The sequence below is a fragment of the Onychomys torridus genome, chromosome 18 (assembly GCF_903995425.1).
Source record: "Onychomys torridus chromosome 18, mOncTor1.1, whole genome shotgun sequence".
Lineage (NCBI taxonomy): Eukaryota > Metazoa > Chordata > Mammalia > Rodentia > Cricetidae > Onychomys > Onychomys torridus.
Genome location: NC_050460.1, coordinates 11,691,271 through 11,800,865, shown reverse-complemented (window position 1 = coordinate 11,800,865; position 109,595 = coordinate 11,691,271). Strand labels below are relative to the sequence as shown.

Genomic DNA, 109,595 nt, shown 5'->3' with positions numbered 1-109,595 from the left:
AATTTTACACCGACAGGAATTCACGACATGATGAATTGCTAATGTGCAAAGTCTCAGCAGAGGTGTGTTACTGCTTTATGGTGATGGAAACACACTACTGTGAATAGACTTTCATGAGACAGCCCTGTCACTTTATCTGCTGAGATGAAGTAATTTCCCTGTTACTGAACCTTTAGTTTTGGGAGAAAATGAGAAAAGGCTTACATCTCTTTTTAAGGAAAATGTGGCATTATATTTCCCCTTCGACTTAATCTTCAAATTACATGAAATCCAATTTTACTTCCATTCTACAATTATACAAAAGACAGTAGCAATTTTACTTGCTATGGATAATTTCAATTTTAATTTAATAAATATTTTCATCTAAGATTCTTCAAAGGCCATAAAAATTATCTCTGGAAAGTTGAATATTTCTGGTCATCTTTTCAGATCCTCCACATTTCCCATTTACCATCCACTCTCAGAATCATGTCTATTTGCTTTAGCACTAAGGGCTGTGTCTCAGCATCATTGACTCTACTTTCTCCATTATCAGATACATCTACCCTGACCTCTAGTCTTCTCACATTATTTTAGTGTGTCACACACTGTCTTGTTCCCTTTGTATTACTATAACAGAATATTACAGACCAGGTGGTTGGTTAGTTGGTAGGTCAGTTAGTTAGTTGGTTTTATCTTGAGACAGGTTTTTGTACAGCCCAGAGTGGTCGCAAATTCACTATGTTACCAAAGATTTCCTTGGACCTCTGACCCTGTTACCTCCATCTCACTGTGATAGAATAAGGGCATGCATTATCATGCCTCATTTATGTGGTATTGGGGATCAAGCTGAGTACTTCATGAGTACTAAGCAAGAACACTACCAACTGAGCTACATTCTCAGCCATGACTGGTTAATTTATGAAGAGCAGGAACTTGCCTTGTCATAATCTGGAAGCTGAGAACCCAGCACATTCAGCTTTCTGGTAAGGGCTGTTCTCAACTGGATGGTAGTGACATATACCTTTAATGCCAGCACTTGGGAGGCAGAGGCAGGTTTATCTCTGTGAGTTCACTGCTAGCCTGGTCTACAAATCTGAGTTCCAGGACAGCCAGGACTGTTACACAGAGAAATCCTGTCTTGAAAAAGCAAACAAACAAATAAATAAATAAGGGCTGCTCTCTACTTGCAAGGTAGTACCCTCAAGTTATGTCCTCCAGATAAAAAGAAGAGCGTGTCTTCACATGATGACAGACAGAAAGACAAGTCAATACTTACCCAGATGTTGGGAGAAGGCTTTTCAACAAAGGACCTAATCTCTTTTATGGGAAGAGCCCTTATGGCCCCATCATCTTTAAAGTTCTTGCCTGTTAATACCATCACACTGCCAAGCTTCAATACCACCTGACTTTTAGAAGAACACATTTAAACCTTGGCACACATTTGCCTTTCTCCACCATTTTTTTTAAATATTTGTATTTTACAATTAAATTTTACAAATCAGCCACCGATTTCCCTGTCATCCCACCCCCCAGCCCTCCCCCCAATTCACCCCCCATAACCACCTCCTCCAAGGCAAGGTCTCCCCTGGGGAGTCAGCCCAGCCTGGTAGACTCAGCCGAGGCAGGTCCAGTCCCTTCCTCCCTATACAAAGGCTGAGCAAATCCATGGGGGCTCCTCAGCCATTGGTTCACAGTTCATGTGTTTCCACAAGTTTGGCTATTTGTCCCTGTGCTTTTTCCAATCATGGTCTCAATATCTCTTGCTCATACAATCCCTCCTCTCTCTCGCCAATTGGACTCCCAGAGCTCCACCTGGGGCTCGGCCGTGGATCTCTGCATTCTCCACCATTTCTAACAATACAATTCTCCTGGCACTGCTCCATTTGATGGCATTTCTAAGAGGGACATCTGGCATCCCTGTATACAGTGGTTTCTTATTACTAGTATGTTCATGTATAGTTGTGGACAGTACAGTGCCAAAGAGGATTCCCACAGAACAAAGCCAGAGGCCATGGGAAGCAAATAATAAGGATTCTTTCCATCAGAAGACTCAGATGGAGCTCAGCAACACGGGGAAGCTTCAAAACATCTTCCAAGATGATCCGTGCTGTGGTGTCCATGTTTCCATCATCCACTAGTTTGTGAATGATACTGTGCATCATAGTCACCTAGTTTCTAACCCTACCACCATCTCATGTGTAAGATGGAAGTGAATAGTAGTACCAGGCACAGGATTTCTTTCCCAAATCTGACAGAGGTAGTTAGGTCATCCATATCTTCTAATGTATTAACCTTTCCTAAACTATTAACCAGTTGAGACTTTAGGCTAACCTTCCTTTGTAAAAGTGGAGGGGTAGGTGGTGGTGTGTCTGTGTGATGGTGCAAGCTTAATACTAGTTGTCAGACAGATGTGACAGAAACTGCAATTTGTCCCCCATTTTCTCTTCCTTTATTGATTTAACTCTATATATTAGCTACTAAAAAGAAGCATGCCCTCTAAATAGGAAAAACATTTTTCTTAGTCATCAATGTAATTGGATGTAATTATGTGACTAAGTTCTGGCAAGACGATTGTGGGGGATGCTATATGGGACTTTCAAGGTGTGTCCTGAGGAAGAATGTACTTGGTGTCGTATTCTTTTAACCCTCTAACCTCCTGGAATGTGATAGAAGTTCTGGAGTGAGAAGTTGTTAACATAGCCATTTAGAACATTAAGACTGTTTTTATTTTAACCATTGAGAATAACTGAGCCAGAGGTGAAAGGAGCCAGGGTGTCTGCTGAAAGAGAATACATTATCCAGATTGCATTGGACCACTTACAGAAAAATTAATTTCTGGTTTATTTGGACTATTTTATTTTTATTCTCCAATTTAAATGCTGGCATGAACATTGTGAAAAAAACATTTGATGGCTATATTCATAAACCTGTGATGTTGGTTTATAATTCAAAATTAAGAATAGGAACATAAGCTGCAGAACGATTATATACTTAAAATGTCATCTAAACTAAATTCATGAAGTTTGTATTTAAATTCCTTCTGACAATGTTACAGTGAATACAAATATTAGTCATTATTTGGAGCTTGCTCAAAGAAGCTGAGAGGGTGGTAGCAAGCCAGTATCAAAATAAAAGCAGGCCTGAAATAAGAACTCTTGAATTTTATGTCTCTGACCACATTTTCAGCTTTTTAATATCAACTTTATTCTGACATGGCCAAGATGATATTATCTATCACTGTCTTGATCATAATTCTCAAATTACAACCACCAGCAAATCCCCAAAGTCGGTAATTAAGGTATTAATTTAACTATCAGCTTAAAGGTCCTATTGAGCTTCTAGAGAAGAACTGTCGTCACAGCTGTGGTCCTGTGTATAAATCATAACAAGACAGTGATGGTTTCATGTTACAAAATGTGTGGAGAGGGATATAAATGGTTGGTGGATTTTTCATTCTGGATTCTTTCATCTTTAAAGCTAAATCATGTGAATATATTACCTATCCCCCCCCAAAAAAAAATCACTTTTAAATGACAAGGATATTGTACTAGATTTAGCAGAGCTGTTACCACATTTGGTTTGAAATGCCAAGAGAGTAGGAGGGAGGTATTTTACCACTCCCTGTTCATCATGAGATCATGCACAGATGGGCGAAACACCTGCTCTGAGTCAAGACAAAGCATCAACCCAAGCAGATAGATATAAGGAAGACATTGTTGGAGAAACAATATGTTGAGCTAAGAGCACAGGCTTCAGCAGCAGGTGACTGACTCTTACCAAGAAGTTCTTGACTGAATTTCACTTTTATCTTCTATGGCTGAGGGATAATAAGGAAATCTACCTCATACATAGAAGGCCATTGAGGAAAGAAACTGAATGAGCATTGTAGATTCTGTGTGTATAGTAAGAACTTAATGAAAGGCTAGCAAAATGGGTTCAGCAGGCCGAGATACTTTCATGAAGGACAGACAACCTGAATTGGGCCACAGAATCCCACAGTGAGGCAGAGAACCAAGTCCTGAGAATCGTCCTTTGACCACCATATGTATGCTTTATACTTTTAAAATGTAACTTCATAGGAGCTAGAGAGACAGCTCACTGCTCTTGCAGGGGCCATAGGTTTGGTTCTCAGAAGCCAGATGTCTGTCTGCTCACAATTTCCTGTAACTCTAGCTCCATGTAATTCAATACTCTCTGTCCTCTGTGGACTACTGTACTCAGGCAAACACACATACAGAAAAAATGACAATAAATAAATAATATCTGAAGAAGAAGGAGAACTACAACTATCAATATTAATAATAATAAATAAATACATGTTGGGTGCTGGAGAGATGGCTCAGCAGTTAAGAGCTTATATTGCTCTTGCAGAGGACCAGAGTTCAGCTTCCAGCACCTATCATAAGAGGCTCACAAATGGTTGTCTCCAACTCCTGATTTGATGCCCACTTCAGGCCTCTTTGGGCACATTCTCTCATACACAGACCCAAATGCATACTTGTAATTTAACAAATGAAAAGAAATACATCTTCTAAAAATCAATTAATAAAAAAAGGCCATGAATTTGAAAAAAAAAAAAAAAGCAAGAAGGGGTCATGGGAGGATTCAGAGGGAGGAAAGGAGAGGAGGAAATGATATAATCTCAAAAGTGAAAGAAAGAATATTTTTAAAATCAAATAATGACCAGTAATTCTTTCCCCTTTTACATATTAATAAGGACTTTAAAATCTTTAGAGTTGATGCCATCACTGTTTTAAAAAAATCAAAAAACAAACCACAAAGTCTTGTGTTCAACAAAACCTTTGCATTTTCCTTAAATTTTCAGTAAGACTCACTTTTCTGTACCTTGTCACGGTTGGATTGAGGCACAGGACAGAGCTAGCCAATGGACAGTGGTGGGATTACAACATAAAACGTAGCATCACACCGTTTGAGGTTCTGCTCACACTCTTTGCAGCAGAGAGGAGAGACTGAAGACAGGTGTCTCACAGAGTGAAAGGTGTCTGATCCTAGGAGATGGCATGAGGCAAAGTCCCTCTGGGGGACACATGAGATCATGACACAAGCAAGAAATAAGCTTTTATAGGACAAACCGCAGAGGCTGGAGCGGGGGAGAAGTTATGTTTGTTTAATGTTACCATGGCGTAGCATGGCCTTTGAGGAAAGATTATGACTTTTAAAGGGTCCAAAATTGTAGCTGTCACTGCCTGCGTCTGGATTGACTTCTGTGTCTATGCTGATCTCCATTTCCTCCTTCTCCTGCTCTTCCTGCTTATCCAGCCTCAAGCACAAGCACTCACAAACATACTCTCTCCAGGCTGCTTCTTTTTGTAATTCTCAAAATGGCCTGAAAGTGTTCCCTTTTATTGAAAATATATTCCTTTCTTATATACTGTATCCTAATTACGGTTTCCCCTCCCTCCACACCTCCCAGTTCCTCTCCACCTCCCCTCCCATTTGGATCCACCCCCTTTTTGTCTCTCATTAGGAAAGAACAGGCTTTTCAGGGATAATAATAAAATACAACAAACTGAAATACAAGATAAAACAAAAACTATCACATCAGAGTCATACAAGACAAACAGAAGGAAAAGAAACCAAGAGAAGGCACAAGAAACAGAAACCCACTCATTCACATATTCAGGAATCCTGTGAAAACAACAAACTGGAATTTATAACACATGCGCAGGGGACTTGGTACAGTCCCGTATAGGCCCTGTGCATGCTGCCTCAGTCTCTGTGGGTTCATATGTGTATTAATCCTGTTGATTTAGAGGGCCTTCTTTCCTTGGTGTCCTCCATCCCCTCTGGCTCTTACACCCTGCCTCTTCTTCCTCAGTATTCCCTGAGCCATGAGGAGAGGGATCCCATGGAGACATCTCATTCAGGACTGAGTGTTCAAGGTCTCTCTCTTTACATATCTACCTATGGGTTCTGTATGTGTTCCCATTTGCTGGAGGAAGAAGCTTCTCTGATGATGGCTGAGGAGGTGGAAAGAGTATAAGATCCAGAGGGGATGGAGGACACCAAGAAAACAGGGCCTTCTAAATCCACATGATCCATGAACTCACAGAGACTGAGGCAGCAGGCACAGGGCCCTCACGGCTCTGCACCAGATGGAGTCCTAAAATTGGAAGGAAGAGGGGACACAGGTCCCCGTCCCTAATCCAGAAGTTATCTCTAGTTGATTACCACTTGCAAATGAAAATTTAGTTTCATCCAAGGGAGTCTTTGCTGGGAAACAAACCACTCTTAAGGGTAGGTTGCAAGCCCCACAGCAGAGGCCAGTTGAAGACACACTCATTGGCATTTGTGGAAGTTCCTTGTCTCACAATGTCATGTTAGGGTTTTTCCTGTTGTTCTTTTAACTTTATCTTATTACTATCTATTTTTACATGTTTCTTCTCTCATTTTACCCTGCAGGTCCTGTGTGTGTGTGTGTGTGTGTGTGTGTGTGTGTGTGTGTGTGTGTGTGTGTGTGAATTGTGGCTTCTAATTTACTGTTCTTATGGGACTCCTGAGTGTGTGAAGGAGTGGTTCTTGGATTCTTATGCCTTCTCCTGGTCTCTTTTCCTCGTTTGTTTGTCTAGTCTAATTCCAGTGTGTCAGTTTCTGTTTCATCTTATTTTATCTTATCTTATTATTTATTATCCCTTAGAAAGCTGTCTGTTTCCTAATAAGAGACAGAAAGGGAGCAGCAGAGGGAGGGGAAGGGAGGTGGGAAGGAACAGGGAGCAGCAAAGGGAGGAGAAACCATAATCAGGACATATTGTGTGACAAAAAAAAAACAAACTATTTTTGATAACAGTAAAAAATAATACTTTGCAGGGTGGTGGTAGCACATGCCTTTAATCCCAGCACTCGGAAGATAGAGCCAGGCGGATCTCTGTGAGTTCGAGGCCAGCCTGGTCTACAGAGTGAGTTCCAGGACAGGTGCAAAGAAACTCTGTCTCAAAAAAACTAAAAAAAAAAAAAAAAAAAGAAAGAAAGAAAGAAAACTTTTTATTATTTTGCAGTGCTGGCAATTATGTTTAGGACCTCACATATTCTCAGGGAACGTTCCATCACTGGGCTATGCTGTCCACCCCAGACCCCTTTCAAGTTTTAAAAACGTGGTTTGAGTTGAGATTTTTGTTTCTTGCAGTAATGAATTTCATACAATAGTCAAGCTCTTTCTTCTCTCTGTCTTGCTCCTTGTTACTTTATGCTGCAGTTTGGACATAGTGTCCCTCACAAAGGTTCATGTGTTGACAGCTTGGTCTGCAGCTAGTGCCATGAGAGGCCATTAGATCACCAGGGTGCTCACTTCATCAGCAGTTCACACAATGATAAAAATGGCTATTAGGAGGGTGGCCTGGTTAAAGGAAGGAGTGTGTTGAGGGGCCATCTTGATGGCCAATAGGAAACTAGCTCAGCAGCATCTTTGGAGGCTCCATGTCTCATAATGCCCTGTCAAGGTTTTGGAGGGGTTTGTTTGTTTTTATTATTTCTATTTTTAAATTTTATCACAGTTTTTGTTTTTTATTTTTTATTTTATTTATATTAATTTTCTATCTTTTTACCCTTTCAGATCCTTTGCATATATATCATGTCTTCCAGTTTATTGGTTTTTTTATGGAATTGTGTGTCTCTGAATCTCTATCCCTTTCATGTGTCTTTCCTTGAGCTCTTTTCCTTCTGTCTGTTTTATCTTGTTTTGATATATTAGGTTGTGTTTTTGTTACTATATACTATATGAAAGATAAGCTGTTTTCAATAGAAAGGGGGTAAAAGAAAGAAAAAAAGAAAAAGAAATATTCCCAGCCACTGAACATTTTTTCCTAAGCTCTGTGCTCTTAGAGAAGTCGACACAAATCACCATTATGGGCAAATGGAGAATTATCAAATTGTGCAATTGGGCTGCTTCCCTTAACATAAGGTACCTTTATTTCAGTCCTGTCAGAGGCGCACGATATTGCCTATTCTTCAGATGTAAAATAAACAATGCCAACAAAACAAAAATGGCTCAGAATGTTGGTGCAATATATTTTCTTTATTTAAAAAAGTGTACTAGAACAGCAGCTGTGGCTTCAAAAGAAAATGATTTTCAGTGTGCAAAGAGAAACGGACAAAGATGAAAAGTACTAATCCATCCTTCCCCAGTACAGTCAACAAACTGTTCTTCAGTTCAACACACAGCTGGGACAAAACCAATGAGTCAAAGGCTAAAACATCTTCTGAATGTTCTCATAGAGAGTACTTACAAGTGCTATGTACAGGTTGACTTGACAGAGGACTCTTTGAGAAGTTTCCCAGATAAATGGTCCAAATTCTAACCATCTACAAGAATAAGTGGTTGATGGTTTCAAGGGCATGTTCACAGTGGTTAATGCATCAATGAGCTCTGGTACTATCACAATGAGTAGGAAGCTGAAGGTACAATGCACCTTCCCATGGTTTAAGGTATGCTTTTCATCTTGGGCCACTTTAATCATCTATAAAGACTGAAGAGTGGACACTTCACATGCTATGTACTTATAATTAAACTTTGATATCAGCACTGCAGTAAACTCTGACCATATATCTTCTCAACTTAAAAACAAATGCAAAGAATACACTACAAGCTTTTTTTTTTTCGGCATTTCAAAGAGTGTATTGAAGCTGGCCACTTATTTCTGAAGCCCTGACGGACAGGTGCGGGGGTTTCTCGGCCTCAGAACACAGATGCTTATTTCTTGTCACAGTCACCATCATTACTGTGACTCTCTCCATCCATAACATGGGCACTAGTAAATCTGGAACTGCTCTGTTTGAGAGAACAACAACATTTTTGAGGTGCATGTCTGCTAATGTCAGGCTGCCTTCAACAGCTTCCCAGTACTATTCACAGATGCAGAATGGTGTAGATCAGTGGTTCTCAACCTTCCCAATGCTGTAACCTCTTAATATGGTTCCTCGTGTTGGAGTGACCCCCAACCATAATATTACTTCACTACTACTTCACAACTCTAGTGTTGCTACTGTTGTGAATTGTAATATAAACATCTGATAGGCAAGATATCTGAAATGTGACCCCACAGGATTGTGACTTACAGGTTAAGAACCACTGATATAGATGGTCTACAACCCCAACCCATACACCCTGAAGCCAGACTTGGATTCGTATGGATTTACCCATATTTGAGCAATGATCACTGGAGCAGAATTGTTTAATGCTTACCTTAGGGCACTCCAGAAAGATGCTAAGGATGAAACCCAATGGGAAAGGGAGAGCTTCAAGGATAGAATCTGAACTCAGTTGAACTTAAAACCAGAATGAACTATGGTGTTATGCCTCTCTGGGAAATGAGTAAAGATATTTTTCTGCTTTTGAAGTAAAACCAAGGACCACAAGAATACAACCCATGTTCAGAAAGCCTCAACTATAATGCAATTATTACCATATGTCTTTACAAAATACTTAGATGGGTGATGGATCTTTTGCACCCAAGAATACGTATATGTATGCAAAGGTACATTTATACATGCATGTGTTTATATGAATGAATGGATAATAAGTAGATGGATGGATATAGATCATAGAGAAACAAAGAGATTTTTTTCCTTCAATTCTCCCATGAAGTAGAGAGATATGCTGTATATCTATGATAGTATTAGTTTATCATTTCACAATTTAAACAATGCACTACATATCAAGGAAACACCACCCCTAAAAAGACTGAAGCAAACAAACTTGGAATAATAGAATTATACCTCCAGTGTATTTCAAGTTGGAGATTCTAACCCAGCCCCTTTAAACTATACTCACCAGACAGAAGCATAAATGACTGAAGCAAAATCACCTCTTCAGGTCCAGCTCGTCTGACTGCACATCTGCTCCAGACATCCCTCCCTTATCCTCCCACAGAGAGAAAACCATATACAGCAAGTGTACCGTGTTCTCAATTCACTCCATTGCTTCTCTTGCTGGTTACCTAACCCCACGTCCTTGACTCTCTATGCTCTGATAGCAGGACCATGTCTCTCTCCCTTGACTTCTGTCACTCTCCTCATGGATAACTATTAAATACACTCTTCTGATAAGTGCTAATGTTATGCAATAATCAGTGATTGTCATGCTTTCTCTGTCAAGCTTGATTAAGGAAATGAGGATGTTAAGGGAAGAAGTCTGATTAGCATCTAGGATCCTGCAATTGCGATAGTTCTAGAAATATCTTGCAAATACACTTTTCTCAATGCCTTCTGGTGACCACCCCTAGACTCTACCCATAAGCCTTCAATCCAGATTCTTCCATCCTGATTCAACCCACTTTTTGTTATTTTTAAGGATGAAAAGTCTGAAGCATTTTTGGAATTCCCTGGTTTTGTCTGATGTTTTGCCTCTTTAAAGTGTTTTGCTTATACATGAGATAAGGTTATTTTATAGACAGATACACACCATTCTCATCATACCAAAGTAATAATGAAGGAGAGAGAGTGATGGATTATTTTTACTTTTTTATATATGTAGTATTATTCTATTTGTGCCAATAAAATTGTATTACTAACAAAATGTTTAAAAATTCTCCCTGATTGTTTTGAAGTGTCTTGAGCCTTTTTAGCATGAACTATCATGCTATGTCTGTATTTGCTCTCCTCTTGACGTTATAGCAACCTTAATTATAGAAGAAACAGTTTTCCACCAAGAATTAAATTTGTCACTCAAAATATTTGTAGTCTTTATATATCTTATTCTGTTGTGGAATATTACTTTGACTAGGCAAAGGTGTGCTACATTTGTTAATGCTGCATTTGTTTAACTATGTAAAGATGTGTTACATTTGTTTATGCTGTGTGTTTAATTATGTAAAGATGTGCTGCTGTTTCACCTTGCCTGCCTAAGGCACCTGATTGGTCTAATAAAAAGCTGAATGGCCAATAGCTAGTAGGGTGAGAGATAGGCAGGGCTGGTGCATAGCTGAAGTTTTTGGCCAAAAACTTCAGCTACACTGGTGGGCAGGGAGAATAAGTAGGAGGAGGAATCTATGCTCAAGAGAATAAGAGAAGAGTATAAGGGAGACACCAAGGGCCAGCCAGGCAGCCACGAGCCAGTCAGACATGGAGTAGGACATACAGAATGAAAAAAAAAAGGTTAAAAAGGCCCAAAGACAAAACATAGATGAAGAGAAATAGGCTAATTTAGGTTCCAAGAGTTAGTGGAACAATCATAAGTTAAGGCCAAGCATTCATAATTAATAAGTCTCCTTGTCATGATTTGGAGGCTAGTGGTCCAAGAAAGCCTATTACATTACTCTGAAGTAAATGAATGCATTTGGACATTTAGCAGTTCTCAAATCACAAGTTTTTTCCAGAATTGTACAGTGAAAACACATGAAAATTGTAAGACAGAGAACTATAGAGATCATCTTCAGATCAGGCTGCACTCCTTCCCTCCCCTCTCCACTTCACTGTGCTGAACACTTCTTCACTTCTGCTGGTTTCTCCTTTCAATCTCCTTCAACAAACTAAAAGCTGCATACTTACACATCCTCTTCTCAAGTCTGTGTCCCCAGACTTCCACTCATGCACTCCCCTTTGGGTTGGAAAAAGGATATATTCCCTCTTCCTCTTTTTTAAATTTATTTGTTGGGGGAGGGGCTCTATGTGTATATGGGGAAAACTATGTGTGTGAGTGTAGTATGTATATTAGTATAGTGTTTATGGAATGTTGTACAGGGATTGATTGCACAGCTCTGCACTTGCGCTTGGAAGCCAGAGAAGGAATCAGAGGTCCTGCTCTATCATTTGTTGCCTTTTGAAAGAGGCTCTCTCATTGAACCTGGAGCTAAGCTGGTAGCCCGCAAGCCCTAGCAATCCTCCTGAACACCCCAGCCCACCCTGTGCTGGGATTACAGGTGTACAGAGACAAGGACTAGAGTTTTTTATGGATGCTTGGGATTTGAACTCAAGTCCTCATATGTGGGCAGCAAATGCTTTACTCACCAACCCAGCCCCTTAGTCCTTGTCTTCTTATTTATGAAGTTGTCGCTGCCAACTTTCTATCCCTTTAAGAAATCCATCTGAAGAAACCCTCAGCATGTTACTCATTCACACTATACTCCAAGGTTCCCTTTCCTTCAATAATATTCATGTAGAATGACAGCCATTGGGGGATATTTTACAAAACATCCAATCAGCTTCCAGGAGTTCTGCAAGAGGGAAAGCCTGAACTCATGGTGTCCTCTCCAGTTCTCTGCTGCCTTGCTGTGCTATTCATCAAGTCCTAGGAGAAGGTACTTGTGGCCATTCCTTTACTCTGGCTTTGTTGTAGGATTTGGCAGGTCCGTGCATTATATCATTCGATCACCAAAAAGTAATTTAAGGGTTATATCCCCATTTTCAGATAAGCACACCAAGGCTCACAGAGTTATTCTCCCAAGAACTCACTGTAAAAGCATAAGAAGAAACTCTCCAGCCCTGGAGAGCCAACTGCAGCATCGATGCTGTCTACCGCATTTCAGTGACACTGCCTTTTTAACAGCAAGCTGTAAGTTTACACCCCTTGTAATTATGAGAGTCGATATAATAAGTAATGGGATCAAGATGCTTCATTCTGTATCTTTCCTTTTTTAATCTACCTAGAGACATTCCCTTTTAATCACCTGCAATGAATGATTGCTTATTACATAATTTTATGGCCCAGATACATGCAACACTAAAGCTGACTGAATTACCCTGGGTAATTATAGCATGTGGGGGGAAAAATCACATTTGCTTACCTTGACCTACTTGAATGAACTGATAATGTTCATTCTTAGCAGCCATCTAGCCAAATGTTCCCTATCTCCATGCAAGTGTAGCTCAGTCAGAATAAAAGCCCGTGAATAAGAGACTTGGGGGTTGTTTTGTTTTGTTTGGGGTTGGGTTGGGGGATTTTCTTGTTGTTATTTGTTTTGTTTTGTTTTGCTTTGCTCTTGCAAAAGCTCTGATAATGTTGGTACTTAATTCTCTGTAGCCATTATACAACTGTCCAGCTTCTCATGATGCATTGAACAAAATTGTATACTTGTAAGTTTTTGCATAAGTTTGTACTCATTAGATAATAAAGCTAACATGTTATCTAGGTGGAAACACTTTGACCTTAAAGAATGAATGACATGGGTGACAAATTCTCTTTCATGATTCTATTCTGGCCTTTCCAAAGGACATAATGGGTGAGTCCACTAATGAGCTACTGATAGATTCTGCAGAGACGATGCCACTCACAAGAGACAAGGACTAGAGTTTACAATGCAGGGGTGGTAGACATTCCAAATAGCATCAATAGGTCTCCATGATCTGAAGGAGTGAAGGGATACCATGGCCATTTATAGGTCAGCCCCAGGTTTCCTTAAATGCTCATGGAAGCGTGAGCTCCTGCCTCTAAGAGATTCTGAGAAAAGCATTCCCAGAAGAACATTTACCTCTGTCTGGTGGGTCTGGATAAAGTTGATATCCCATGTCCTATTCCTTGGCCTTTCCAGTCATATCAACTAGAACAATACAGGCTTGGGGGTACATTCTATTTATGAATGCAATATTCACTATGCATCCAAAAGAAACTTGTCCCAGACATAAAAGATTCTAATTCCAATCCTAAAATGTGCTTGTGACCTTGGGTGAGGCATATACATTCTGTACCTCAGCTGCCAAACAGTCCATCCTTTCCTCCCTTTTCACAAAGCATCTGAAAGTTTAGTGAAGACAAGGGAGCTTTAACAAGAGTACACAGTACAATGGAAACTGAAAACATTACTGTTAAACAAAACCCTAGTGGCTCCTGCCTAATGTCTTTTGTTGTACCTTGTCACTACAAAGAACCTGAAGTATGTCAGAATCACCGAAAGTCCCTCAGTTCACCAACTGCTGTTAACTCCCCTGTCACATGCAGTGTGGTGCTTGAGAACTCGGGCTCAGGAGGTATCACACAGTCCCCAGAAAACTCTGTACTGGTTCAGGTGCTATGAAAGCATTTTCTGAGTTTCCATTTCCTCTTCTGAAATGGGATGATCTGTTCATGAGTAAATCCCAATGAATTTGACTATCTAACTGAGGATTAAATGAAGGAACTAACCCATATAAGAGGATTTAACATGGAATTCAGCACCAGTGAGTGCCTGATCAGGGCTAGAAATATTATCGCTTCAAATGTCTTCCTAGGACAAGAATAGAACCTCCAAGCAATAAGGATTTCCAGAATCAGTTAAGTTTAGAAATGGATAAATTCCTATGAAGAGACGTGAATGTACTCAGAACCATCCGTGCATAGGCCAACTCTTCAAAATGGAGGCATGTTATCTATACTTTGCATGATGTCATTGAAGATTAAAACACTTTCTTTCTGCAGAAACTTTGCAGGGCTGGGATTCAAGGGGTCATGCTTTGAGAAATATTGCTCTCAAAAGTCATATATTCATTGCACTATGATGTTAAGCTCCTCAAAATATGAGAAAGAGGGTCAGCAAAGGGATTCAGCTAGTGAAGGCACCTGCCACCAAACCTGACAACCCGAGTTCAATCACAGAGACCTGCAGAAAGGAAGGAGAGAACCAACTCAGACCTCCACATACATGCCATGGCAATGTGCTTTCCCACCTTGAGACACATAAATAAATCAATTCAATTTAGAAAAAAAATTAATATGAGATGAGGAAGAAAAGAAATGGATGGATGCATCTAGTTTTTGTTTCTAGTTGACTGAGTTTCAGGGCACATTGATTTGTTTCCTCCCAGTGAAATCCCTGTTTCTACTTGCCCTCTAGCCAGGCTTATGAAAGAAGAGAGGTCGCGTGCCATTGGCCATGGTGATGTCATTGTAACATTCACACCATGCATCTTCTTTTGTGCATGTTTGAAAAGTCCCATGGAAGTCTTAGAAAACACATTAAATAAACCAGAAAAAAATACATGTGTACATACAGATAGACTGTTACTTTCTTTGGTGTACTACATTTTATTTATTTATTTTGTGTGCTTTGGGGGGTGAGGGGAGCACACATGTCCCATGGCATGCAAGTAGAGGGCAGAGAAAGACGTGCCTGACTTGGCTCTCTTCTTCCAGTGTGAGTCCTGGGACTCAAACTCAGCTGAGCAGCCTTGGGGATAGACATCATTATCCTCTGAGCCATCTCATCGAGCCCCAGACTATCTTTTAATATATACAACAAACCTAAGAAAAATGGCTACTGTCCTAGGGTTTACACTCCTATTCAAGAAGAGGTAAATAATTGGCTTCTTTACCAAACTTGGGGATGAGGCTCTTCTCACACTTCAAAACCAAAAGAGGTCACTCACGGTGACTCCATTCAAGCCAAGTCCATGTGGGGTGTGTGTGAGGTATGGGAGCATCAACCTTTCAGCAAAGATTTTGCATTTTAAACCTAGAGTATAAATTACATCTTTCAATGAGTCTTCTCTCTTCCCTGATGTGTTCAGGACTAATAACACAATCATCTCCTGTGCAACAGTGGACTTGATTTGAAGAACTGTGTCTAGTCTTCCTTTGGGAGGGATCCTTTTTTATTCTTAATTTTTTTTCATTTATTTTACATACCGACCACAGTCTAGTATTCATTTTAACTGAAGTGGTCTTTGGGGTTTCCAGCTGCCAGGGAATCCTAAGGAAGTTTCATTTGGGCCAGAATCCATTTCACTTCCCAAAATGCTAGTTCGTTGTAGGAAGTATCTTTCCCGCTAAAAGTAAAATCAGCAAGCAGCAATCACATTTGACCTTTTGGACAAATTCTCTCTAGATCTTCTTTTGTTCCAAATGCCATTGTTTTAAAATGCACCACGTTCTGTTTAATTATAAACAATTGAAGTCCTTGCACAGGTGAATCGTGTATTTTATTGCTTGAACTCACTTTGGGGCATTCACACACCTGCCTGTCACCAAGGTTTGTGTCCATGCATTAGTCATTTCCCAACTGGCCAATTTCATGGTCTCCAGGAGGGCCATTCTCATTCAGCCAGTTTGTGTTTATAATACAATCAAAATTTATAAGGCACTTGGGTGTGTTTCCACCCTCTAAAGCTCCTCTTTCCTCTCACTCCTAGCTGGGCACAACTTTCTTCTTCATCTAAGAGTTACCTCTATTACTCCTAAAATTAAGAACTTAAGGTCATCACTTTTGTTCCAGTTTATAAGTTAAAAAAAAAAAAAAAGATCTTGTATCGAGTCATGGAGATAATGGCTCACCAAGCTCACAATAGGTTGACCTGCCTTGACTGCAAATTAGACATCAAAAGTGGATGCTTCTGCCTATGTGAACCCACACTGCATTTCTGGTCACAAAAACACATTTTCACCAATCCACATTCACATCTGCACAATAAAAACAAGTCATATTCCAGATGTGGTCTGAAGCTGTCCCAGATAGACACACAGCCTGCCACCATTAGTCAGACTTTCCAAATGAGCTTTCACAAGACTAGATTGGTTTAAAGAAAGGAAGGAAGGAAGGAAGGAGGGAGGGAGGGAGGGAGGGAGGGAGGGAGGGAGGGAAGGAAGGAAGGAAGGAAGGAAGGAAGGAAGGAAGGAAGGAAGGAAGGAAGGAAGGAAGAGGGAGAGAGAAAAAGAAACACAGGGATTTTTATTCACTAGTCAGGGTGCTCATTGCTGGCCATAGAAGGATGGGTTTCTAGCACTTAGTAACTATCACTGTTTTAAAATAAAATAATGGGCTTTCATGCTGCAAAGCCATGCCATTGTTTTACATTGTTTATTAGTTTCTTTCTCCTAGCAGGATAAATAGTATAGAAGTGGGAAATCAAAAAGCTAACATTAGTAAGCCACCTTCTCAGCAGATACCAGACCCAAGATAAGCATTTTGGTTGTGCCTTTTTCAGTGGACAAGTTGATTATCCCCCTTGTAGTGAAGCAAAAACTAGGCTTTAGCAAAAAGCACAAAATTAAATGCAGCCCTGAATGTCTGTGTGTGTGTGTGTGTGTGTGTGTGTGTGTGTGTGTGTGTGTGTGTGTACCAAAAGGATAAGAACTATGTGGCTCCACTTCTCAAGGACAGCTTCTCTCAGAACCTCCCTCTTGCCCACAGGCAGTTGGTCTGGCAGACTCTGAGCCATGGGTGCGTTTCATCCAATTCCCTTTCTGACCCTTCTAATGACCACAGTTATACATCAGGCCCCTTTTCTCTTGACGCCACTTTCATCATTTCATCATTTCCTTCGAATCATTGCCCAGAATGAAATTCACCCTTCCTGGAGTCGACCACAGATTAGTCCAAAACCTCCTCCCTGGTCACGTGAACCAACTGATGTTCTGATATGCCCATGAATCCACTGGGTACAAGGAGTTCACCACCTTCTTTCTGGACAGGCCTCTCGGGGGCCAGTTCCTGCCCCCTCCACCTATGCTTAGAAGTTTAATTTGTTCTTTTAGAGTCTGAAGAAGCCAAACTTCCTCCTTGAAGGTCAACTCTTTCCATTCCCTAACTCAGCATTTCTTGTTAGACAGTAAGTACCCTGATGACTAGACTCATGTCTTACTCAACATTACAAGCCAGTTGCTAATGGAGCCAAGGTGATGTAACTAACCAGGGGCAGAAACTAGTTCTGATGAATGGATTAGCAGTGTTTTTTCTTCCCATATGCATGCTGCTTAAGATTGTGCTGGTGTAAGCCCAAGCCAGTCAGGTTAGTAGACGGAGTGAGATTGTAAATGTCTGAGGAAGCTGTGGAGAAACGTTCCTTCGGGATAGCAGCAGCTGAGGCAGAATCTGCGGCCCTGATAGAACAAGATGTAGTGCGAGGCCTGGAGAACTTTCCTGTGAGTGTGGCCTCTGGGGGCGGGGCCCAGACCTAAGCCTTTCTAGTATACTCCTGATCATGTGGCTGTGCCTGGAGCAGACATCGACCCCACACAGATAACCTTCCCTGGGTGTGCTTGTGTCAAAACTCCGTGTCTCCCTGGCACTTGCTCCTGTCTCCACCATGAGAACAACTATGATGACAATCTGTGCCTCAGAGACATAGGGTTGGAAGTAAAGTACGCCAAACCAGTTTTCGAATGCAATGTCCTCTGCCATTGCGGTGAACACTGTAGAAACAGGATGGTCCAGAGTGGTCTGCAGTTCTGTCTCCAGGTGTTCCAAACAGATAAAAAGGGCTGGGGACTTCAGACCTTGGAACCTATACCCAAGGGAAGATTTGTCTGTGAGTATGCTGGGGAGATTTTAGGGTTCTCTGAAGTACAGAGAAGAATTCACCTACAAACAACACATGACCCGAATTACATCATCGCTATCAGGGAGCACATTCATAATGGACAGGTCATGGAAACTTTTGTTGACCCTACCTACATAGGAAATATTGGGAGATTCCTGAATCATTCTTGCCAACCAAACCTGTTGATGATTCCTGTCCAAATTGACTCAATGGTACCTAAGCTGGCACTTTTTGCAGCCAGAGATATTTTGCCAGGAGAAGAACTCTCTTATGACTATTCAGGAAGATTCCTTAATCAAATAAGCAGTAAAGACAAAGAAAGGATAGATCATGAACAACTGAGAAAGCCACAACTAAGAAAGCCTTGTTACTGTGGTGCCCCATCATGTGCCACCTTCTTGCCCTATGACAGTTCACTATACTGCCCCTTAGAAAAACCAGACACCAGTTAGGAAGGGAGGTCCTGCCTGCCAGCATCTCTGTGAACATAAACCAGAAGGAATCAAGCATTAAGTGACCATCTGCATCCTGCTTCCTCTCTGGCAAACAACCTACCCTCAAGGGAAGTGTACCTTGTATTCAGCATCTTGCTCATCCCTGTAAAAAGACCAGGGGTTGTCCAGCCCTGCTTCTGCCAGGCTGCCTAAATTCAACTCAGGAATTTAGCCCAGACTATAAAATGTCCAGCTGTACCCTTTCTCCAGCATACTTGTTTTTATAGTTAGATGTGGGTAAATGACTGTGTTCAAACTAGCAGGATACAAGTGAAAATAATTAATCATTTGGTGTCATCCTTGTATTTCTTCTTGGAAACCAGAATGTATACTTGATGGCTGAAGTTGGAGTAGCCATCCAAAATCCAAGATGACCCTGGAAAAGGGTCATACAGAGCAAATCAACAAGCTACCTGTAACTATAGAAAGTGCTGCTAGTCCTGACCGGTACTTGTAGGTGAGACCTACAATATCAAGGCACCATTACCTTGCATTTGAGTAAACCTGATGATTCGAAAAGACCTCAGCCTTGCTTTCTAGCCAGTTTTTTTTCCAGTAATAAAGCTGGTTTTTTATGTCAAAAAATATATATATATTGTGCTGGAGTTAGGACAAGCTCTGTGTTATTCTCCTGTGAGTTCAGAACCATCAAAAAAAAACTGCTTGTCCCTTGAACCCATATGGGGGACCACTTGTCCCACTTTCAATGACAGTGAGCTTGTGGCATTGTGTATGGGATGATTTTTGGGAAAAAAAAATTAGTCAAATAACACTTTCCCATGGAGGCACATCTTTATGATGGTGGTTCCTGAACAGTCTTCATTGGCTCTCTAGTGGACAATCTGCCCACAGAACAGATTTCTTAATTAAACTGAATTGCCCTGTGCCAGACTCCATTTCACATTTGCTAAATAAGTTTCGTGAATAGGCCATGTTGTGTTCAGACTCTTGACTGCAAATATGTATAAATACACATTGCATCCTACTGTTCTGGGCATAGTTTTGAGTCCTGGGGAAATAAACTGGGCATTTGTTTCCAAGCTGACTGGCATGTTTCATTTCAGAGTGAACAGAAGGGAAGCTCTTGGGGAAGTCTGTGGATTTGGGAGGGGAAGAAATTCTACTCCGTGTCAATAACCAAAGCCTGGAGTCTTTAAATAACAAATGGTATTTTTTGATACCCAGGCTTCAACCCAGTACCAACACTTGTTAATTTTCACTTCTAAAATAGTTTTAATTTTTAACTATCCTTCCTCTAGAGGCCAGGTACCACTCTTTGGGCCTTCATCAGCCTTTAACTAAAATCAATTTCTAAATCATAGACTGTATGAGAATTAACTAGGATATTCCCTTGAATATACACACACAGATACCAGTCCACAGATTGTGGAATGGGCCCAGGCAATTCACATGTTAAATAAGCTTTGCAGGCAATTCTGAGAGAGGACCATACTTGGGCCAGAACAAGGACCAATGTGTCTGTCATCTAAAATGGAAATCTGAAAATAACTTACATGCACTAAAAACTTATGCTTTCCCACAACTAAGAACAATGGAAGCTTTTGACCTCAGTGGCATGATGTTCAAAGACTTTTATGACCCCTTTCCCTAGATACTATCCATTTTGGTAGGACCTCCAGAAATACTGTTCTAGAATATTGATGTGGTGTGCTCATCCTCACAAAACTCTCTTGTTTAAGACCCTCTCAAAGACTATTTCTGAACAGCTCTTAACCTGAGACTTCCCCTTCCAAGATTATCTCTGGTCCCAACTCCTCCCCACACTGTGTGGTTCAGAGCAATCCCTTTGTATTCTTATAGATCCCTCAGTAACATCAATCACAGCATCTCCCATGATGCAATGCAACCATCTATTTACTCATGTTTGTTCTGGCACCTCATGACCTCTTTCCATACAGGAAGCACACCTTATTTTGTGCCTACCTCCTCTAAAGAAAGCAATGCTGTCCATATGAATTCATTCTCTGCTGTGACTGCAGCCTCCTACAACTCATTCCTTATCCCATATAGTTAAAGCTTGGTGTGCAGGGTCTTAAATGGAATGGCCATCAGCATTTAGTTCTCCGGTGCATTTGCAACTACAGCACAAAGAGGAAAGTGTTGTCAGGGCCACTGGAGAAGATTTTAAAGCAAGCAAAGGAAAAGAAAAATATCTAAGTGCAGAATGAATCTCTGTCAGTCATGGAGCAGAGCACGGTGCTACAGGCTGACCAAGAGAGGGGAAGCCCAGCTCTGCCATGAGCAGACCACACCAATTCTCTATGTCTTAATTTTCTGATAGAGAGTAAAGAATGTCTCCTGGTTTTCTCAGACAATGAAGAAGAACTTGGCAAATATTTTTCTATAAAGTATAAAAGTACATATTTTATGAAACCTAAGATAAAGGTTGAGGAGTTGAAAACCTCTTGCAACATAGAGTCTCTCAACTATTCAAAAGGATAAAGATCTATGAGCAATACAGAAAGGAATGGTTACATGCCAATACAATTTTATTTCTGAAAATAGTCAGTGAGTCAGACTTGGCCCAAGGGCTGGGATTTGCAGACTTCTGCACCAGACTAAGCCACAGCAGATGCTGAACTTGAAGATATTAATGTTTTTCTTGGAGAAATTTTCTACTTGGTGAGCACTCTCAGTTTCAACCTTTTATACAGCCTTTAATTGTGTCCCAACGGGAATGAGATTGCACCAGGACCATGTGTACTCGCCCGAATCAATATAACATAGGCTGGGACTCACTACCTCATATTTCCCATCATGGTAATCTGTATTCATCACCAGAAGTAAAACCAGTGGGGTGGGCCTGGGAAAGCATAGTGTCTGCTATAATGTTAGCCATTTTGCCACACAGAAGTTAATCTGAAATTATCTGTAAGACACTGAAGCAGCAGCAGCAGCCTGACTGGTAAGAATGATCTTCTTCTACTTGAAAATTGGTTGTATTGATTGATAAACTGTTAACTAAAAGCTGCGTTAAGTGAAATCCAGACAATGCTGAATGAAACTAAGACACTAAGCTGCTGAATGCACTCCATTTCTCCCTCCTTTCCCTCATCCATCACCTGACTGTGACAGCCAAAAAGAAAACTCCCAACCTTCAGAATTATTTAGGTATTTCTGGCCCTTAATATACAACATCAGTGTGACTTCGAAGGGAACTTATTGTACTCTAGCATGAGATAACACACAGATCCTGTGCCTGCTAAATTATGGTATAATAAACACTGCTAGAGTTTTATCTAGAAAGTAAGGCAAAAACAAGTATTTAAAAAATAAATCTAAAGAATCCATACCTGCCACTGTTGTATATCAACATTTATAAGCTAACTTTTTCCCCTATTTTTCTGGAACAAGTTGTTGCCCTCCTCTGCCCACATAGTCACCAACTTTGAATCCTCTAATGCCTGTCTTCATTGGCAAAGCCTAGACCAATCACAACCACTGCAACCCAAAAGGATGGGAAATAGTTTTGCCTGTTGGCTCTCAGATGTGGACACGTATCTTCATTCTTGCTCTAATTCCTATTATATTTGAACAGCTCATATACACTTTGGCTGTTTTAGCTCTTCTTGTGAACATCTATGCACCAGCTGTTTTTCTATGGGTGCCTATCTGGTCTAGCTCCAAGGCTGACCCAACTGCTGACCTCTAGAACTGTTCAGGTCCTCCATATATTGGTAACAGAAAATAGCTTAAAACATAGGGCTAGGGTGTACTCTCATCTTAGAATAAAATCTTCCCTAGTTTGAAGAGGTATCCTCTTTGTGAGAGTGTCTGTTTCTTTCCCCATACTAAGAGAACAAACTCATAAGTACCTCACACTCGGGCTCAACCCCAAGCTAGGATTATCCTTTGGCTAGCTTGCAAATCCCTCACTGGTAGCAAATGGCTGCAACACAGGCCTTTGAAAGTGTTTATATAAGTCGCAGGCCTGGTCACATTTTTAGAGAAGGATACCAACTAATCCACTCTGGGAACGTGGACCATAACTCACTGCCTTGATGACATTATTCTCCCCTCCAAACCCTTTTAAATATTTCATCAGCCTTTGCTGTCACATAGACTTGACTCTACACACATAAAATGTCAAAATGCATAGCTCCAGGGCTAATTCTAGGCAATCTGGGTAAACCTCACCTGCCTCCTGGCAAACCTGGTTCTTTTTTTTCCCAGGTGGACCAGACACTTCACTCTTCTTCCAATGAGTTAGATTTTGTTCATTTGGGAGTGTGTGTATGTGGGTCATGTGAGTGCTAGAAGCAAACAGCACTTTCAAAGTAGAAAGTGCCAGGAAAGTATAATTTTGGGTATCAAGGGAAAAAATACCCTTTCTGAACAAATGCTCAGAGGAGTAGATAATCCCCATTGTTAAAATTGTCTATGAAGAAAGGCTAACACATGCAACTTCCCTTCCCTGCTTCTGTGAGATGACCAGACTCTGCCAACAGCCTTCTGTACAGGTCTTCACAAAGAAGACACCTCTCCTGAGACACCTGATGCTCTACTGTCCCTTTGCCCTGACAAAACACACTAAAGAAAGTGCTCTGCTCACAGAACACTTGTCCCTGGGATCCAGAAACACTTTCAGCACACAAACTCTCTTTCTTATATACCTAACTTTTGGCTAAGATGCTCAGGTGAGTTCTGATCCTCACCACATATACACAGTGGGACAAGTCTTAGAACCATGCTGTTCTTAAGAGAACCATGGATTTAACCAATGCCAAGTGGGCACCCACATTGCTTTATTAAATTACAGATCCTGAATCGGCCAATCATATAATCCTGTTTTTACATTTCTAATCAGCCCTTAGGAAGCACTCAAATCCTGAGAGTCCTGCTGACATTTGGGGTGACAAGAATTTAAAGCACACTGTCATAGAGACTGGTAAATTAAAGTACCTGCATAGCCCTCCAAACACAATCTCTGATATATTTTGTTGTTGTTTGGTAGCTTTTCATTTGTTGTCTGTTTGTTTCATGTTCACTATAAAGCCCATCTGAATTCTCAGATGACGGACACACAGCACAGGTCCAGTTTTCTCTCTGCTTTAAATACACACCCCAGATAGGGAGCAGAGGTAAGTGAGAATTTCTGAACTGTCTTGGAAGCCAAATAAGATTTCTGAGTGTTCCTCTGCATGTGCACATATGGTAGGGAATTGCTTTCTCCACTCAACAACATGGTACCAGACCAACATGGGTCTTCTATCAGAGGCAGACTAGACTGTCCAACCTTGTGGGATAATCATCCCTAACAGGCTTGAGGGCCAGCTGATCCAAACCTGTTTCTTTGATACTTTCTGAGAGCCAACCTGGGTCTGCCTAAGGGCCTTAGCAACAGCAGCTGAGACATGATCTGGAGATGACCTGGACCAATGAGAGGCAACCATGTCACACCAGCAGCTGCATATTCATCAGACCTCCCCCAGGGAGGGGTGGAGGGTATATAAGGCTTGCCCCTTCCTGAGTAAACTGAGCTGGTTGTTTCGACAGTCTCCCAGAGTCTGTGTCATTGACTCTGCACCTACTTGGCCCATTTCCTCCCCAAAGGGAACTACAACACAGGACTCTGACACATAATCCCTTTATCCTTGCTGGAGACTCTTACTGGAATGCACCAAGCCTCCTCTGAAGCACTTCTTGTACCTCAAATGTCCCTTACACAGGAAATGTCTTCTCTGGTCCAAGGCCTAACACTAGTGATGCCCTGTGGAAGGATTAAAAATATCTGCTTCCACAGAGTCCTATTGTTTTTAACCTTCTCAAGAAGAATGAGAATCTCCTAGATCTACAGATCCAGATACCCTCTAGCACATTTAGAAGACTTCATGATAGCCCTATGACTCTTGTGCAGATTGACTAAGTAGTTCTAATAAAGACAACACTAGATGCTTCTATTTATTTTATCTTTTCAGAGATCCCAACAGTTCCTAATAACCTTGAGACTTTGCATGAATTTAAAACAAATTATAATAATGTAAGGCTGTCCCTATTCATCAGCTATGACAACTGAGGACCATGGAGAAATAAGGTCATTTACCCACACATCTCATGGTTGACATGTGTTTGGTATTACATAAGGCTAATTCCCAAACTGTGCTATAAACTCCTGTTTTCTGAACTTTATCTCTGTTTTCCAGAAAAAAAAATCCATAAATTAGTTTTCTTTCCCAGAACATAACTAATTCCTGAAGTACAAACATCAAACTCCAATGGCACACAGACAACCCCATCTAGAAACTATTACAATTGTAACCTTTTGTTAAGATGACACAGATATAAATAACATAGACATATAGAGAGATAAAGATGCTATATAAACATCCAGAGAGTTGGCAATATTTTCTGATGCTGACACTCAATTCCTAAGAGATTGAAAACACACACTCTCCTTTTATATTTCCCAAAACATTTATGTCACTGTATATTGCAAACACATAATTAAAAACTCCTGGCTAGAGTGAATGAGCCAATGTAATATTTACATGGATAGAGTTGGCCAATGTTGAAACCAAAACAGAACAGAACCAATGAAATCCTTGTACAATATGGAGTAATTTTTCTCTCAGTTATGTTTTGTGTGATAAACATCTGTCTGCTGCAAATATCATGGTGTACTTGAGACATGATCAGCAGAGATCAGAGATAAGGAACAGATATTTCACATAACTGAGAAAAGTCACTTAAGATTCAAACCTATGCAGTAGAATAATCTCAAGAATTATTCCACCCATTACTATGACCTCTGAATACACATGTTGAAAATTGTACAATCTTTAAAAAGCAATACATTCAATTTCACAACAGCCACAGTGGTAAGCAAGGGTTTTATCTAAGGAGTACACTAATACCTTGAGGTTTTAGGCTGTTCATGCTGACTGAGATTCATGCTTTTGAATATGTTTCTTACTGAATTCCCTATAACTTTTAAGATCTTGCCTTTTGTCAACTTTTCACCAGAAGCATGAAAACTATTTACCATTTCCTAATATGGAAGCAACCTAGGTACCTGTAGACAAGTGAATGGAGAAAGACAATATGTTGGAAGGGATATGCTGTGCACATGGAATATCATCTAGCCATAGAGAAAATAAATATTCCATCACCTGCAACAAAATAGCTATAACTGGTGTATATTACATGGAGTTAAATAATTTAAATAATCTTTCATGTGTGAAAGTTAAAAGAAAAGTGGACCTGAAAACAAAATAGTGATAACTAGCAATTGAGAAGGGAAAGGAAATGGATAAAGAGAGGCAAGATTTGTCACTGCTTGTTGTGTATGTGTGTGTGTGTGTGTGTATGTTATATAAATGCATATCATATTGAACTCCATTAATATGCACAATAAATATGCATTAATTAAAAGTAAAGTGGAATGAATAATGGTCACCACTTTGACCCTTTGGACAATGAGACCTGGCTCCATCACAACTAAAATCATTATGAATCCAAAGCTGATGACTGCTACATACTAGCCTTTTCCTACATATCTTCACTGGATGCCCTGTGGTATTTTTATGTATGTAGGACCTACCAGCATGATGGCACCTTCTAGCTCTTCCCAACACTTAACAGAATTTGCTGCCATTTCTCCTTCCTCATGCTCCTTGACTGTCTATTGCTCTTCAGAATCTGGTTCACATCACTGTAGATTATCAAAGAGCATGGTTTTTTTAAGTAAAAAGTAAATGGAATGAAGTATGCAGTTATCAACCAAATTGTAAATAAGTTTAAAGTTTGATTCTTAAGAAAATTGCATTTGGTTGATCAAATAGTTTTACTACAAGATATATTCCAACTGCCTTCCTCTGCAAATAGTTGAAATGTTTTTTGGATTTTACCATAATTCTTGAAAAACAAATTTTCAAGTTCATAGGGCATTTAAACTCTCAATCTCTTTTCACAGATTCATTTGTCCATTCTTCTTTTTTTTAATGGAATAAGCTACATTTAAATGGTTGCTCATAGAAAGAAGGCAATTTAAAGTAAAGACTGGCAAAGAAAGGGAGGAGGGATTATGTGAGGGGGTCAAGATCATGGTGGGGAAACCCACAGAGACAGCTGACCCTAGCTAGCAGGAGCTCATGGACTTGGAACACAAAGAATTTAAATTATATATTTCAAAATGGTAGGAGAAACTAATGCTAAAATCTTTCCACCAAGCTCCTAATATTTAAACTCTATTTTTCCTCCTCACTATGCTAATCCTGGTTTGTACATGCTCTTTAAACCTGTGCTAAAGTCCACAGTTTAGTTAGTTAATAAATAAGAGTGTGCACACTACGTTTAGGGACTCCTGTAAAGGTCAATGTTAGCTTTCACTGTTCGACTACTCTAGACTGAGTGGACCTGCCTCTGCAGTCTTCCCCTCCCCCTCATCTAAAAATCACCTCCTCAAAACACCTCCTTTGCCTTAACCCTTTTGGGTCTTTTGAAATCAACACTCTTTCTCTACCCATACTACTTCCCAGGCAGATTTCTCAAAGCCCGTCTTAAGTCTTCTATTACCATGCAACTATGCAATTAACTGCCAAGGACTCCTACTTCTTAAGATGTTTGAAAGCTCTGTTTTCATTTCCACAGCCACTGCCATCCCTTCATCCAGGATTTCATAAATTTTACTTCCTTTACAAACTCCCCAATAAATGTGAGAATGTACAGTCATGACCCTCCATCGTTACCAAGAAAGCTACCTTCTATCATGCCACCAGACTGGTCGTTCTAGACATTGCAAACACCATAACTTCCCAATGGGCTTGTGCAGAATAACTCTTGCCCACTTTTCTGCCAAGCATTGCCACCTACTTTAATAGTAAGAGCAGCTATTTATATGTTGGGAGTGGATCTTCACTAACAGAGTGCTTAGTAGCTTTTTCGTAGCCACTCATCTACACCTCACAACAACCCTTTGATATTGTTTCCTCTCCCCATTTTGCAAGCTTGCCAAAGGCACAGAATTAGGGTGCAAACTACTAGGCAGTCTGGATCTGTGGTCTAAACCTCTGGCCCCCTCCATCTAGGTTCCTCACCCTCATGTCTCTATAATTACACATCTGTCTATGAGCAGTTTTCCTCTCTCTTCTAATGACAATTGTGTCCTTGCTCAAATCCTAACTTAGTAGCTCCGAGTCCCAGAGAGAGATGCTAACTTTTGCTTTAATCACACAGCTCTTTTCTTGCATCTTCTTAATGCTTATCCTAAGCCAACAACATGCACAAACTCCTCCCTCATTCCTACTGCAACCCTCAAGGAAAATAAACTCAGGAGCTAAAGTTGTCACACACACAAAGGGCTGAGCCTTGAGAGAGTGGCTGGTTCTCTATAAACCTTCAAATGCAAGGAGTAAATAGATCATCAGTGCAGGGGAGAGGCCACTCACTTCTTGCTTTTCTCTCTAGCAGTTATCGAAAGAGTAAAAACAAGGTTGATGAACAAGGCTATGTTCACAGTAGACTTGGAGGTAGACAAAATGAACAAGCATGGAGGACACCTTCTTGGGCCTATTCCCCTGGTAAGGAGAGAAAAATCAGATGGACACTGATGAAACGAAAGCCTGTCTGGTGGAGTATTTGCATGCCTTATCCTTCTCCTTAGCATTTAAAGGACACAAGTCTGCTTTTGAAAACCTTCCTTCTCATTAACTCTTTAACCTTGGGTATCAAAGGGTACTTTGGGGATAAATTGAACAATAACAAAAGGAACTAAGGTCACAAAGAGCAAGTAAAAAAAAAAGAAACAGTACTTACAAACAGTACTGCCACTAAATCCCTTCCTTAGGTACTGATGGCTAGTAGTGCCCTGTCCTACTCAATGTATATAATTAGCTAGAACCTAATGAAAACCGAGGAGAATGAAACTGCCACCAATGGGAATTATTTTTGTAATCAAATTCAGAGATACAAGAAAACCATTCAGGGTTTTCATACAAAGCTGATTTCCCTTGAGGACTCCTTTCCATCACTACCAGCACAGAGTTCTACCCTCAGCCAGCAGAGAAGAGAAGAGCTGTGAGAATCTAGTGACTACCAAGTAACCATGGTCCCACACTGTCCCAGTGATCAGCTGCCTAGGTGAACTACAGGCACACCATCCCTGGTCCTACACTCAGAAATTATGAAGACAATGAAGATTGATGATGATGATGATGATGATAATGATGATGATGATGATGATGATGACAAAGAAGATGTCATGATGATGTAAGTAAAACAATACCCTAATAAATAAAACTTGTAAACATTTTTTCTTAATGTCTTAGGCAAATCCTACTTGGTGTGGGATAGGTTTAGCATAAGGAAAAGGGAATATCAGGGATTTCCTTCCTGATATTCAGCAAGTCCTAGCCTAGCTTCCATTTGCAATTTCCCAACAGACCCTGGCTTCAAGAGAAAGAGTGGAAATATACAAAATATAAAAATATAATTTAAAGGCAAGAGTGAAGCCATGACTGAATGTTAGGAACAGTGGAAAGGCAAGCATGTGAGTAAATGTGTCCATGAGTGATGCTGTGTCCATCTTCATACCTCTTGATGAATTTCCAGCACGGCAGAAGACTTCCTGACTGCGGTTACAGTGTGCAGCCTAGAAACAGAGAAGAGACAAGGGAATGTATCTAGACACATACTCCTGAGTATGCTGTCATGTCAGATGAACTACCATCACTACTGGTTCAGAGAAGCCTGTAGTAGTAGAGTGTAGATGTGATCTAGATATATTGTATACATCTATAAAATTTTCAGATGTTAAAGAAAAGCGATTTTGTATCAAGTGGTAGAAAAAGAAACAAAAACAACTTGTAGGGAGAAAAAGGCTAGGCGTGTAAAATTTCAAATTTTCAAAAAAGAAGAAAACTAAAAATCCAGAATATTCAAAATGAAAAACAAACCTCTTAGGCAAAGCTTTCTACATACAGGCTGCTTCTTTGCAACAAATTCCCTATGTCATGAAAGCTGTACTTTATTGCACTCATCCATTTGAGCCCTGCAAAGGCAGCTTGCAAACTAGGGCAGTCAGGGAAACCTAATGGTTAAGAGCCATTCCAGAATTTGGGGTGTTGGTTTCCCTGGGCTTCATCTTCTAATGTATTAGAAATGAGAAATGTATCTGTCTTTATAGTACAGCCCAGTGAGTCTGTCAATATTGTTTTCTACCTGAACCATGGAAGTCTCTCTCCTGTCATCAACCGCAGTTGATCTCGTAGGTCTCCATGGAGACTGAGACAAAAAAACTATAACTCTGCCCCCATTGCAGTATCTTCCTTTCTCAGCTTCTGCTTTCAAAGATGGCTATGATGAAAATCACCTGGGAAAGTGATTCAGCCCAGCTGCTGAAACTCAGGCCCAGCCTGGACCATTGAATAGCCAATCTCTGCTGATGGAGTTTTCAGAGTTCCTGAGGTATCTCAATCACATATCCTCAAGAGACTCCATCTTAACACCTAAGTGAGGAGTGCATTACATTTCAAACAGGAGCCTTCTCTATGTGTGGAATTCTAGGGTCTTTTGTGTTTGTTGTCTGACTCGTTACCTTCTGCCAAAACTTCAGGGAATTTGGCTGTGGAAGGTTGAGTTTTACTTTTCTAGAACTGTTAAAATTAACTCAAAGTTTATTTTCATAAGCTCATATTCTACACAGTAGCTTTTCTGTTGGAATTCAATTTTTTCTTCTTCAAAGCAAATACATTTCATATCTCAGAAACAGAAGAGCAAAGATATCATCAGTTAATCCCATTTCAGTCCACTAACTTATTCTGAACTGGCTTTACATCCCTTTACCTCACCCAAGAAGCACTTTGTCTCTTAACAGCAACAAAGGTAAACAAGAAATCATTTTGTTCTCTTTATTTGTAAGAGAAACTCTGCCTTCTACCCTTCTGCAGTCCTCTGGAGCACACCCTTCTAAAGCCTACACAGCCCAACACCTCTTCAAAATGGCTTCCAAGAAAACACTCCAGCCTGTGGAAGCCAAGGCCTCCTCACCGCTGCAGCCCTGATGCCAGCTTCCCCAGAAGAAGCAGAAACTTCAGGAACATGAAATGGTCCTAGTCCTCTTCAGAAAAGCAGTCACCGTATTCTGCATAAACGTTTCATGAGAACAAGTGGGCTGAGCTGTCACTTGCCTAACTGAGTTTTCTAAAAGCTTAGGCTCCAAAGTCACTTTCTCTCCCTCTTTCTCTTGCTGGACGATGCATATTTTATGCACTGCTCACACTTTCGAGTAAACATGCAAATCGCAGAGCCAGTCCAAGGCAGCATTTTGAGCAAGGTGAAGTGTGCTTCCAGCCATCCCTGTCAGGTTATCATTTTTAAGTAAAGAAATGCCCCATTGCATTCTCCCAAAATTATCTGTGAAAATTACTCTCCCTACCTGTATTCACAATAAAGAATCAATAGCTGATAAGGACAAAGTTTTATTACTCCCTAAGGAGATGGATGTTAGCATTTGGGTTTGGGGTTTTTTGTTGTTGTTGTTGTTGTTGTTGTTTTTAAGATTTATTTATTATGCATACAGTGTTCTGCCTGCATGTGTCCCTGCAGGCCAGGAGAGGGCACCAGATCTCATTACAGATGGTTGTGAGCCACCACGTTGTTGTTAGGAATTGAACTCGGGACCTTTGGAAGAGCAGCCAGTGCTCTTAACCTCTGAGCCATCTCTCCAGCCCTAGCATTTGGGTTTAACCATTCATTTCCAAAAAGACAACTTCAACTATCAACAGTGTGAAAGACCACCCACACTCGTCACATAGGCCTTTCCCATACTTCCTTTGGTTCAGTTACTAGAACTTCCTATTATCAGCTCATTCCAATCTTAGGCTCTAAGCAACTAATATGGCCCTCAAAAGTTGAACTACTATAAACTACTGCCTAAAGCACTAATTTTCCATCTCATATTGTAGATCCTGTCCCTTTGTCACAGCAACAATAACAATATTGTCATTGAACTATAAATTTTATGATTATTTTTATTTGATCATATACTTATAGAGTAAAAAAAAAAAAAGCAAAGTTCAGAAGAGCTGTAAAGCAGATTATCAGAAGGCAAAATTCTGTGTCTTCCTGGTGATCTTTCTCTAATACCCATTAGTAAAGTAAAGAAGTATTGAATAATACCTGGTCTCCAGGTAATAACTGAAGAGGACTGGAGACCCTGAAGCCTTCCCTCTCTCCTCAGTCTGGACAATGACGACGTAAGATGCATTTTCTACTTTCTACCCAGAGGCAGACTCTGGATAGACTCAAGAGAGCCCACCACTACAATCCTAGCTCTTTACTCACTCTGTGTATTGGACCTTTAGAAGAAATAGTTCTGGAGTCTCAGACTCTCTTGTACTCTGTGTGGTAGAAACAGCATCAATGAAAAGGGCCAATGTTTAAGTGACAGTTTCTATCCTGCTGCCTTTTGCCTGTGTAAAGGTGAGCAGCTTCCCCAGCCTTAACCATTCCTGAAGCCATTTCTTCACCGGACACAGAGAAAGAATGGTTTCTCTCCCTCAGAACATAACTAAAAAAGCCTGACAGAGAAAACAAGAAGGGAATGGGCTCACCACCCCGCTCCCTCACTTCTGCTTCAGTCCCTTGATTTTAGCTAAGAGCATTGATCCCCCAAACAACAGTGGCCAATAATTCCTTCACAAGAATTTTCTGTTGCCACATAGAGCCATGCTCTTGGACTGATATGGATTTAATGCTCCCAAAAGGAAGTTCACAACCACTGTTACTTAGTGATTGCTCCAATACACACAGCCTGGCATCTGGTTGCTCCAGGAATGCCTCTCGATATCTGTTCATCATCTAACCCATATACATGGGATGACTTGGTTTTAGAATTTTTGATGAACAGAAAACAAAGTCCTCCTAACCCAGCTCTTCGGGAACTTGGCTTCAACCCAAGTGTCTGCTTAAACTGCAGGGCATTTTAAGACAAAGAAAATACAATTCATTTCCAGCTTCTGAATTTTACCTAAAGTCTTCCAAAGACTTCTTCTTCGTTGCTCTCAAACGACCAGTCTGGCAGCAGGCAAATCTGTAATCAATGACCTGGTAGATGATCGGATTGTACATCGCTGCAGATTTGGCAAGAAGGGTGGGCACCACGGAGAGCTGTATGGGAATGGAGTCTGGCGTTCCAAAAGCTGACCACACAGAGACCACCGCATAGGGAATCCAAGCAATCAGGAAGCCGGCACAGATCAGCATTGCCACCTGACACAGGGCAAGTAAGAGACAGCGGGGGTCAAGACAATTCATGAGCAATCCAGAGTGAGCGACAGGCGTGAAGGAGGGGCAAGTCCTTCACTCCGAAAAAGTCCCTTTTCAATCACAGAGATTGCTTCCCAATGACTTCTGAGAAATTGGCACAATTCTTTATCCCATTTGCCACATCCTATCTACTCTCCACGTTAGAATTCGAATGTACCCAAAGACCCAAAATATAACCCTACAATAGCTGTCAGATTTTTGCCTACATTTGGGGCAAGAGATCATAATAAACTGATGCCAGTTCTCTTCAGGTTGCTGGGTTCTCAATCCACATTCACTTAAAGACCTGACAGAAAATAAGTTCATCTTGATGAAACCTTAAATCATCTCCATTTGCCTCAGGAAACTGAGAAGTGTTGCCCTGGTTTGAAATTCTAATGTGCACTTTCTTCAGAGATTTTTATTAAATGTTGTTTCTTCTGGTCCAAGTTTTTCACAAGTTTGAGGCTCAGATCACAGAAATTTGCCACAAAAAGAGGTTGGGGAGCTTCAGCCAAAGCAATATGGAAAGTGATTTTCTCTCACAAAACTAAAATAACCTCTTAATTTTCAGGCCACAGAATAATTAGAAATACAATTAAAAACACCCTCGTGAGTTTTCACCATCCCAAACTCAATCCCTTTAATACTGTCGCCCTAACTAGTACCCTATAGCTGCTGATCCTAACAAGTTATTTTAGTTCAAGTAAACAAACAGTTGTAGCAAATGCTTTGGACAAGACACTTAAACTGAGTGCTATGGAACACCCAAGCATGCCTGAGTTCCTGAGTTGTCTCCCTCTAGAGCACAATAAACAGCAGAACACAACACGGCTGGACATGGTTTTGACACCAGCTCAGAGGAGAGCAAGTTTGTTTCCTATTGGAATAAGTAAGAGCTTAGTGAAGAATGTTTCCGAGACCCTGACTTGGGCAAGCTGCAGAGAGAGTAATGGGAAAAGCTCTGGGGACAGCACCCCATGTCTGAAGAGAGTTTGTACATATACAAATGAAGTTGTGTAGATGGTGAGGAAGGCACAAGGAGGTGAGGCCAGGAGGGGAGAGAATACACATGTGTTCAGGGTTTTGTAAAAATGTATTACTGAGTTTTAGCCCCACGTGCTCTACAGCTCTCAGAGGTTTATGAACAGAAACATGGAAGATTAACCCATAGGAAAAAACTGCCTGGAGAAAACAGCAGAGAGACAGACCACTGTTTGTCCATTCAGCCAACAAGCAGTATTGAGAATCTGTGTTTTGTGTGGAGGACACAGAAAAGAAAAGCAGACACACCATGCCCACTTAGAATCCCCACTCTTAACAGATTTGTTTAGACATTTGTCTAAACAAGAAATAAGATTTTCCATGAGAGGACTAACACCAGACGAAGAGGTCCAGGCTCTGGGTTTTATTTTAAGTGAGCTATTTCAGGCCCCACTGGAAAGAGAGCATTACTAACTTCTAAATATCCTTACACTGTTGTTCTTCCACTGAGATAAATAATGAAACTATATTTAAATCAGCACATTGGTATGCTTCCCTTTTGCTTGTCTGCATTCATTTTAATTTTCTTGGTGCATCTTCAACTTTAGAATTCCCAGCACCTCTCCCCCTCCTGGTTTTATTGACATAATAGGTAGCACATGACTCAGATCTGACCAACAGGAGTGCTAAAATCCCCTGATTACAAAAAACAGAATGAGGCTCCTGATCAGATTCATCTTTGGGATTCAGTGATGCTTACTTTTTATCTCTGAGCATCTTCAAATCTTGGGAAGATGTAAGAATGGTGCTAACAAAGGTCTCATTGCTTCTTCCTCCCATCATTTGACTTAGAAAGATAACAACCGTTCCCCATGTCCTGGTCATGATGTGCTATGAAGAGGAATGAGCCCCAACATGTTGTACAAATATGCTAAAATATTTATAGAGGCCCTTTTGTTTCAGTGGCACAGCTGGATGTTATTTTTCTGATAATAAAGCTTGTGTGCATGTGTCTTGTTTGAGCACATACAGATGTGTGTGCATTTCCATATGAATTAGTAGGAGCTTGATTATTATGGGAATAATCCAAAGCTTGTCTGTCTGTAACCTAGAGAGCAGCATGGATGTGAGATGAGTTGCCATGGAAACGTACCTTTGTGAGATATGTAATAATGAAGCATGAGGCTGAGTTTGGTGATAAGAAACTTGCTTAGCATGTGCTCCATTCCCAGGAACACACACACACACACAGACAGAGAGAGAGAGAGAGAGAGAGAAACTTGCAATATATTCTGAGGGCACAGAACTTCACTCAAGAATTTTAAGGCTCAGAAGGCTGAAGAGATAGAGATGGATCCATGTTGAGAGCAGCCTGTGATTTCACTCACAAGCACTTGTAACTCCAGCTCCAGAGAATCCAGCTCCTCTTCTGGTCACTGAAGGTACCTGTACTCACCTGCACATATCCACACATAGATGTATACACATACACATGATCAAAAAAATAATAAATCTTTTTAAAAAAGAATTTCAAAACTAATGACAGACAAGAAAAACCTCTGTAATGCTAAGTTTGTTCCACTCTTGGGAGAATGTGAATCCCTAATAGATGAACCAAAGTAGCCAAGACTCCTGCTCGAGAGCCTGCAATCATGCTTCAGCATCTTAAGCTAAAACTTCTCTTCTGTGCTCAACACTTCTAACCAATTCTGACTAAACACCCCCCTCCCTCAACTTGCTTTTCCATCATTCCACAGAAACATGCACAGGAGTTCTTTCTGTTTGGTTTTGTGGGACTTTTGTTTGTAAAGAGTAGGTGCCCTAAGGTGCACAGTGAGACCCCTTTTTTCCTAAATGCCCAGATAAACATTAGTGACATAACTAAGGCTTGTGTTAGCAGCTGGATAGCCCCATCTGTGATGCTAGGGTGAGTCATAGGATGACTTTAGGCCATCTCAAAAGCCATTTTCTGTACTGCTGCCAAAGTCATTGACAAAAAAAATGAGTTATCACAAAGCCCATAATATTTTCTACTTTTATGGGAATTTCAAGAGGAACAAGAAAGGTTTATAACATTTGTGCTAAGTTATTCTTTCTTAAAAGAAACAAAAGACCTACAAAAGACCTAGACATACTGTGGGGTTGCTTTTGTTTGGTTTTTGTTGTTGTTGTTGTTGTTGTTTTGTTTTGTTTTGTTTTGTTTTTACTCAGCCAATTAAGTACTGTGGTGCTTCTGGCTTCAGAATAAAACACAATCAGGAGAAATCAAGTCTAACACAGAGAAAAAGTGTTAGGATGAGATGTGTGGAAAGGATGGTGCTTGTGTGTGCATGCAAAGTCAAAATGAGGCAAATCCATTTCCTTTGGCCTCATTTTAAATTAGATTGCATAAAACATCAATATTTAGATACTACATCTGGGCCAGCGAGATAATTCACACAGTAAAGGTACTTGCCACCAAGCTGGACAACCTGAGTTTGATCCCAGGAACTCACATGGGGAGGAGAGAACCCCTTCTTGCAAGCTGTCTTTTGACATCCATATGTGCAATGTGACAAATATTTGCATACACACACATACGTACACACACACACACACACACACACACACACACACACAAACACAAACACACACACCAAAAGAATTAAATTGATGTCTAAGCTTTTCTAATATATTTGCCACACACTTTCTGAAACTGTTGTGACATTTTTCCAGAGCTTAGACTGGGCTTAAACTTTTCATCCGTTCAGCCCTCATTTAACCCAATGCAATCTCATTTCAATTTTCCAACATTTATTTCCCAGATATCCTTAAGCCAGTGATAACTGAAGCCTCAGCACCCATCACCCTTCCTAGCTTGTTTATTTTTTAATGACTTCACTCCCGTCACTGTCTCTTGGTTCACTGACAAAGCACTAAAACCTCCAGTTCTTAAATTAGACGGTTTTGTGGGAGGAAATTCACAGGATTCATGTTTAGCTTGTACAAAAGAATCACACATCTGCAACTCAGTTCATTTTAAGTAAGTTTTGCTGCAGAAGACCCAAGGATGTTAGTAGTCCCCAGTTCCAGTTAAAGTTGGCAGTTAAGTATTAGAAAGTAATGTTGCCTGTGTGTGCTCAATGCCAGTGAACTAACTAGTTAGCACTAGTTCCTAACATAAGGTAATGGGGATGAGCTTAGATATTTGAATTGACATATGCCTCTGCATCATCCGGCAGGCATGGGTTCTAAGGAGGGAGGTCCCATGCTCTCAGTGTGAGGGACATGGTGGAAGGAGATTTGCCGATGAGATACTGTCTCTCCATTGTCTCAATCCTAGTATAGCTCCACTGTCTCAAAGAACAAAATCCCTGTTGCTCTATGCACAGCCATTTCAGGAGTCCACATCCTCCCACCAAGCTCCTTTGCCCAGATCTGAGTCAGGCTTCAGCTGCATGCTTCATTGAATAATGAAATCGATGGGGAGAGGCCATAGAATTGACATGAAAGGAAAAGCCGAAAGAGGGGCCAAGGAGATGGAATAAACATCACTGTTGGAATTACATCACCAAACAAGCGATAGTGCACCAGGAGAAGGGGGTAGGAGAGGGTCCTGCCCATTGCAGGAGAGTGTGTGACTGACCTAAGTATGGGATGGATGAAAAGACTGAAATATATCATCATAGATCTACTTATCAAGTATATGGACTTGCCCATAACCAGTGAAAATCAGATTAAAAGAGAGTAATGCCGTTTCTGCAACAGCTGCCTTCCATGAGAGAGTATGCTTGCCACTAAATGATATTATTAAAATGCAAAAAAGTAAAAAGCCAGTATGGATGCATGCCAGTGACCCTAGCACTCAGGAGACAGAGGCAGGAGGATGGCCATGAGTTCAAGGCCAATATTGGTTTTGGAGTGAGTTCCAGGCCAGTCTATCATATACAGTATATTCTTGAAGAAAAAAACAGTAAGAAGTAGAGGGGGGAGAGGAGGAGGAGGGAGGAGAAAGTAAGTAGAAAGGTGGGGAACCTGACTGTTGCCTTAGTGGCATAACTGTTTGTCCCTCAGTTCCCTCATACATATGTAAAAACAAGAGTAAGGATACCTGTGCTCTCTGGCTACCTTCTAAGAACTTAACAACCTAAGCAGGTCTGCTGTGGAATATCTTTCTGTACACCGTGAATATATGTTGTTCCCATTGGTTAATAAATAAACTGCTTTGACCTATGGCAAGGCAGGTGACAAAAACGGAAAACAGATGCCAGTCCGCCACTGCCCAAGGAGCAGCAAGATGCCAGCAGACAGGTAATGCCATGGCCACATGGCAACATATAGATGAATAGAAATGGGTTAATTTACATGAAAGAGCTAGCTAGCCAGAGGCTGAAACCATAGGCCATACAGTTTGTAATTCATATAAACCTCTGTATAATTCTTTTATAAGCAGCTGCAGGACTGAGGGTGGGAGAGATTTGTCCAGACTGTGGGGCCAGACAGGACCAAAAACCTTCTGCCTACATCTGGCGTTCCAACATGGAGCAAGAATTTCCACCTAAAACCCAAGAAAGCTTTAAAAGGGGGTTCTAAAATAGAGCCAAGAGCAGCTTCCTAGTTTGTGTCTCTCATGCAAGCCAAGGGACAGAGACTCTGCAGCATTCAAGCTTGAGCACAGCATGGCAGTTTTCTACCACTGAGCTATACAGAGGTATCTCTAAGCCGCACACCTCACTGTGTGGCAGATTTAGTTTTTAATTAGTACAGACTAAAAAAAAAAAAAAAAAAAAAAAAAAGGTTTCTGGACTACATGCTGCTTGATGGAGGCATAGACCCACTGCTTCCCAGAGTTGGCGGTGAGCATGGCTCCCAGAGATGGCGGTAAACATACCTCCACCATGTTGGGAAACCAAACAGGGTGAACCAGCAGCAGGGCTACCATTTTCATGCTAGCCATGCAGCTTAACAGTTTAAAATCTCTCCTGGTCAGAAAAGGATTACAAATACACACTAAAACAGATTCAGATGGAATAACCCTCTAAACAGTTTACAGTGTGTATAAAAATGTACATAGGCTTGGAAGAGAGAGGAAAATGAGTATAGGCAGTTATATAAAAAAAATAGTTTTAAAAACTAAAGTCTTTAAAGAAACAATAGAAATAATAAAAAAGAAATAGCCACATAAAGATGGAAAGTACACAGAGAGTCTGGATTATGTATATTGTGTTTTCTTTAAATTTTTTGACTGTTAATGAGCTGACTGCAGAAAGACATTTGATTGTAAAGACTGCAAAGTTAAACCAATATATATATTTCAAAGGTATCTTGACTTCAAAATTTGGATCTAAGGATATGCTGCTTTGGAAGGAGGCTCTGTTTTTGTTTCCATAGGAAGCCAGAGGCTATGGATTTGAATAAGGTTAAGATGGATCAGATTTGATCAAGTAAGACCTAGTGAACCTTAACAGATGGTGTCGATCAACAAAGGTTATAGCTGGTCTTCCCAGGACTTGACCATTATCTCAAAGTTTCTCAGGATCCCCATAAGATTGCCAGCACCCCAATCAGCAGGAAGTAGCATGAAAAGCTATGCCCAAATTCCCAAAGTACAGTTTATAAATGTTTATTTTTATTTAAAGGTGGTTGATTATAAATGCAATCTTTTTCTAAAGGAGAAAGGGATATAGATAGATAGATAGATAGATAGATAGATAGATAGATAGATAGATGGATATATATATATATATATATATATATATATATGATAGGATAAAAGGGTAGATTATTGAATCTACTTTTTTTAAGCAATAGCTTGATTGAAATATTTTACATTGCTATGAATTTTAGTCTATTGACAAAAATTTAAAGTTAATTTTGTTATACTGTATGTATATTTCTACTTTTGTTTAAGGTATTATGTTTATGTAACTCATTTAAAATTGTAATACGTTAATACAGATTAATATTCATCTATGATAATCCAAATTATAGTCTTGTTTAGTTAATATTTTTAGGTATACAAAGCTATATTTCAGTTAGGGAGGTAATCTTCAAACACTTCAAAGACCTACAGAATATGGCATTTAAAATGTTGTAAGAACTTAAACTTTTCTGGACATTGAGGTACATCTGCTCCTGGCAGCACCAATCTACTTCAGAAGAGATGAGAAGCATCAAAGAAACTCCATATGGAGCTTGCTTTCTTTATGGTAAAAGTTAGCCATTTGGACAAGAAACTGCTCTGGCCTGGACTGTTTGACAATATGTTGTATAAATTAGACATACAGAACCCATAGGAAAGTGACCACTGAACTTTGCCAAAACAAGGTGAGATGATCCTTCAGGTTCCTGCTTCACAGAAGATACTGCCAGACAATCTGCAGAGGAAAGTTACTGATGAACTTTGCCAATAGGGGAGACAATCCTTCAAATTTCCTGCTTCACTAAGAAGTTTGGAGAGACTCTAGGCCAGTAGGCTGAAGATAGATGCCCCAATGTTACAGATGAACTTTAGGTGACTGTCCAGGCAGCCAGATGTCTCTGTCATTTCTAGAATTTTACATGCATTTATAATGTACTTCCTGTTTACTCAGGTAATAATTATATCCTTCTGGAGTCTTTGATGGAGTTGAAGACTAGATAGTTATAATTATATTTTTCCTTAGTTATGATAAAAGGTAAATTAGATACAAAACTTTAGACTCACAAATATAGTATAGATGATAGAATATTTTCTTTAATTTTATCAAATACAAATAGACTAGCTATCATAACTTGTAATTCTTGCTTGATAACTGTTTTATTACATATAATTTTACTATATTAAAGTTAAAACCTTCCTTTTTGATTAAACAGAAAAGGGGGAGTGCTGTGGGATATTTTTCTGTACATTGTGAATATGTGTTGTTCCCATTGGTTAACAAATAAGCTGCTTTGGCCTATGTCAAGGCAGCTTAGAGATAGGTGGGAAATCCAAGCAGAGATACAAGAAGGAGACAGGCAGAGAGATGCCAGCCTGCCACCCAATGAGCAGCAAGATGCCAGCAGACCGGTAACACCATGGCCACATGGCAACATATAGATTAATACATATGGGTTAACTTAGATGAAGGAGCTAGCTAGCAAGAAGGCTGAGCCATAGGCCACACAATTTGTAATTAGTATAAGCCTCTGTGTAGTTATTTTATAGTAGCTGCAGGATTGCAGGTGGGAGAGATTTGTCGGACTGTGGGGCCAGGCGAGACCAAGAAACTTCCACCTACCCAGGTCTGCTTTGAGTTCCTTTTGTTTTACCCTGAGCTCAGCTGTCTCACACCCTCTTCCATAAACTTGCAAAGAAACTTTTCTGGAGTCTTTGGGGTGCCTGCCATCTGTGAGCCCTGGCTATGAGCCAAGCAGAAAATATGAGCTCATGCTTTTAAAAAAAAAAAAAAATCCACACTTTCCAGTTGCAATTTTCTCAAACCTTAAAATACCGCTACTCTAAAAACAAGCAAAATCCAAGACTTCAGAGAGGAGACAAATTAGGTCACTCATCTTGCCCATCTGTGTTTAGGAGTTTAAATCTAAAACTGAACATGATATACCCAGACTAAGCCATGGCTTGTCCTCATGAACAAGGGATAATTTATAAGTGCCTGTTCAACAGAGTAAGGGACCTGGTGGAGGTGTGTTCATTATAGGTGAGCCAAGGTCCTTAGATGGGACACTGTTGCTTACAGTAGGACAAACAGCTACAGGGCCCAGCTAGTATTACTTTTCCCAAACTACCACAACAGGCCTTTAAATGAACCATCATGTATAACCATGTTGGTGGAATCACATGTTTTGAAGTCAATAATGATGTCATTTGATGTTATGTTTCCCCTCTCTCTGTCTCACACCCTTTCCACAGATGAGAAAAACTGAGGCCTTGTGTATTGAATGGTTTGCCCAAGGCGGGGTCAGACCGGAATCTGGGTTGTAAGTCACAGCACTGACTTCCGCTGAGTGGAGTAGAGCTTATCAAAAGATGCAATTCGAGCTGTAACTTGGAACTGAGGCTCAGGAAAGGATACACTTAAGCCACAGCCATGAAGGAGTGGTTCTGATTAGAACAAATCACCTAGGGTGAGGAGGACTCTGGCCCTGGGTCCACCCTTACTAGACCCTGATACCCAAGACCGGATGTGATACCCAAGACCGGATGTGATACCCATGATCAGATGGCTGGGGACAGGAGCAAAGCTGTGTCCCAGCTCAGGGATGGAGAACCGGGAAGTAAACTGGTGGCTTTTTCTTGCATTTTTAATTTGAGTCACATAGCTCTCACCTCTACTCCTCCACAATGATTAAAAATGTTGGAGATTTCTCAGCACAGGATTCGAGCCCTGACGACCAAAATCAGTAATAAATGTTAACAGTGTGTGTTCGTGCTCTCATGGGGCTAGTGGAAAAATTGGAAATGACCACTGCTTTGAAATCCCTCTTTATTATTATGTCTCTCTGGACTAGATTTTCTTTCCTTCCGCAAATATATATTAAGAACTTAACATGCTAAAGGCGATGTGTTGGGTTCTGGTGGCATGAGGTGACAGAAGGATGTGGTTTCCCTGCGGGCCCTGTTGAGTGGTAGTAAAGAAGGACATTGAACAAGCAACCATGAGTAGAGTATGCAATTGCAAATGAATTAAAAATTTGATAAATCCCAAGAAGTAATTGCAATCAGTGAAACATTCTAATAAGAAGACCTAAATTCCATTTGTAAAATCCTTCCCTGAGCAGTGGCCTTTAAGCTTGGAAAAGCTAGAGAGACCAAAGAGAAATAACTAATTGGTTTTTTAAAAGAGCAAGAGTTTTCTACTAACTGCCCTTAGCATCCACATAGGGAGTCCCCTGAACCTGATACCTCACTGACAGGCAATAATCAATGGGTAAAACAATGAAGCCAGTCACAAAGGGAAAGAAAGAAGCAAAACCCAATGTCCCAAAGAAAGAGATGTTCATGCCGGAAGTCAAAGGATCACTTCACAGTTATCAAGGTAATTGGGTCGCCTTAACCATGTATTCAATGATGCCATCCATCGTGGATACCATCTAACTAGTGCCGGGCTGCAGCATGCAAAACCGAACAGAATGCGGCATTTGCCTGTACTGCATTCATTCTCTTGCAAAGAAAGAGAGATAAATATTTGGCTCGATATGACAGGTGCCACTGAAGACATAATACCAAACTCACTTGTGCCCTGCAGTGGGGAACATCAGCTATCCAGGGACAGCTAGGGGTGTTTAATAAGAGTGAGATGGACAGTCAGAGGAAGCCAGGGTCTTGATTAACTACAGGTCTGGACATCACATGATAATGTTTGGAAAACTGACGAGCCCTTCCTGACACTGTCTTCCAACCACAGCGCTATCCCTCATCAGATGAGCCGCAAGAGGTTTGCTGCACTGCGTGAATAATTTTACCAGCAGAAATGTAACAACTAAACATTCATTTTTCAGCATCTCAGTATCAAAACAGAAATTTAAGCTTAGCTGAGCACAGTAGAGTATGCCTATAATTCTAGTACCTGGGAGGTGGAGACAGGAGGATTGGGAGGTCAAGGCCAGTCTCAGCTATGTGGTGACTTTAAGGCTACTCTGGGCTATCTGGGATAGTGAAGGAAGGAAGGAAGGAAGGAAGGAAGGAAGGAAGGAAGGAAGGAAGGAAGGGAGGGAGGGAGGGAGGGAGGGAGGGAGGGAGGGAGGAAGGAAGGGAGGGAGGGAGGAAGGAAGAAAGGAAGGAAACTTGAAACCTACATAAGGGAAAATTAGTTGAGAATAAAGGATTTGGGGTGAGTGAAAAACAATTGAGTGTCCACAGCCAGAGGCCTAAGTGAGGTTGAGAATGCACAAGAAAATACAAGTCAGTTTTTCACTCCAATAGGTGAAATGTCTATAGTCCAGAGGCAAGAAAGGAGCTCAAAGGAGGTGAGAGCAAGTCCTGAAGTGGCCTTTCTGAGCTGAGTGCTAGAGATCAGGGCTGCATGAGAAAAACAACAGAGCCCTTTGCATGTGTGAGAAGCTACAAACCAGAAGCATGTTCCTCATTCATCAGGGTCTTAGCTATGTTCCCAGTGTCTGCTGCATGGGTTACAGCAGAGAGGAGGGCCGAGATGAAACACTGCTTACTGAGGCCTCAGGATTAGGATAAGTAACATGCAGTGTGCTACACAGCAAGAAGAGAAGGAATTAGATACCTCAGCAAAGCCAGGCCAATGAGCAACAAAACCCTGACCAGGATCCCCATCTGGCCCATGACGCTTTGAAGACCAACTCAGCACTCACAGGCATCTCTGAGAACAGAAGAGGAGGTCCTGGTGCTACTGAATTTACTTTTATTGGCCAATAATGAAGTTTGTTTCACAAGGTCAAATGTAGACAGAAAGGTGAGGTTATGTCGAGCCACAGAACCAGAGAGTGCATACAGATTGTGCATTTGTATGAATGATACATGTATGTATATGCAAGTACACACTACACTTCTGTTTGTAATCTGTGAAATTTTGGACTACTGTGAAAGTCAGAAAAACCATCATAAAAAGAGTAATGAAAGAAGCAGACAAGTTTATAGACAGATACCATTTTATAATTTGCTAGATGAAATCAGACCAAAAGAAAGCAGATCAAGATAATAACACAGAAAATGAGCTTATTTTGATGCTAACATCTTGGCCTGCAGCCTTGAAGCTACACACTTCTGGTGTTGTGGAGAGTAGAAGTTCTGAATGAGTAAGAAGCTGAGCAATCCTGAGTAGAGCTGAATGGAGGAAAGGACCTCTCGAGACAGAGGAAGGGCCCTGTGAGATTGTTTCTTTTTACTTCAGTAGAAATCGGTCGAAAACTGTGTCAGTGTATAATATCATGATGGAAAGCTGCACTGCTTTTCTTTCTAAATTTATTTTCATGTATGTGTGTGGACATTTTGCCTTCATGTATGTACAGTTGAAACATGTCTGGTGCCTAAGGAGGCAGAAGACGGTGTCAGAAGAGTTGTGGGCCACCATGTGAATGCTCGACACCAAACCAGGTTCCTCTGCAAGAGCAGTGTTTCCAACTGCTAAGCCATCTCTCCAAACCCAGATTTTAAACAGTGGTTACACAGTGAGGAAATGGACTCAAAGAATCTGGATGTCACAGAACAAAGATGGACTCAGCAAGTTGTTCTTACAGATTTGTCAATGTGTGCATGCATTTGTGTGTGTGTGTGTGTGTGTGTGTGTGTTGGTGTGTGTGTAACAATAATAATCAAAAAAGAGAGGATATCAACTTGAGAGTGAGGGGGACATGAGGGGATTGGAGAGAAAGGACATGGGAGGGGCTGGAGTGTAGAAAGGGAAGAGAGAAAGAATAATTATATCTTAATTACAATGTAAAAAAATCAATCAATTAATTACTTTTAAAAAGAAGCTAGGTGTCTAGTGCTAGGTTACAAACATGGCAATATTTGTGCTAGAATTCAAGCCCTTATCTCTTGCCAAATTCCGTATTTTTTTCCTTTTACTACAATATCTAAAGAACTGCCATCTGTGTTCTTTCACATTTACCGAAAGATACAATAGTCCTTTCAGGAACAATCTGTGATGAACTTCTTCAGTAAACAGTGTCAGTGTGGATGGTAGAATGTCCTTAAAGTGCCCACCAGAGTCCAAGCAAAATGGTACAGGCTGTGAAGTATTATGTGTCATGACAGATATATAGATATAGATATAGATATAGATATAGATATAGATATAGATATAGATATAGATATAGATATAGATATGTGTGTATGATAGATAGCTCAATTAGATAGATAGATAGATAGATAGATAGATAGATAGATAGATAGACAGACAGACAGACAGATAGATAGATAGATAGATAGATAGATAGATAGATAGATAGACAGATATTCCAATAGAGAAAATAAGCCCCTCTGAAACCATTATACTAATTTGGTAAATATTTGTGTGGTGAGAGTTAGGGAACAGAAGAGAGACTTAGAGAACAGAAGTTAGACAAGCCCTAACAAGGTTCAGAAGCACATAAAAAATCAGTAGGGATTCTAGGTTTTCCTGGTCCCAACAGTCCCTGTCCCTCTCACCCTTTGATGTTTTGACTGTTCAAAACAACATCTATAAAGTGACTGCAGTTACCTTGGTCAGTTTCACCTCAAGCACATGGCTGCTATGGATCCGACTGTCGAAATGAGCTACCTTTTTGGAAGAGGACTTCACCTTGGCGACGATCTTCGCATAAGAGAAAACAATCACGGCCGTTGGGAGCAGGAGGCAGAAGAAGAGGATGCTCAGGATGAACACCTGACCCCCACCTGAAGCCTGGGCCAACCACCAGTCCAGGGTGCACGAGGTTCCAAAGGGCTCAGGTGCATAGTCCCCCAGGCCCACCAGGGGCATGGTGGTCCAGAAGGAAGCATAAGCCCAGATGACTGCCAGGCAGATGTAGGCATGCTTTCTCTTCAGCCAGACCCCTGGAGGTGGAAAAAAGAGCATTACCCACATGGAACCTGCCCTACACCCATGTACCTCCCCTGGACATGTCAAATTCCATCTCCAAAGATTTATTCCACTGAATTCTGGGAGACGTGGACAGATAATTGAAGCCTGGGGGAGAGCGAAGTCAAGAGAGGGAAAGTTCCAGAGCTGGAGCCTTTGTCCAGGAGGATGCAATTTGAAGAGAATTCACAGGGACAGTTTTCTCTAGGCACCTAGGAGCTTCCGGAGAGGGAGAAGTGACACAGGGTGGAGTGGGTGGAGAAGCAGACAGCAGGAGGAGGAGAGGACGCTGAAGACAATGGAGGAGCTTGGGAAAACATCTCAAGAGTATGTTAGCCAGTGGTCCAAGCATTGAAAGGAGAGTCCTTCCCAGGAGGTGAGAAACCACAAAGGATTGGTTGTGTCTTTCAAACACCCTTACTCCTGAAAACTTTCCTGAGCCTACGCCCCTTCTTTGTCTATGAACTGGTTGAGTGAGTTTTGACCCTGACCCTGTGTGGTGATGCTGAGGAGGGTAACTGTGCTTGGAAATTGATGAAGATTTGTTGTTGTTGTTGTTGTTGTTGTTGTTGTTGTTGTTTATTTGTTATTCATGGGACGGCCAAGCACACACTGCCACGGTGGGAGAAATCTGATTAGGTTGTCACACATGCTGTGAGAGTAACTCTGAAGAAAAAAAAAAATGTCTTCCAGAAGGTTGAGGCATGTGGGGAAGCTCTGTGTATCAACCCCAGTTTCTGAAGCAAAAGAGAATTCCAAGAGGAAGAAACACTGCAGTAATTTAAAATGGTTTTTTAAAAGGTTGCAAAAGACCAGTGATCATTCCCCAAAGTGCAATACAGTACTAAGGCTGGGTCGGCAGCAGTCAGCCTGGGAGTTTTCTCTGCACCTCACCCATAGCCACATTGCAGGAGGCCAGGGGAGTGGCTCTTCGCTGCTTTGGTTGCACAGTAGCAGGGAAGAAATACAAAAACACACGGAGTGAAGCTAAGTGATTTCTTCCACATGCACCAGAGTCTGCTTCTGTTTAACTTGTTTCGAGCAAGTAAGAGTTAAGTCACTAAGACCACAATTCTTCTGAGGATGGTATGTCATGTCGCCTTTCTAAAGGCTCACCTTTCTTAACAGGAAGGGAAGTCGTGCTAACACATTGCTTATGGGTTTGTTGTCGGTTTCTTTATTTTCTGGCTTGTTTTGAGACAGTCTCTAGCCCAAGCTAGCCTCAAACAGGCTCTGTAGCTGAGGATGTCCTTGGACTTCTGACCCTCTGCCTCCATCCCCCAAGAACAGGAATTACAGATATATATTCCTACTGTGACTAGTTTGTGTGATGCTGGGGGTGGAATCCAGGGCATTGTGCATGCTAGGCCAGCACTCTACCAACTGAGCTATCTCCCCAGGCTTAAAGGTTTGGATGAAGTTTAAAGTAAATGAAATCATGTCAATTGTGCAAACTATAAACTTGAACATTAACGTGAACAGCTGCTCCTGTGTGCGAGTGTCTTGTCACTAAGAAAAAAACAGAATAAATTGTTTCTATGCTCGGTTGTCTACATTTTCTCAAATCTATGACATCATACATCATGAAGCACAAGACTTCCTCAAGCCCAACTCAAGAAGGGTAGCAATCAGGAAGCCACAAAGGTTTTGTCAGCTCTTGGTTATCCATTATAACGCATCAAACACTGGCAGAGATCATGGACATATATTCATAAGGATGTGCATAGGCATACGGATAAGCATTGATAGTGAGGGTTACTTAGTGAGATGCTTTCATACTTACATTCGAGTATGGTGAAAGGCTGTCAAGTACAGGAAGGAGTAGATTAGTAGATGGGTTCTGTGTTGCTCCAGAAGTCAGAACTAGGACCAATGGGTGGAGGTTACTGGGAGGCAGTTTTGTCTCAATATAAGGAATAACATTGTAACAACGAGAGCAGACCAATCAGAGAATGGGCTGCCTTGTGCAATAGTAAGCTCCCCGGCACTGGTCACTGGAATTACTCAAAAGGCCAAACAGTCATCTCTCAGGGATGACCATTTACAACATTTACATGGTGGGAAGGTCTGCATGTCCCCAAGTGACCTTTTAAATTTCAATATGCTAGAGAACACTGTGTGGAGGGTCCAATAGTGAATCAGATTAAATGATGAAATATCACAGAGGGTCAACCTTAGAAGAATCTACATAATATACACATTTCTCATAGAGCTTTTGCCGTGACATGATTCTGGTTATGGATAGAATAGCATCCTCTTTTTAGTTGATACAAAGTTTAAACTCAAGACGACATTTTAAAACAGAGATCAAGGTTTAGTACTCCTCAAATACTCCCAGGAAGTTGAACTTTCTATCTTCTTGTCTATAAAATCTATGATTTTATTACAAATAAGCTTGTTGTGCTTAAAAAAAAAAAAAAAAAAAAAAAAAAAGATAAGATTATGGTAAGAATTAGACTCTGGTGTCATCCAAACTGTATAATTTTATATTCTGACTCAGGCTGTTTCTATTGAAAGTTTCAGATGTTTATAAAAAGAGATGCAATTTTTTAATGGGTTTTGAATCATGAAAACATTTGCAGCTATACTCCTCCCGCCTCGTGCATAGTCTCCTCTATAGTCTCGGTACTATAAATGGTTGCCACATCTATGTGCTGGTGTCCTCTGTTCTATGGCCTTAGCCACTCCGCCTAACTGGCTGTCAGTCCAAACAGCTTTATGCAAAGGGAGTCAGAACTCCTTCCTGGGTAAGTCCAACTCTCAATATTAAAATTAAGTGCTCCCAAATTTTCTCCCTCTGGTTCAATAAACTCCCAGAATCCCCAGAACCAAAAGTATTAAAAGTTTAATTAGTAGACTAGTTCAATCTTGCAAATGCAGGGCTCTGAAAACCCCATCAGACCTGCCTCACCGGTTCCCTTAGTCAGCTGCTCTTCTACCTACCAATACCAAAAGAGACCAGCAGATCAGTCTTTCAGTGTGTGTGTCCTTTCAGGTAGGAACATCTGTGTGGCTCTCTAAACCTGGAGAACACTCTGGAATTCCCCATCTCTGAAAACACGGGGAACCTGAGTCCTAAGGGAGAATCACAGACAATTTTTCTTATAATTACAAAAGTGGAGTAGGTCATCAGCTAAATATCCCAGACCTGATCTCGTTCATGCATTTTGTTTTTGTTTTTGCTTTTTGCATGAGGAAATGTGGTAGACATTTCCATATTTTATACCAAATAAAAGTGAGACATTTAAAAGCTATAAGCATTATTATGAAAGTAGTACTAAAGGAAATATAAATTGATATGGGTCAAATAAAAATATATAGAAGAACAAGACAGGCTATGAATAGAAGTATCCTTGGTCACTGAAGTTATTAACAACCTTTATTTACTGTGAAGAATGTGTACAGTTCTAACATTCAAACCATCTAACTTTCACTATTAGGGAACAAGGAACCTTCCAACTTACCATAAGAGAGATAGCAGATCTTCAGATATCGGTCCAGGCTAACAGCAGTCATGGTAATAAGGCTTCCACAGCCAAAGAAAAATCCAGCCCATCCATACCAGCGGCAGCCAAACCAGCCAAACACCCAGCGATGGCAGAAGCAGGAGATGATGGTGAACGGCTTGCCTACAACTAAAGCACCAGGCAGTTGTCAAAGGAAGTTCCTTGCAGTTAAAACCTCTCTGCTTGCTCTGACTCACCTGGCCCTTCCTCCCCACAAACACATTTCGCGATGTGAGTATGCACATGTATCTATCCACTCATGCACACACACACACACACACACACACACACACACACACACTTCATTACACAGAACTGATGAATTAGTAAGATTGTGACAGTTCTTTGGTGGCCCACGACAACTAAACAATAAAACCCTGTTGTTGAAGACACAACAGATCTCGGTCGTAGACATAAAGTGATAAGACATGAAGTGATCAAGCTGGAACTGGGTTGAAAGTTTGCTTCACGCTAGATAGTCCTCATAGTGCTTAAAGGAGGTCTGCAGACTGCTGATAGACAATTATCCTCAGCAATCCTACTAAGTGTAGATGATATGTTCAATAATAATACCATGAGTCCACTTGTGCAATAATGAATAATGCCACAGCTGTTGTAGGCGTAACCAACTGTGTTCTGATTGGATTTGAAGCCTGCTCTGGAAGTAGAATTCACATCTGGAACTGTAAACCCAATCCAATGCTGATGGCTTGGGAAGCCCCAGGGATTGCAAAGACCTGCTAAAGAAGCACTGTTCACCTTCTAAAGAACTATAGTTTTGCCCATAGATTAATGCCCCTGTCAGCTCTGGCCAGAGAAATGTCATTTTGCTGTTAAGAATAGTGACTTCTGAGACAACTGGCAAAAGTGCTGAGAATAAATGACTGTTGAATGTCAGGCCATGACGTCTCTCTCTCTCTCTCTCTCTCTCTCTCTCTCTCTCTCTCTCTCTCACTGAGAACAACTCCAATGGAGCAGAAAGAAAGTAAGAGTGGCAGGAAGGGATGAGAAGGAGCATGAGATGCTGCCATTGTGACAAACTGTCTCACTGCTGAGCTCACTGCAGGTGTGACTACCTGCATGAGAGCTGTACTAGACTGTACTAGGCCTGTGAACACCCTGCCATGGGAGGGAAGGGGCTCATGGTTGTGCATCCCTCCCTGGAGATGATAGTTACTTAATGGTTGCTGAGGGAGGGAGAGGTATATCCTTCAATGGTGTACACTCATAAGGTGCTTGTACTTCTGTACGCAACGCTAATAAAAAAATCACTGAAACACACACAAAAAGGAAATGAAACTAGACAAGAGGCTCTTAGGGAAGGGGTAAGGTGTGGGAATGAGAGAGAATAACAGAGGAGTGAATATTATTAAAATATATTACATCCATGTATAAAAGTGTCATGTTATATTAATATATGCTAATAGAACCATTTGAAAAGCCCTTTCAAGTATTTAAAAATTGGAAGCTATTTCTTTCAAAGATCAAGTTTGAAATTACCCTGAAAAGTTTTCATTCCTTCCCAAGAGCCAAATAATTTTTGTAAAATAATTATTACTTTGCTTACTGTCATAACTGTCTCAAAGAGACTCACTTCAGGGAGTACAGGGACCCCAGGGAGCAATGACAGCAATGTAGTCACTTCTAATGTTTTATTAAAATGGTTAATTTCAAAGCTGAGCAAGAAGGACACTGTATTTACACTAAAATATTTGAGAGAAAATTTCTCATAAAGCACATTTTTTCTAAACTTCCTTCTTTGACTGCCCTCGCACTCCATTGTTTTGCTCCTATCTGAAAGTAGATATTCAAGCTTGAGTGTTCAACAAATGCTCCTGGGAACAAGGTTTTCCACAGTGCCCTTCAAGTGTCTATTCAATACACCAACCTTATTGGCTGACTTATAACATGGCCTCCAAAACTACCATACTCAGCCAGTCAAACAATACCCAAGAAATGATACCTACTATAGTCCTTCATGGTGAAAATTTAAGACACTTACAAACTTCCAGTTCAGAAAATATTTTGTGCCCAAATATATTGACCATGGACCCTTCTGATGGGACCAATTACTCCACAGATTAGGAAATGGGCCTCATCTAAGGAGGGAAGAAGAAGAACCTGAAATAAGATTCCTTTGCCTGCTCTTGGGACACTTTTCCCCCTGTTGGGTTTTCTTGTCCAACCTTGGTGTGAGGGCTTTTGCCTTTTCTTGCATTGTGTGTGTGTGTGTGTGTGTGTGTGTGTGTGTGTGTGTGTTTGGTTGTTGTCCCTTGAAAGCCTACTCTTATCTGAATGGAAATGGAGAGGGAGTGAATCTCTAGGAAAGGGGAGGTGCAGGGCAGGGGAGGGGGAGCTTGAGGGATGGGAAACTATAATCAGAATATATTATATGAGAAAAGAATCTATTTCAACAATAAAAAGAAACAATAGCCCTTAGACCAAGAAATATTGCAATTCAAGGAATTGTAAACTTCATGTGTGCAGTTCACTGGCTTTCTAAACCCCACTGTGCAGTTTCAAGAATGACACGTAATGAGAGCTTTCAACTCATCTGATTTCTATTGCTTCTGTTACTGTAATGTCGAAGATTTACAGAATAATGTTAAATACAAGTGATCATAATAGGCATCCATGTATTGACCAAATTTTAAAATAAATGTTTTTAAAGGTCTTGGTTGATGGTGAAATAAGTTGTTGGAATGTTTGCCTGGTGTACACATGGTTCTGGTTCAATCCTCAGTTCACACAGATCAGACATGGTGGCACTTCCCATAACTGATGCACTCTTGAAGTAGAGACTGAAGGACCAGGAGCTCAAGTCAGACTCTTCTACATAGTGAGTTTGCTGCCATACTGGGCCACATCAGATCCCAATTCAAAAGAAAAGGAAGAAAGGAAGGAAGGGAGAACAAAAGGAAGGAAAAAGGATGAAAGGAAGGAAAGAAGCTAGTTTTAATATTTTATTATTGAATGCTTTTTAATCAAAGGCATTCCTTTGTCACACTAGTTTGTTAAGTATTTCTAACCAGAAATACATCTTGTTTTTTTAAAAGCTCATGAAATTTTATGCACTGATCATGAGTTTCCCATTCTCATTGAACCTTTTAATACAATCACTCCTGCAGTGAGAGAGTGAACATGGTTTCTAACATCAGATGTAACTTCATACACTCAGAGATAAGCCCTGAAAAGGGGGATTTGGGGGAGGTATCTATGACTGTAGTGATTTGAATAGGAATGACCCCCATAGACTCGTGTTTAAACACTTAGCCCATAGGGAGTGACACTATTAGGAGGTGTGGCCTTTTTGGAGTAGATGCAGAGAAAGTGTGTCACTATGGAGGTGGGCTTTGAGGTCTCATACGTTCAAGCCATACCCAGTGTGACAGTTCACTTCCTGTTACCTCCAGATCAAGATGTAGGACTCTCAGCTCCTTCTCCAGCACCATGTCTACCTGTGTGCCACCATGTCCTACCATGATGATAATGGACTAAACCTCTGAAACTGTAAGCCAGCCCCAATTAAATGTTTTTCTTTATAAAAGTTGCCATGGTTATGGTGTCTTTTCACAGCAATAGAAATTCTAACTAAGACAATGGGGAAAGCCCTATTTTGAGAAACCATAGACATTATATACCTTGAATTCAGAATGAGAGACTAAAAGGCCACAGAGGTGTTAGTCTCACACATATTTTCTCAATTTTGAATTTATCTATGATATACATGTATGATAAAATGATATATAGATATAGATACATCTTCATTTTACTATTTCCTGTGGTTATTGTTAATGAATATAAAACAGAAATTCAGGTATTTCCAGGGAAATGAAAGGATTCAGGACATGAAGACTGGGAAGAATCTTGGAGTTGGGAGAAACTTTACCACTACAGGAATTCTCAAAAGCTCCTTCCTCTGGCTCCTCTGATAGCACACATATTTCTGTGTATGTATACATATATGCATTCATATGTGTATACGTGTGCCTTTGTGCACGGCTCAGTATGTGTGCATGTCTGCATGTACACAGGTATGTGGATGGGTGTGTGCAAGGCTGTACCATCTGTGTGTGCATGACTCTGTGTGGGTGAGGGGAAACTGAACACAGAGAGTCCAACCTCCTTTCAATCAGGAAAAAAATATCATCTTATTTATGGCCGTTTTATGACATTGTTTGATGTTTGAAAATGTTTAGGAACACAGGACTAGGTAGGAAGGATAACACCAGGAATGAGAGGGGTGAGGAGGAAGAGAGAAGTGGGGAGAGGAGGAGGATTAATGAAAGTATGGAGACAATCCTGTAAGAAAACGCATCACTTTGGGTACTATTTTTAAAAAGCTAACAAAAACTGTTTAGCAATAACTTCTTTAAGCTCTTAAATTTTTAGATTAAAACTAGATTTTCCATGTTCTCTTGTAATTTTTCTTCCTCTGTTCATTCTTTGTCTCACTTGTTCTGTTGAGTTATTGCTCATTCAAATGCAAGAGAGGCATTTTCATAAATGTAAAGTTCAAACGCAAGATATCTGTTAGTAAATACAAGTTTCGCCGTGTTTACAACCATGCCTGGAGAGCAGGGAGAGAGTATGACAGAATGACAGATAGGAATTACTGGGGTAAAGAAAAATGGAGTTCAGAGAAAGACAGAAAGCCTTGTTTTACATAGGGAGTGACATTTACGTACAGTCAGAACCAGTGGACTGAAGAGTCTTCTGGCAGAGAAGACAGTAAACTCCAAACTTGTAAAGAACCCCCTGGTGTGGAAGTGCCAAAACAGCAGAAAAGATAAACGTGGCCTACAGACCCAAACTGGTATCTGTGCCAGGTCTCCATCCATAATGTAGTTTTTATTCATGGTGTGTGTGTGTGTGTGTGTGTGTGTGTGTGTGTGTGTGTGTGTGTATGTGTGTGTTGATTGGTTGGTTCTTGAGACAGGGTCTCATGTAACCCAACCTGGCCTCAAATGTATTCTGTAGCTGAAGATACAGGATGGCCTTGAACTCCTTATCCGCTTGTAATGCAGCCCTTGATGTGTCTTGTTGGCAAGGTCAGCTACAACGAGTATCCATCCATTCACCCATCCATCCATCAGTCTATCCATCCATCCATCCATCCATCCATCCATCCATCCATTCATCCATCTATCCACCCATCCATCCATCTGTGTGTATGTGTCTGTCTGTCTGAGTATCTGTCTGTCTGTCTGTCTCTTCCACGTAGTAGAACACTCCTCAGCCTGGCTGCTGTTAGAGTCACCCCAGTTGTTGTTTTCATTGTATTTTGCTTGGCTTTGCTTTCGCTATCAGTGTCCAGGACTTCCAACCCCTAGGTCTGCTGATGCAACATACCTGGAGGGAACTCAGGCAGAGGCTTACCTTCTTTGACTCTCCACCTTACTCTCCTGTATGTCCTTTATTTAGTACGAGCTTTTGTGCCTATGACAACCTGCATTAGCTGCATATATGCAACACGTCTGAATGTGCTTCAGTATTTAGAATAGAATGCAGCTGGGTAAGGAAAAAGACCCAAAATTCTGGGATGTATTGTAAGAAAGTGTATTACAGACACTCAACATGACCTAGATTAACTGGAGAAAATTCAAATGGAAGAAAACGGGTTCTGGTGGAGTCCTGTAAGTGCATTTACAGGGGAAGGTAGGAGGACAGGCAGTTTCTGTGATCTCAGGGCAGACTGGCAAGACCGGGAACAGTTTCAATGCATCAGACCAATTAAGAGTGTGTTTTAATTTGAGGCTGATCTGCGTCAGCCTTCAGCAACAGTCAGGTATTACTCAATGGTGAAGGATGTAGCTGAAATGGCAGAGTTCACTAGGACAGACATTTTACACTCAGTACAAGGGAGCCTTACATGAGCAGATGGAGAAAAACCAGACCATTCCTGCTGCTCTAGCACCATCACGTGGCCACAGCCCAAATGGCAGTCACTTTGCAGATTCAACAAACCTCGGGGTTCACACACAAAAGGGGCTTGGTGCCACATTCCTTTTCTGTTGAACACACACATTTACCACATAAGGGCTTTTGATACTGGGGTCTATCCTTACCCAGTAATGCCTCCCCAAGTAACCGGGAGCAGGCAATCTCTGAGGACAACACATCCTCTGTTGAATATTGTAGCAATTTGACAGATTATTATTAAGCTTAATTTTTATAAACTAGTGATAGTAGAAAATTCTGTTTATGAAGACAGACATTCTATTTTTAAAGAGCAGCGAGAAACTGCTCTTTAAAAAAAAAAGTTCCTACGTAAAAACAAACACTTCACTAACAGCCTGGAACCAAACTGGTTAGCCTATGTTTGAATCCACATCAGCTAGGCAACCCTGGCACTTTGTAGAAGGGCTGACACATACACAGAATTACTCTTTCTTAAATGAATTACAGTTAAAGAAAAATATTAGGGGTTGGGGATTTAGCTCATTGGTAGAGCACTTGCCTAGCAAGTGCAAGGCCCTGGGTTCGATCCTCAGCTCAAAAAAAAAAAAAAAAAAGAAAGAAAGAAAAAATATTACAGCTCCTCTTTCCTGGGTTATCTGAACAGTCTAAGAAGCAAGGGAAACCCCAATTTTCAATTTTGTCCACATAATAACTTGCCTGGAAATGCATGAATGTGCCTATGTGGGATGCTGTATGTCTGTATCTCTCTCTCTTTCTCTCTCTCTCTCTCTCTCTCTCTCTCTCTCTCTCTCTCTGTGTGTGTGTGTGTGTGTGTGTGTGTGTGTGTGTTTCTTCGTGGGTAGTGTGTGAGCAGGTGTACACATTTGTTTATGCACATGTGTAGACCAAATGTCAATGTGGGTGTCTTCCTCTATCATCATATTTGGGGGACCAAGTCTACCATTGAAGCTGGAGTGGAAGCCCCCTGGGGGCTCATGTGCTAGGATTACAGATACACGCCGTCACACCCATGGACGTGAGGACCCAAACTCAGGACTTCATGCTTGCATAGCAAACACTTTACCCACTGAGCCTCTCAACCTCTTGAATTAAACGCCCCGACATGAGTACTTTTAAGTACCTCCCAGTAATGTTTTTGTGCAGCTCACTTGAAGGACCATGGAAGCAGAAGCTTGTGATCCATCTTTAAGTTACAAGTAAAGATCATCATTGGCCCAGCAGCTCTCCTCTCCTCTCCAGTGACCTGTCACCATATTTGGCTGGTATTTTCCCTCCAAGATGGCGTCCTGTTACAGCTTGTTTTCACCAGCTTTCCATGATGGTGAGAGAGCAGTCATGGAGTACAAAGCTGTGGTCTGTTAGATTCCAGTGCACTCTGAGATACGTACGCTATCTTGTGTTGTCCAAAATGTTATCCTTAACACTTAACGTGCCTGGGGCACAGCAAGAACTGAACAATGGGCTTGGGAAATAGCTCCATGGGTAGAGTGCTTGCCATATAAGTGTGAGGACCAGAGTTCAGATCCTCAGCACCCATACAGACCCTGGGTGGCCAGCCCGTGGGAGGCAGAAAGAGTGGATTCCCTAAGGCAAATTGGATAGCTAGAGAAGCAAATTGGTGAGCTAAGAATCCAAGTGAAAATCTCTGCCTCAGTCCATAAGGTAGAAAAGGATGGAGGAAAACACTGACATCAGCTTCTGACCTACACACACACACACACATGAACATGCATGCACACATACATACACATGAATGTGTAACCATATATGTGCAAAGAAAAAATAAATAAGGAAGAAATAAAATATTCAACAACAACAAGATCCAGCCATAGTGCCGCATGCCTGGGAGTCTAGCGCTATATGGAAGGACAGGAGGGTGAAGGGTTCAGTTCTTCCTCACAGACACAGCAAGCAGGGACCAGCCTGGGCTTTTGACCTTGCCTCCAAAGGAAAAGGGTAGAAAGGAAAGAAAGAAATGAGGAAGGAAGGAAGGAAGGAAGGAAGAAAAGAAAAGAAAATGATTTGTGGGTTTTATTTTTATACAATATATTTTGATTATGTTTTTCCTCTTCCAACTCCTCCCAGAATATTGCTACCTTCCTACTCACCCAAATCCATGCTCTACAAAGAAACAAGCACACAAAAGACAGACAGACAAAAAGAAAGAAAGAAAATGAGGGGAGAGAGAGAGAGAGAGAGAGAGAGAGAGAGAGAGAGAGATGAAAAACAATAAGGAAAAGAATGCCCAAACAAAAAGCCCACCCAAAACCATGGAGTTTCTTTTGCACTGACTAACTACTCCTGGTCAAAAGGCCTGCCCTGAAGTGTGGATTTCCATTGAATAAACTGATTTTTGTTTCCTTTCCCACCAGGTTTCAATTGCAAATAGCTTCAGAAGAAGGGGCCAAGTTAAAATTGAGAAGTGGACTGAGGTCCCATGCCTAACCAAAAATGATAAATGTTCAGTTATCTCTTTAGCAGACGTTTCATTGACTGTCTACAAACACTGCGATTTGCTTTGTGAAGTGGGTGAAGACATGAATGAGTTCTGAGCCAGGGAGTGATTTAGAATGACTAAGATTTTTAACCCACAAAAAAGGAACCACAAGGCTGTGTTACCTGATATCCCCAGATCACAGACTGCTAAATTGATAGTCATGATTTCAGCAGGTCTCAGTTTCTTCTTGCGTCTATAAGACATATAAAGGACATATCCATTTCCAAATGTCGAGAGAATCCCTACAAAGAAAAACAAAATTTCCCATCATTAGAATGAGGATTAGCATTCACTTTCACATGAAACACTTCTCAGTTTCAAAAATGGATACCACAGATTCAGAGGGTAATGAGAGGCCACTAAATAAAAGTCTAAATTAAGAAGATGAAATCAAAAGCATGAATTGTGAATGACAGGCAAGGGATGGGTTGCCTTGAGAGGAATAGGAGTCAGGGATTGCAGGACTGAACTTACCCAGACAATGGAACTGCTAACTTCCCAGTTAGGCTCAGGAGGATGTGGTAATCCCAATGGTCAGTTCTTGTACCGGCCTCCAGGGCAGAGTGTTTTCCTCAGCCATTTTTATAAAGTATTGGCTTTATAAGACTCCCTCCCTTGGATAATTGGGATTAACCCCTTAACTATTTATACATCCTGAAGATAAAGTCAACCAAGAGGGTGACTTTAGTGCTACCGTGGGCTTCCAAAGGAGCACCAGCATGCGGGAAAGGTGTGATCAGAGGTGGCTGTCGTAACCCCTTGCAAGGAAGAGGTCATCTCCTGGACAGCCCAGGGCTTAGACTCCTGAGGTGGTATGGACCCTCAATATCTGGAACACAGGATGCCTTCAGCTAGCACTGGTCTAGGTGTCAAGGGCAAGTGTGTAACAACTGATAACATGGGCACTCCCCTCCCACCAAGGGGAGAGAAAGTGACCCTCAACCCACCAGACCTAACAACAATGACATACATGTGTTCCCAAGGTTGCATATTCTTTTATTAATGACAAATTGGTTTGGGTATTACAATAAAACTGTTCCAAAGTTCTTACAAACCCAGTTAAAATTAAAAAAAAAAAAAAGACCCATTATCTACTGACTGTATTTAAGAAAAGAATACACCTACTTCCATAGCTTAACATGTAGAGTAGATTTCCTCAGGAATTCTTGCTTCATAGTGTAGCTGTGTGTAAATGGGAATCTGGTACAGCTGCCTTCAGTAGTAAGGAATAAGGAAAGCATTAACGGAGAGACCCAGAGTTGTCTGTTTTAATTTCTATTTTAATTTCTCCACCACAATTCATTTGGGGGGGACAAGGGGGGGGGAAATGTGTGTCTCTGCTAATGGTACAAAGCCACCAGGACCTGACTGCATTGTGCTCCTAGGAGATGCTGGCTCTCTGGAGTCACAGACACTTCATGGTCCGTGAAAGCATTTAGCTTTCTTAAAGCAAAAGGGCAGAAAAATTGAAGGAACTGTACAGTCCTAAAGCAAGGCAGACAAAAGGCAACTCCTGTATCCTAATAAGAAACCATCTAGCAAGGCACACTGGGAAAAGAAAATGCAAAAATGCAGCTCAAAAAATAATAAGACAAATTCCATCCATGTCATATCAAAAAAAAATAGTAAAAACAGTTAAGTATTTGCATGCCATCAATTTAGAAGGTTGTCTGATGCCCTTTTGTCTGCCAGCATCTTTTGAGAATATTTCTTATTTGCATTTCCTTACATTGTTACTAACCCTATTTCATAGGGTTTCACCCAGTGCCCATCGTGATTTAAAAAATAATGAATTCTATTAAATGCCATGTTCCATTGTTTCCACAAGCAACCTTGTCTGCAGATGAGCTTTAAGATAAATCAAATGTATTTTTAACACTAAGGAAAACAAGATTAAGACAATAGAGATTATGGGGTGGACATTTTTTGATCATCAGAATCCTGTATCTTTTGCAAATAGGAAGGACAAAGAGCCTTCCTCTATGGGCAGTTAATAAAGCAGATGTTAATGTGAAAAAGTGGAGAGTGGAAAATGGGTCTCACATTTATGTCTTCTGCATGCCAAACTGGGATTTCATTCTGCATTTTCCCCACGATTCCTAGTACTTAACAAAAATGACCAAGAATGTTGCTCTGGCTCTTTAAAGGGGACCTAGACATGTAACAACCACACATGGGGTCAAGCCCAAGACATGGGTCTAGAAAGAGTCCAAACACCTCCATCCTCATCCAAATCTACCCTTCCTTCTTCCCTCACCACAAATGATTGTCTGTGACTTTAATTTCTCTCCCCGATTCATCTGACACTACTTTGCTTGGGGAACTCTTGGTCAACACCTAATTTCTAAGCTCAACTCTGGACTTACATGTGCCTTTGATTCCCTTGAACCCACCATGCATCAAGTGAGAACTTCTCTCATTTCCCTGCCGACACTGCTGGACTCTTTTGCTAAAATCCTTCAAGCAAGGAAGGAAGGAGCTCATAGTCCTCCAACTGCTACATTGCCTAGAGCCATTTATCTGGTTAAAGATGCTATTTTCAAACCATCCATTGCAACTGACTAAAATAAATTAACTTCAATTTATGAAAAGCTTGCTCGTCTGCCTCTTCAGATCACTCAGTTAAATAAAAACATGATGTGGACTTTACTCTGAAGCAGTCTCTATTCCAGCAAAGGGCTTTTCATTACCGCTCTGTTCCCAGCCACTTTGGATGTTTGTGTTGGAAAGGACAAATTTGAATTAGATGAAAAGTAGTTAAATGTTCACAGTAAAGTACAATGACCCTGGGAATTATTTTGCAATAGAGCATGTTTTTTAATCTCATGAATTCTTTCTGCCTCAAGCACTGACCATAGAGGGATCTCGAGAACTTTCTAATGAGTTTTTCTAAGTTCAGGAATTACATGAATTTCTTCGCCAGTCATAGAGAGATGAAGGACGAGGGAAAGGGAGAGAAGAGGGGAGGGAGAGATAGTGGAAGGGACAGAAAAAGGAGAGAGAAAGAAAGACAGGTTGAGAAACCAGGCTTGAACCAACATCTGAAAATATTGAAGACATATAAACCTAAAGATGGAAGCCAGCTGCTCACCGCACATCCAAACTTAATATGACAACTTTAAATTAAATAAATGTTGTAAATATTTATTTTAAAAGCAGGGTACCACTGTGTAGCTCTGGTTGGCCTAGAACTCTTCTCTGTAGACCAGAATGGCCTTGAACTCATAGAGATCTGTCTGTTTACGCTTCCCAAATGCTGGGGTTAAAGATATGTGCCACCACACCCAGCCAAATGTTATAAATCTAGACTGCCTGCCTTAGTACAATCCAACAGAAATATAATATAAGCCAGAAACATGAGCTACACATACACTTTAACTTTTTCTGGTAGCCACATTAAGTAACACAAAAGCACCTAAGCAAATTAGTTTTAGCAAGTTAATGCTTAATCTAATCCAGAAATTGCTAGTCCAACAGGCATTTTATATTGCAAATTCTTAATGAGATGTTTGTACATTATTTTTTCCAGTACTAAGCCCCCACTAGGAAGCAGGCATTTTCACTACAGTATGCTCACTGGAAAGGTAATAGTTTATGTGCCCAGGAGCCCCAGGCGGCTGCTAGGTTGGATGATACAGTCTAACCACAGACAGAAGCAACCCTGTGTGAATGCCGTACAAAGTCTTTCCACCCTAGGCTGGTTTTCATTGATCACCAATGTAATTTGGATCTTAGCAGTGTTGATAAGGTGCAGTTTCTAAGGTAGGGTCTTCCATCACTGCTGTGCTGGGTCACAATTTCCTGGGTTGTAAGAAGGGGGCGCTGAAGCACATGGCCAGCAAATGGTCTAAGAGCCACTGTCTTAGGACAGAAATATATGCATTATCACACTTTTGATATTCAAAAAGCCAGCCTACCAGTTAAGTGACCAAAATGAAATCATCTCTAAAGAATTCACTATGAAAGCTCTTCGGAGTATTTTTCCCTAAGGACAGTAGCCGTTGTTTTTATGAACATTGATTGACTGCCATAATGTCAACCCGCCTTCCCCACCTCCACTAATATCCATGTAAGTATCAGAATCGTTTGTGCAAAATCAACACAGCCCGTGACTTCTCTCAATGCAGCCTCTGACACAAGCATTAAGGGAGCTTACCGATTATTGTTAGGTAAAAGCCAGCCACTAAATCCGCTTCCCAGGAAAGTTTGGAAGCGAAGGGGTCTTCATCTCGAAGATAGTGTGGCAGGTGCTCGTCCTGGGGCAGGGCAGTGTGGTTTAAGGCCATGCTGTTCTCACACCACCAGGGGTCTGTAAAGCAAATCAGCAGAGGTCTTAACAGACGGAATAATATGTTCCTTCAGATCTGCTCACAGATGCGCTGTTTTCTGTAAAACAAAAGGCACACTCCGGGGCTCTATGGGTGGTTAGTGCCTAGGGAGAAAAAAGTTCAGCGCTTTTCATAAATGACGTAAACACACCAACACTCCGTTGTTCAATTTGCAGTCTGGGCAAGCCTGCATCTTCTCCTCCTAGGCTTCCTCTGAGCCTCTTCACACCTCCCTGCAGTGAATAAGAGGCCGAAGACTGGTTTATGTTATTGCTCCTTAGCAAACTTTGTAAAGATCTGAACTAAGAGAAGCTACTGTCTGAAATGTGGGCAGGGTGTACAGTTTGACTTGTCAAGCGTACAGCGTCCTGGGATAGCCCAGTCTTCTCCATTCCTTACACGCTTGGTGAGCTGTAGAGTTCTCTAAGGGGAGAAACAGAGCATTCAGTGCAAAGGAACATGGGTACTTCACTAAATGAAGCTAAGAGGTCAGAAACTGACCAAGTTAACCTAAAAATTGAGGCTGTTCAATGGTGGGAGGGGTGCACCAGCCTCTGTCCATCACTAAGTAGCTGTTGACAGTTGCTGGCTGCTAAGGGAAGGAGAGTCAGTTTTCTTTGAGCATGTGGCCTCTGGTAGGTTAGCCATGGTCCAGTAGGTGGCCATGCACCCATGTGTATGCAGGCAACACAAATTAGACTCAGTGTGCTATTAAAAAACAAAACATGAAATTAAGATGGGGGTGATCTGAGGGAACTGGAGTGGAATTGAAAGAATAATATATGTATATAACATTCTCAAAAAATAAATGCTAAAGACATATATATTAAAAAAATTAAGGGCTGGAGAGCTGGCCCGGTGGTTAAGAACACACAGTACTCTTATAGGACACCCAAGTTTGGTCCCCAGAATCCAGACTGGGTAGCTCAGAGTCACCTGTGTCTCAGTTCCAGGAGGATTTGGTTCCTCTGATCTTAGGCATTGGCACTTACTACACACACACACACACACACACACACACACACACACACACACATTTAAACACATGCATACACACAATCACACACACTCACAGACACTAACACACACATACATGCACACATACACACACTCACACAGAGACACACTAACATACATATTCACATATACACAATCACATGCTTAAAAATGAAATAAATCTTAGGGGAAAAAAAATAAGGCTGTTTAGAAAAGAATTGGGTCTTGATTAAGGCACACAAAGTCCAGGCTTAGGATGGGTTAGATTTTCCTAAAACAGAGCACACCATCATCCTCCTTCAAGCCCAGGACAAGACCTTGAGCAATGACGAACCCTACAAAAAACACAGAATGTTGTGCTATTGATCTTTTGAATTTTGATTTTGAAAGGTTTACCAGAAAAAAACACTGCAAAAACTCAAGTCTCATGCTACCCCTCCCTGATAAGGAAGGAGTCGGTACCTTCTGGGAAGTGACACACACCGCTAAGATAACAACGTCCTGTGGGACAGTCGTTACTGCCTAGTATAGAATTACTAGGAAGTAACTACTACTACTTCCAAAGGTTCACATCAGAGCTAATTCATTTCAAACTGAACCAGTAGGTGTCGCTGCACCGCCCTCTAAGATAATAGAAGCGTCAGGAGTCAGCCTCACACAGGGTGACCTAAATCATTAGATGTCACCGATGTATTTTCAGTTTCTGTAGAAGGACAGATTTAACCCCTTTCTGACAGACAGTTTACAGACCACACAGGGCTTTTCAGTGAGAACTGGCATGTGACAGATGCTACTACAGGTTGAGGACACTCTGGTAGTTAATATCTGGTCCCATTCTCCCCAGGAGCTACACAGGGCTTGAACTGGAAACCCTGGCTGCCAGGCCCACTCCATCTCCAGCCCTGCTGCCCAAGCCAGGGGTTTTCTTTCTATCTGTCAAGCTCCTGATTGCCCTCCTTCTGGTAAAGTCTTCCATCCCAAGCTCCCCAAGCACTCTGGCTATCTAATCCCTTAGATTCAGAAACACAGTATGAGGGCTGTCAGATCTGGCGCTTGCCCTCAGATCTTAAGCAGATCCTTATATTCTGATCTACAGCAACTTCAGAAACATCACATCTGACGTATCTCTCACGCCCATTATGAATGAGATAGTGAATTTCTTTTCTGTTTTCCAATTTTCCCAGTGTGTGTGATTGTCATGGTTGCATGTGCCGTTTGCTTGGGTGGGAGCACAGGTTTGGGGCATACACATGGAGGGAGGCCTAGGATGATGCTGGTAATCATCCGTAATCCCTCTCACGTTGTTCTCCATCAAGCCCTGAGCTTGCAGATGTCACTCTTGCTGACAAGTCCCTTGTCCATGTCTCTGCCTCCCAAGGCTGCGGTGGTGCCACGCCCACCTGATATTTTTCTGGGTGTTTCTGAACATGCAAATTCTGGTCCTCACACATGCAGGGTATGAAGTTTAGCTGCTGAGCCATCTCCTCAGTCCAACACAGTAAATTTGCAAACAAATTGTACACATAGAGGCGAGAAGCTCTATCTAATTTTTACATGCCAGAATACCTACTTTTCCCAGACTTACAAATTTTTGGTTACTCATATTAGCATAAGCCTTTAAGCAATAAAATATACCCCACTGCTTCCACTGCCCAGTCAGGAACTCTTTGACCATAAATAAAGGCACCTAAGGCTTTCTCATAACAGTTCACACACACACACACACACACACACACACACACACACACACACACACAAAGCCAAAATCACTTCCTACTTCTGATCATGCATACAAGTTTTAAACAGTTCTTGGAGCCTTACAATGAATGTTACAGTATAGATCTATCTTCTATCCTCTACAGACCCATATTAGAAATTAAGTGATAACTTGAGTCATAACTAGGCCTAAGTTCTTGTTATCATGGCAAAAATTCCTACTGGTGATAAATTACCTGTGAACATGAGATTCAATCCATCAGCACCTGTGAAAATTTTACCATACAGAGTCTGTGAAGCTGATGACAGAGACCTACCAATGGGAAACATGGCAAGATACAGGTTCTATCAGTCATGGATGAGGGAATTGTAAATAGTGCTATGAAAGAAGATGGAAGTCTAAAAACAAAGAAGCCTATTGAAGAAAGAGGAACAGTAAACCCTGAAACAGTCAAGCCTGGGGGTCAAATTTCCTGAGTTACCGGTAAGTCTGATTCAGATTTCACATTGCTGGTTTGCACAGGACTTTATCAAGTGAGGCCTACTTTTTCTATTATCTCAACAGTAACAACAACAACAACAAAATCGTTCATCATTATATAAACTCCAAAAATTCAAGCCCAGCCCAGCAGGTCAGAAACAATTGCCTTTTCCCTTCCTCCAAACCCAAACTGAGTCAGGCAGTATGGGTCAGGGTTGCACAGGAATTAGCTCTTTAAAGACCAGGGAGAAAGGCAGCTCACTTGACCTCCTTGAACTCCGAGTCTGCCTCATCTCCCACACTGCTTCAATCTGGGTCTTCCTCACCACACCACCACAGTGGTAATAATTCTTCCCTTCAAAAAGTGAGCTGAAAAATGTCATTGTTATAGTATGATAATGTTATTACAACTGAAGGGAAGACACTATGTACCAATAAATATTTTAAGTGAAGAAAAACATAGGGAAACATTATAGAAATACACGTTTCAAGGACTAAAATTGACTTGTGTTTTATGCACGTACCTGTGTATACACATATGTTTTGTATATATATAAACATATACACATGTATATATACCATAGTTATTATATGCAACTTAATGGTAGTTCTTTACATTTCATTTGGCGAGCAAGGTTCTTAATGATACCCATAATTCTCAGGTAACTGCCAATGGTATGTCACTTTTTAAAATATTAATTGTGTGAATTGCAACATAAGATCTGTTAGTGGTTATATTAGTGAAACATTCAAACCATCAAGTTATTCATTCATATAAATATTTATTTACCATACATGATACACAGGCCCTTGCTGAGTATATGGTACTTTGCAGGATCTGAAATTGAAGAGGTTTTGTTATTGTTGTTTTGGTTTGGATTTTCTGCATGGAACCTTCTGAGAGCCCTGTCATTTTACTACCCAGGCAGCTGTTCCCAGCTATGCTTCCTCTGATGCCAACACTGCCCTGGGTGGCTATCAATCAAAAGTAACTCCCACGTAACATGGGGAGGATTTCTTCCCTAGTAATCATGTCTTTTCTTGCTCCCTGAGTGTCCTATAAACTTAGCAAGCTTAAGTCAGGACTTAGTAATGCTCTTCTTCTGTGTGAGCAGCTGTGGATGCTTCAGAAAGGTCTTCAGCCATAATAATGTCAACACTGCCCTAATTTAGTGTGGATCACATCTGATGGTCTTAAAAAGTTGGGATTATTCTGACAACCATAAAGATGTAGTATGCTCCTACTATACAAAGAAAACAGCCAGAAATCACAGCCACATATGAAGTAGAAATTGAGAAATAAAATAGTTGTGGAGCACAAATCCCCAAAGCCAGGGTAACATTTATCTGTTAGACACTGCTGATGACTTCTTTGCCTTTTCTACCAGCAAAATGCTCACAGCCAAGAGGAAAGCTAGAAACTGGCCAAGGGAGTGTCTCATACAAACACGCACACATGCTCTTCCAACTCTCTATATATGATCCAATATGATCCTAGGCAATAAAACAAAAGAATAGCATTTGTTTTCAGCCCGCTTAAGTGGATATATTGGAGGATACATGGAGCATAAGGAAGAGAGTCAACAAGGGTAGAAGAGGGGGAAAGGGGAGGAAAGAAAAAATGCTTTTGTGCATAGCCAAGCAAGCAACAGAGTAATCAATAAATTCAATATCTTCTAAGCCATGTGAGAAATAGAGCAGTGTTATCTGTTGAGAATAACAACCTTTATGCCAATTTATTTTCAACGATTTCAGCTTGAAGCAGAAAGAAAATCCTAAGTGATAGAAGGAGGCACTTGAATATTTTTAGATTGTCACTATTGTCTTAAACTGTCATGTCTCATGTAGCCAGTGTTTATTTCATCCACCATCTCCTCTGAAACTCTAAGCAGCAAGTTTCAAATCAATTTAAGCCCATGTTGTCTTCAACCTACCTCCCCTAAACAAATACACATCCACAAGATACACATCTTATAAAACAATTATTAGTGTGACTGTTTGTCTTCAATAACTTTTATTCAAAGGATGAGAGGGACTTCCTACTACAAGTCCAGATAGTGTTGCCCATATCCAGCAAAGCATACGTTCTCCATCTCTCCTGGAGAACCTTGCATACATCCAAGAGCCCTTCCTGGGAAAGCAGTCAAATGCCACAACCCTCTGGGCTCAGCAGTGGCAGTTCTTGGCCCAAGACTACAAGCACACAGGATGCTGTAGACCCAGATATGGAGCAGTGAATTCTGAATTCCCATCAGTATTATCAAGGAGCACAGTATCCAGGATCCTTACCTACAGAGCACCATTGACTTCAGCCTCACTGCAGCCATCTCATCTCCTCCTCAGCCTTCAAATCAATGGGAAAAGAAACTCGAAGGGAGAAAAGGATTTTGAGAAGGGTGCCAGGAATCCCCTAGCTTACTCCCCCAATTCAAATAGTCTGGCTCTGCACTCACAGTTCTGTGCAGATCATGAGCTATGATGTGCAGACACAGAATAACTACAAATAATGGTGGCTAATAGTAACAATCAATAGGAAACACAATCAGAATTGATAGTAACGGTCAGTGTGAAACATGTGGAATTTTCAACATTAGAACTTATTCATTCCCTCTCAAAAATGAAATACATCATGCAAGGTTCAAAAAAAAATACAAAGAGGAACATACAGGCTAAACACATGTTTATTTTATCAATGGATATTTCGGGAAAAAATCTGAAATGATCTGAAATGCTATTTTTTAGATGCCATTTTTAAGCATTACTTAATGGATATGGGCCAAAACTCAACGGGGAAAAATATTCTCCAATTACACATCAATATTAACAATGAGAGTTCTGATCAGTTTCTACCGGGTTCCTTGTTCTTACAAAGTCATAAAAAGAGGAGGAAAGAAGGACACCAGGGCACCAATTCCCACGCCACCCCCATCAAATCCAGCTCATGATCTCTTTGTCCTATGAATCATACCTGGGTAGACCCCCTCACTGACAATTCAATTCCAAGTCCAATTTTAGACAGTAGATATTAGAATGTGTCCTTTCTAAATTATTCCAACCCTTTGTTAAAACTCACCGTGGGTGGAAGGGCCTGTCAAAACCAGAAGTTTCCTTCCTGGGCTTCTAGCTGGATCTGCTCAGTGCTGTCACATCTTTTTATTGGTTCTTTCCAAAGCAACGCTCCACTTGCTTTTCACCTCCGCTGATGTTAAACATTATTGAATACATACTCATTTTCGAGATGTCGCTGTTCTCCCCACCCCTTGACTGAAAAGACCAATCATATCCTTTGGGGCGGGGGAGCTCATGTTATTGAATTATGAGCAAAGATGCAATTTTTGGAAGCTTAATTTATCGGTGATTAAAAAAATAAACAGCAGCAGCTACTTGGCACTTATATTGATCAAAAAAGTCGAGGACTGATGCTTTCTGCAGACTGTACTTTAAAACACCATATACTTGCTCTTTGCTCTGCTGATGCTGAAGCCTCCGCATAATCTGTTAAATAACTAAGAATTAAACCTTAAATTCTTTCTAAATGATTTGTCTTCCGAAGCTATTTTTTCAATCAAGGCAGATTCTCCTTAATTACCTACTAGAATTCCCAGAGAGGGGCTACTAAAATAGGAGAAGAAAAGCATGTAGATGATTTTTAAAGCATGGGGGTTAAGACTTACCCAGGCCCACCTCACACCTTTAATGGTGTGTCAGGATTGAAAGCAAAGTTGTGTTCCTTTATAGGAAGCATCCACAGTTCTTCATCTGGAAAGGACACCTCCCTGTGAGTGGCACTGGGGCTTGATGGATTTCAGACAGTGTTCCGTTTCTGCTCCACAACAGTAATGAGATGAATTTGGCTGTCATAGTCACTATTTTGTGGATTATGTACATTACAGTTGCAAAGAACGCTGGTTGGACAACTAAGGCTGTGGTTAACCAAATATATGCCCGTTTTATCGGATCCAGAAAGATTACACAACTCATAATAGGTCAAGCTATGAGGTTCCTAGCAGTTTCTCACTACAGACTTTATGGCAAAAACAAATGACTAAAAACTTTAATAACGTTATAGTTTGAATATAAAATGGCCCCCACAGGGTCATGTATTTGAATGTCTAGTCCTTAGCTGGTGTGCGCTGTTCCGGGAAACTGTGGGTCCTAAGTGGAGGAAGTGGGATACCAGGAGGCAGGCCTTGAACATAGTCAGCCCCTCCCTCCTCTGAGCAGGGTTCCCTGTCCCTCCACTGCCGTGCCTTCCTGCCATGATGAATTGTGGCCCCTAAACCTTGAGTCCAAATAGATCCTCCCTCTTTTAAGCTGTTTACACCAAATACTTTGTCCATGGACTAGAAATGTGATGGATACATGTAGCATTGTTTTAAATAATATTTTTATGAATAAAGGGAGTATCTGGATCTCTATTAGAGAAAAAAGTGTTACGTGACAATGAACATAATCATTTTGGAGAAATCTCCTGAAATATAAGAGTCTTTCAGACCAACCCTCTGAAGAAACATTCCTAAATATTCTTGTATAAACACAGTTTCAAATAGCCTAACCAACCAAGACTAGACTTATGCTTCTTATATGATAAGATCCCATTTTTTGAAAGATTGTCAAAATATTTTTAAACTGTAATCTTTTAAACTGTCACAGTCACTATGGAAATCAGTGTGGAGGTTCCTTAAAAAGCTAGAAATAGATATACCATACAGCCCATCTGTACCACTCTTGTACAAATACTCAAAGGACTCCCTATCCTACTACAGAGACACTTGCTCATCTTTGTTCAATGCTGCTCTATTCACAATGGCTAGGAGACAGAATTAACCTGCATGCCCATCAGTAAATGGATGCATAATGAAAACATGGTACATATACACAATGCAATACTCATCAAAAGGACACAAACATAATATAGAAAAATTTCATCCTGAGAAATTAAGATGGAAAACAAGCAATGTAAACAGAAGAAATGAAATGCTAAATGTAAAAAAAATACAAGTCAACAAAATGAAAACATAGAAAAATTTTTTTAAAAACATAAACATGAAAACATAAAGAAAGATCAACAGAATTACAAATGGGCCTTAAAATGTTTCCTGGACATGGACTGAAGAGGTGGCTCATTTGGTAGAGTGCTTGCCTTGCGTGCACTGGGTTTGAACTCCAGCACAATCAGGTGGAATGTCACACTCCTGTAATCCTAACTCTTAGAAGGTAGGATCAGGAAGGTCAGAAGTTCAAGGTCATCTTCAGTCTGGGAAGCATAAGATCCTTTAAGAAAGAAAGAGGAGGTGGGGGAGAAGGAGAGATGGAGGGAGGGAGGGAAAGAGGGAAGAAAGAAAGAAAGAAAAAAGAAAAGAGAAAGAAAGAGAAAACATCTCCTGAACAACAACAAAAAACAACCCACTGAACTGTGCATGCAACAAACCTGAAAACTGAAAAGATGACCAAACAATAAGAATATATCCATTTTTAATTCTGTAAGTAGTTCAATGGGTTAAAATATTAGGTATTAGAATCACTGATGGGACTTGTTTAAAATGTGTTTTCCTGTTATTTGCTGGGAATTTTAACTCATCTAGTCACACATAATTAAATCCTCTCTAGTATCCCTGATGAGAACACATCCATAATTAAAACTGTTTGCTTACATCACATGAAAATATATTTGTTTTGTATTGATTTTTCATATGGATATATGAAGAGGTCATGAGACAGAGTCCTATTAAAAACAGAATTCCTCAGAAATGAATGAGTGTGGACATTGGTAAACCACTGGGAGAGTGAATATGGAGGCTGAACTCCCTACATACCAGGTGCCCCCAGCTACAACTCCTATGTGCCACTCATGACAGCCCAGTGTCCTCTGGATAATTACTACAAATTCAATGAAACATAGAACATGGGAAAACAGAGGTTAGCTACATACATTAGCAAGCATCAATACAATTCTACATACTCTAAAACAGTGAGGGTGAATTTCTCATTGGGCGACACAAAGACTGAATGAATAGTCATCACCTTGCGGAAAGATTCACTCCACCCCTCAACGCATTGCTTATTTGTTTGTTTGTTCGTTCTTCGTTCGTTTGTTGTTTTACCCAGTGCCAAGCTAGGACAATAATTTAAAAACAATAGTGATGATGCTGATAATAACTAGCATTTAAGTGGCTACTAAATGCTTAATCTATACTAATGAATGTATATACATATGTACACATAATAGTGTGTAGTTATATAGATACAATGACTGTATTGGCCTAGACATGTTCTTTACCTTATAACTATAAATAAAGAGACATCTTCATCCTTAAAACCTTTATCAATAAGGATTATTTTTATCCTATGGTAACAGGCAAAATATGCCAATCACTAGTGTATTTTAATTTGTTAAGAGTCATTATGTACCCAACAGGCTAGAAGTATTCCTTGGTTGTAATGCACTTGCATAGCATGCGTAAGGCCCTGCATTCCATCCTCAACACCAAAAATATACAAAAGCTTTTACTCCTTCTTGATCCCCATATACTTCTCCTAAATACCCTGAATTAATCACTGAAAACCTAGTAATGGGGTGGAATGGGGAAGGAAAGTGCTGCTTGCGTGTTTCTTCTACTAGTTCTGACCCATGATTTCAACAATCACACATAGAAATTAAACATTATTGGCCTCTCAGCCACAGATCTTTATTGAGTAAAACTTCCTGCTCAAATGAAGCAATTGGAATTTGAAGACTCCTAACTCGTTGAAATGCTACAAAGCATGTTTTTCAGTTCTGGTGTAAGTCTCTAGAAAGAGTGCTAAGGACCAAATACATTCAGCAGTTTCCCATGACTATAATAAAATGACTTAGGGTTAATATTTTAGAAAGAGGAAAAATTTATTTTGGTTTCTAGAATTGGATATTGTTACAAACAATCTTATGCTGTGGGATGTCGTTCTGTATGCTGTGAATGTGTGTTGCTCTGATTGGTTGATAAATAAAATGCTGATTGGCCAGTAGCCAGGGAGGAAGTATAGGTGGGACAAGCAAAGAGGAGAATTCTGGGAAGAGGAAGAGCAGAGTCAGAAGTCACCAGCCAGACACAGAGGAGGCAAGAGGACAAAGCAGAACTGAGAAAAGGTACCAAGCCACGTGGCTAAACATAAATAAGAATTATGGGTTAATTTAAGTGTAAGATCTAGTCAATAATAAGCCTGAGCTAATGTCCATGCAGTTATAATTAATATATGCCTCTGTGTGTTTACTTGGGGGACACAAGTGGGAGAGATTTGTCCTGACCACCAGCTGGCTGGGACACAGGAAAACTTCCTACTACAATCTTATGCCCCACATTGAATACCACTTGTTATGAACAATCCTTATAAGTCTGTTTAATGGGCAATTGGTATTTATTAAGATATAAATTGGGGAAATACACTCACAAATACAGAACCAGTCAGGCAGGCAATGTCTCACTATTTGCCTTGGGCAGGAGAATATTGGGATCCCACTGAACCCCCTCCACATCCCACAGAACAGAACAGACTATGACTCACCAGGAGGCCTCTGGAGATGCCTGCTGCTTTTCTCAACATGACAATTCACTCAGTCTGTGAACCTAAGGTAGCCTTGGAGCTTTGGAGTGTCTCAGGGCAGATGTCTCCTGAAACAGCCCCTCAGCCCCAGAGTTCCTCAGTGAAGGTCTGGCTTTATAATTTGGATAGGTAGTCTGAATCTTGCTGGGGGCCTCCAGAAATATTAATCCCATTAGTTGAGAATAAGACCACTACCACAATTTTGAGCCAAATTTGAAGCAAGCTTTAATTAAATCCTGGCCAGGAGGATGGGCTCTGTCCAGGACCATCCTGGGGTTCCCAGGGAATGACCATGAGTCACATTTTGCAGAGGCTTAAAAAGAACACTGCATTTCCAATCAGGTCCAATCAGAGGCAAACATATGTCCTGATGTACTTCCTGCCTGCATATCCCTGCCTACATCCAATCAGGGGCAAGTGTACATCCTGACCTATTTCCTGTCTTGGTCTCCCATTAAATTGTAAGGTTTTTTTTTGTTGTTGTTTTGTTTTTTTGGTTTTTTTTGTTCCTGTTCTGGTGGGTTGGGAGGATTTTGTCCATCTGTTTTGTTGTTGGAAAGTTTTGTCTGTCTGTTTTGTGTCTATGAATGAGTATGTGTTTTCTGGTGTGTCCATATGCTTTGTTGCAAATGTAGAGTGGAGACAAAAATGGGTCAGATATTTTTGCTATCTCTGTTGCTGCCAGCCACCACTGCTACCATGGCTGCTTTTATGGCCAGGGCTCAGAATTTATCTTCAAGATATCTGGTCACTGGATTCAGGTTAGCAGGAATTCAGAATTTGGGTGTGGATAACATTAAAGTTGTTTTATGCTGTTCTACATTATTGGAAAGCCGGCTCTGGAGTTGGCTTATGGATCACCCTTTGCTAGACTCAAGCATATTTAAAAGTTTTCTGTATGCCCAATGTCAAGCAAAACCCCGGACACTGTGGCAGAGTCTTGAATTTTTTGCACTGTTGGAGCTTGATTTTGCCCTGTGCAGACTATGGGTTGTGCCCTGAATTTTCACTCTTGGAATAAAAATGGTACTTTATTTTTGATATTGCAGGAACACACAGATGAGAGATTTTAAACGTTTTTAAGAGGAAATTTGGGCATTTTTACAGAAAATATAATTTTTTTAAAAAATGGATATTTTAAAAGAACAGCTTTTAAAATATTTAAATTTATAAGGCTATGGGACATTTTAAATGTATACAATGTTTTATATTATTAATATATAATCTTTAAAAAATTAAATTAAATAAGAAGGTTAAAAATTCGGGCCACAGCTATAGGCACCAAATATTAAACATCAGAAACTGGGATGTTTCTATTTAATGATGTAGCAATACAATGACTAAGCAGTGTGGCAAAGAGCTTGGAGCAGTGGTCCTCAACCTATGGATCAGGACCCTGTGACAGTCAAAAGACTCATCCACTGGGGTAGCCTATGACCATCTGCATGTGAATATTTGCATTGCAATTCATAACAATGGTGACAAAATTTCAGTTTTGAATTAGCAATGTGAATGATTTTGGTGGGGGGGGGGGTGCCACCACAACATGGAGAACTATGTTGAAGGGCCATAGCATTGGGACAGTTGGGATCCACTGGCTTAGAGAATGTCTCTCCTTACCTAAGGTCTATATGTTTAGCTTCAGGCTTAAAACAGATCTTTAGCTTCCTTATCTTTGCTGACTTTGTTAAGCTTTAGCTATTTTGACAAACTGAGTAACATAAAAGACTGTCATATTCTGTAATGCTGCACTATGAAAGGACTTGGAAAGTAAAGTTGCCCATCTCCTTATGAACCATATTTATGAGTTAAAGTTTTATTTAGATACTAAAGGAGCTTCAATTAAGAAATGATTGTTTAAGGCTCAAAGTTAACAGAGTTAAATCTGTAAAATCCTAATCTTATAAAAAAACTATTAACATCATAAACTGTTAAAGATAACTAAAACATGCAAATGAATGGTCAGTCACCTTATAAAGGGTCAAATTCTTTAATGTGTTCAGAATTATACTTGTAGTCATGATGATTGTGAATGTGATTTATTATAGGGGGGAAAAAAAGCTTTATTTTGCTTCCTGTATATGTTTTTAAGGTTAAGGCTAAAGCAAGTAACTAAAAACAAAGTTTGTTTAGCTCAGATATACTTAACAGGTTATGGTCCTCAAACTCTTCAGAGATCTGCTGAATATGGTATTTTAAATGTTTAATTGAAAAGGCTTACTAAGACAGATCACAGGAGTAGGGGATTTAGCTCAGTGGTAGAGCACTTGCCTAGCAAGCACAAGGCCCTGGGTTCGATCCTCAGCTCTTAAAAAACAATAAGACAGATCCCAGCTCCTAGCGGTGATGCCAAGGTCTCCAAAGAAGATGATGGAGCATGATGACTCCACCTGGATATTGGTCATGCTAACCACTGGGCAAGACTGCCCCAATGCCTCACCCACTGCCAGGACTCTGCCCAACTGTGGACAAGCAGGACACTGGAGAGGTTGATTACCCCACTTTGCCTAAAGTAAGATCAGTCTCTCAAGTTCCTCCTCCACAGGAAAAGCCTGTCAGGTCTCCTGGGCCTGGCAGCCAAAGATTGATGATAATCCTGTTACCTCTGACCCAGATGAAGCCATGAAAACCACAGGAGCCTGGGATGACCCTCTAGGTAATGGGTAAATCTCTGTCATTTTAATTAATACGTAGGTTATTTGAATTATACTTCCTCACATAATTTATCCTTCTCAGACCTCTGCCAGCATTGCAGGTAGACTAAGCATAGCTTTGTCAGTTAAACAATAGCAGGCCAACAGCTGCTCCCCACAAGGCTGAAGCCACCTTGTTAGTCCATTTTGTATGTAAAAATCAAGCCTTGCTTTTTCTAGAGGTACTAGGTCTTCTGTTGAGAAAAGGCCAACAGGTTTGCCTTGCTAACAGCCTTCATATTAAAGGATAAAGAGGTTAAGAACCTGCTTTGGAAGGATTGTTCTCAGTAACAACTACCCGTGTCTCTAGTAAATGATTAGATGGAAAGAAAAAGGTTTAAAGTCTATGCAAGTTTTGAGGGTCTAAGAAAGTGTTCCCAGGGGTATAAAGGTCTGTGGAGATGGAAACTTAAATAAACTCTAAGGGCCTAAGAAAATGATTTAAGATATATAAATGAAAGTTGTAAAGGTGTAAGAGAGTAATTTAAGATATGTGAAAAAAAATGGGAAATGCTTCAGATTCCTTTCCCTTCCTGTGTTATAGTTATATTAAGGTTTCAAAAGGCCAGAGTTTTATCATTGATTAATGAAGTTCTAATAAGCTGGTAGAGCACTGACTACTGACTATTCAGTCACAAGCTCAGATTTTAAACTTCCTTTGCTTGTCTTCTAAGTATAAACCTAAAGGTGCTTCTCATCAAGCAAAACATTTCTCCATCCAATCTATCTATCTGGACAGAGGAAAAATGTGCTTGCTTTTTAACCCAAAGCTACAGCTTTTGCTGGGACCAAAAGCCATGAGCCTACTCCAGCTGTTGTACAATGTGGATTTCAGCACAGATTACAAACAATGGTAATATATAAATGCTAACATATCTAAAACTTTTATCTCTTTGTAAACTAAAGTCTTCATGTAAGCTTCAGGGAGTCAGAAAACATGGATCCACCTCTCACAGGTCAAATGGACTCCAGACAAGTACAGCCTACATTTCCCCACCTGTCTGTTTTTGAGGATGGGATCTCTCTTTCCTCCGTCTTGGGACTCCTCCCCTCTCCCAATTACTAGGACCTTGGGCCTGAAATTTCCAAATGTAAGATCTTCCCTTAAGTTCTTAAACGTTAACTTTCGTCTTTAGTCTATATCTGTCTCAGCAGATTTCCACTTGCCAGACAGACACATCTAAGCATCAGCTGCTGACTACAACCTGCTCCAAATGACTGTGAGCCCTGGACTTGCTAAGAGCTGATGTGAACCAGTCCAGCCGATGTGGTTGCTCCCTGTCTCTTCAGCTGGGTCAGCTAACCAGAAGTTTCTGACGAATACCTCATTGCCTGTATCCTCTCCTAACTTTTGACTAGTATTCTAGCCTTCCTAGGCCCTGACAATGACACTCTAATTTCAACAGGAATTGGTTATAGAAAAGAGTACACCACTCCTTGTCCACCAATAAGCTAGAATGTTAGATCAAAAGGAAACTCCCGCCAAGCGTTGGTGGCGTACACCTTTAATCCCAGCACTGGGAAGGCAGAGGCAGGTGGATCTTTGTGAGTTCGAGGCCAGCCTGGTCTACAGAGTAAGATCCAGGAAAGGCGCAAAGCTACACAGAGAAATCCTGTCTCAAAAAACTAAACTAAACTAAAATAAAATAAAAACCTCCCTGGAATAGTAGACAAAATGACTACCATAGTACTTATTGGCTACCAGGAAAGGTACCTGTTAAAAAACAAATAGACCGAGATTTATCAATGGGTAGATTCATTAGCAGAACTAGTTCTATAATATGATAGTATACTTGACCTGCTCTATGTAAAAAAGAGGTTATTACATAGTTTTAAAAGAAAATTGATATTTCTATACAAACCACTCAGGAATCATTAGAAATAATCTGGCTGTACTTAAATAGAATTTCAAGATCAGGGACCTGAAATGAAATAAATAACTGGTTAGCAGTCTCATTTCCAGGTCCCTCCTAGATAGCAACTCTGATGTCAGCCATCACAGGGTCTTTGACCCTTCCGTTTCTCCTAATTACTCTTGGCTCTTGTATCATTAATGCCTTAACTAGATATTTCCTGCCTGAGTACCATTAAACTGATGACTATTAGATCCTAGTATAAACAGGTAACCATCACAGAGTCAAGGATTTGACTCAGGATACATCTCAAGGGGGGAATGTGAGACCAGAACAGGGAGTATATCAGGAAATATATTTGCCCCTAATTAGATGTAGGTGGGTGGCACACAGGCAGGAACTACATCAGGATATATGTTTGCCCCTGATTGGACCTGATTAGAAATTGAATGTCCTTGTGGGTTTGCTTTTTTAAGCCTCTGCCAAATGTGACTCATGGCCATTCTTTGGGAACCCTGGGATGGTCCTGGCCAGAGCCCATCCTCTTGGCCAGGATTTAATTAAAGCTTGCTTTAAATTTGGCTCAAAATTGCGGTCTTATACTCAACCAAACCTCTGAAACTGTAAGCAAGCCCACAATTAAATGCTTCTTTTATAAGAGTTGCATTGGTCATGGTGTCTCTTCCCAGCAATAGAGAAATAACTAAGATATATCCTTTATTGCCAAAAAATTATTTTTTCACAAAGTGAATTTACCAAAGTTTAAATAAGAGACTCCTCCTGAGTTTTAGCATAGAACTATGCTTCACACTAAAAGCAAGGTCATTTTAGACATTTGTTCACAATTACCTTTTGATGTCAGTCCAGTTAAAGTAAGGCTGCAAGTCTCTTTGACATTAACTCTTCTGATAGCTTACTGGTACATTTTGTTTGTTTTCAACTAAAATATGGATAAATCTGTTGAAAGAATGATGGACTTAATCATGTTACATTTTCTTTATTTCTAGCTCTCACTCTAAAGTGCAAAGAAAATGTTGCTCTGGTTTGCTGAACATTCTCCATAGCAAGGAGATAATGCATAAATCTGATCAAAAGCGGGTGAGTGAGCAATGGAACTGTAAGTAACCAGAAAAGCATCAGCAGGCTTGGAGACCATTGGGTACGGACCCCTTTTTCATAGGCAGCTTTGGACCTTACCTCCTATTTCCCTAGTAACCCTAGAAAGAGGCAGGTGTGTGTGTGTGTGTGTGTGTGTGTGTGTGTGTGTGTGTATCACAATTGCCCCCTTAAGATTTAAGTTATTGTATGAAAATGTGGAAGTTCTGGGGCTCTCTGAGGCCCATTAAGGGAGAGCTACTTTCCTCCTAGTTAAAATAATGGGATCTCTGGATACACACAGGAAATTCTGATCTGCTCCAAAGATGAGTCCATTACTTACTATTACCGCCTCCCTTCATAGTTAATCCAGCCATGCCTGCCAATCATCTGGCCAGGAGATCACCCTCATAGGAAATCTGATTCCACTGAAGACATGATAGGGGAAGGGAGGTCTAGTTGTCCCATTCCAGAGATAATATACTTCTCCTTCACAGAAGCCCCTCCCTTGGTGCAGTGCTCGGGAACTTCTGCCATGCCTCATTGCTGAGCCTTTGCACTTTTATAACTCAGAAGAGACTGTAGCTCTTTCTATTTCTCCTTTTCCTTTTTCTAACTCTGAACCTAACTTTGGGCTTCTTTCTCAGAAGCCTTCTCCCTGTTATCACAAGGAAAATGCAGGTCAGAGCGGAAGGCTAAACACAGCAGGCTCATAGAGAAGGAAGCTGACACAAAGTTACCCTGTCAGCTTTCTTAGGAGAGAGAGCCTTGTGACAATGGGGAGGGTGGCATAGTTGGTCATTTAGGTGGGAGAGCAATTAGGAGGGATACAACAGAACTCTCTCTGAAGAGAGAAGCTTCATTGGGAGAGAGCATGAAACAGAAGAGTAAGAGAGACAGCTCCCTTGTATAACATGCTAGGGTCTTAAGGAGGAGGAGCCTCAGAGAAGAGCCCCCACTCCCCTCGCTGCCACCGAGACAAATAGCTGAGTCTCATGGCTTTTATACGGGATGGAAGACATTTCGTAGCACATGCTTTATGTGCCAAGGAGCCAGATTCTAGCTAGGACCATACTTTTATCTTGCATCTCTGAGAAAAAAAGACTGGGCTCACAATTTCCCTCTGAAATCTGGGTGCTCTAACACACACTGGGGACCCGTCAGCTGCAGGGAGAGTAGCCCACTTTCTGGGAGAGGAGAGGCAAGTATTGGTGATCTAATGTCCCCTTCAGCCATCCAGCCATTTGCCGACTTCGTCATTAGCCATACCCACTTTCTTCACAAAGGTGTGGCCTCTCTTCCTCTGCCCCATTCCCTCCTCCTGGAAGCTGCTGAGAACTACACCTGGTGTGCCCTGCAATTTCTCTCGAATTCTAAAAAAAAAAAAAAAAAAAGAAAGAAAAAAAAAATTATCCTTCCAAACCTGTCTATTTTCCTTTACTAACAAGACTAAGAACTCAAAAGGAAATCATGATTTCCCTGGTAACAGAGCCACCACTAACACAGACTACTGCAGGCTGGTAATAGATATTTATAAAAATTATTAATATATGCATGTGATAAAGCTCATCAGGTAAAGGTGCTTGTTGCCAAGACTGATAACTTAGTTCAATCCCCAGAACCCACATGGTTAGAAGAGAGAACAGACCACTGCAAGTTTTCCTCTGACCTGGACTTGTGCACTGTGGTATGTGCCCATATACATGCATGTGCATACACAAAAAGTAAATAAATGCATGATAAAAAGCATTCAAAATGTTTACAGTATAATGTATAGTGTTTATGGCATTATAATATATAAGTAAATGCTTTAAAGCTCCTTGGATACTAGGAACCCAAATAAATAGTCATAGACACAAACATCTCAAAAAGTCCACTTCAGGTGGTTAAATTATAGGTGATTTTTTTTCCTATTGTCTTTCCCAAAAATGTTGAATACACCTCTATTGGCCTTTAAATCTAATAAATATTTAGAGAGAAGAATGAAGACTGTTATCATATGGAGAAATTTGGAAGAGAAAAGTAATTTTCTCAAAATTATTTAGCTGACTCCTTAGTGTGAAGGACTTTGCAGCCACCCAGCCCGGAAGTCCTCTGTTAACTGGTGAGATGTACCGTATAGCCACTTCTCATGGAAAACGATGGATCCCACTCAGCTGTTCCGCTGTTTGTTGGCCACTGATGTACTTTTGTGCCTCTAGGCCTGGCACAAGGAGTCTCTTCTGGAAGCCATTCCAGCATCATGTGGTGCTCCTATGTGACATCCAACAGTCCTCTCCACAGCCATTCCATTCCCTACATGGAGTCTTTCCGTTTGCCCAGTCAGTTGGAGATGTTTCCCTTATCCATCCCCTTGTCTCTGTCACAGCCCACTTTGCCTTTTTGATTACACATTTTTCTCATGCTCTACCCAACCTCAACATGCACTTGATACCCCAGCACAGGCAATGATTTTACCTGAGGAAAAAGCCATTATAAGAGTGGTTTGGAGATGTGACTTCTTCATTAGTTTGTAAGATGTCCCATTTTGTTAAGAGTTAACATGTTTGCTGGAAAGAAGGGTGTCGGAGCTACTCAGAATAAAATGAATGACCACCCAAAGGAAGAACATTCTCAAGTAAGGCTATGCACCAAAAAGCAGATGTCTTTGAGCCACATTTGCACCCCACACCTCAAATTCTTCACATTCAGCATGCAAATCACCCTGACATGAGTGTGTGTGTGTGTGTGTGTGTGTGTGTGTGTGTGTGTGTGTGTCTGTGTCTGTGTCTGTGTGTCTGTCTGTCCCACTCTTCCTCTGGTACTTCTCCTTTGTCCTGGTGTTTGATTCTGTTGACTGTTTCCAGTTCCCTTTTATCCATTCTCTCAGGCTGATACAGATGATGGCTTCATTTGTTTGAACAGTCTCAGCTCCTTATGCTAGGCAGGAGGTCAGGAAGCTCTGGGAAGGACTGACAAACACCCCCCCCCAAAAAAAAACACCCAGTATATAAAGAATCCTAGGTGGTGATGATCCATACTAGCCACTGGGTCACCTCAAAGCAGCCTCAGAGAATTTCCCCACTGCGGCCGCTAAGCCTTTTCGTCTAGTGAGCTTCTCTATTTCAGGATCTCTACACCTTTCTAAATATTCTTGCATATTAATTTAAAACAGACTGAATTTTAGGTAAAATGGGCTCCCAAGGAGAACATGTCCCTTTTTTAGATGTGCCCATCCTAGAAGAAGGTATGGGGGTGGGGAGGTTAACCAAAAAATTGTAAGTACCTGTGGCCCGCAGTGCCTTCTTGCTTCCTTCTTCACTCAAATTAAACTGTTGACAGCTTCCTCTGCTACCAGCTCCTGCCTGAATAATTCTTCAGGAGCAGAACACCCAAGGCACCCAGGCACCGGAACAAGGAGAATCAAGACAGCCCCATAGCAAGCTTGTCCCAGGACAACTGGATGCTCAAGTGATTTGGTTCTTCCTACCTGCCTTACATCACCCAAGTCTTCCCTGAGTTTAGCCCTAGGCTTACCTTCATTTGAGGAGCAGGCTCAGAGATTCATCTGAGAAGCAGACTTTGAAGTCTGGAAACTTTTTAGTGACTGTTTTCAGGAGCCTTCTGGAAGCCCTGGGCCCAGCTCAAAAGGGAAAACCTAAATAGGGTATCCCAGGCTAACCTCAAGTTCCTGAGGCAGTTGAGTGGTTGAAGAAGCTGCAAATTTCACATATAAAAGAAAGCAATTGGTAAAATAAAGCGAGTTAGCAGAGAAAGGTTGGAAAAGTCCAGTCTTGGGCCGCTGGAAAGGACTGGAATCAGATGCAGAGGGACTCGGTGCATCTGAAGGTGGCCTGCTTCTCCTTAAAATACTAAAGAAGGGCTAAACTCACCCACTTTTACTGCTGAATTTAGGTTTCATTTCTCTGAGAGGGGCAAACAGGTGTCTCTCCCAACAAAGGACCATTTGTCAACAAACTAGATTCAGGGCCAAGGGTGAGAACACAAACAAGGCCTGCAGCCAGCCCCATAGTGTCTCAAGGACAAGTCCTACATCAGTCTACCAAATGTCAAGAGACTAGTGGATTTACAGTGCTCTGTTTTCTACAAATCAATGTAACATTGTATTGTTTATCTGAATATTTGATGCAGCCAGCAAGAATGACTATGACAACTAGACTGTCTGAGGAATCAACTAAAATACTTAATTACGATGTAATTAAATTGTCCTCCAATTTGAGCAATAAATCAAGGTAAATTTTGTAAACTGAAAATGAAAGTATGTTAGAGACATGATAAAATAGCTCTTTCTAAACAATGGAAAAGTGTTCCCAAATCCTAGTGCTTGGTGACTTACTTTTCTATGGCAGATAAAAGCAAATATATGTATTACACAACTATATATATATATATATATATATATATATATATATTTCAGGTTAAATGAAGGACTAGTGAGATACATTCAGTTGGGTGTTTGCTTGTGATGGGCCCTAAAGAAAAATGGCCCCCGAAGCACCCAAACTCAGAACTAACTCTTCAGATATAAAAACCTGGGACAATCTTTAAAGGAATCTTGTAACTTTGCTCAGCTATGAAACCAGCTTGGATTTAAATGTAAAAAGAGAAAGCCGTTTTTAGTAGAGATGCAAAAACGTTAATTGCACATTTAGATATAGAAATTTCGTTAGAGGCTGGAGAGGTGGCTCAGCAGTTAAAAGCACTAGGGTGCTCTTCCTAAGGTCCTGAGTTCAATTCCCAACTCCTACATGGTGGCTTGAAACCATCTATAACTGTACACTCTTGTGACCCGATGCCCTCTTCTGATGTGTAGACATAAAATCAGACAAAATACTATACATAAAATATATAAACTAATAGTGGTGCATTCCTTTAATCTTAGAGGCAGAGACAGGAGGACCTCTGTGAGTCCAAGGACAGCCAGGTCTTCATAGTGAATTCCAGGATAGCCAGAACTACTTAATGAGACCCTACCTCAGAAGAGAGAGAGAGGAAGAGAGAGAGAAAAAAAGGAAGGAAGAAAGGAAGGAAGGAAGGAAGGAAGAAAGAAAGAAAGATTAGGTCATCATACCACTAACTAGGGATTCCAAGATCCTTAAAAATATTTTAGATAATTTCACATGAATAGTATGATTTAGTGTCGTCACAAAGGACATCCTAAATAAAAAATAAATGTTATTTCACAGGCTAAATTTGGGACTTGGGGTATGTTCTTTAGTTATCTTTAATTGCCTAAGAATAATTTAGCATATTATTACAACAAAAGGTATTTCAGTTATTTTAAATTTAAACTTCAGATTTACTGGAATTTTAAACAAGAAACATGTTTTCTCATGACTTCATTATAGTATGTGCATCCCATTGAAAACGTTTGTTGTTGTTGTTTTTATTTCTGAAAAGTCTTGATTGTTTGGTGAGAATTACCAAGCCAATATATGCAAATGCTAAAAGTCACAGTAATGACTTCAGGACAGGAGGCAGAAACTGCTGAGGTAGCTTAAGGCAGGGACCCTACCCCCACGGCACCTGCCTCCCAAAAAAGCCACAGTTTCAGGAATGTCTGGCTGGAGGCAAGATTGCCAGAAAAGAGTCCTGGCTCCTTGTTATTCCTTCTCTGGAAAGAGTGCCTCTGATTGTATGTGTGCAATTCAAACTCCTCTCCAGAACCTAATCCCTCCTGGTGATCAGTTTTGGAAGTGGCCCTTGGGTTTTCAAGGTTCCCCCATTTCAGCCCACCTCCTCAATGATTTTAGCGCCCTTTTCTTGAGGGAGTGATGTTACAGGAGCCTGAATGGCCATCCCTGATGATGAACCCTTCCCTCCTGGAATCTGCCTCTGGTGCTGTGTGGAGACAGGACAATCCCATCCTCTCCAAAGATTAAAAACATTGAATATTACTATTTCCTTCCTTAAGAGTCAATCCAGCTGGGACTGTCACCTAGTGTGAGAGCCAAAGTTATGTTTTAATTTTAATTACTGTGCCTAAGAGATCCATAAAACAAAATGCCAGTACCTGTAAGCCGCTTGCCCAAGGACAGACACTTCCTGAAATGCTGGGGGCTAGTGTTTGTGTAAGATAACAAGCCACGCATTTTTGTTCCCCTAAACAAGTTTATTTCATCCAGCTGCACCAGATGTGCTTCATCACATGGAAGTGGGAAGCACATAGGCAGGAAGTAGATCAGGATATATGCTTGCCTCTGATTGGACCTAGTGGAAAATGCATAGCCTTATGGGTGTGCCTTTTAAAGCATCTGCCATTTTCCCATAAAGGACCTGGCCAAAGCCCATTATCCTGGCCAGTGTTTAATTAAAGCTTGCTTCAAATATGACTTGAAACTGTGATTGTGGTCTTATTCTTGCACACTTCGATTAACACTAGCTGAGAGACCACCTCTTAGGAAGGCTGCCATGGTAGGACATGGGAGGAATAATTACCTCCTTAGTGACGTGATGTGCTTCCCTTCTCAGAAACCCACTCTGTGCATTCTCCTGCAGAGCTTCCATCGTGTAGCAGTGTAGTCAGTCTGCTTTCTAATTCCTCTGTAACATGAATCTTAAAAGGTCTTATTAAGTAAAAAAAAAAAAAAACAAAAAAGCCAGATATTGGGGTGCAAAGCTGAGAGATCAAAAAAGCAGAAAGAAGCCAGTCATGTTCTTACCCACTTGAAGGTCCTCCTCCAAAGAGACCTACTTCCTGTATTCCCACACCTATATGCCTTTCTGTTCTACTATCTCATTTTCTCTCCGCCCAGCTACATCACTTCCTCTTCCTGGTGCAGCTCTGTTACTTCCCGTCTGTCTGTGCAGACCTCCAGACCTTTATGGTTAGTGCTGGGATTAAAGGAAAGTGCCACCATGCTTGGCTCTGTTCCCACTGTGGCCTTGAACTCAGAGAGATCCAGACCAATCTGTGCCTCCCAAGTGATCAGATTAAAGGCGTGTGCTACCATTGCCTGACTTCTATGCTTACTATAGTGTCTGGCTTTTTCCTCTGATCCTCAAACAAACTTTATTGGAGTATACAGATAAAATATCACCACATTCCTCCTTGTTATTCTTTCTGTCTCTTTCCTAATCATGCTTTTCCTAACACTTTGAACTTCCTTGCTCTTTCTCTGAAGCCCCACCTGTTGGTTTTAACATGGTGCTCTTACCCTGAGAGGAAAAGTCATGGAACACAACCCCACTAACAAGAGTTTTATTAAGAAAAGGAAAAAAGGACAGGGTGTGATCAGGCCTGCTGGAAAGACAGGTGAAGAGGAGGAGGGAGGGTACATGGAATCTGCCTTTTAAGGACCCCCCTGTGCATGCACACATGGGCCCACATGGCTACTCCACACATACACATATCTTAAGTGGTCACACCCCATGCAATTTATGTAACCACACAGTGCATAGATTACTTAGGACAGGTGACCGGGAAGTGACTAAGCGAAAATGACTAAGTGTCTCGCCAGGGCATGCATGATCATGGTGGCTGGAATTCTTATCACCATTCTACCCCTCTCCATCCCTTTTCATAACTGGTCTGCCCTGCTGTCTTTCTCTGAAACTTCCTTCTGAGACCCTTTTTAAGTTCCTTTATCAACAAGATTGAAAACCAAGTGATAGGATACTGTCCTACTTAGGGTGACTAAACACCAAGACCAAAGCAACCTGGGGAGGAAAGGGTTTATTTGGATTACATTTCCATATCACTGTTCATCACTGAAGAGAGTCAGGACAGGAACTCAAACAGAGCAGGAACTTGAAGGCAGGACCTGACGCAGAGGCCATGGAGGGGTACTGCTTACTAGCTTGCTCTAAGTGGCTTGCTCATCCTACTTTCTTATAGAACCCAGGACCACCTGCCCAGGGATGGCACCAGAAAAAGAACTTCCCATCTGCAATTTCTTTACTTTTGGGGCCCTCCCTCATCAATCACTAATTTAAAAAATACTCATGCCAGGCAGTAGTGGCACACAACTGTTATCCCAGAACTCAGGAAGCATAAATAGGCAAATATCTGAGTTCCAGGCCAGCCTGGTTTACAGAGTGAATTCCAGGACAGCCAAAACTACACAGAGAAGCCCTGTCTAAATAATAATAATAATAATAATAATAATAATAATAATAATAAACAAAAGCAAAAGAACAACAAAAATACTTTACAGGCTTGCCTACAGCCCAGTCTTATAGAGGCATGTCCTCAGCTGAGGCTCCCTCCTCTCTGGTGACTCTAGTTTGTATCAAGTTGACATAAAACTAATCAGCATAGGCACCAACTTCTCTAGCCAACAATGGAGCTCCCAAGAATTTCTGGTAACACTAATTTATAAAATAAAGAAACAGAAGACAAGGAATCTGGTTGTCTAGTGCTGTTTTAACGTTCATTGGTAGAGTTGCAGGTGAATTTTCACAAGTATTTACTGCACTGTTTACTTTAATGTAAGTTTCTTAAACCAAAAGGAATGCCTGTCAAATACCCAATAATCCAACATAAAAACCCAGTAGCTTGTTTTATATCTCCTAACTAGTAGCCCACTACATATAAATAACCTCAATTTTCAAGCTGCAAAGAAAAAGCTCATCATAATCAATTTATATAGATATGCGAATTTGTGTTGACCTTGACATTTTATAGTACAATTCTAACTTGAAGTGAAATACAGGTTTTAACAATAAAGGAAATACTATGTAAATTGGTTGCAAGCCCTACAGAAATTTTTATTAATGTTTTATTGATATTCATAAATATCAAGATGTCTTTCAACCTTTGTGGTTTCCTTTGATACTGTTTTTAAGAATACCAAGCTGGCACAATTATTAAATGTGTTTAATTTGGACACATGGTTTAAAAATGGCGGCCTCTTTTTTTCAAAAGTCAGAGCAACCCTAACTCAGCTAAGCTCCTCTCGTCTACGTAGATGGTGTGTTCTTTTGAACTATACAAATGCAGTAGGTTGAACAGCAAGAATGACCAAGCTAACTTGATCAGCAAACATCATACACCTCACTCTCTGCCTGCAGAATAAACATTTTCATGTGTACTCTGTGCATTTGCCAGAGCTTATTCTATATTGACTCTTAAAGTAGCTTAAATAATTTTCAAAGATGGAAATTTCCAGAGGTGCCTTCTAAACTGAATGATGTTATTTAATGTATGTTCACAATCATGGAAGAAATTAGAAGCAATAGAAATGTTCAATACCAATATAATACTCAAGCATACAAAAATGCATCAGCTGGTTGTGTCCTATGTAATGATGACCACAAATTTACATATGAGAAATAATACCACAGGAAAACATAGCACCCAAATAATTTATAAATCCATACATGTAAAACAGCATAACTTGAAAAGTGATAAATTAATATCTTTTTCCGTAGAAGGAAACTTAGAGAGTATTTACATTTCTTTATTATATTTATTTATTCAGGGTTGTGTGTGTGCATGTGTGTGTAGACAAATTTTCTAAGTGGTCTTATTAAATAAAAAACATGTAGCCAAATATAGGAGTGTAAGACTTAGAGATCAGGAAAATAGGGAAAGCCACCAGCCAACCTTACCTCACCAGCTCTGCAGCTTCTATATGCAAGCTACTTCCTGTCTACCCACGTCTTTATATGCCTTGATTTTTCTGCCCTCTCATTGGTTCTTAGCCCAGCTACCTCAATTCCTCATTACTGCCTGTCTGTACAGACCTCCAGGTCCCTATTGTTGGTACTGGGATTAAAGGCGTGTGTCACCGCGCTTGGCTCTGTTCCCTAGTCTGGCCTTGCACACAGAGACCATGCCTGCTAAGTGATCGGATTAAAGGCGCGTGCTGACTGACTTTGTTTACTTTAAATGGCTGGCCTTTTCCCCTTGATGTCCAGGCAAGCTTTATTTATCAAAGCACAAATAAAATATCACCACATTTTGTGGGTGCACAGAGCACATGTGGAGATCAGGACACAGTTTATGGGGGTCGATTCTCTCCTTCCCCCATATGCATTCCAGGGACCAGCCTCAGGTCACCAGGCTTGGCAGCAAGCAGCTTTAGCAGCTTAGCCATTTTGCTGTCCTGCTTAGAGAGTATTTTAGATGTTATTTTCAGTGAACTTGTTGAAGATTACCTTTACTGTGCTTCCTATTAACTTCAAAACATGGAGTTTTATTCTGATAATATTCCTGGAATAACAAAAAGTAGACAAACCTGTACTTTGATGAGTTGTGAAATATTGAAACTTCCAGGTAAATTTTTCAATTACAAATCCACTCCACTGGGGTTTTGTAATCCACAATGATCATTCAACATTTACACACACACACACACACACACACACACACACACACACACACACACAGAGAGAGAGAGAGAGAGAGAGAGAGAGAGAGAGAGAGAGAGAGAGAGAGAGAAAGAACTTCCCACCACTTAAGTGCAATGCTAGGACTTTTTGTAAAATGTTCTCTAATCTGACTATTACAATTAATAAACATATAAACATATTTTCTTTTACTTCCTGGATAATGAAAAGAAATTGTCTTTTTGCCTGTTTCTTCTTCCCCTTTTTTTATAAAATAAAATAAATTTTAGAGGGGGAAATGAGCTGCTCGGTTATTTGGGTTCAATACAGGAAGAAATAGGAAGAGAAATAAAACAGTACAAACACTGACACTCGGTGTCACGGTTGCACACTTGGTTCTTGTTTTGTAAAGACCAAGAAGTATGGATGTTGTCCACCTCTTGGCAGATTTAGAGATGCTCTCAACATCCCTAGTAGCCTCAACTTTTAATTGGATGCTAAAAAAAAATCACTTGCAGTTATCAGAAAGTTCAATATTATAAGTAAGACGATAATAAGTGAAGAGCCTTCAGAAAGTGATATTTACTTAAAGAGAGAAGACTAAATTGGCTTTCCAGGGAGAGGAAAGCAAATTACCTCCCTCAGAGGACTGTGCTCCCAATAAATGTGTTTCAAGACACAAATTGAAGGTGAAACCACAGAACACCTCTGTCTGTCTTTCTGTCTGTCTGTCTCTACAAAGTGGAGCTGCTATCCATAGCTTCCAGAAGGTCAAGATAAAAAAAAAAAAATCCCTCTTTTTTGTCTGTCTGAGCTTACTATTTGTATAAATGTCTGTTATGGCTTTACTTTTGCTAAGTGGTAGTTTTTTGCCTTTTTAAGCTGTTCTGTCTTTCAGAAGTCAGTGTGATCGCTTCCAAACGGACCCTTAAACTGACATTATATTAGTGTATCCCTAACATATCCTGTGAGGTCAAGCTCAGCTAACACACCCTGTGAGGTCTAGCTCAGCACCTCCTTGCCCAGGTTCCTGGGTCACTTCCTATGGAATGACAGTATGTGTTATGACTTCATGAGACCAGTTATGGTGCAGTAATGGCTGTCATCTTCATTTTGGTTTGACTCCCTTGCTTTCTACTCACAAGAAATGGGAGGCTTGACCGAGAGCTGTGGAGAGGGCTGCCCTGTGCTGGCCTCCGCCTGACACTGTGTATTCTCACTCACTGTCCCTTGCTCTCAGGGATTAAGGACTAGATGGTAGAAAAAGCATCAGTTAGGGCCCTGTGAATTATCAGTCACCACAGATAGACTTAGGGACCTGGAAATCATAGGCCAGTGAGTCAGCAAACATAGAACACTACTGTGCTTGTAAGTACATCATAGAACAAAGTTAATCAGGTGTCCATGACATAAACGGGATGGGGGAGTAGAGAAAATGATCTTTTCTGTTGACTTAGAGTCAGGAAATGGTTATTAGAAATGGGTGTTGCAGTAAGACTTGTGGAGAGGTCATATGAGAGCCACATGAGTGCTCTGTGAACATCCTCAACTTGTACTAGGCCAGTAACAATGTGGTGAGCAATGGCAGTACCACGTCAGGATCAGTGCTCCCTGCATGATAAAAACCTAATTGGGCAATTCTGAGTCTTCTTTTGCTAGAATCATGCACTTAGTCACCCTAATAATTCTGTGCTCTGCAACCAAGACTTCTACCCACATTTTTTCTCAGTGTTTCACACAAAGTTCAGAATAAAGGACATGCTTTCCAAAACTTTACTCTGTTCTTTTAAAATTTCTTTTTAATTTGTGATTATGTGTAAATTGAGGGAGTCACACATGTATGTAGGTGCCTGCAGAGGCCAGAAGAAGCTATCTGATCCCCTGGAGCTGTAGTTACAGAAGGTTGTGAACCATCAACATGGGTCAGTTGGAACCAAACTTAGGTGCTCCATGGAAAAGCAATACAAAATCTTAACTGCTGAGCCACCTCCAGCTTTTCAAGCCATTCTTTAGGACCTCAGATCAACTAAGATTTGAACAAGCCCTGTATTAGTTTGCTTTACAGGTTTTTTGTTTTGTTTTGTTTTGTTTTTGTTTTTGTTTTTTTGGTTTTTTTTTTGTGTGTGTGTGTGCGTGAGAGAGAGAGAGAAAGAGGGTGAGAGAGAGAGAGAGGGAGGGAGGGAGAGGAAGAGGGAGAGAGAGAGAGAGAGAGAGAGAGAGAGAGAGAGAGAGAGAGAGAGAGAGAGAGAGAGAGAGAAACAACTAACCAAAAACAAAGTGGGTAGGAAAGGGTTTGTTTCAGCTTACACATCATTATCTTAGAGAGGAAAACCGAATACTAGTTTGCTCCCTCCAGCTTGTCCAGTTGTCTTTCTTACATATCTTAGATCCACTTTCCTAGAGATGGTATCACCACAGTAGGCTTGGCCCTCCTAAATCAATTAAAAAGGAAAAATGCCACACAGACAATCTGGTCTAGGCAATTCCTCAGTTGGTGTTTCCTCTTCCAAAGTGACTCTTGTTTTGTCAAGTTGACAGCTAAAGTTAACTAACTACAACACTAATGCAACACTATACCTGGGGAGACATGAACATCTACTAACATAAGACAGGAAATCAAGAAGAGACCAAGGTACAGATACCACCAAAGTCCAACTTAGTACCAATGAGTTTTACTGGGGGTTGCTTGCAGGAGCAGAAATGACTTAAAGACAGCTGCATCACCAAACCTTATCCCACCATTGATAACCGCTCATGAAAGCTGAAAAGCTCAAACACACTGCAAAACCTGCAGGCAGCTCAATGGTCTGAGGCTCCTTGGGGAAGCTTGGCTTATCTCTTTCTTCCATGCCAGCTCATCTTATCTGAGAGTGTCTCTCAGCCATATTTACAGGAGGGAGAGGCCTGGTGAATCTGGTCAGGGACTTCCTAAAAGCTATTTTGAGTTGTTCATTTCCAGAGCTTAAAAATCTCTCCGGTAGATTTTCAAAGCTCCCCTTAGAGGTTTATATAGGTCTCCCTATCAAGCAGGCACTTATTAAGCTTAACTTGTGGTCCATTAGATGTTAAATACATGGCTTTCTTATACGTCTGACTCCCTACTTATAAACTAGAAACAAAGTTCACACATGACTCTCACATAAGGTGTTTGTGAAGATCAAGTGAAATCATACTAATAAAGTCATTTTCAAAGCTAAAAAGGATTATACAATAACATCTTGATTACACTGTGGATGATTTGGGGCATTTATAATCAATATCTGCTAGTGGCTGGAATAACTAATGCTTTGTGAGTTAACTAACTGATCATTGTTAATTGTCATTTCATGGGTCACAATGTCATGCTTTCATGAGTTCTTATCTTTGTAGGACCTAGGAAACAGTTATTTTAAAGGAAAGCATAGTAGATGTCAGGGGTGGATGTTAAATATACAGGACTGAAATGTATATGTATTTAACATGTATGCAAATCCACACATATGTACACCCTCTATTGCTATTGGCTGATGTTTAGAAATGCAGCCATTCTCTCCATTTTTCAATTTTATTTAGCCTTAAAAAATTCCATTCATGTATATAATATATCTTAATCATATCTACTCCCCCACTTTCCTCTCCTCCTACTCCCCCAGGACTTCACATCACCTGTTCCTCTCAAGTTCATGTCCTCTTATAATTTTTTATTTATTCGTTCACTTTTAACCCACTCTCTCCTTTTAAAATTTTTTTAATTGTTTAATGTATTTTATATGTATGAGTGTTTTGCCTGCATGTGTAAATGTGCGCCACATGTGTGTGAGGCCCACTGAGGTCAAAAGAAACCATTGGCTCCTCTAGAACTGGAGTTACAGTTGGTTGCCAGCCACCATCTGGGTTCTCGAGCCAAACCTGGGTCCTTTGCCATAGCAACAAATGCTCCTGGAAGCTGAGCCATCTCTGGAACTCCCATCCTCTCCCCTTTTAAAGAATCAGTACATGATTATTAATACTGTCACAAATCTTAAGTGGCCTCTTCTGCATCCTCTTGGCTAGGAAAATGCTCTAACTTCCTGATGTTTCTTCTCCCCCTGGCCACCTAAATTCAGTCCTATCTCATGCACCTTTTCCCTGACACACACACCAGATACAGGACTCAGTTCTGAGAAGAGAGTCTATGAGGAAAACGAGGCAGCTCCTGTCCTTGGGGCAGGGTTATTTACAAGTTCTGACTCATTTTGATTCAGGTAAGTCAGGATTTAAATTAGACAGTCTCTGCTGGGCAAGTTATACTGATCCAAAAATGGAACAGGGCGAAAGGAGGTGTGACAGCCACGCACAGTGATTCATCTTTGGCCAAAATTAGACTTTCTCCATCACCCGCCAAGTGTCGACAGTTCTGGGTGTGGATCTGCACGGCCTCTCTTATAGACTTTGTCAACTTCTGGTAATCTTCCTCAGTTACTGAACATTATTGATCCTATTTCCACACATCTCAATGCAATCGGCTTCTCCTCAAGCGTCCCCATGGACACCAGAGACCAACTTGACCTGTTAAATAAGCAGAGTTGATTCCTGTTAATATTTTCTCTCTGAGAAGTTGAAGAGTTAGACACCACCAACTGAGACAACTTAAAATGCATTCTTAAAATAGGACAAATGAAGCTAGATGACCTACCCGTCTGGGTCCATACCATTGACAGTCAATCAACAGTATAATTGGTATCAAAAGGAATTGTGGGACAGAGAAAGACTTACACACAAGAGAAAAACTAGGCCAGAGGGCTCTGCAGTCATTGCTTCTAAACCCTTCAACTATCCCTTGTTCAGTATTTACATTGCCAACAAAAACAGAAATACAAAGCACAAACATACAGCCCTCTATATATTCCCAATATTAATGCACACAAAAAAAATCTATCATTGTGGGACATTAGTGGGCCTGCTTGTAGTATATACATCATCTTCATTTTAAAATAAAATTTAAAATTCAAAATGCCTACAAGAAAGTAACACAATGAAATAAATCAGTCTATATGTTCTCACTTTCTAATATGTTATGAGAGTTAAATTTTACATCAGTGGAAGGTAAATTTCAACATTCTCCATCATACAAGGGCCTTTGTCCCTTGGGGTGCCATCGTTTGCATATTAAATACTTGCCACTGTTTTCTGAGTCTGCTCCAATGGTACAGGCAGCACCTAGAGGACTACCTATTGGTGAGAAAGGACTCCAGAGCCTGCTGTACTAGGTGCCTTTGATATTTTTCATGACAACAATGTAAAAGCTTGTCCCCCTTTTTATTTTCAAGGTGTCACCAGCTAAATATTTTCCCTCTAAATATTTCATGTGTTTTCTATGAAATAGGAGACACAGTTCCTATTTCAACTCCACACTTCTGTACTCTGGGAACAAGACAGCAGCTTCAGAGTTCATTGTTATGAAGAGAAGCACAGTTGGCACCACGTCTCCATCTACAAAAACCTTCAAAAGCCATCAGTGAAAGAAATGGGGGCCTGGCTGTTGTGGCACACACCTTTAATCTCAGCACTTGGGAGGCAGAACCAGGTGGATCTCTGTAAGTTCAAGGCTAGCCTGGTCTACAGTGCGAGATCCAGGATAGGCACCAAAAGTACACAGAGAAACCCTGTCAAAAAGAAAGAAAGAAAGAAAGAAAGAAAGAAAGAAAGAAAGAAAGAAAGAAAGAAAGAAAGAAAGAAAGAAAGAAAGAAAGAAAGGAAAGAAGGAAGGAAGGAAGGAAGGAAGGAAGGAAGGAAGGAAGGAAGGAAGGAAGGAAGGGTGTGGGAAAGACACACGGGGCTATGTTTCACCCTCCCAGCATGGTGAGAAAGGACTTGTATCATCAATCTACAAACACACCTGCCCTTGACAAGACTACTCCATTCCCCTGCATTCAAATCCCAAAGCTGCTGATTGAAAACACACACCTCACCTCAAAGGGAGTAAAGACAGTTTATTCTAAACTAAAACTGAGTGACTATGGCCCAGGAACACAGGTTCATGAACTCTTGGATCTTCTTTCTAATCCTCTCATTCTTGATGTTTATACTCCCCAGGTAACACGTCATAGTAAATCCTCTCTATGTCCTGATCCCTCTTGCTGAAAAAACCAAAAGCTCCATTAGATCCAATTCATCACATTCACCTTCAATCTCTTTAAAGAAATATGTGCCTCAAAATTAAGACACCCCTGTAGGTTACCCAGTAGGCACAAGGTACTACAGTCTCCAAAATGGCACTCCAAGTCTCATCTGGTAAAAGAAACCTGGAATCCTGGCTACTTAGAAGGCTGAAACAAGCAGAGCAGCAGTGGTGCATGCTTCAATCCCAGCACTTGGGAAGCAAAGGCAAGCAAATCTCTGAGTTCAAGGCCAGCCTGGTCTACAGAGGGAGTTTAGGACAGCCAGGGCTACAAAGAGAAACTTTGTATTGAAAAACAAAAAACAAAAAGACTGAAGCAAAAAAGATCACAAGGTCAGGGCCAGCCTGGGCAGCCCAGTAAGAGGCTGTCTCAAAATAAAAAGGTAGCTGAGATAGATGTAGCTCAATGGTAGAGCACTTGCATGGGATACATGAGTCCCTTTGATTTCCAATAACTAACACTCCTCGTTCCCCAAAAAGAATAAAAGATAGCTCTTCACCTTAGTTATCTTCTCTTAGTTATTTCTTCCCCCCTTCAGTCCCCCCCATCCTGTCTTAACTAATGAGTTTTTATTCTCTTTTTTTAAGACAACAGAAGCTACTGGTAGCGAACTTCCAGAGACGGCCCATGATCACTGCCCACCCACCATGACCTGCAACTCTGGCTGTCTACCTATTTCCATAGCTGATAAAGTCTGAAGTCACCTGTTTACTGTTAGTGTTAGCTCACAGCTTGGAGCAGCTAAATGTCCATGGTTCTTACTAGTCTTTGCCAATTGCAAGGAGCTTGAAGAACTTGAAAAGAACATTTGATAATCATGTGGTAATACCAAAGATTTTACTCTTAGTCATTAGGGACAACAAATCAAAAAAGAAGAAAAAAATCTGTACAACATTTACAACTGACCATGGGCCATAACTTGAATCAGTTTTATGACCAACTGACTTCATGTTTTTACACAGCTTACAAAACAGCACATTGCTTCCTTAAATGATAGCACCGATCATACACTGTGTTGAAGCCTGGATGTCCAGAGCCATATAAAGTGTATCTGGCATGTATTCTCTTTGTGTTTGCTCTCCCCTTTCTGATTTGTTAATTTTATATGGGTCAAAGGGGGAAAACAGGGCCAGTAAGATGGGTTAAGGGGTAAAGGTGCTTGCTGCCAATCCTGACTAGCTCTCAGAGTTCCTTCCCCTGGGCCAACATAGTTGAGGGAGAAAAAAAAAGACTTCAACAAATTGTCCTCTGACCCCTACATGTGCTCCATGACACATACATGACTCTTGAGACATGTATGCACATACACACTAAGTAAATAAATGTTAAAATAATAAGTATAAAGAAAATAAATTATAATATCAATTCTACTCTGTAAGAGACAGAGAAATATCAGCCTCCAGCTCCCTCCCACAAAATGTCCATGTCTTATTCCCAGAAGCTGTGAATAAGCTTCTTTCCTGGAAGGGGAGATTATTTTACCAGATGCAATTAAAGACTCTGATATGGAGCAATTGCTCTGCCTGTTCTAGGTTGGCCTTGTGTAATCACAAGAATCCTGAAGGGGGAAAGAGGAGGCAGGAAAATGAGACAGTGGAAGTTTTATCTACAGAAGTCATTGCAAATACGTGAAGGGCAGACTCAGTGCATTATGGGTCTTGAAGATGGTGGACCAGTGACAGTGGCCTTGGGTGGGGAACCCATCCCTAGTGCATGAGCCAGCTTTTTAGAGCCTAGTGCCTATGGTGAAACACTTTGCACAGTCTTGGTGCAGGGAGGAGGGGCTTGGACCTGCCTCAACTGAATGTACCAGGCTCTGCTGACTCCCCATGGGAGACCTTGCCTTGGAGGAGGTGGGAATGGGGGGTGAATTGGGGGAGAGGGCTGAGGAGTGGGAGGAGAAAGGACAGGGGAATCTGTGGCTGGTATGTAAAATGAATAGAAAATCTCTTAATTAAAAAAAAGACAGAGTAAGAAAGGAAACCAGTTCCCCAACAGCCTTTTAACACACACTCAGATCTGCCCACCCCTTGATCCATCCAGTGAGACCCAGATAGAACCTCTGGATTTTTAACATAATAAATTTGTTGTGTTCTAACCTACTTAATTTATGGTGATCTAACGTTCATAAAGGAACTAAGAGGCTCACATGCCTCCTACCCGCTGCCACATGCCTTGCCTGTGCCTGTCCTAATCAGACAGCTACTTTCTATTTTTATTATCCCATAGATTTATGTTTAAATAAATGCATGTGTATTTGTTTCTCTTTCTTTTCTCCTCATTTACTCTTCTCTATCCTTAGAAGTCTTCTTAAATTTTGAATTAATTTTTAATATTATACTTTGATTAATTCTTTGACAATACAATCCCCCATCAAAATTGAATTGTAATTCTTCACAGAAATTGAAAAAAAAATCTAAATTTCATATGGAAACAAAAATGACCCAGGGGGCTGGAGAGATGGCTCAGAGGTTAAGAGCACCGACTGCTTTTCCAGAGGTCCTGAGTTCAATTCCCAGCAACCACATGGTGGCTCATAGCCATCTGTAATGTTATCTGCTGCCCTCTTCTGTATACATAATAAATAAATAAATCGTTTTAAAAAATGACCCAGGATGTTCAAACCCATCCTGAACACTTAAACAAAACAAAACAACAAAAAACCTTCTGGAAGTATCAACATCCCCAGATTTCAAGTTATACTATGGAGCTATAGTAATAGAAACAGTGTGGTAATGGCATAAAAACAGATTCATTGATCAATGGAATAGAATTGATTACCCAAATATAAGCTCACACTCCTATAGCCACCTGATTTTTTTTTGACAAAGAGACCAATAATACAGTATTGGGGAAAAAAGACATTTTCAACAAATAGTGCTGGTCAGATTGGATAGCTACACATAGAAGAATAAAATGTAACTCTTAGTTCTCACCTTGCACAAAACTCAACTCCGAATGACCAGGAACTTCAACATAAAACTGGATCCCCTGAATCTGATAGAGAATAAGGTAGGGAACATGCTTGAACTCATTGGCACAGGAAAGGACTCTCTGAACAGACACAGGCATTAAAACAACAGCCAATAAATGAGGTATCATGAAACCAAAAAAAAAAAAAAAATCTGTTCAACAAAGGACACCATCAAGTAAGGAAAAAGTCAGGCTACAGAATGGGCAAAGATCTTTACCAGCTACCATCTCACAGAGGATAAGTATGTAGCACAGACCAAAAAACAAACAAACAAACAAACAAACAAAATCCCACACAATTACACATCAAGAAAATGAGCAAACCAATTGTTTTTCAGGAAGGTTTGGGGAAGTGGAGCATAGTGGGGGGACAAGGGGACAGGAGGGCGGAGCTATGTATGCATCATCAGAGCAGTATCATCCACTGATTTCATGGGAGGCTCTGTAGCCATGGGGTCCTTCCAAAATGACTGAGCAAGCCTTTTCTTTTCCTGCCAGGTGATCAGCTGCTTGGGGAAAGAGGAAGTTTCCTTGGGCCATGGGAGGACAAAGCAAAGTGATGAGCCACCAGCCTCCACTGCCTTCACTCCCATACCTGGGAGAAGGTGCTCCTTGGTCCTTGATCAAGGAAAGGCTCTGCCACATCACTGCATTCTCAGCCACTGTGCAGTCCAGTGTTGCAGTTTGTCTGTCTGTATCTACTGCACTAGCCTTTCTGATGGGCTTTGAAACAGCAACTAGTAGGAACAAAAATCTGCCATATTTCTGGCATTTTAAAAAACATGAATAAAATAATCTAAAGTGGCATTGACATAAAACATTCTTTCAAGACCTGCCAGGTATCTCATCAGTAAGGGGTCTTGTTGCTAAGACTGAGAACTTGATTTACATCTCAGGGATCCACATGGAGGAAGGAGAGAACTGGCCCCTGAAAGTTCTCTTCCAATTCACACACACACACACACACACACACTAAGTAAATATGATTTTTCATTTTTTTATTTTTCTTTATTCTATGCCCAGGCTGAACCACTCTCATGTAAATGTGATTTTTAAGACATTAATAATAGAAAGCTGAACAGCAGGATTCATCTCTCTCACAGGTGAAATGTGACCAACTAGCTTCCTGCTCCTGCCCTAAGGGCTCCCCCACCCCAAGGCCATCTGTACCTTCAAACACTGACCCAAAGCAAACCCTTTCTTCCTTAAGTTGCTCTTGTCAGGTATGTGGTCACAGCAGTGAGAAGAAAAAAGTCACCCACTAGAGCGTGGGATTTGCCCTCACAGTTTGCAGTTCCACAATGGATTCACTAGCGTATGCTGGGCTCCAGACTGCTCTTGTTTGCCTTGTTAAGACAGATCCTGTGCCTGGGACCACATCCTCTTTAAAATCCTGTAACCAGGCTGAACACCAGAAGACTATTTAGAAACCAAACCCCATCCCTGGTTAGCTCTTGCTCTTGGTCCTAATAAAATTCCTTCCTTAGAAATCACCAATTTCTTTTCTCTAGTCCCCCTACCTACCAGAACTGGGGTTGTAAATACAATACATCTCAGAATGTGCATGACCTAGGGCTCAATCCACAGCAATGAAAAGGAGGGAGGGAGGAAGGGAGAGAGAGAGAGAGAGCCCCAGCTACCATCTCACTTACTATGCAAAACCAACAGACCTATACCCTCCTCTGCACTCAAACAAGAACAGGGAAAGGTCACCCTGCTGAGCTTCTAGCACCTGTCATACACATGAGCAGGCATTTTCAAGCCATCACTGTCTTCACTTTCTACACTATTCACTTTATAGAAGGATAAAATAGTAGACACAAGTAGATCCATTAGCTTGCCCAAGTCACCCATTAGAGACTTGGCACACACATCTATGTCTCTGATCCTTGCTTCTTCTCCATTGGCTCATGATGTTTGACACCTACCCTCTCCCGAATCCATGGCCCTGGAAGCTTAGGGGTTCAGTTCACTCCTTGCTTTTCATACACCATTTATGACACTATCTTAAGACACCTTCATATGTAGAGTAGGGTGATACCATTCTGTACACACCTGATCATCTCCTGATTAATGAGTTTCAATATTCTTTATTTGCTTATCAGCTACAATCTGTTCTTTGGCAACTCATTCTATCCTGCACAGGGAGCATGAAATCCCAAATGGTCCTTCCCCAAGGAGGCTGTAGGATGTGAGCAGGGTGTGAGTTCCACACCCTGATTGTATCATTCAGGGGAGCTATCCGTTTGATTCAGTGTTCTCGGTCTGTGCACACCAGTTCCCTACTCCCTGGGCAGATCACTGTGCTATCTCTGAAGAGCTGGGTGGAAAACCAAACAAGAGTAAAAGCTGTCTCCTATATCTGTGCTTGTATTTCAAACTTTCAACCACACCTCGTAAAGAAAAAAATTAAATGTAGAGATGGGAGATGATGGCACACTCCCCAGCCACAATATGTTGGTTAAAATGGATTTGGTTTTAAAGAGTGAAATGGAACCACACGCACTCCACCACTGACTTACACACAAAGATAACAATGGCCAGGAGGGAGAAACTCTTGGCCAGAAAGCTGATCTTCACACTGAGTTGATCGGGGAGGAGATAGTTCTGTCTGAAGCTCATGCATAGATGCTAGAGTCAGAGCAGGATATTTATTCAAAAGTCTGTGCAGCACACTCCTGAAGAATGTCCCCTTCAGTCCACCCTGTTGGCCCCTCCATATTTTTCTGCTTGGTTATGTACTAGTCGGGGTTCTCCAAAGGAATAGAACTCATAGAATGAAGATCCGAGAATCCAGTAGTTGTTCAGTCCATGAGGATGGATATCTCAGCTAGTCCTCAGTATATGCCAGGATCCTCTAACGCCAGTGAAGGAATGGACTTGCCAGTGAGAGCCAGAGCAAGCAGCAAAGAGAGCAAGCTTCCTACTTTCATGTTCTTTATACAGGCTGTCAGCAAGTTATGGCCCAGACTAACGGTGGGTCTTCCCTCCTCAAAAAAAAAAAAAAAAAAAAAAAAAAAAAATCCAGATTAAAAGTGGGTCTTTCCCAGTTCAAATTATTTAATTAAGAAAAAGACCCTCACAGATGTGCCCAGCTGGTTGTGTTTTAGTTAATTCCAGACATAGTCAAATTGTCAACCAAGATCAGCGAACAGCCATCACAGTTACATATGACCAACCCTTTTTCTCTAAAACAGAAATTAGTCCTGAACTCTTTACTGTCTATCCTACGACAAGACCAAATGTTACCAGGAAAATTTGGGGTTCCCTTTCACATTTTCTTGGACTTAATAAAAGAATTTAGAAAATGACTTAGAAGGAAGCTTGAGGACAATTTTATTATAGGAAAAAGCAGCAGGGTAGGAAATCTGAAATTCCCAGTGTCAGTTCCAAAAGAAACTCAGGACAAATGGCTAACTGTGGTGCCCATTCGCATACCAATGTGTGTGCAGGCCTCCAGGCCCACTCAGTACCTGGGGCCCCTCTCAGCTCTTCTCACCAGGTCTGTCCTACCCTAAAGTCTTCAGCTCATGAGCTTCACCCCCCAGCTTCCCATGCTCTATCACCCTGCCATTTTGGCCGTGCTCTCTCTTGGTGCTTTCTTGGTCCCCTCTCTTTCTTGCCCCTCTCTCCTGACCCTCCTCTTTTGTTATGCCTCCCCTCCCCCACGACTGGGTCCACTCTGCTGGACAGTCAGTGTACTACTTTCTCTCCCTGCCCTGGACTCTTCCAGATGCCTCTGGCTGTACTCTCCCTCATCTTTCCAATAAAATCCTTCCCCTCAAACCATGCCTTGGAATGGCCATGTCCTCAGTTTGCACACCCAGCACCTGCTGAGGGGAAGGGCATAGAGATGAAGAAGAGAGAAAGCTGTGGGGTCAGGGTCTGGGATAGTGTCCGTGTTCAGCAAAGGTGAGGTCAGCAAGCAGCTTAGGGGGAAGGGGGGGGGCTTTAGAGAAAGACTAAGAGACTGGGAAAACTGACTTAGACTCTTGACCAGGATCAGAAAGAAAAAGAGGTAGAAAAGACAAAGAAGAAAAGTTAACGCTTTCCTGAGTTTGAACAAAAAGTCAGCAAACTGAGTGCCAGAGGCTCTGTAAGTGGCTTCATGGAATATGGGCTTCTGGAAGGATGCGTGCATTATCATCTCATTAATGGATAATTATTTTTCCATCTCTTTAAAATGTCCTTGGGTGAATAAACTGTCTTCAGGAGCTGTCTCCTGGCTAGGTGACTGACAGACCATTTTGGAGCAGATCCAGATGTCTATCTCCACCCAAGACCAGAGCTAGAGTCTATTCTTTTGACCAGGAATCCTAAGGAGGGACAGTTAGAATGCTTTCTGTTCCAGGGTTAGGAGGGAAACAGAAGATGGGATCCAAAGCTGACCTTTAGGGGGGTGTCGGTCCTCAATGCCTCCAAGGCTACCAGTCTCTGTCTAGATATTAACAGAACCCTTTCCACAGTCTGACACATTCTCTACAGTAAACATGGGTCAGGCTATTGTTGGTCACCCACCAATGTGTGCTTGGTCCTCACTTCCCTTCCTGACGAGACCGGATGCTCCTCCCTGCCTAAAACAAGTTCCTCCCACATCTGTTCACATCCTTTCCAGCGTTAAACCCGCAGTTGCCACATTCCTGGCCCGTTGTGCCTCGGGGCTTCCCTCCACATCAGTTTCTTAGGGTGTGCTCTGACACACAGCACATCACTGCAGCAAGTGTTTGTGTAACAACTCAATGTGGACCCAGTTTTCCCCTGTCATAGCATTTTGAGTTTTTCATAGTTTTTACACTTGTCACAAAACAGAGACTAGCAAGATAGATTGTGGTTTTCTTCCCCCTTCACTTGCTCCATTCAAAATAGGAGCATATACCAAGAAATCAATAAATATTATTCGAGTTAAAATTACTAAGCAACAATGTATTTCTCTTTCTTTGTTCTATAAAGGTTTTTTGTTTCCTCTGATAAGAGACTGACTGACTTAGAATCTCTGGGAAGAGAGGGGCTTGAAAAGTCCCAAAAGTTTTCCCAGTGACATTCAGTGCATGTCTGTGGTGCCCGCCATAGTACAGAGTCAGTTCAGCTAAAAGGCTCTCAAATACTAGAGTTTGATGTAGCTGGATGGATATTACTGATTAATTTGAATGGAACATGGTTTTTTATGGTTGTTTATATGTGATATCAGATGAACAGAGAAAACCGCATATACATAAACCAATCCATGGAGGAAAACACAAAGTACATACATATAAATTATGCACACACATTTATACACATGCACCACACATATCATGTACATATATGCACATATACACACATACATACAAATACACATGTGTAAGCACAGGCATACCTATATGCATACATATACATACATTTGCATAGTCATAGACACATATCCATATACATTTGTACATATATCATACATACATATGCATGTGCATCATATATATATACCTATACATAGATACACATATACACATACACACATGCATGTATATACCAGATACATACATACATACCAATACACATGCATACACAAGTGCACACACATACATATGTATACATATTTGTATATATACATACACAAAGACACACAAATGAACATGCACATATTTACCATACATACAAATATACATACAGACACATAGACATGCACATGCATATGAACACATGCATGTACAGAAGTGCATAAACACACACACACACACACACACACACACACACACACACACACATACACACACGCAGAGACATACAAGAAGCTCCCTCAGTCCAGCACCTACTCTAAGCCACCTCACTCATTCCTGGTGTGACAGCTTCCCGTCCATGTCAGTGACCTTCCTTCACGATGATGGCGGCGACCTTCAGCAGCCCCTCCCCAGAGCAAACTCCAGATCTATTTCAAAAGAACAGGCCATCTTTACTCTGGAATTTACACACCAAAGAAGTTTACCAGACTGTCATTTAAATAAATTTGGATGAAAATCACATGACTGTCTTGATTTCTATGTTGAAAGAAAAGTTCCCATGGCAGCAGGACTCAGGAAGAAAATGTCAATCAATAAATTGACATCCAGGGAACCTTACAAACATAGATGTTAAATTCATACCTCACTGAAGACCTTTTTAAAATTACTCTTTATTTTTTAATTTAGTGTGTGTGCGCATGTGTGTGCGTGTGTGTGCATTTGTGTGCGTGTGTGTGCGTGTGTGTGTGTGTGTGTGTGTGTGTGTGCGTGTGCACTCACTTGTGGAGGTCAGAGAACAACTTGCTGGAGTTGCTTCTCTCCTTCCCCATGTGGGTTCTGGGAGTCAAACTCGGGTGTCAGTCTTGGTGACAAGCGTCCTCATCCATTGTGCTACTTCTCCAGCCCCTCCAAAGGATGTTTCAGTGACACCAGAAAGGAATGGTCTGTAATTTTACAATACCCTTTGGTTTGAAACCAATTGTGTTTCTAAAACCAAAAGTTTTGGCCGTAGCCCTGCAGAGATAGTTACTGCTAGATCCAAAGAAGCTCCCAAAATGGCAGTGCTGGGGACAGTGTCCTGAACCCCTTTAAAGCACCAGGAATCTCCCTTAATCTGTCAACTTCCCTGGGCAAGGGCATCTAGCTCCCGGTCAATCCCAAAAGCCTGTGTCAGCTCAAGGACCCTGCTGAGTGTCACATAAAATCTGCTTGTCTTTCTGCCATTTTGCCCCTCCCTCTGATCCCCCAAGAGACATCTGTGGCAGTTAGAATCTCAGTAACTTTTATTTCTAACCAAGGAGAGGCACAGTTCAGTGGTTTCACTTTGCCCTCATTTATAGTTACTAACTATTTTGTTTTATGCAAAATATTTCTGCCAAATGGTCCACACATAGGGCCATCTCTAGTCCTAATGATGGCATGAGCCTGGAGGCCAGTCCAGGGGGATGCCATCTCCCAATCCTTTACAGGTTTGCACTTCAAGGGCACATGGCAGGTCAGCCTTCCCAGACTTAGCCCATGAACTGAGATGATAACACTTCTGATCTCCAATAATGTTGTATATCCATCTTGAATGACAGACAGCACACCTGAGCAAGTTAGGGAAAGAAAGTGTATCTTATTTTTATTTCTAAAATAATACCCCAAATTTTCTTTATTTACAGTTGTTTAAAAAGAAACAGTCAGAAACACATACACATATAAATAGTAAGGCCTGTAACAGCATTGTGTCTGTCTCACAGATGAAGAAGCTAAGATTTTACAAGCCAGGTTGTTCTATTCAAGGATTAAAATAATAAGCACAGAACACCCATCCAATGTTCCATTCCTATTTGGGGGAAACCTACCATGGACAGACGGCAAAGTAGATACATTATCCTTCACATTTGACCTCCAAACCTACCACCAACACTGAATCTGACCTGAGTCCTCCAGACACCCAGGATCCCCTCAGTGGGAGGGTGTCTGTGTCCAGAGCCACAGAGCAGCCTGGGGTGTGAAAGCAGACAACTCCACAGGCTGCCCACCAGCCATGGGCTCACCCAGGAGACCATTCAATGCTTTGCAGAGGGACTGTGAATCTTGACAAGGTGAACAAAAAAGCCGGTCTTTGTTAGATCAGAGTTAGTGCCTCGGTGTTTTGAAAAGCCCACTGTGAGCCTCAGCTAGACTTCCAACTGAGGTAGTGCTCCTGGCTAGAAGAGGGTGTCGCTTCATTCCAACTGTTTTTTCCTCCTTCTCTTGAAGCCCTTCACCATCCCAGCGAGTGAGACATCTCTGAGAAATAAGCAATCTGGACGATGAGGTCAGAAGACTTTGTTAGTACAAAGAATGATAGCTGGCATGTCTTGACAACTTAATTCGAACCAGGCAATAGTCTAGGGCAGAGGTTCTCAACCTGTGGGTCGCTACCTCTTTGGGGTCACATATTAGATATTGATATTACTATTCATAACAGAAGCAAAATTACAGGAACGCAGTAGTGCCAAAATAATTTTATGGTGGGGTGGGGTCACCACAACATGAGAAACTGTATTAAAGGGTTGCAGTATTAGGAAGGCTGAGAACCACTGCTCTAGGGGAAATCTCACTGGGGTCAAATGACCACTGTGTCAGAAGGCCTGCTTCAGGTGTGAACAGCTGTGGCCACCAGAGGAATGATATTCACCTATCCATGGTCCTTGATAGGATCTGCCATTCAGAATCTCAACCGAAACAAAGTACCCTGGTTTCAGATCTCTGCAGTCCTCCTTCCTGACTGTAGGCCTCAGGACAGAGTTGTCACAGTCTTGACCTGTGATGACTGGGCGGGATGAAAGGAGCTTCCATGATGTAGCAGCTTCTATCTCATCCCAAATCCAGTCCTAACCACTGACTGCTAGAGCTCGACTTACTGATTTCTATGACCTAGCATGTGGTTTAAGGGTGGCAGTACTGCCTTTCTGCTTGGTTTCACCATGACTAACTAGTCTGCATGCCCAACTTGCATGGACCAAATATCACTCAGAGTGTTTCAGTGGTTGGAGCCCCCTCTGTTTGAAGATACCCACCTCCCCTGTGCCACCAGATCGCCATTCTGGACTTAAAATTTTCACCTACTGTAACTTTAATATCTCTCTATACTAATGTTTATTTGATTCCCAACTTTTTCTGCCAACTGCTGTTCCAGAACCCTCTCAATACCATGTATATGTAGGTGTAAATTCACAGGCCCAATTACTGAGAAAATTCAATAGGGACAGAGACACCTGCAGAGCATACACAGCCAAAAAGATGCAAAACTCGGTTCACCATCTACCTCCTAAGTTCAAAAATAGAACTGAAAATCAAATAACAGCACGGGGTGGGCTTTGCTGACAGGCACTTCCCAGCCTTCCTCCAGCTCAGATCTAAGCCCTCCTGAACTCTAGTGTAGTGCGTCCCTTGTCTCAAACCTGCCACTTTCCCACAACTAACCAACTGGAGAAAGGCCCTCATCTGTGGCCCTCCTCTCCAGAAGGCAGGCCTCCTCCCTCAGACAGGATCTAAGAGTGTCGCTGGCAACTGAGGCCTTGCTAGAAAGGCCAGCTCTGATTTTCTATTAGGAGAAATTAATTATACATAATTGAGTTCATTATGCCATTTTCTGTGTGCATATAATATATTTTCCTCATGTTCAACCCTCCCCACTCACCATTGCTTGTCCCTTTCCAACCTCTCCTTTTGTTTGTTGTTTTTTTTTATTAGATTTTAGCATTTTTGGTTTTGTTTGTCTGGTTTTTGTTTCGGTTTTGGTTTGTTTGATTTTTTGTTTGAGACACTGGCCTGGAGCTCACTCTGTAGACCAGGCTGGCCTTGAACTCACAGAGATCTGACTGCCTCTGCCTCCTGAGTGCTGGGACTAAAGGAGTGCACCACCACACCTGACACTCCTCTCCCACTTCTGCTGATCTCCCCAAATAATGCTCCTTTTTCACCAGCTCTCTTTAGTAGCTCATCTGAACTAGGGACAAGTCACAAACTGTTCTACTGTGGGTGACTCCCACAGCCTAGGGGATGGCCAGAGCCAGTAAGTCAACCTTTTAAGCACTTGAATACGAAATCCAAATGTGAAAGTGACCACTTAAGGACTCTATGCTTGTGGTGATTTGAGTAAAAATGGCCCCCATAGGCCCATAGGGAGTGGCACTATTAGGAGGTGTGGCCATGTTGGAGTAGGTGTGGCCTTGTTGTAGGAAATATGTCACTGTCGAGGTAGGCTTTGAGATCTCAGATGCTTAAGCCATGCCCAGAGTGGTAGTCACTTCCTGATGTCTTCAGATCCAGATATAGAACTCTCAGCTCCTTCTCCAGCACCATGTCTGCCTGCACACGGCTATGCTTCCTGCCATGATGATAATGGACTAAATCTCTGAACTGTAAGCCAGCCCCAATTAAATGTTTTCCTTTATAAGAGTTGCTGTGGTCATGAAGTCTCTTCACGGCAATAGAAAACTCTAAGACAATGCTGGTTAGTTTTAACTAGGTATGTCAAGTCTTGACACAACCCATCACCTGAAAAGAGAGTCTTAATGGGGTATTATCTAGATCAGACTGGCCTGTGGGCATTGTCTTGATTGTTGATTGATGTACAAATACTCAGTCAATTATGGACTGCACCATGCTGCAGGCACATGATCCTGAACAGGGTAAGAGGGTAGAAAACTAGCTGAGAGCAAGCAAACAAGCATCCATGTGCTTTGGTCTCTCTGCTCATAACTGTGGATCTGAGTCTTTGAACTCCTGCCTTGGCCTCCTCAAAATAATGGACTGTGACCCAAATCTGTGAACCAATAACCACTTCTCCCTAAGCTGTGTTCTTATTGGTGTGTTTTATCACAGCAATGGTTAAACTAGGCCAGATTGCATGCCAGCATAGCCCTTCTTTTGCTGTCCCAGGACCCCACACCTGTTAGTCTGCATAGAGGACTTTTTCCCTTTTTCCCCTCTCTCCTTCCTTTTTCCTGGGACCCTGCATCAAAGTCCCATGCCAGCACATCAAGTCCGTGGGGTTTGTCATGCAGGAAACTTCACAAGATTTCTTCCAACTCATGGTGCCTTTGCTTCCTCCACTAAATTGTTTCAAACCCTTACCTGGGCCAAACCTCAAAAAGGAAAATAAATGTAAAAGAAGACATGGACACTGCCCGGTGATGGAGTAAAGAGTAACTCTCAGCTATGTACATGTAGAAGGGCCATGGAAACTTCTCCAAGACATGGTCTGATACCAGCATGTCTAGCCTGCACCTGCTGTTACCAGTGGCCCAGTTTCTGACTGCTGTTTTGTGACTTAATCACCTCTTCATGACTGCCTAACATTTGTTCCCCCCAATTTCATCTGTGTAGAAATAAGTCTCAGGGGTCAATGGTGGATAAGCAGGCAGTTGCCACATGTCCACCCAAACCCTCTTAGGAACAATTCCAGGCCCCCTTCACTGGGGAGAGGCAAGCCTGCCTGTTGCTTTGCAACTTGAATCAGTCAATGCTTTTGTCTCAGCATTGAAGTTCCCATCAGTGCCAAAATCAATTCACAAGAAGGAACTAGGCCTTCCTTAACAATGAACAGCAGTGAATGCAAAGACTCCCAGGCCCCAAGATGCACAAAATAAGCAACAGGGGTGGGCTCAGCTCTCAATAAGACATGGACA

At 41.1% G+C, this 109,595-nt stretch overlaps 1 protein-coding gene and 1 pseudogene across 1 annotated transcript; one reads left to right on the top strand and one right to left on the bottom strand.

Annotated features, from left to right (window-relative positions):
- Positions 1-7,997: 7,997 nt before the first annotated feature.
- Opn5 (opsin 5) lies at positions 7,998-62,617 on the bottom strand. The gene is made up of 7 exons (XM_036168352.1): positions 62,484-62,617; positions 58,450-58,569; positions 49,867-50,037; positions 46,043-46,377; positions 32,644-32,885; positions 29,208-29,265; positions 7,998-8,767 (listed from the first exon to the last, which is right to left on the bottom strand). The coding sequence occupies exons 1-7, from the start codon at positions 62,611-62,613 to the stop codon at positions 8,690-8,692; spliced, it is 1,134 nt and encodes a 377-aa protein (XP_036024245.1). The 5' UTR covers positions 62,614-62,617; the 3' UTR covers positions 7,998-8,689.
- Positions 17,657-18,768, top strand: LOC118570008 (annotated as a pseudogene).
- Positions 62,618-109,595: the final 46,978 nt, after the last annotated feature.

Coding starts and splice junctions, on each gene's coding strand:
- Opn5 (XM_036168352.1), bottom strand. CDS start 62,613: ATGGCCTTAAACCACACTGCCCTGCCCCAGGACGAGCACCTGCCACAC. Junction 58,570..62,483: donor CTTTTACCTAACAATAATCG/GTAAGCTCCCTT, acceptor TTTTCTTTGTAG/GGATTCTCTCGACATTTGGA. Junction 46,378..49,866: donor GATCTGCTATCTCTCTTATG/GTAAGTTGGAAG, acceptor TTCCACCTCCAG/GGGTCTGGCTGAAGAGAAAG.